Source organism: Lissotriton vulgaris, unplaced genomic scaffold, assembly GCF_964263255.1.
Source record: "Lissotriton vulgaris unplaced genomic scaffold, aLisVul1.2 SCAFFOLD_562, whole genome shotgun sequence".
NCBI lineage: Eukaryota > Metazoa > Chordata > Amphibia > Caudata > Salamandridae > Lissotriton > Lissotriton vulgaris.
This window is the reverse complement of record NW_028250739.1, coordinates 226,023-370,201: the sequence shown is the minus strand read 5'-3', so window position 1 is coordinate 370,201 and position 144,179 is coordinate 226,023. Positions and strand designations below refer to the sequence as shown.

Below are 144,179 nucleotides of genomic sequence, written 5' to 3'. Positions count from 1 at the left end.
TTGAATCAGCCCTTCAAAAGAATGAAATGCAATTGTAACACATGTTCCGTTTGAATGAGGCATGCCTTCATGGTCCCTACTATGTGAATCAAATACAAAGTATGATTGCATATGTTTGAAAATAGCTATAACATAAACATTCATACAAAGTATAACACCACAGTGCTTATTAATAGTAACATTTAATGCTGTGCTAATATCTGGGTAGGCTTTATCAAAACGTTTAAGGACATCACCGTAGTAAGCGTTCCGTAGCAAAAGTGAATATATCTCTTGATTGTGGTCTATATACCTTGGCAGGTCATCTGGATGCATAAGTGTTTCTTTGTTAATAGAATGCATTTGTAGATATAAAGCGTCCCCACGGTCCATTATATAATGCAGATCATTAGAGTTCCAAGTAGTTACTGGCTTGCATAAATTGTGCAAGACAGCAAAAGCACTATTTGGTAAGCATTGCTTACCTTGTGATTTGCTATTAAATTTGCTATTCCCTTGATGGTAACTTGCTTTCAAGCATCTCTGCATCTTATAAGTTATACTAAAATGTTTTTATCAACAAATTTAAATTAAGAAGGTTTGTGAAGTAACAAATTTTTTGGGGGACTGTAAGGTATGAACTTTTGACAATTTTTCAACTAACTGGCAAAGTAGTATTTACCTTAACTTCTGTTTCTTTTGTTGTTGTTTTAATAATCTGAAAGGAGAAAAAAAAAATAATGGTTAGAATATATCTTTTTGAATTTTTCCCGTAAAGGCCACATTAGCATGTAAATGGTCTTTTAAAGACCTGTTAAGAGCTCTGGTGCTGCTGTGAGTGTATGCGCCGCGGCTGGCACACAGGCAGGGTGAGAGGATAGAGGGAGAGAGAGGGAGTGGGAGGAAAAGGGGGACGGAGAGGGAGTGAGTGTGTGCGTGAAAAGTTAATACTGAGAGACGTAAAAAAAGGTGTGTGTGTGTTATCTTGTAACTTGGACTGGTTACTGTGTTGCATTGAATCTGAGAATGAATGCGGTGTGCGTGTAATATTGAAAGTGTACCCAGTTAGTGTGCAAGTAATTTACAAAGACAGAAAGGGAGTGAAGGGGAGGGAAATGGAGAGGGAGTAAAAGGGAGGGAGAGTGAGGGAGATGGAGAGTGAGGGAGAGGGAGGGAAAGTGAGGGAAAGGAAGGGAAATGGAGTGAGAGGAAGGGAAAGGGAGTGAGACGGAGAGTGATAGGAAGGGAGACGGAGATGGAGGGAGGGAGAGAGAGGGGGAGGGAGACAGAGGGAGTAACAAAGTTAGAGTGAGAAAGAGGAAGGCAGGAGAGAGGGAGAGGGAGCTAGAGAGAGGGAGAGAGAGGGTGAGTGTGGGTGAGGGGTTGAGGGTGAGTGAGGGTGAGTGAGGGTGAAGTGTTGAGGGTGTGAGGGTGAGGGTGAGGTGTTGAGGGTTAGTGAGGTGAGGTGTTGAGGGTGAGGGTGAGTGAGGGGAAGGGTTTGAGGGTGAGTGAGGGTGAGTGGTATTGAGGGTGAGTGAGGGTGAGGGATTGAGGGTGAGTGAGGGTGAGGGTGATTGAGGGTGAGGGGTTGAGTGAGGGTGGGTGAGGGGGGGGTGAGGGTGGGTGAGGGTGAGTGAGGGTGAGGGGTTGAGGGTGAGTGAGGGTGAGGCGTTGAGGGTGAGTGAAGAGTTGAGGGTGAGGGGTTGAGGGTGAGGGGTTGAGGGTGAGTGAGGATAAGTGAGGGTGAGTGAGGGTGAGTGAGGGTGAGTGAGGATGAGGTGTTGAGGGTGGGCGAGGGTGAGTGAGGGTGAGTGAGGTGAGAGAGGGTGAGTGAGGTGTTGAGGGTGAATGAGGGTGAGAGTTTGAGGGTGAGTGAGGGTGAGTGAGGGTGAGGGTGAGTGAGGGTGACGGTTTGAGGGTGAGTGATGGTGAGGGTGAGTGAGGATGAGGTGTTGAGGGTGAGTGAGCGTGAGGGTGAGTGAGGGTGAGTGTGAGTGAGGGTGAGTGAGGGTGAGGGGTTGAGGGTGAGTGAGGGTAGGTTAGGATGAGAGATTGAGGGTGAGTGAGGGTGAGAAGTTGAGGGTGAGTAATGATGAGGGTGAGTGTGGGTGAGTGAGAATGAGGGGTTGAGGGTGAGTGAGGTGTTGAGGGTGAGTGAGGGTGAGGGTGAGGCTGAGGTGTTGAAGTGTTGAGTGAGAGTGAGGGTGAGTGAGGAGTTGAGGGAGAAGGGTTGAGGGTGTGTGGGTGAGGTGTTTAGGGCTAGTGAGGGTGGGGGAGGGGTTGAGGGTGAGTGAAATTGAGGGTGAGTGAGGGGTTGAGGGTGAGAGAGTGAGGGGTTGAGTGAGGGGTTGAGTGAGGGTGAGTGAGGGTGAGGGGTTGAGTGAGGGTGAGTGAGGGTGACTGAGGGTGAGTGAGGGTGAGTGAGGATGAGGGTGAGGGTGGGTGAGGGTGAGTGAGGGTGAGTGAGGCTGAGGGTGATGGAGGGTGAGGGAGTGCGAGGGGTTGAGGGTGAGTGAGGGTGAGGTGTTGAGGGTGAGTGAGGGTGAGGCATTGAGGGTGAGTGAGGGTGAGTGTGGGTGAGGGTGAGGAGTTGAGGGTGAGTGAGGGTGAGGGTGAGGGAGGGTGAGGGGTTGAGGGTGAGTGAGGGTGAGGGTGAGTGAGGGTGAGGTGTTAAGGGTGACTGAGGGTGAGGCGGTGAGGGTAAGTGAGGGTGAGGGTGAGGTGTTGAGGGTGAGTGAGGGTGAGGGTGAGTGAGGGTGAGGTGTTGAGGGTGAGTGAGGGTGAGGCGTTGCGGGTAAGTGAGGGTGAGGCTGAGTGTGTGTGAGGGTGCAAAAATAACGACCCCCTTAAAGTAGTGTCGTTATTTGTATTAGGAAAATAGTTGAGAATTGCTGCGGATGCGGGACTTGAATGTGTCTGTGGGTAGTTTTAAATGCTGGAATTGTTGTTGGGGATGGAGAGGGAGTGAATGTGTGCGTGAAAAGGTAATAGTGAGAGACGTACGAAAAAATGTGTGTGTGTGTCATCTTGTAACTTAGATTACTTACTGTATTGCATTGAATATGAAAATGAATGCGGTGTGCGTGTAATATTGAAAGTGTACCCAGTTAGTGTGCAAGTAATGTAGAAAGACAGAGAGGGAGTAAAGGGGAGGCAAATGGAGAGTTATGTACAAAGACAGAGAGGAAGGGAAAGTGAGGGAAAGGAAGGGAAATGGAGGGAGAGGAAGAGAAAGGGAGTGAGATGCAGAGTGATAGGGAGGGAGACGGAGAGGGAGGGAGAGAGGGAGAGAGAGAGAGGAGGAAGAAGAGAGAGGGAGTGAGACAGAGGGAGGAACACAGTTAGAGTGAGACAGAGGAAGACAGGAGAGAGGGAGGGGGAGCTAGAGGGAGGGAGAGAGAGCTATAGAGAGGGAGGGAGACCGAGAGAGAAAGAGAGCGAGAAAATTATGTGTATGCCGGGAGGGCACAGTGGAGGAAGCCTTCGGCTGCAGGGTCCTGTGATTAACCTCATGGTCAGTTTTATGTTGTTGCTGTAGCCCCGACCCTTACCCACTGACCCTGCCCCCACCGATGCGGTCCTTGGACACAAACTAAACAGTAAATTTGGCCCCTGAGAGAAAGATTGTGAGTAGCCATGTAATAGAGGGTGTGTGCGAAAGTCCCCTTGATCGTGGATTGTGTGTATGAAAAGTTTGTTGTGGTGTGGGGAAGTGTTGCGAACGGATTATGGCTGTACTATTCCCCCTAATGTTACAATGTGCCTGTGAATAGTGTAGCAAGTGTAAGGTCAAGTGTTTATTTTTGTAGGCAGCTAATCCTGGCTAATGTGTTATTGGATGTGTGTTTGTGAAAATGTAATACTAGTAGTTGTACGAGCGGCTGTTTTCGTGTGTCAGCTTGTAACTTGGATTACTAACTGTGTGCCAGTAAAGCTGCGAATGAATGCATTCCGCGTGAATGTTGTAAAGTGTTGCCTGTTTGCGTGCAAATAAATGTGCAATTAGAAGTTCTGACTGAAAGTCTGGTGCTGTAGTGGCGAAGTGCTATGATCTTAGATTGCGTAGGAGTCGCACGTGCTGTATAAGGGTGGCAGTCAGTGTTTTGCCTAATGTGACAGGGTGTGTGTGATTAGTGTGCTATAGAGAGGGAGGGAGACCGAGAGAGAAAGAGAGCTAGAAAATTATGTGTATGCCGGGAGGGCTCAGTGGACGAAGCCTTCGGCTGCAGGGTCCTGTGATTAACCTCATGGTCAGTTTTATGTTGTTGCTGTAGCCCCGACCCTTACCCACTGACCCTGCCCCCACCGATGCGGTCCTTGGACACAAACTAAACAGTAAATTTGGCCCCTGAGAGAAAGATTGTGAGTAGCCATGTAATAGAGGGTGTGTGTGAAAGTCCCCTTGATCGTGGAATGTGTGTATGAAAAGTTTGTTGTGGTGTGGCGAAGTGTTGCGAACGGTTTATGGCTGTACTATTCCCCCTAATGTTACAATGTGCCTGTGAATAGTGTAGTAAGTGTAAAGTCAAGTGTTTATTTTTGTAGGCAGCTAATCCTGGCTAATGTGTTATTGGATGTGTGTTTGTGAAAAGGTAATACTAGTAGTTGTACGAGCGGCTGTTTTCGTGTGTCAGCTTGTAACTTGGATTACTTACTGTGTGCAAGTAAAGATGCGAATGAATGCATTCCGCGTGAATGTTGTAAAGTGTAGCCTGTTTGCGTGCAAATAAATGTGCAATTAGAAGTTGTGACTGAAAGTTTGGTGCTGTAGTGGCGAAGTGCTATGATCTTAGATTGCGTTGGAGTCGCACGTGCTGTATAAGGGTGGCAGTCAGTGTTTTGCCTAATGTGACAGGGTGTGTGTGATTAGTGTAAGATGCAGCTCTGTTCACTCTTGAGTCCGATCGTCCTGTTTACTGTCTTGCTGTGAAGCTGTCAATGAAAGCGTAATGAGTGTTCTGTTGTGGTCGCACTCAATTCGGCGTGCGTGTGATATAGTATGTGTTCTTAACAGTGTGTGCGTGAAAAGTTAATACTAAGAGATGTAAAAAAAGGGTGTGGATGTGTCATCTTGTAACTTGCACTGGTTACTGTGTTACATTTAATCTGAGAATGCAAGCGGTATGCGTGTAATATTGAAAGATAATATGACAAGGTGTGTGTGAGTAGTGTAAGCTGCAGCTCTGTTCACTGTTCAGTCCGATCATCCTGTTTACTGTATTGCTGTGAAGCTGTGACTAAAATCGTAAGGAGTGTTCTGTTGTGGTTGCACTCAATTCGCCGTGCGTGTTATATAGTATGTGTTCTTAACCGTGTGTGCGTGAAAAGGTAATAGAAACCGACGTAAAAAGAAGGTGTGAACAGTTGGCTGTACTTACATGATATATGTTGGTGCGCAGTTTCTTTCCCCCTATCAAGGAAATGTTGAAAGCGTACGAATAACCAACAAGATATAACGATAAAAAATAAAGAATATGTATCGGTTGGTTTAAACAAAGGTATGACCTGCTTGAGAAATTACGTAGTCCTTTGCTAAGTATTACCATAGAAAATGTAGATTTGCCAACGAACATGTCGCACAATAATTTAACACAGGTGCAATGTTGATATAGTAACCGTTCTAATAAACGCAAGTAAATTTATCAATACTGTCCCTTAGATGTATAGAAATAAAAGTTCCATGCTCTTACGTTCTAAGATAGAATGGCGTAATTTTTCAGTGGCTGTTGGTCGATAGCAGCAAGTACAGCGTCGTTCTGTAAGTCCAAGTTCTGTCCTCGCAGGTAAAAACAGAGTATGACTTAAAGTGACCCGTCCCTCTGCTTAAATAGGGGGTAACGATGCAAGAATCTTTTTTTTTTTTTGGTTTAAGAAAGGATCAAAGCTTTTAGTCCTTCCCTTGCCCCAAGGAAAAGTCACACTAGCTGATGTGCGCGACTTGGAAGTGTGAATGTTTGAATGTGTATGCAGATGGAGTTTCGACATTGGCGCGTCAGTAGACTTCCCTGGGCAACTCCCTTAAGCGCACATAAGAGTTCTCTCGGAACTGACAAAGCAAAGAGCCTTTTTTTTTTTTTTACGTTAGTGTAATTGGACTTCAACTGTCTGCTCGAAGTTAGCCTTAAAAATGGCATATATAAAGCTTCCAAAGTATACAAAGTTTCACTTTTAAACATACAACTCTTGTAGTATACAGGCTCAAAGTTGTGGCGTTTATGTTTAGTATGAAAATACTGAACATTGCTGCGGATGCGTCCATTAATGTGTGTGTGGCAACGTTAAAATACAGTGGGTGAATGAGAAAGATGGTCGATGATTTTGTTTGGCAATACAGAAATGTAAAGACAGGTGTGGCGAAATGTTATGAGCTGATACATGGTGCTGAATGGGTCAGAGGCCGGATGCAATATTTGCCATAAAAGTTGTGTTCTTGGTTTTATTATGAAAATCGTGAACATTGCTGCGTAAGTGGCCCTTAAATGTGTCTGTGGGTAGTTTTAAATGCTAGGATATTTTTTGCTGTGTGTGTACGTGTTGTAAATACAGAACTTAGCTGCGGATGCGTCCCTTAATGTAAGTCTTGTAATATACAGGCTCAAAGTTGTGGCGTTTATGTTTAGTATGAAAATACAGAACATTGCTGCAGATGCCTCCATTAATGTGTCAGTGTCACCGTTGAAATACAGTGGGAGAATGAGAAAGATGGTCGATGATTTTGTTTGCCAATACATAAATGTAGAGACAGGTGTGGCGAAATGTTATGAGCTGATGTATGTTACTGAATGGGTCAGAGGCTGGATACAATATTTGCCATCAAAGTTGTGTTGTTATTTTTAATATGAAAATCGTGAGCATTGCTGAGGATGCGGCCCTTGAATGTGTCTGTGGGTAATTTTAAATGCTGGGATTGATGTTGGTGTGTGTGTACGGCATGGTATGTAAACTATAGGAGTTTTGTTAAAAAAACATAACGTTTCCAGACGCCATTTTCTCCTTTACTGTAATTCGACTTGAACTGTCTACTCCAAGTTACCCTTAAAAATGGCATGAGGGGTTGAGGGTGAGGGTGAGTGAGGGTGAGGCTGAGGTGTTGAGTGTGAGTGAGGGTAAGAGTGAGGGTGAGTGAGGGGTTCAGTGTTAGTGAGGGTGAGGTATTGAGGGTGAGTGAGGGTAAGGGTGATTGAGGGATTGAGAGTTAGTGAGGGTGAGGGGTTGAGGGTTAGTGATGGTGAGGTGTTGAGGGTGAGTGAGGGTGAGGGTGAATGAGGGGGAGGGGGAGGGGTTGAGGATGAGTGAGGTGTTTAGGGTGAAGTGTTGAGGGTGTGGGTGAGGGGTTGAGGGTGAGGGAGGGTGAGTGAGGGTGAGATGTTGATGGTGAGTGAAGGTGAGGTGTTGGGTGAGGCGTTGAGGGTGAGTGACTATAGGATTTTTGTAAAAAAAACATCACGTTTCCAGACGCCATTTTCTCCCTTACTGTAATTCGACTTGAACTGTCTGCTCCAAGTTACCCTTAAAAATAGCATGAGGGGTTGAGGGTGAGGGTGAGTGAGGGCGAGGCTGAGGTTTTGAGTGAGGGTGAGGGGTTGAGGGTGAGTGAGGGTGAGGGTAGGTGAGGGTTGAGGGTGAGGGTGATTGAGGGTGAGCATGCCTCCATTAATGTGTGTGTGGCAACGTTAAAATACAGTGGGCGATTTAGAAAGATGGGAGATAATTTTGTTTGGCAATACATAAATGTAGAGACAGGTGTGGCGAAATGTTATGAGCTGATGTATTTGCCATCAAAGTTGTGTTGTTATTTTTAGTATAAAAATTGTGAGCATTGCTGAGGATGCGGCCCTTGAATGTGGCTGTGGGTAATTTTAAATGGTGGGATTGTTGTCGGTGTGTGTGTACGGCATGGTATGTAGACTATAGGAGTTTTGTTTAAAAACCTAACGTTTACAGACGCCATTTTCGACCTTACTGTAATTTGACTGTAACTGTCTGCTCCAAGTTACCCTTAAAAATGGCATGAGGAGTTGAGGGTGAGTGAGGGTGAGGCTGAGGTGTTGAGTGTGAGTGAGGGTAAGAGTGAGGGTGAGTGAGGGGTTCAGTGTTAGTGAGGGTGAGATATTGAGGGTGAGTGAGGGTAAGGGTGATTGAGGGATTGAGAGTTAGTGAGGGTGAGGGGTTGAGGGTTAGTGATGGTGAGGTGTTGAGGGTGAGTGAGGGTGAGGGTGAGTGAGGGTGAGGGGGAGGGGTTGAGGGTGAGTGAGGTGCTTAGGGTGAAGTGTTGAGGGTGTGGGTGAGGGGTTGAGGGTGAGGGAGGGTGAGTGAAGGTGAGTGGTTGAGGGTGAGTGGTTGGGGGTGAGGGGTTGAGGGTGAGGTGTTGAGGGTGAGTGAGGGTGAGATGTTGATGGTGAGTGAAGGTGAGGTGTTGGGTGAGGCGTTGAGGGTGAGTGACTATAGGAGTTTTGTTAAAAAAACATCACGTTTCCAGACGCCATTTTCTCCCTTACTGTAATTCGACTTGCACTGTCTGCTCCAAGTTACCCTTAAAAATGGCATGAGCGGTTGAGGGTGAGGGTGAGTGAGGGCGAGGCTGAGGTGTTGAGTGAATGAGGGTGAGGGGTTGAGGGTGAGTGAGGGTGAGGGTAGGTGAGAGGGTGAGGGTGATTGAGGGTGAGCATGCCTCCATTAATGTGTGTGTGGCAACGTTAAAATACAGTGGGCGATTTAGAAAGATGGTAGATAATTTTGTTTGGCAATACATAAATGTAGAGACAGGTGTGGCGAAATGTTATGAGCTGATGTATTTGCCATCAAAGTTGTGTTGTTATTTTTAGTATAAAAATAATGAGCATTGCTCAGGATGCGGGCCTTGAATGTGGCTGTGGGTAATTTTAAATGGTGGAATTGTTGTCGGTGTGTGTGTACGGCATGGTATGTAGACTATAGGAGTTTTGTTTAAAAAACATAACGTTTCCAGACGCCATTTTCGAGCTTACTGTAATTCGACTTGAACTGTCTGATCCAAGATACCCTTAAAAATGGCATGAGGGGTTGAGGGTGAGGGTGAGTGAGGGTGAGGCTGAGGTGTTGAGTTTGAGTGAGGGTAAGAGTGAGGGTGAGTGAGGGGTTCAGTGTTAGTGAGGGTGAGGTATTGAGGGTGAGTGAGGGTAAGGGTGATTGAGGGATTGAGAGTTAGTGAGGGTGAGGGGTTGAGGGTTAGTGATGGTGAGGTGTTGAGGGTGAGTGAGGGTGAGGGTGAGTGATGGTGAGGGGGAGGGGTTGAGGGTGAGTGAGGTGTTTAGGGTGAAGTGTTGAGGGTGTGGGTGAGGGGTTGAGGGTGAGGGAGGGTGAGTGAGGATGAGTGGTTGAGGGTGAATGGTTGAGGGTGAGTGGTTGAGGGTGAGGGGTTGAGGGTGAGGTGTTGAGGGTGAGGGAGGGTGAGATATTGATGGTGAGTGAAGGTGAGGTGTTGGGTGAGGCGTTGAGGGTGAGTGACTATAGGAGTTTTGTTAAAAAAACATCACGTTTCCAGACGCCATTTTCTCCATTACTGTAATTCGACTTGAACTGTCTGCTCCAAGTTACCCTTAAAAATGGCATGAGGGGTTGAGGGTGAGTGAGGGTGAGGGTGAGGCTGAGGTGTTGAGTGTGAGTGAGGGTGAGAGTGAGGGTGAGTGAGGGGTTGAGTGTTAGTGAGGGTGAAGTATTGAGGGTGAGTGGGGGTAAGGATGATTGAGGGTTTGAGAGTTAGTGAGGGTGAGGGGTTGAGGGTGAGTGAGGGTGAGGGTAGGTGAGAGGTTCAGGGTGAGGGTGATTGAGGGTGAGCATGCCTCCATTAATGTGTGTGTGGCAACGTTCAAATACAGTGGGCGAATTAGAAAGATGGTAGATAATTTTGTTTGCCAATACATAAATGTAGAGACAGGTGTGGCGAAATGTTCTGAGCTGATGTATTTGCCATCAAAGTTGTGTTGTTATTTTTACTATAAAAATCGTGAGCATTGCTGAGGATGCGGCCCTTGAATGTGTCTGTGGGTAATTTTAAATGCTGGGATTGTTGTCGGTGTGTGTACGGCATGGTATGTAAAGTATAGGAGTTTTGTTCTAAAAACATAACGTTTCCAGACGCCATTTTCTCCCTTACTGTAATTCGTCTTGAACTGTCTGCTCCAAGTTACCCTTAAAAATAGCATGAGGGGTTGAGGGTGAGTGAGGGTGAGGGTGAGTGAGGGTGAGGCTGCTGCGGATGCGTCCCTTAATGTGTGTGTATAAGAAATATGGTGGTTATACAAAAGAAGGCAACATCGGAAATGTTTCACTGAAGGCAACATCGAAAATCTTTAGTCTGTACAAGCGGCGACGTAGAATAGGCCGATTTTACATACCGCGCTGTAGAGGGAAGTTGTGAAATACTAGGCATGGTTATGTAAAGTAAATAAGTTTTGTTAAAAAAACATCACGTTTCTAATGTGAGTATTTTCGTTCAGTGGGATTGTTTAAGTTTAGCGATAAAGCATCACGTTTCTAGTGTTAGTATTTTTTTTCAGTGGGTTTTTTTGGGGGGGGGGTTTGTTGTTGTTCTCGAGCTAACACCCGGCTCGCAGTCCTTCCCTTGCCCCAAGGAAAAGTCACACTAGCTGATGTGCGCGAATTGGAAGTGTGAATGTTTGAATGTGTATGCAGATGGAGTTTCGACATTGGCGCGACAGTAGACTTCCCTGGGCAACTCCCTTAAGCGCACATAAGAGTTTGCTCGGAACTGACAAAGCAAAGGGCATTTTTTTTTTTTTTTTACGTTAGTGTAATTGAACTTCAACTGTCTGCTCGAAGTTACCCTTAAAAATTGAATATATAAAGCTTCTAAAGTATACAAAGTTTCACTTTTAAACATACAACTCTTGTAATATACAGGCTCAAAGTTGTGGCGTTTATGTTTAGTATGAAAATACTGAACATTGCTGTGGAGGCGTCCATGAATGGGTGTGTGGCAACGTTAAAATCCAGTGGGCGAATGAGAAAGATGGTCGATGATTTTGTTTGGCAATACATAAATGTAAAGACAGGTGTGGCGAAATGTTATGAGCTGATGCATGGTGCTGAATGGGTCAGAGGCCGGATGCAATATTTGACATAAAAGTTGTGTTATTGTTTTTATTATGAAAATCGTGAGCCTTGCTGCGTAAGCGGGCCTAAAATGTGTCTGTGGGTAGTTTGAAATGCTGGGATAGTTTTTGCTGTGTGTGTACGTGTTGTAAATACAGAACTTAGCTGCGGATGCGTTCCTTAATGTAAGTCTTGTAATATCCAGGCTCAAAGTTGTGGCGTTTATGTTTAGTATGAAAATACTGAACATTGCTGCAGATGCCTCCATTATTGTGTGTGTGGCAACGTTAAAATACAGTGGGCGAATGAGAAAGATGGTGTATGATTTTGTTTGCCAATATATAAATGTAGAGACAGGTGTGGCGAAATGTTATGAGCTGATGTATGTTGCTGAATGGGTCAGAGGCTGGATACAATATTTTCCATCAAAGTTGTGTTGTTATTTTTACTATGAAAATAGTGAGCATTGCTGAGGATGCGGCCCTTGAATGTGTCTGTAGGTAATTTTAAATGCCGGGATTGTTGTCAGTGTGTGTGTACGGCATGGTATGTAAACTATAGGATTTTTTTTAAAAAAACATAACGTTTCCAGACGCCATTTTCTACCTTACTGTAATTCGACTTGAACTGTCTGCTCAAAGTTACACTTAAAAATGGCATGAGGGGTTGAAGGTGAGTGAGGGTGAGGGTGAGTGAGGGTGAGGCTGAGGTATTGAGTGTGAGTGAGGGTGAGAGTGAGGGTGAGTGAGGGGTTGAGTGTTAGTGAGGGTGAGGTATTGAGGGTGAGTGAGGGTAAGGGGGATTGAGGAGTTGAGAATTAGTGAGGGTGAGGGGTTGAGGGTTAGTGATGGTGAGGTGTTGAGGGAGAATGAGGGTGAGGGTGAGTGAGGGTGAGGGGCAGGGGTTGAGGGTTAGTGAGAGTGAGGGGTTGAGGGTTACTGATGGTGAGGTGTTGATGGTGAATGAGGGTGAGGGTGAGTGAGGGTGAGGGGGAGGGGTTGAGGGTTAGTGAGAGTGAGGGGTTGAGGGTTAGTGATGGTGAGGTGTTGATGGGGAGTGAGGATGTGGGTGAGTGAGGGTGAGATGTTGATGGTGAGTGAGGGTGAGGTGTTGGGTGAGTGAGGGTAAGGGTGATAGAGGGGTTGAGACTTAGGGTGAGTGAGGGGTTGAGTGTTATTGAGGGTGAGGTATTGAGGGTGAGTGAGGGTAAGGGTGATAGAGGGGTTGAGAGTTAGTGAGGGTGAGGGGTTGAGGGTTAGTGATGGTGAGGTGTTGAGGGTGAATGAGGGTGAGGATGAGTGAGGGTGAGGGGGAGGGGTTGAGGGTGAGTGGTTGAGGGTGAGTGGTTGAGGGTGAGTGGTTGAGGGTGAGGGGTTGAGGGTGAGGTGTTGAGGTTGAGATGTTGATGGTGAGTGAGAGTGAGGTGTTGGGTGAGTGGTTGAGGGTGAGTGAGGGTGAGGGTAGGTGAGGTGTTGAGGGTGAGGGTCATTGAGGGTGAGCATGCCTCCATTAATGTGTGTGTGACAACCTTAAAATACAGTGGGCGATTTAGAAAGATGGTAGATAATTTTGTTTGGCAATACAAAAATGTAGAGACAGGTGTGGCGAAATGTTATGAGCTGATGTATTTGCCATCAAATTTTTTTTTTTTTTTGTACTATAAAAATCGTGAGCATTGCTCAGGATGCGGCCCTTGAATGTGTCTGTGGGTAATTTTAAATGCCGGGATTGTTGTCAGTGTGTGTGTACGGCATGGTATGTAAACTATAGGATTTTTTTTAAAAAAACATAACGTTTCCAGACGCCATTTTCTACCTTACTGTAATTCGACTTGAACTGTCTGCTCCAAGTTACACTTAAAAATGGCATGAGGGGTTGAAGGTGAGTGAGGGTGAGGGTGAGTGAGGGTGAGGCTGAGGTGTTGAGTGTGAGTGAGGGTGAGAGTGAGGGTGAGTGAGGGGTTGAGTGTTAGTGAGGGTGAGGTATTGAGGGTGAGTGAGGGTAAGGGTGATTGAGGAGTTGAGAATTAGTGAGGGTGAGGGGTTGAGTGTTAGTGATGGTGAGGTGTTGAGGGTGAATGAGGGTGAGGGTGAGTGAGGGTGAGGGGGAGGGGTTGAGGGTTAGTGAGAGTGAGGGGTTGAGGGTTACTGATGGTGAGGTGTTGATGGTGAATGAGGGTGAGGGTGAGTGAGGGTGAGGGGGAGGGGTTGAGGGTTAGTAGGATTTTTTTTTAAAAAACATAACGTTTCCAGACGCCATTTTCTACCTTACTGTAATTCGACTTGAACTGTCTGCTCCAAGTTACACTTAAAAATGGCATGAGGGGTTGAAGGTGAGTGAGGGTGAGGGTGAGTGAGGGTGAGGCTGAGGTGTTGAGTGTGAGTGAGGGTGAGAGTGAGGGTGAGTGAGGGGTTGAGTGTTAGTGAGGGTGAGGTATTGAGGGTAAGTGAGGGTAAGGGGGATTGAGGAGTTGAGAATTAGTGAGGGTGAGGGGTTGAGGGTTAGTGATGGTGAGGTGTTGAGGGTGAATGAGGGTGAGGGTGAGTGAGGGTGAGGGGCAGGGTTTGAGGGTTAGTGAGAGTGAGGGGTTGAGGGTTACTAATGGTGAGGTGTTGATGGTGAATGAGGGTGAGGGTGAGTGAGGGTGAGGAGGAGGGGTTGAGGGTTAGTGAGAGTGAGGGGTTGAGGGTTAGTGATGGTGAGGTGTTGATGGGGAGTGAGGATGAGGGTGAGATGTTGATGGTGAGTGAGGGTGAGGTGTTGGGTGAGTGAGGGTAAGGGTGATAGAGGGGTTGAGACTTAGGGTGAGTGAGGGGTTGAGTGTTAGTGAGGGTGAGGTATTGAGGGTGAGTGAGGGTAAGGGTGATAGAGGGGTTGAGAGTTAGTGAGGGTGAGGGGTTGAGGGTTAGTGATGGTGAGGTGTTGAGGGTGAGTGAGGGTGAGGATGAGTGAGGGTGAGGGGGAGGGGTTGAGGGTGAGTGGTTGAGGGTGAGTGGTTGAGGGTGAGTGGTTGAGGGTGAGGGGTTGAGGGTGAGGTGTTGAGGGTGAGATGTTGATGGTGAGTGAGAGTGAGGTGTCAGGTGAGTGGTTGAGGGTGAGTGAGGGTGAGGGTAGGTGAGGTGTTGAGGGTGAGGGTCATTGAGGGTGAGCATGCCTCCATTAATGTGTGTGTGGGAACGTTAAAATACAGTGGGCGATTTAGAAAGATGGTAGATAATTTTGTTTGGCAATACATAAATCTAGAGACAGGTGTGGCGAAATGTTATGAGCTGATGTATTTGCCATCAAAGTTTTTTTATTTTTTTGTACTATAAAAATCGTGAGCATTGCTCAGGATGCGGCCCTTGAATGTGTCTGTGGGTAATTTTAAATGCCGGGATTGTTGTCGGTGTGTGTGTACGGCATGGTATGTAAACTATAGCATTTTTTTTTAAAAAAACATAACGTTTCCAGACGCCATTTTCTACCTTACTGTAATTCGACTTGAACTGTCTGCTCCAAGTTACACTTAAAAATGGCATGAGGGGTTGAAGGTGAGTGAGGGTGAGGGTGAGTGAGGGTGAGGCTGAGGTGTTGAGTGTGAGTGAGGGTGAGAGTGAGGGTGAGTGAGGGGTTGAGTGTTAGTGAGGGTGAGGTATTGAGGGTGAGTGAGGGTAAGGGTGATTGAGGAGTTGAGAATTAGTGAGGGTGAGGGGTTGAGGGTTAGTGATGGTGAGGTGTTGAGGGCGAATGAGGGTGAGGGAGGGTGAGGGGGAGGGGTTGAGGGTTAGTGAGAGTGAGGGGTTGAGGGTTAGTGATGGTGAGGTGTTGAGGGTGAGTGAGGGTGAGGATGAGTGAGGGTGAGGGGGAGGGGTTGAGGGTGAGTGGTTGAGGGTGAGTGGTTGAGGGTGAGTGGTTGAGGGTGAGTGGTTGAGGGTGAGTGGTTGAGGGTGAGGGGTTGAGGGTGAGGTGTTGATGGTGAGATGTTGATGGTGAGTGAGAGTGAGGTGTTGGGTGAGTGGTTGAGGGTGAGTGAGGGTGAGGGTAGGTGAGGTGTTGAGGGTGAGGGTCATTGAGGTTGAGCATGCCTCCATTAATGTGTGTGTGGGAACGTTAAAATACAGTGGGCGATTTTGAAAGATGGTAGATAATTTTCTTTGGCAATACATAAATCTAGAGACAGGTGTGGCGAAATGTTTTGAGCTGATGTATTTGGCATCAAAGTTGTGCTGTTATTTTTACTATAAAAATCGTGAGCATTGCTGAGGATGCGGCCCTTTAATGTGGCTGTGGGTAATTTTAAATGATGGGATTGTTGTCGGTGTGTGTGTACGGCATGGTATGTAAAGTATAGGAGTTTTGTTCTAAAAAAACATAACGTTTCCAGACGCCATTTTCTCCCTTACTGTAATTCGTCTTGAAATGTGTGCTGCAAGTTACCCTTAAAAAATAGCAAGAGGGGTTGAGGGTGAGTGAGGGTGAGGGTGAGTGAGGGTGAGGCTGCTGTGGATGCCTCCCTTAATGTGTGTGTATAAGAAATATGGTGGTTATCCAAAAGAAGGCAACATCGGAAATGTTTCACTGAAGGCAACATAGAAAATCTTTAGTCTGTACAAGCGTCGACGTAGAATAGGACGATTTTACATACCACGCTGTAGAGGGAAGTTGTGAAATACTAGGTATGGTTATGTAAAGAAAATAAGTATTGTTAAAAAAACTTCACGTTTCTAGTGTTAGTATTTGCGTTCAGTGGGATTGTTTAAGTTTAGCGAAAAAGTATCACGTTTCTAGTGTAAGTATTTTCTTTCAGTGGGTTTTTTTTTGGGGGGCGTTTGTTGTTGTTCTCGAGCTAACACCCGGCTCGCATCCTGCTGTTCTAAATTAGCACATCCCCAAAGGAACTTCACAAGTGATTACAATCTTGACGACGGCGCTTAAAGTAGTCTAGCATCCTGTAGTTTTGTTGACGAAAGCCTTGGAGTCTGTGGCCTGGCTTTGTGTTCATGTAAATGGTATTAAAGAAGGGTCCCAGCAGGTCCGGCGTATTGTTGGGGGTTATGGCGGGTTGCGAGGACTGTTTAGTCACGAGGATGTGCTAGAGGCTCTGTGATGTCACGCTGTGTCGGAGGAGGGAAATAGTAGGCCCGTTGAATTGAACTGACTCTGTGTGTTTCATTTCGTTTATAAACATGTCAAAATATTACATTTTTTTTAGGTGCAATGCTATAGATACAAGCGCTATTTTTGGCGTAGCACGCTGTAGAGGGAGGGGTGGGAATAGTAGGCCTGCTGATTGGGGAATGTACAAGGCGATGTAGCTTGTAATGCGTCTGTCATTATTTCTTTTTGTCGACGATTTCAGTTTCAAGTCTTTTTGTGTTCGGAGAGCCTGGCTGGGTGCAGGGACAGAGAGGGGAGGTGCTGGCGTCTGGAGAGGGGGAGTTGAATTGCGAGCCTGGCTGTGTAGGGGAACAGAGGGGGGAGGTTCTGGCGTTTGTGGGTTGTAATCTTAACTGTTTTTTAGCTGCAATGCTACGATGTAGCTTGTAATGCGTCTGTCCTTATTTCTTTTTGTCGACGATTTCAGTTTCAAGTGTTTTTGTGTTCGGAGAGCCTGGCTGTGTGCAGAGACAGAGAGGGGAGGTGCTGGCGTCTGGAGAGGGGGAGTTGAATTGCGAGCCTGGCTGTGTACGGGAACAGAGGGGGGAGGTTCTGGCGTTTGTGGGTTGTAATCTTAACTGTTTTTTAGGTGCAATGCTACGATGTAGCTTGTAATGCGTGTGTCATTATTTCTTTTTGTCGACGATTTCAGTTTCAAGTGTTTTTGTGTTCGGAGAGCCTGGCTGTGTGCAGGGACAGAGAGGGGAGGTGCTGGCGTCTGGAGAGGGGGAGTTGAATTGCGAGCCTGGCTGTGTACGGGAACAGAGGGGGGAGGTTCTGGCGTTTGTGGGTTGTGGAAGAGATGTCGAAGGCTGTAGAAAAGTTTGTTAACAAATAAGTATGTTTCATTGTCCCAAAAAATAGATTTGGGGAAGTTAGAGTTGAAGACGAAAATCATTTCTGCAGGGAAATAGGTCTTGTTAATGGTAAGACTTTCGTGTGCCAAACAGTTTCACGGTGGTAGAGAAAATGGGGAGGGGGCGGATCCGGAGGTGCGTCGTGACACTCGTGAGGGGGAGTGGAGAAGGAGGGGGGAGTAGAGTAGGGGAGGGACGGCCTAACGGCCGTGCAATCAAAAAGTGAGGAGGCGGAGCTGGGGGAGGCTGTGACAGAGAGTGCAGGCAATGCAGGCGGCTGAGGGCTTGTGCACGCGCTTTGAAGCTCATTGCGCATGCGCATTGAGCTTAAATTTCTCGTGCACTGCAAGGAATCGCCACGATTCCTTGCAAGTTGGATAAAGAGTGGATAAGCCCCCATAGTCTCGCAAGCTCGATGTGCATGCGCATCGACAGGCGAGACCTAAAAATGTCATGCCACATCCACCACCACATCCACCACCACTACCACCACATCCACCGCATCCACCACAACCACATCCACCGCATCCACCACCGCATCCACCACCACATCCACCACCACATCCACCACCACATCCACCATCACCACCACATCCACCATCACCTCCACATCCACCATGACATCCACCGCCACATCCACCACCCCATCCACCACCACCACCACCGCATCCACCACCACCACCGCATCCACCACCACATCCACCGCATCCACCACCCCATCCACCATCACCACCACATCCACCACCACATCCACCATCACCTCCACATCCACCACCACATCCACCGCCACATCGACCACCACATCCACCACACCCACCACCACCGCATCCACCTCCACCACCACCTCCACCACCACATCCACCACCACATCCACCACCACCTCCACCACCACCACATCCACCCCCACCACATCCACCCCCACATCCACCACCATCACCACCACATCCACCACCACCACATCCACCACCACCATATCCCCCAGATCCACCACCACCACATCTATGTGTGTGTGTGTGTGTGTGTGTGAGTGTGTGTGTGGCTGTGTGTGTGTGTAGGTGCAAATGCAATGTTCTTGGATTTCCGTCATAATAAAATACACTGAACATAATCTTCACAAAAGTTATTTACAAACGTATAAGCTATTTCCATTATAAATTACAATAAATTTTATTTAAGTATTAATTATTTACAAAATTAAAAGCCATTGTTATTTGCAATATCAATACATCTAAGTCACGTAAATACAACACACATTGCATTACAAATGCTATAGGTGTCACATTTGCGGAAGTTAAAACTATTGACATTGTAACTGACAAAGCTATTACTTTTGCTATTTTCAAAACCAACACATTAAAAAAAAATGTGTCATTTACAATACCAATTGCTCAAACTTTCCTAATGCGAGACCTATTGCATTTCCAATGCTTGTTTTAGTGTCCTTCCATTGCTCCCACTAGGATTGAGGTACGTATTTTTTTTATCTTTTTCTGTCATCGTCTAATCTGGCTCCCCTCCATGTCAAAGATTAGGACTGCAGCTAATATTGACTTTTGCTTTATGGAATCTGGAAGTGGGTTTCTTCAGAGGAGAATTTCTTTTGAGGCTTTTGATGTAACAAATAGAAAGCACACAAAACATGGAAAAGGAATATACGCAGCACAGGGTCTGAGACGAGGTGGCTACTTCAGGCTAGTCATTTGTGCTGTGCTGTAGTGAAATACTGCGTTTTTGTTGACTGTGCATACTTCAAATTCTGAGTGCCCGTGACTGACTTTCAAAACATGTGGCTAATGGCTCCATCACACTCCTATCACTGCAATTTAAAGCCTTTATTTGGGTGCATGTTTATGAACAAATTCGAGCAATGTAGGGCCTTTGTTTAACCTCTTCACTGCAACGCGAATTCCGCTGCAGTGCTGGACATTCCGATCGTGGGCATGGTCATAACGGCACCCAGTCGTCATGAGCACACGCCCACCGTGACTCATTTTTTTTTGTAAACAAATTTTATTCAGTTACAGCAAATAGGTTCTATACAGAGGAATGGAAGAATGCCAGCATGATGTTGATAATAGTCATCGACAGTCATGTTAATGTGTATACATTGCTAAGTATGGCTTCTCATCAAGTGTCACTGTTTCTTAACCCCTTCCATGCTCATGACAAGGTCAGCTCGTCATGCAGTACACTGGAGCTGTGCTTATGACGAGCTGACCTTGTCATGAACAATGGGAATGCTGGAGTAACAGCACCCAGCGGGAATTCCCTTAGCACCCAAAGTGTAAGGTACATAGGCATCCATCCATCCATCCTATCAGTATTTGCAGGAGAATCACGTTCTATACCAGGAAATCAACTTCATAAGTGTCCGTACCAGTCCTTACCAGTCCTCATTCATATCGACCCCAACAACCAATGAAGTAACAAAGACGCCCACTGTGACTTTCGCAGTTGGAAATTTACAAGTTAAGGACACTTCTAAGAGGACTTCGAGCAAATCCTTTGGCGCATAAGAGGTTCTAATGCCAACCCAGCAGTAAGTACTGAGGTACCCGTGTTACCTATCCCAGAGGAGCCGGGTGCAAAGGTGTCAAGTGGTGTCAGAAACCTTTGCCGCTTTCAATGGAGAGCTGTAAAGAAGTACTGCTGCCAGGAAGGCGAAGAGTGTCCGGTGGAATCCAAGCCTGGATTCAAGGTGAGAGAAAAGCAGAGAGGACAGAGTATGGGTCACTTCTGGTGACCAGGGGCTCGGTAGTCGAATGCCCACTGATGTTTGGTGCTTCAGGTGCAAAGAAGGGTTGCTTGACTCTGCAGCCGCGGGGACCAGGAGACATCTAGGATGACCAAAATCCGGAGGTTAGGTGTTCCACGAAGGATGTCGAGAGCTGAGGAGTTGATGCCTGCGCGTTCGAGAACCCACGGCACCTTTTAAACTTCATGATATTCAGCACCAGTTGTTGTTTACATTTGATAGCAACGGCACATACACTCATTGACCGAGCACTGTGAAATCAACTCACAATTCTACCACGGACGTTCCCCGTCACCCGAGGGCTAAGGTTGTTCACACATTGACCGAACACTGTGAAATTAACTCCTAATTCTTTTAAGGACGCTCCCCGTCACTCGAGAGCTAAGGTTGTTCACATCTTGATTTTGTTATCAACCATCAGTGGCATTCTTCTACTTGATTAAACTTACATTAGTTCACATTTAATGAGATAATCCCCAGAGGAAGGCCAATCGGCCGAAATGCATTGGGATTAAAGAAGTTTGGGATTTATGAAACCTGTAGACCAGTAATACTGCATTCCGGGAACTGAAGTTTGAACTTCTTGAAAAATAAAGATATAATATTGTGATGTAATAATAATATTAAAAATTGAAGCCAATGGAAGTTGTGCGTCTTATTGAACAACACTATAAAAAGTTGAGACCTCCTTGAAGGACTCTTTCACCTGTGCATGGGGGAACATACCCCACGTATATGGGGATGCAACCAGCTTGATACTACTACACTCCGGTTCAGAGAGTGATACCCTGGAGCACGGTACATCTTCACAACCTACGTGAACTAGGGGTAGTGCACATACTATTTACTTTATTATCAACTCACTTGTTATATGGACATCATCTGACTTCTACTGAACCTCAGCAACTACGATAATCTAGGAACCAACAGAGACCTTGTGCTCCTTTTTGCTTCCAGTGCCGGCTTTTGGACAGTGCGAGTGCTGCCACCGCACCGGGTGCCAAGGTCAGGGTTGGGCACCATTTGTGCTCTGAAAACTGCGCCAGTCACACTGCCCAAAAGCCTGCACTGTTGAACACTTGTCCCTCTTTCTTTTCCACAATGTTAATCTTCGTTGAAATATAAGAGAGATTACTGTGTTAAACAGACCAGGAGGCACGTTTTTATGCCCACCCATGAGCTGCAGTAAATATTTGCTTTGCTTTTGGGCCAGAAATTAAAATAAACAATTTTGTGTGCATGTTCGGGTGTATCATTTAATTGATCTAGCCACATAGAGCTGAGCTCTGCTCTAGTAGCCATGCGCTATAGAAGAACCTTTACAATTACAATTACAATTACAATCATCAGTATGGCTCCTTACCTTGATTACTAGAGATATTCTACGCCAGCTCAATTTTGTGCAATTCACTTTTGGTTTGTGAATTGAAAATAAAGGAAGTTGTAGGCGGGGCTAGCTCTGTGGCAGTGCTACATATATTATGGTTTTAAAAGCACCTGCTGCTGCATTCGTTGCCTCTAGCAATTTTCAGGCACCAATAAACATGCCACGATCACTCCGGTGATTAATGTTCTTTCAGGAGAGACTGGCGTTTTGTCTAGTGGAAGTTTTGATTCATCGTAAGGTAGCACAGAGGGTTAATATGCCTGCGGCAAAAGAACATGTACCATACACATCACAAAGAGCATATCATGTAAATAAGTCAGTAGTTTACTGCTTTTATTAGAGATATTCTATTGTTACTTGCAATTTATAAGTTAAAATCCTAATGTAGAACAGTAAGTGATTAACTGTCATCAAAGAGCTGCATGAAAACTGCATGATATAGGTTAAAGAATTATGATTTTCTCCCCAGTCTTTCATTTTCCTAATGTTGCAAAATTGGTTAATTTGGGCAGAAATCAATTCTTATTAAAGAGAACCCCCAACCACTGTGTTAGGTTTTATATTCTAAGTTTGTGCTTCTCCAGACCAAGCACTCTTAAACTATACTGCCTACAAGTATGGATGACATGACTCCTACTGTACTCCTCTGTCTTATGTAATGTTTCCCATACACTGATTCACATATGTTTACTTGATTCAGTGGCATGGTAGAGGGGGGGGGGACGGCGGACTGCCCCAGGTGGCACGAGTTTTAGCGGAGACAGCCTACCCCGCTCTTACCTGCCGCCTCAGGGCGGAAATCTCCCACACTCTTCAATTGGCCTCTGTGGGGCGGCAACCCCAGTGACCGCCACGGACAGCCAAAGGGCTAACTACGCCCCTGGATTGATTGTCTCTGTGTAATATGTGTGATGTAAAAGGCTCTGACACCCTACACTGGTATCAGTGGTGCTATACAACTAATTTAATGCATCTGTGAGAGAGTAGTTAGGGAGATTGAAGGGGCACTGTTGAAGGGTGTTAGTGAAGGAATCCCTGACGGACATTGGGGGTCATTAGGGGCGCCAACAAACATTGTCGCACAGGGTGCCACCAGCGCTAAAGCTGGCCCTGTGCTCCTCCAGTACATCAACCTGAATAAGACCTGGTAACCTTGCTGTGTGATGTTTTTCTTTTCGGAAAAATAGAGAGGCATCAAAGGACACAACCCTGCCAGTCAACAATGTCAAAATCAATCACCAGGGGTGATGCAGAGCAAAAGGAGGGGACAGTTCCAACAGCTTCAATCATAGTTAATCTTTTAGACTACCAACTTTTGGAGGTGGGAACTAGAGTCCTGACTAAGGAATTTTGATTTATTCCTGCTCGGCGACATGACCCCTTCTGATTTCTTTCAATTAGAATTCCAAGCTAGCATGTAGAAAATGAAGCAGCACAGGTGTTTGGTGGCACTACAGGTTGACTGCGACACCAACCCTTGGAGAGAGTGTGACTACATGGACATGTCCTGCAGCCTGTATACTGTATTGGTATACACCTAAGAGGGCACTTAGCATATGCCTTTTCATCTGGGGAACAGGCAAGTAGGCCAGCCTCATTTGTTGATGTTTGTTGTGTGGCTGGTGTGGTGATAATTGCTAAGAGACAGACTCAACACCACGGAATTAATAGAGACATGGATTCTCAATAGGTAATGGTGTTTAAGAATAAGTCCTGATGAAAGCCCGAGACCCAGTAGGGGCAGTGAGGAATGGCTGAAAAAGATGTTGACATAGTATGAGGGTACAGGGGAAGTAAACCATTTCTTAATTCACCTGAGCAATTTATTTATATTTTAATCATACTAGTGGCACGCAAAATAAATAGAAACCAGGGTGGCCAGTAGGTATTTTTCATATTTATAACCCCCACTGAAGATTAGAACATTATTCAAAGTCATCCTAGCCCACCCTGGTTTTTAGGTACCAGGGTAGGACCTGATGGTGAAGGATGATACCAATAGTGTGTGTGAGGGCCCACAATAATAACACTGAATGTTTCATCAGGGTAGGAGGACAAAGCTACAACAAACCTTTATAAGTAGGGTGGTAGGATATCTGTTGTAAAGTGAAAATCAAGATAATCCAGTATTTTCTGAATAGACATATGGCACCACCATCAGTTCATTCTACAGATTCGATGCACGCATTTGACTATACATCACTACAGTCTACTTGGATCAGCAGAGTGGCTAGTGAAGAATTTGTTACGCAAAATTACTGAACTGGAATATTGAGGAAGAAGACCTCATAACATCACAAGGACAGAAGAACAGGCAATAAAAAAAAACATCAAAACACATCCACTATAGTTATCAAACCTACAGACAAGGGAGTGCCATTGTTATTAGAAACAGGGATAATTATCAGAAAGAATCCAGAATACTCCTAAATGATGGGAGCAATTACCAACCCTTCCTTCTTACCGCCCAACATCTTTTAGGTCAAACCTGGGCAACGCATTCACCGCTCTGCAAGGCATGCTGTAATGTACACTGTGGCTTGAAGCCCTTCCTCTTTCTTCCATTCATGCATTTATAAATGCATGCTTCTGTGTGGTTAGCATGTCTAATTACTCCTGCATTTTGTTGTTTTTGATCCTCCCAGTGGACTTCCCTGCTACATGTGGTTTTCCACTATCTTTAATTAACATATATTTGTGCACACTCTGTTTTCTTTGGGTGATGCCTTGGTTTGCAATTGTAGTGCAAACCCAATCTGAAGGTATTGGACCGCTTTACGTAAGCACCAGTTCTCCATTTCCAAAGTGGCAGCTTGACACACTAACATTTTCCAATGAGGACATTTGTATTATTATGAGCGTGACTGCTCTGTGCACTAATATGAAGCAGTGTTTAATCTCACTTTGCAACTAGGCGTGCAGTTGGAAAGCTTCGGTGTCTAGGCACACTGACAGAGGCTCCTATTTCCTTTTTTTTTTTTGCAGTTGTATCACAAACCTGCCCAGAAGCTATTGGATCACTGTACATAAGCACCAGTTCTCCAGTACCAAAGTGGAAGCTCGCCGCACTAACATTTTCAAACGAGAACAACTGACGACATTAGGTTTGCTCCTCTGCTCACTTGCTGAAAACCATGACTTCAAGAAACGGCTCTTGACATCTCTATCCACTCCTTTTCTTGATTTGGTCCCCTGCCAAATTGATCCAAAAAAGAAAAAAAACACATTGGTTGCAAAGGCTGTCTTTTTCCGAAAATTTTCAATGTAACCTCGAAACGGAGAGAAAAAAAAAGGTTCAAAACATAAAAAAGTGGCCAGATTGGTTTTATTCTCAATATATTCCTTTTCTCTTCTTTCTTTGAACAACAGTATTCACTTCTGCTCTGCTACTGCCCCTCCTCCTCTCTCTTTTTTCCTCCTCTTATTCCCTCTCTTCTGTCTCTGTCTCGCTCCTCCTCATGTGCTAAAAACCACGACTTCAACAAACAGCTCTTACCCTCTCTTTCCTCATCTTTCCTTTATTTGTTCCCCAGTGAAATGGATCCAAAAAAGAAAGAAACACTTTGGCTGCAAACGTCTTTTTTGAAATTTTTCTATTCCAAAAATTAGCCTCTAACAGAGTAAAAAAAACAGTTACAATTATGAAACAAAAAAAAGTAAATAAAGCTATACAGGGTGGTTGTAAAATGGCCAGATTGGTTTTATTCACAACCACACACATTAGCGCCACTTTACAGAATTTGCCAGTGAAGCATTACTTTTGTTTTCTCCTCTTTCTTTGAACAACATTATTTTCCCCAGGTGGAGAAGTGGACCATTCCTGGGGGTACTGCAATACCTGGTTGATGCATAAAGTGAAAAATGTTTAATGTGATCCTTATCAGCAATTTTCCTTATTTTAGTTTACAAAATGTGTACCGTGTTCAGGGATGTGGTCTTTTTAAACCATGCTGCTTACGTCTTTTAAGGATATAAGCAATGGACATTGAAATAGGTCCCCTCTGGCCCTGTAGTCATATTCCTAACTTTTCAGGCATAAACATACAATGATTTCTGAATAATTTGTGTAAAAGCGTTAATGTAACTGTTGTTGCTGCTTACATTTCACATGCTTTACTTAATCTTGCATTCCCTATGAGTGTTTGCTGTTTCTAGGATGTTGTTATTTTTTTTCCAGACAGCATAGTACTCTTGTCTTCCCTCCCTCATAACCTATTTCCCATTTTCTGGTTCTCCAGCACCACAAGGTCATTCAAATGACAATAGCGCTATTCAAATATCATCACTCCACTGCATACAAAAAATCTAAAGTAAAAAGCCTTGTCATTTTCAGCGCCAAGAGCTCTAACTTTCACAAGTGCAAAACCAATTGCTTTGCAAATGCTTGTTTAGCCGTCCACTCCATACCAAAACACATGGGTAAAAAGACATTGTCATTTACAATGCCAATAGCCCTAACTCTCGTAAATGTGAGACCTATTGCATGCAAATGCTTTTTGTTCCTGTGTGTGTTTTGCATGTTCTTCAGTAAAGATCACAGTCATATTCGATATCGGACTACGGTTTCTAATGCTTCTCTATTATATAGGACCACATATTACGTTTGCTTTAACCTTTTAGACCCTTAGATTTTGCTCTTAATATTTAATTTTGGATGACCACTTTACTAGTATCAGAACTACAGGGATAGATTGCAGCACCCATCTTTTACTTAGCTATTGTTATATTGTATTTTAGCCTGTCTATCCTTTTGATGAAATGACTTCCCATGTCACTTTCCCCGAGACATAACCTAGCATGCTAGGATGCATGTAGTAGAACACACCGTTTTTCTCCCAGAGTTTAGATTTAGCATTCTATGCAAGGGAGGATCCCTGTATGTGCTACATCATTACTGTGTGTAGGAAAACCCAGCATGATCAGGATCCTTTGGGTCCAGATATTACCAGTTTCACATATGAAATCATTTATTTGGATCTGGTCTGTATTAAGAAGGCACCTTTATTTTGTTCTTTCGGTCTGTGTTTAGGTGCAATTACATTATAGGAGACATCCTCTATTTGATTTCAGTTCTCGAGCCATGAAGTCCTTCCTATAAAAAATGTCTCACAATCAAACATGTGAACCTTTTCTTTACACTGCTCTAACAAGTTTATTTTTTATTTTTTGTATTTATAAAGTTTTATATAGAGCTAGCTAGACCCGAGGGTATCAGTGCGCTTTACATACACAAGAAAAGAAGTTGCATTACATCGTACAAAATGAGGAATCATAAAATATATAAGCAAATACATCACACCTAAATATACATAGGGGGAGTGAAGAATGCAGGTGGTTGAAACAGTCAGATGACCCCCCTACCTCCAAGAAAAAGTCAGAGTGAAAGGGGAGACCATTAGTCTATTGATGTCTAGGTTAGTTGACTTGGTCAGGGAAGTATTGGTTGAGGAGCAGTAGTTTCAGGTCCTTTTTGAAGCAAGAGAATGAGGGGTTGCATCTGAGGTCAGTAGGGAGTGTGTTCCATATCCTGGGAACATTACCAGAGAAGGATCGGCACTGGGTCGCTTTTCTTTTCAGTTTCGGGGGGATGAGAAGAAGTGAGTTGGAGCTTCTCAGAGTTCTTGATTTTCTGCTTTAACCAGTTTGTTGTTCAGTTAATTGGGGGATTGGGTGTAAATGGCCTTGTGAGTGATGCAGGCCAGTTTGTAAATACATCTGCCTTCCATGGGGAGCCAGTTGAGAGATTTGAGGGTAGGTGTGTGTGACGGGGTGGGCGCAGTGGACCCCGTGGAAGGGGGTCAGTCTATGATGTGGTGGGCCGCCGCCCCTGTTTCACCTGCCTCCATTACCCCCATGCAGCCCACGGACAGCCCGGACAGAGAGGAGTGGAAGGCTGGAGACCCGGACTATTGGTGGCCGACGATCCAGGAAAACGAGCCATACACCTGTAAGGGATGGGAGTCCTCCATGCTGGACACGCCCCCCTCGGCCGACGTGACGCCGTCAAAAGATCCCGGGAAACAGGAAGAGACGGACAACGCTTTTCCGGAGTCGAGTGGACGAGAGGAGAAAGCTAGACGTTGCGCCGGAGGAGAGACGAACTGGACGAGCACAGCAGGAGATCCCCTGAAGAGCCCAGCAGTCGAGAACTCGAAGAGCCCAGGAGACGAGACCCAAAGGCCAGGAGAGCCGAGGAGGAACGCGCCGCCCCGCCACACGCCCACGGGAGGAGTGTGGCTTAAACAGGTACGGGGCGTATGGCGGGTTGGATGGGACAACGCACCCTACCCCCGTTAGAGTAACTATACAGCCCCATGTACAGCCGTCCTGCTTCCCCCCACCCCACGAGCACAAAACCCTTCACGACACTCTACGTTTGTAAAATCACGAGTGCACTGGTTTCCCTCACCCCCGGTCCCTGCGAGCAGAGTGCATATATGATCCTAATCCTCCGTATCTTTTCTCCCCACGGTACGGACGGAGCGGCCTTCGGGAGAAAATCGGACCAGTGACCCTGACACCCTGGAGCCTCCCTGGACTACATCATATGACCCTGCCGCCTTTGCGCGAGAGCGCCTCACGAGCCGTCAGAGAAAAACTTATGCCAAAACAATAAAAATAAAGCACTCTTTGAAAAGTCTGTTACCGCATTCCGCCTCTCCTTCTCTGGAAATCACTTATCCGAGCTCACCGGTTCTAGAGGCAAGCAGCCATAGCACTGGACCCTACCCCAACCCCGTACAGTGTGATGTGTTCAAATCTTTTCCCACCAGTTATGAGTCGAGCTGCCATATTAAGGACTGACCTTGGTGGGGCAAGGTGAGCTTTTGGTGCACCTATTAGGATGGCGTTCCCGTAGTCTAGTTTAGAAAGGACTAGGGATTGTACAAGATCATCCTGGGGAATGAAAGATTTAATTTTCTTGAGGTGTTTTAGAGAGTAAAGTGTATGTACAAGGGATGAAAAGTAAATTCAATTCAAGCATCTCTTCGACAAGTTTTTAGCTGCTTGTTTTTAGAAATCCTACATGGAGGAGATACAACAATAAACATTAGTTAACACTCCTCCTTTCCCTTTTTCACAGATACAGTGGTAGGACATACCTTATTTTTGCCCCTATATTTAGGATCACAACTGGGTCAAGAGCAGAGTAAGATATCCTCTCGAACCAATAGGCCTGCGGATGCCTGTGCAGTGAACACTGATGTTGAGAAGCCTGGGATACAGTTAGCATTGTTATCAGCGGTCTGTAATGTCACTCCCTTGGGGTGTTTCCTCAGACTATTCAGTAGACACAGTGGTATTGGATCAAACATCTAACACCTGCTGTAGATAAAGTCCAACTTTCTATGGTATAGAGGAAATCATGAAATTGGTCAGAGCTTCACTCTCTTTATCTTTGACTTATTCATTTTCTACCAACTGATTTCTGACTGTAGTGTGTGTTGTATTGGTAGTTTTGATGGAGGATTCCCTAATCTGTGGCTTTCTGGGCTCCCGTGCATAGAAGCATTTCAAAACACCTCAAAGTATCAAGGCATGATATCCATGGTCCCAGTGTGTGTATGTTACGACTACTGCAGAGTGTAAGTCGGAAGATAAAAAAGAAGTGGCTGGGAATTTTTTTACATAGTCGACACATGCAATGCTATGACATAACAAAAGTAAATAAATTTTTTCTTTATACATAGGAAAGACCTGTAGGGAAACTCATCACGTCTCTCAAGTACACCCCTCCTCAGGCCAAAGCCTACGTGTCCCTTGCCAAACAGGTGATTAGCTTGGTTGTAAATCCTGATACAGGAATCACGGTTTCATGTTCTAGGAACCATACCATAACATACTATAAAATAACAGTCCATACCACAAAATGACAGTCCATACAATATCATGCTATCCAAAGTCACCCTCACATCCTTTTACCTCTGTCCACTCCTGAACCCACGTCACTTGAACCTCCCTTTACCCCTACCCACAAACATTAACGTCGCCCTCACTTCCCTTTACCTCTACCCATCCCTGAGCCCCAAGTCATCCTCACCTCCCTTTTCTTCTACAAACCCCGAGCCCTCACGTCGCCCTCACCTGCCGTTACCTCTACCCACCCCTGAGTCCTCAAGATATCCTCACTTCACTTTACTTTTACCCACCCTGCAACCCACCTTTACCTGCCTTTATCTCATCTCATACCTCAACCCTCAAGTCACCTTCACCTCCCAGTTCCTCTGCCCACCCCTCAAACCTAAAGTCACACTTACTCCCCTTTACCTCTAACCATCCCTAAACCCTAAATTCAGTTTTTGCTAAAAGGACATAAAAAACATATTAAAAAAAAATACTTCCCTGACTGGTAAAGTACTGCATGGGAAAGGTACAAATACTCACCTGTGTGGTAAATGTCCTGTTTGGTAAAGGCTGCCAGGTAAAGGAAGGCTTTTCCCATCAGACAGAACACGTCTTGAGGGTACTGTTAGTTGTTTTGTGCCCTTCTGTATGTTTCTTGGGCACCTTTGGTTCTTTGACAGATCGACCCCTCCCTCAACCCTCCTACCACAGCCTATACTTTAGATCCCACCTGAGACAGAGATTGACCTGTCGCTTGTGAGTCATTTTGTTTACTTGAGGGACTTAGAACCCACCCATTGCTTACCAGTGGTTGGCTTCATTGTCACTCTAATTTCCTTGCTTCTCTTTGGTCAGCCGGCTTTACTTCCTCTTTGTGTGTTAATCCCTACACTGGAGCATGGCCCAAGCACTGCTTCCCAGTGGTCTTACACTGCTGTCCACTTTCAGTGGTATTTTCTTTCCATTTTATTAGCACTCCTTTCAGCACTCCTTCCTCCTGCATTGCTGTTTTCGCTGAAACTAAGTTTTTGCTTGTCTATCTGACCCTCTCAAATTGTTGCTAACTCCATCACTGTCACCCCCTCCTGTCCCCCCAGAAAAAAAAGCACCCAAAAGTCACACCAATATGTGTCAAGATGCTCCAAAGATGCATACGGCACTGTGCTCCTTGCTCTGTAAACAGATTTGGTGCTGTCTTCATGATGGGCTCAAACTGCAAACTTCAGTTCATAAGTATGATGATTAAACTTTTTTTTGGTTGAAGGCAGAGAATAATCCTATCCTCATGGACCACCGCCCCCAGTCATTGTTGGCCACTTGATGTTGCTTTTTGAAAAATACCTTTATGCTGTACAACATGGCTAAATTAAATTGACAAAGCCAATAGCTCTCTCAGAGGTGAGACGTATTCGCTTTTCCAAGGCTTGTCCACCGTAAAGCTTTTCCAGTGTTTGAGAATAATCTACTTGATTGGATCTTGTTTCAAAACAGATTATATGCTGAAACTTGTAATTCTTCTGCTTTATGTTTTGGGAGCGTGCCTTTTTTAAGGGTGCCTCTTATTGTCGATGGTGCATTTTCATACTTTGATTTAACCAATGCTGGTGCATATTCACAAATAATGCCCATACAGTGAATTATCCTGCAAATAGTGAGGATGAAAACTTGAGTATCTCAGAAGGAAATTGAGATACATTGATTTGGCTTATACTCCTATGCTCAGTGTTCTTTCACTGCAAAAAAATAAACAAGCCCAAGAAAACCTACTGTGCTTCCTGGTGTTGGTGGGTAAACCTGAAAAAGCTGACCTGATGGCTCAGCCCCAGTAAACACTCATTTATTTTTGGACCTGTGCTAGATGATAAAATATCTATATCTATCTGGTCTGTGCTCAAACCTTGTAGTGGTAAGGATTATGGTTTGCTGGGATATGTTTTTTTTTCAATTTGGTCAAGATATAGGGTTATTACTGGCAGGGCACAAGTTGCTTCTAGTGCCATTTATCTTGACATGCAATGCCCCTCCAACCTCAAACAGTTCCCGGTAGGTTCAATTGATTTGAAAATGAACTGATACATCATGGAACCTGTGAGAAGTTCCACATTGACAACCGTGAGCATCAAGACGTATCTAAAATGGCAGCTGATACGTGCCAACCCGGAAGTCTAGATCACCAGTTACGTTGAGAGCGTGACCGCAATCAGGGAGAGACTAGAAGGAGCAGCACAGACGAACACGGGTTGTTGGAGGATGGAGAGGAGAAGGAGCAGCGTGAGAGAGCTACAGTAGAAGAGGACTTGAGGACCCGAACAGACTAGGAGAGAGAAGAGTCCCTGAAGGTCGTGGAGGGATTACGAGAGAAGGAGGAGACCACGGAAGACAAGAGACGCTCCCAGGGCATAGATATTGAGACCGGTACTCCAAAGAGGAACGAGGAGGCTGGTTTTCCCCTCACCATGGCCCAGGAGGTTCGTGGACTCAGACAAGTGCCAGCTGCACGTTTATTTTCTTTAACCCCTTGAGCGCTGATGACGGAACAACTCCGTCATCAGCTGCGGTGGCGCTGTGCTGATGACGGAGCGGTTCCGGCATGGCCCGCCCGCCGCTCATGCGCGGCGCGAATTCTGCGCCTGCGCTGAGCCTTCTATTGAGCGGGCGGGGCCATGACGGAACCGCTCCGTTATAAGCACAGTGCAACCGACGCTGGTGACGGAGCGGTTCCGTCACCAGCATGCGCCCGCCGCTCTTCCGCCCCGCCCCCTTAGCACTGCGGCGGAATAGCCGCAGCAGTGAAGGGGTTAAAGGGTTTATGGGCAGGGTAATGAGCCACGCTGACTTAGGCACACAAAACCTCTCTAGGCACTTCACAGATAGGGCACTGGTGGAGGTACACAAACCCCAAACCCCTATGACTGAGAAAAGGTCGTAGCCTGAACTTGTTTTGTTTTCTTTGTTTAATCCCCTTCGGTTTTCTTCATCCCTTCTGCTGAGGACTACACCCAAGACGGGAGAAAAACAGCAAGAGAGGATAGGCTACCCATGTTTATTAACAGACTGCCTTAAAACTCCTGAGAACTATCATACAGTGCAAGAAGAAATCATCTCCCTACGTTGGGGACAAATATCACCCAATAAAAGATCCAAATCCTTAAGTGGCCTACAGCTGTTTGTGTTTAAGGGAGGAGGGTTCGGGGATACCCCTCCGGGACCAAGCGAGGACAGCAACTTACTGCAGATTGCAATATTTCTTTTACTGCAGCCAGGGTTGCCTACTGGAGGGGTTCTGGAGCGGAGGCCTGAATGGAGACCAACCAGTTACTCAGATGTGGCTTAAATGATACATTGTTTAAGATGTTTACTGTTAGATTTGGGGTCTCTAGTTGGCACAGGCAGGTACTTGTGACAAATAGGGACCCTTGCCTCTAGTCATGGTAAGGGGGACACTCCTAAAATAACCCCTGCTCACCCCCTTGGTAGCTTGGCACGAGCAGACAGGCTTATCTCAGAGGCAGTGTGTAAAGCATTTGTGAACACATACAGTAATCAAGAGACAACACTACAGATGGACACCACAAAAGTTGTATAGTAAAAATAAGTGTTTTTTATATACATTTAACACAAGACCACAAGCAACAAAAATCCACAATACTGTACTTAAAATGGTAGAATTAGCTTAGTTCTTTTTAGATCTTAAAATCCAACACTTTGAGTTAATGTACCTTAAGATGCGTAACGCGTTGCAGATCCGGTGCAAAGAAACAAAGATGGCGTCTTCTTCTTGATGCGGCACGCTCCTCCGATGTTGCAAGATGTCTTGACTCAATACAACAGCTGCAGCGGCGGCACCCTTGTTCAGTGATGCGCCAACAACGGCTTTGGCGGCGGCACTCTTCTCCGACGATGCAAGACGCTTCCACTCGATGCAACAGCTGCAGCGGCAACACCCTTGTTCAGTGATGCAACGACAGCGGCTGCGACGGCGGAAGGCTTCTCCGTGGATGCTAGGTGCTTCTGCGGTGCAATGCGACAGCTACAGCTGCAACACCCTTGCTCAGTGATGCAACAGCAGCAGCTGCGACACGCTTCTTCAATGTTGCGAAACGTTTCTTGTGATGCGGTACAATGCGACAGTTACAGCGGCGCCATCTTCGTGATGCTTGCAGCTCCTTGCAACACGCAGTCCCTCAGAAGGCCCAAAACAACTGCAGGCACTTCCAAAGACCTCTTGGGGAGCTGGTGGTTGAAGTCTGTTGTCCCCGAGACTTCAGCAGGAGGCAAGCTCTTCTCTCAAGCCCATGGAGATCCTTCACAAGTTGAATAAAGCACACAAAGTTCCTTTCTCCTTTCTTTGGCAGTCAGGCAACCACTGCAGGCCAATCCCCCAAGCAGCACTTCAGCTTAGGGATAGTCTCTCCTCGATCTCTCTGGTTCCACTCCTCAGCAAAGGTTTCTTCTTGTCGTCCAAAAGTGATCTAATTCTCTGGGGTTTGGCTCCCTTCTTTTATACACAGTTTCTCTTTGTTCTCTGAAGGCAGAGAGGCATTTGCCTAGTCCAAACCAGTTCTGGTCAGTCCTGGACCACTCTGTTGACATGACTCCTTCTTTCCTTTCACAGTGCAGGGCAGAGACATCAGACGCACCCCATGAGGTGGAGCCAGCATTGTGGAGGGAAGGCACAGTCCTATTCAGGTCCCAGGTGCAACTCCTCCCTCCCATCTAGATGCAGATCTCTCTATTCACCACTGGGCTGACTCACCCTGTCTCCAGGAATCCCCCAGCCCCTGTCACTCAAACCCCAAACAAGGAATACACACCTAGCAGAGGCAGGCTTGGATAGTTAGACAAGAAAATATCTACTTTCTAAAAGAGGTATTTCAAACACAGAATGTTAAAACCAACTTCACTAAAAGATGTATTTTATCATTCTGAGTTCAGGCATACTAAGCTCGAATTTCTACCTTGTTCCCTGAGTCAGTTAGGATTATAAAATGTAATAATCTAACTGCCCATTCTGGCCTATGGGAAATAGGTAGCCTTGCAATAGTGAAAAACGTAAATGGCTGTAATTCACTATTAGGACATGCCACACACATCAGGGCTTGCCCTACCTTATACTTACAACGCACCCTGCCCGTGGGCCTACGATAGGGGTGTCTGACATGAAAAAAGGGGAAGGTTTAGGGACTGGCAAGTGGGTGCACATGTCTAGTCAACATGGCAGTACCAGACTGCAATGGCAGACCTGAGACACATTTTTACAGGCTGCTTCTGTGGGTGGCACAACCAGTGCTGCAACCCCACTAGCCGCATTTGGTTTACAAGTCCTGGGCACACTCAGTGCACTGTACTAGGGTCTGACAAGTAAACCCAACCAGACAATCATGGAGTCACCAATCCATTACAATAGGGAGAGCATATGCACGTTAGCACTGAGCAGCAGGGGTAAAGTGCCCAGAGTCATAAAGCCAACAAAAACAGGTCTGACAAAATACAAAAGGAAGGCAAAAAGTTCAGGGATGACTCGGCAAAAAGGGCTAAGTCCATCATTTACCATTACTTGTGTGTCATAATTTATGTAGACATATTTAACACAATTTCCCTCAAAAGAAGAATTTGAAAACTGTGGTGAAGGTTCAATGATGGACCCTACCCCTGACACTAAAGGTGTTCCACTGAAAAGGAAACTATCATAACTATACTAATGGCTTTCCCAGTTGAAGCACATCACAGTTTGAAAGGAGAAGGCCTCATTGTTTTCCTCTTAATACTTGGGCACTGTGGTGCTCCTGCTATGCTCTCAAATGTTCTCTATAATGCAATCAACTCTCACCAACTCCTATCCATCTGGATGAAATTCATATTGCTTCTTTTTTCTCGAATATTTCCATCATTCCCTGCCATATGATTCAAGCAGAGACCTGCACAGATGCCTGGTACTAGGCACAAAGATGTGGTGCACTGATGTTCATACTGCTGCTCTCATTAACCAGTACAAAGTAAATGTCTCAAAACGAAGGGAAGATGAGTAAGACTGATCTATGCAAATCCTGGTCACAGAAACTTAAGGCCATATTTATGAAAACGGTGGCGCAGGGTAGAGCACCAAGTAACCTTGCTATACTGCCCTGGGTCACAGGGAAAGGGCAAGAACCGAGCATACGGCATAGTCCTGTCCTTTCCCCCTGTGCTGATGCACAAGGCTGCCTCGCGCCAACCCAGACACCCTTTCACCATGGTGCAAGGGTGCCTGAGTTGTGTGCAGGAAAGGGCATATTACTGCAAAATACCAGTCCAGAGAGGCTTTTTCCTCTGCAGCACACATAGAAAGAGGTAAAATGAGGAGAAATAAAGACATTTCCCCTCCTTACGCCTCTCCTGGGGAGACATATAATTTTGACACATTTTCAGGTTTACCAGGTATGGTAAATCTGGAAATGCATTAAAAAACCATGGGAGTTATATGGAAACACCCACTGCAAACGTCCATGGAACGCCTCCCATTGCGCAGAGTAATGTAACATACCGATGTGCACCGCGTTGCATTACTCCATATTTTCAAAACCATTCTAAGCCACGCAAAGTGACTTTGCGCAGCTTCAAACAATATGACTTAGAGGTTTGCGTCACACATGTACCATGTTGCGTGGTGCATGCATGACGCAAAGCTCTCAGAAATATGCCTCGAGTTACAATTCACAATTTCTTCAGTAATGTGGCCACACCCTTCTTAAATTCTCCAGCAGGATTCTTAATCTACTACCTAGCATAAGGCAAAAGGCTTTGCACTAAAGGGCCCACAGACTAAGGCTGACTTCTCTTACAAGTGCCTCTAATCCATCCATATCACTTTACAAAAGCTGGCCATTCAAGGCTGTGAAATGAGGGCAAGTTATATATTACTCCAGCTTGAGCATGCCAGGACCCCGTCACAGCTTCTCTTTAACTGCTAGAACATGTAAGAGTTGGTAAGGAGAGATCTCGCATATTTTGCCTTTCGCAAGTAGGGATAGGCGAGAAAAGTTACGTTAATGCAGTTCTTGATATCATAAATTCACTTTTGTGAATATAATTGTCTGATATTCTTTCTACACATTAATATTAAAACAATTATTAAAATAAGTTATGTGGCATACTCACTCCATTGTTTGAAACTGCAACAAGGTGGAGAAGCCTACCTTTTATCCACCCCAGAGGCCACTATGGCTCAGATTTTGAGAAGTAACTTCTCTAGCATTGGATTGTTCATAGAGCTACATACTTGAATGAAGACTACTAAGCAGTTCAACACAAAATCTAAAAAGCAGAATCATGGCACACTTTAAAGAAGCATCGCTGTTCCACTCTCGTCATTGGATAGCTGTGCGCCAACCATGCTGCTTGAAGGTGTGGAACATCTTTCCCATTGTGGCTTTCTACATTACCCATAGATATACTCCTGCCAAGGGTGCTGTAGTGATCACCAGATCTCTAGGAGGAGCATGCCTAGACTTTTTGAAAGCGAGGCATACTTTGCCTTATTGTGACAAAGGTTAGTGGTACAGCTTGCAATGTATTACACAATTCCTTACTTGGAAATTGTGCTTTACTGTGATCTGACTTTCTAAAAACTTGAATCTACCTAGGTGTTTTTTTCCACTTCCAGTGAGGGAATTCTTTTCCTAGCTGAACAAGTAACATATGAAACAAGCATTGGCATAGCCAATAGGTCTCGCTTTGGGACCTTATACGTGTTTAGCCATGCAACAGTTAATGTTGCAGTAAGGGTATTGTGCTTCATAACTAAATACTTATAAGGTCCCAAAGGCGAGACCTATTGGCTTTGCCAAGAATACACTGGGAATACACTCCTGATGGACTGTAGAACTGGCTGTTAGCGCCTTATAGACATTAAGATGTAATTATATGTGCAGCAAACAATACAGGCTGCAGAGAATCCAAATGAAAAGACGAGTGCATGGTCATTGTTCAAGAGAGACATTCTGGGTAATTCCCCACCCAAAGTATACAACACATGGACATAAAAACACACAGCCCCATTGACAAAGAGCACGTTCATGGCAACGTGACCCGTCTCTTCCTACATTAACTAAATGTGTTCTCCAGGTCCATACGACTGACCAATAACATTTTCCTCGGTGCTGTAAATGGAAAAATAGAAGTGCTAGTTTCTGCAAAGTGCCGCTACTCTCCAATTAAAAGTATTACGTTTCTCTCGAGAAGTACAGGTACTCTCCCTCTCAACATAAAACAAAGTGCAGGTTCACAGTACCGTTCAGTACCGGCCCATTTAAAGCACTTTCTTTCTATACCAGTGCTGATTTTGTGGTAGTGGGGAGTGCGAGTGTCCCTTATTATGGATTTTATTCCCTTTTCCCTGTTAGTTTATTATGCCAGGGCCTCTGTAGTATGCTGCTCAGCCAGGATGTGTGAAGTTTAGAATGTTGAATGTTAGAATGTTGGTATGATTGAATCAGTTGCTGAATGGGCTGAGCAGAGCACAGACTGCTCCTGGTGGGGCTCTCGTCCTGAATGCTACTGGAATAAATATATCTTCGAATTTACAAAGAATGGACTACCCTCATTTATTCCATTACAGCCTCTTTGTAAGGGATCGTTTTACTTTGTTGTTTTTCTTTGAAATATACAATGTTCCGATTCACGTAGGTTGAATGCTTAGGCTGCCGAGTTTGGGTACCACATTTCTCACACCCAGATGGGCTTAGCCAGTGTGTGGCGAGCTCCTTGGAACGACTAGCAGTTCTGGGAAAAGGAGAGAAAATAGTTGATAATGGGGCATTATCCTGTTGCTCGGGCTCACACCATAGGGATGCTGTGAAAATGTCTGGGTGAGCTGATGTCACTCCTCCTTCAGAGGAGCGTCAATGGCTCGAATTAAGCAATTCGAGCCAATTAAGCGAGAAAAGGGGAGGGGCGAGCCTTCTGTAAACATTGGTAATTACCAGTGGAAAGCCTGGTGGGTTGAGGTATTTTTTATGTGACTTGCACCCTACCAAAAACCATCAGGAATAAAAAAAACATTCATGTGCACTGAAACGTCATGATAACCTATTTAGTTCTTATAATTGTTTTTTTTGCGAGCAGGTAGATTTAGTTGCAGCATAAACGTTGGTGATGTCGAGAAGCTTGTCTGGGGCGGGAAACAGAGGGGGAGAAAGGGTGGAGAGATTGGGGAAGCAGGGAAAGAGTGAGGTTAGGCACAGACAAATGGGGCTAGAGAGAGGACAAGCAGATGAGACAGAGAGGAGAGACTGGCAGAGTCTCTGGAAGTTTAGATTACTAGATTCAGTTTTTTTATTAAAAGGAAGAAAGCGGAGGGGGCAGAGAGACGAGAATAAAGAGAGAAAGAGATTGGGTGGAGTATACTGCAATCAGCTGATAAACTATTTTTTATTACTATATGCCAATTAATGTTTGTGGCTCTGAGTTTGCGCGTGCACTCGCATGTTTGCGATCCTCATTGGTGGGAACACGATGTACAACAATAAATTGTGCCTTTTTTTCAATTTCAGTACCCACCCCCTCTTGCCTAATTTTTCCGACCGGTTACTATCACCTGGCATACATTATGTCCATATTGGTCCAAACACAAATAGTAGAGGTTAAGGGGACGACCCCACTTTTATCATAATGAGATAATTTAATAAAGGATGCGCACTTGAATGGCTCCATTTAATACATTGGTGAACTCCCAGCCCACAACCCCCCAAGCTCAGAGGCCACGTGAAGGAAGAAGGGCGTGTGGGGTGGCCGGTGTCACCCAAACACATAAAACAGTAGCAAAGCCGTAATTTATTTATTTATTTTAAAAGTTTATTTATAGCGGTAGCTTGACCTGTAGGTCTCAGAGCGCTTTACATACACACTGTGAAAAACAAAAGGACAATTACATTACCTAGAAGGCTGTCAGTGAGTAAGCAAACCAAGGATAAAGAATACAGCATGAAAAATAAATAACAGTGCAACGGAGGGGGCGAAAACAATCAAAAGAAAAAGGTGATGAGCATAGTCCTTTCACCAACTATCCTTGAATGGGAGTCAACTCGGGTATTGAAGTCTAGGTTAGTTGACGTTGGTCAGGAAAGTATTTCTTAAGGAGATGAAGTTTCAGGTCCCCTTTGAAACAGGAGGAGGGGTTGCATTTGAGGACTCCAGGGAGAGCGTTCCATATCCTGGGAGCATTGCCAGAAAAGGATCGGTATTGGGTGGTTTTCTTTTTCATTTTCGGAGGAATGAGAAGGAGTGAGTTGGAGCTTCTCAGTGTTCTGGATTGACCTGCTCTTAGCAGTTAGTTGTTCAGGTAGTTGGGAGCCGGAGAGTGGAGGGTTTTTAGTGTGATGCAGGCCAGCTTGTAAATACTTCTTCCTTCCATAGGAAGCCATTTGAGGGAGTTGAGAGCTGGAGTGATGTGTTCAAATCTTCTTACTCCAGATACAAGTCGAGCGGCCATGTTCAGCACTGCCCTTAGAGGGGCTAGGTGAGCTTTTGGAGTCCCTGTAAGGATGGCATTCCCGTAGTCGATTTTAGAGAGAAGTAGGGATTGGACTACTGTCTTGAGGTCACAATGGGAAAGAAAAGGTTTCAATTTCTTGAGGTGTTTTAGAGAGAAAAGAGCACTTTTTGCAGAGTTTTTGATGTGGGCCTCCATTGATAAGTTCTTGTTAAGGGTGATGCCTAGAGACTTAACTGAGTCGGATAGGACGAGGGGGCACTTTAGGGCAACCAGATTTATGAGCCACTCTTGGATAGAACGATGTTTGCTTTTTAGAGAGAATAAGTTTAGTTCCGTTTTATCTGGGTTGAGCTTTAAGTGGTTAATGTTGAACCAAGTTTGGATCTCAGTTAGAGTGGTATTGAGGTGTTGGATGTCACTGGGGGTAATTGAACGCGTCTGCGTTTTGCTGCGTTAGAATAAAAATAAAGTTCATTTCAATTCTTTGCTACGCAAGCTAAAAACCAGAGTTGGTACAATGAACTTACCTCTTTGTTGGTTTTCCTCTATTGAATAACATGTTCCTCCCTCCTCCTCCGCGCTCTGATACTCAGTGCAGACTTTGCTGTGGGACAGAGCGGAAGAGCACTCTCTACTGCACAGCTTTCCAAACTTTTCATGTTGGGGACACACTTTTTGGAGATTGTTGGACCTGGGGTTACCAGTCCACATAGGGTAGCCTGGCACAGAGTGGAAGAACCCTCTCCAAGGCAATAGTGTAACACTTGCACCACAACCTTCACAGTAAGCCAATGCCCATCCACCAAAAAGGAAACACCACACCGTGATTAGAAAAGTAGAAAAACCTTTATATCTTCTTAGTTAGTTTTGGTTTTCTCTTAGTTGCAATCAGGGTCACATTTACACATTTTTCATAGTAAAGGTTCATTTGCAGATGTAAACATTTTCCATTCTTATAGAATCCTAATTCGTTGACATTTCTCAGATGTCTGTACTCTAGCAGTAAAGTTGTACTCAAATAATCAATCTCCCTCCCTCCTCTGAAAGGGAAGCAGGCAATATACAACCTGGTATATTCTAACACCAATAAGGCCTCTAATAACACTTTTCATGGGTTTGTCACTCAGTCATAAATCAATTTCCCAGGTACATTTAGACTTTTCAAGAATTGACCTCCCCTCCTTCCTTCCAAGGCGCTATGGCAGAGAGACACTTGGATCAGTCAGTTAATGCAGCCTCGATGTTCTCAACAAGTCACTTTCACTGGGCACTTCCTAATCACTTAGCTCTTCTCTTCCTAAGCACTGTGTGACAAGTATTGTTTGTTCAAATGGCTCCCCCGCCCCACCTTTCAGTGTCAGAAAGCCAGGTTTAATATTCTCCAGTGGCGGCAATGAGCGCCCCCAAAGCACCTCCACGATCTTACCCGGAGGTTGCTGCGTTGATTCTCAGTCCGCTCGTTCTGCCTGCCCTTCCGACTCTTCAGTCGGACTTCAGCTCACATACAGCAGGATCCCAGCCGTGATTCAGGCCGGGGATGTGCCGCGCTTCACACACGCTGCTTCCGTTCTCATTCTCTGTCCCTCTCTTGCCTGTCAGTGGAGGTGGGAGTTGCCCGCAGTCCGGCCTCCTCAGCTTCCCGCCCCCTTCTTCCGGCGCTCTTCTGACGGGGTGTTCCCTCACACGCAGCGTCGCCTCAGAGAACCCACACTTGGCTGACTTAAACCGGGCCCCCTTTCCTCTTTACCCCTAGATCAAACAACAAGGGGGGGGGGGCAAGGACACCGCCGATCCGCCGACACCGCTACCCCAGCGGCCCAGTCACCTCACAGTAGGGTTACTTTCTCTTCCCACAATTTCGAAGTTCTGAAGTAGTAGCAGGGTCGTCACTAACGTTCCCCTCTCGTTCTTCTCCTACGTGCCCCACTGAGTAATTTAAGTGTGGCCAAAACAGGGGAACTTTACAGGGAATAAAACTCTTAACTCCAGGCGGCAGCAAGTGGCAGGGCTCAAGCTCTACTGAATGCTGCACTCATTGGCTGCCCGGGAGAAGTGCGGCTTCTATACATTTCTTTCGCAGTGGCAGTGCGCTGGCAGGGAAGTCACTGGGCAGCGGACAAGCACGGGCTCGGTTTTTGAAGCACTGGAGTACGATGAAGGGCTCCGGTCAGCGCCTCCCGAGCATGTGGCTGATTCAGCCGCAGGTGATGTCACTCATGGCAGCCAGAGTATTATCCCTTCTCGCTGGTCGCACCATTACGTGTTCTCCAGGTCTTTGTCTGGCTCCGGTAAATAGACCCAAACAGCAGTTGGTCACGGATGTAAAGGGGGTGTGGGTGGGGGGGGGGGGGGGGGGAGTCTGAAGAACAAGCGTTCCTGACCCATTTTGTGCGTGGAGTGTTAGCGTGGTCTCCGGCGGGTTCTACGCACCTCCTATCCCGGCTGATGCTGGGGAGACTCTGGGGCTCCCTCCGACCGCTCTCCGATCCTTGAGACAACAGACCGTGGGAGGGGGGGCAGGAACGGAACAAGGGGGCGGGGGGATGTATAACACTGCCAACGGGAGGGGGCGGCAGGAGGGGGGTGGGAACAGGAAACTAACACGACGAACCTTCTGATAAGAAGCTTGGTTGCCCTGGACAATGGGAAGCTATCCGCACAAGATGGCCTCGGACTCGGAGTAATTTAAGTGTGGCCAAAACAGGGGAACTTTACAGGGAATAAACCTCTTAACTCCAGGCGGCAGCAAGTGGCAGGGCTCAAGCCGGGGTTTCAGCCTTCTTACATCGACCCTGCTACCAACAACCCTTCACTCCTCCCGGGTCAGGAATCGCTCACCACAGTTTTAACTCACAAGCGATCGTTGAGGATGAAAGAAGGGAACTGTGACAGTCTCTTCCTAACCAGAGGTTTCTCAGAGGAATTTCCCAGAGCCACTATTAACTGCTCCTCGCAGTGGGGTCACAGACGCTGTTTCCAGGGCACCGCCTAGGTTAAAGGTTTTTGGACCAAACAGCAGGTGATGGGGCTCAGTCAATAGCTAGGGGGGTGACTTCCACAGTGTAGACAGCCGGCTCGGGGGACGGTCTAGCCTCTAACAGTGTGCCTACCTCCCTGTTCTATTGCCTCCCTCCACACACGGTGCTCTCTGTACTACCCCTGGTCACTCTAAAATGGCCGCCCATGTACTGGCCTTTTATAGGCTAGGCTCTGGCTACCAGAACCAGCCAGAAGGCAGAAGGTTATAGAACCTCTCCATAGTTTCCTATGGCCTCAAGGCCTGAGGTAAAAAGAGTATGGCAGTTACAAGCCACCATTTTGTGTCCCTGTTGTCCCCATACTCTAAGGACAGCTAGGCCTCAGTAATATAGAGGGGCAAGGTAGCACCTAGCCCCTAGCCCAACGCCAAAAATTCCAATGGACATCAAAAGAAAAGAAAAATGTAGGAGGCCAAAAGGGGACAAAATAAATAATAATTGGTAGGGAACCCCCACAGTCAGAAAGGTCTAACAGAGATACATCATTTTGGGACACAGTAAGGCAGTGTAGCGAGCAAGTGTAGCATAGCGAGCCCAACCACCTACGGGGGGTTCTCACATACTCTGTCTCCCTCTCTCTCTCTCTCTATCCCCCTCTCTGTCTCCCTCTCTGTCTCCCTCTGTCTCCCTCCCTGTCTGTTTCCCTGTCTGTCCCCCTCTGTCTGTTTACCTCCCTCTGTCTCTCTCTGTCGTCCTCCTCCATCTGACTCCCTCTGTCTCTTGCCCTCTGTCTCCTGCTCGGTCTCCCTCTCTCTGTCTCCCTATGTTTCTGTCCCTCTATCTCCCTCCCTCTGTCTTCTTTCCTCTGTCTCCCTCCCTCTATCTCTCTCTCTCTCTGTTTGTCTCCCTCTCCTTCCCTCTGCCTCCCCCGACTGTCTCCCTCTGCCTCCCTCTCTCTCTGCCTCCCTCTCCCTCTCTGTCTGCCCCTGCCCCAATTTGTCTCTGTCTGTCCCTGTCTCCCTTCCTCTCTTGCTGTCTCCCTCCCTCTGTCTGTCTCCCTCCCTCTGTCTGTCTCCCTCCCTCCCTCTCTCTCTCTCTCTCCCTCTCTCTCTGTCTCCCTCCTCTCTCTCCCTCTTGTCCATTTCCCTCTTGTCTGTCTCCCTCCATCTGTCTCCCTCCCTCTGTCGCCATCCTCCCTCTGCCTCCCTCCTCCCTCTGTCTGTCTATTACAATTGTAATGGGGACGCTTCAGAACTTCTAGGCATGGCGGCAATGTTTTTAAACTGAGTGTGAGAACTTCTCCGCAGAGATGCTATAATTTTAAATACCAGATTTTCTCAGCTTCACTGCTAGTTGAATAAAAAAGGTTCCCATCAAAACGTCTGAAATGTATGTTTCCATTAGTGCAGTACTCAGAGATGTTTGCTGTCTCATAACACAGATCCATATTTGAATGGAGAGTGGATGCCGCTTGTAAACTCCAGAGCAGGTTGGAAGGCTAATGGTGCAGGTGGTAACTCAGTGATGTTTCCGTCCCTCTATCTCCCTCCCTCTGTCTTCGTTCCTCTGTCTCCCTCCCTCTATCTCTCTCTCTCTGTTTGTCTCCCTCTCCTTCTCTCTGTCTCCCCCAACTGTCTCCCTCTGCCTCCCTCTCTCTCTGCCTCCCTCCCTCTCCCTCTCTGTCTGCCCCTGCCCCAATTTGTCTCTGTATGTCCCTGTCTCCCTTCCTCTCTTGCTGTCTCCCTCCCTCTGTCTGTCTCCCTCCCTCTGTCTGTCTCTCTCTGTCTCCCTCCCTCCCTCCCTCTCTCTCCCTCCTCTCTCTCCCTCTTGTCCATCTCCCTCTTGTCTGTCTCCCTCCATCTGTCTCCCTCCCTCTGTCCCCATCCTCCCTCTGCCTCCCTCCTCCCTCTGTCTGTCTATTACAATTGTAATGGGACCGCTTCAGAACTTCTCAGCATGGTGGCAATGTTTTTAAACTGAGTGTGAGAACTCCGCAGAGATGCTATAATTTTAAATACCAGATTTTCTCAGCTTCACTGCTAGTTAAATAAAAAAGGTTCCCATCAAAACGTCTGAAATGTATGTTTCCATTAGTGCAGTACTCAGAGATGTTTGCTGTCTCATAACACAGATCCATATTTGAATGGAGAGTGGATGCCGCTTGTAAACTCCAGAGCAGGTTGGAAGGCTAATGGTGCAGGTGGTAACTAAGTGAGTTTAATACTCACCTCTGGTGATTGATAGGTCACAAGTTTGAATATTGACAATACTGATTCGGTGTTCCGTCCTCCAGAAAGTCTGTATATCGAGTACCATAAACTGGGCAATAGTACTATTTTGTTATTTACAGCGTTTAGAAACAGCAGAACGTTGGTAAGAAGTGCTATATTGAAAAATAAATCTATGTACAGCTGGCAGCATCAGAGCAAGCTTCTCTTTCACACACAACAGGTACAGAAGAGATACAGTACAAGCGACAGACTACAAATTTATGCTTTATGTAATAAATCCTACAAATGTGATTCACCTGCCCTTATCTTGTGACTATCCGAGAATAATGCATGGGCGATTAAGGGCAATCCTCGCAGGCCACAGTGAAGTCACAGGGACACAAAAGCAGTTCTGTCTGCCTGACAGCCGGTGTCTGAGAAGGCTCTCGTGTCTGCAGCTCTGAGCGCTGCTCTCTGCCTGGTACCCTGCTTGCCCACATACATGCCAGCCCCCCTTCCACTCTTTTACTTGTCAATGGGGCTTTGTTGTAAATCGACCGGCCCCACAGAGCAGAGTGTCTCGGAGTCCGCGCTGCTACGGCAGACTCCAAGACACTCTTTTAAAGGAATGCCTCTTAATTAGCAGCAGTTATGTGCTAAGTGCCCTTAACACTGGTGTCATCACGCGACACACCCATCATTTGCAGGCGACACAGTACTGTGTCGGGACACACAGTTTGGAAAGCTACGCTCTACTGAATGCTGCACTCATTGGCTGCCCGGGAGAAGTGCGGCTTCTATACATTTCTTTCGCAGTGGCAGTGCGCTGGCAGGGAAGTCACTGGGCAGCGGACAAGCACGGGCTCGGTTTTTGAAGCACTGGAGTACGATGAAGGGCTCCGGTCAGCGCCTCCCGAGCATGTGGCTGATTCAGCCGCAGGTGATGTCACTCATGGCAGCCAGAGTATTATCCCTTCTCGCTGGTCGCACCATTACGTGTTCTCCAGGTCTTTGTCTGGCTCCGGTAAATAGACCCAAACAGCAGTTGGTCACGGATGTAAAGGGGGTGTGGGTGGGGGGGGGGGAAGTCTGAAGAACAAGCGTTCCTGACCCATTTTGTGCGTGGAGTGTTAGCGTGGTCTCCGGCGGGTTCTACGCACCTCCTATCCCGGCTGATGCTGGGGAGACTCTGGGGCTCCCTCCGACCGCTCTCCGATCCCTGAGACAACAGACCGTGGGAGGGGGGGCAGGAACGGAACAAGGGGGCGGGGGGATGTATAACACTGCCAACGGGAGGGGGCGGCAGGAGGGGGGTGGGAACAGGAAACTAACACGACGAACCTTCTGATAAGAAGCTTGGTTGCCCTGGACAATGGGAAGCTATCGGCACAAGATGGCCTCGGACTGTCCACAGTCCCACGGACACGAACATGCTGTTTGTAATGGACAAATGGCAAGAGCAGCCATCTTTGTCCTTTGCAGACACGTGCATTAGAGCCCTCGCAGAATTGATTCCAAAAGGTCCTCTCTGGCGAGAGCATCGCATGCGCTGCTTTCGCCAAGTGAGACCTAAAAAATGTAGGGAGAGCTGCGGGATGGTTCAGATGGAAAACTGTCAGCAACTTTGGGTCATCTTTAGAACTTTGCCCTGAGACAAGAATCACCAGCAGAATAAGACTGCATCTCAAAATAATCCCAGAAAAAAACGCCATTTTCAAAATTACATACTGTACCAGCTTCATGGAAGAGCTTACACAATTGATTCATGGGATGGGATATAACCACGTTCACTTCCTAGGCTAGCAAAGGTCCTTCTGCAGTCAAAGTTCTTGAATGGCTATTGCATACGTTTCTTCATTAGGTGCTTAGAGTAAAGAAAATCTTGCATCTCTTGTGAACAGTGTTATGGCTAAGACATAAACCCTGATTGAGCAGTGCTTTGAGACCACATCCCATGAGTAATAAGTGCACCAGTATCTGATGGGGTTGATTTAATAGATAACACCCCTTATTGCAGTACAAATTTGTTCTACATTCAAGCATACGGACTCCCAATAGATAGCCCTCTGAATGTCAGCATTCTAGTTGCCAAGAAGTCTAGCCTCTGAATGTAAATATGTTGGCATTGATGTATGTAGCACTTGGTCCCTCTCTTTCATGCATTCTGAGTGAACTCTGAACCTGGAAAGCATACAATTGTCTATATCCTGAAGATCTGTTAACCAACCATTGGTGGGTCAAAAAATAAATACCAGCTGCAAGCGTGTCATTTTCACAGCTACACGGGGAACAGGTGTAAGCAAAGATGCTTATCTCATCAAAAATGCAACTGACCAACTTTCAGACCCCACTCTCACAGAGGAGTTTAGAGAAACCACTACTGGCAAACTACTGTTTAGGTCTCGGGCTGCCAATGCGCTTGCGCATTGCTGGCGAGACATAAAGACGGCCACCAGCAAATCCCACCAAGAGGGTTTTGGAGTGCGGATTACGCCCAGTGCATGTGACACATTCAAGCGCGAAGCTTTGCCAGCGCGCGGCCTCACTTCCTGCTCCTCCTCTTACTTTCGTTATCACTCACACCCCATAGGCTCGTTCCCTCCCAGACTTCAAAGGAACGCCGCACCCCTGCTCCCCCGCCATGCAATGCCGAGAGCTTGTTCCTCTTTTTGGCCATTTCTGTCTCACTCTAATTATCTATGGCTTTCCCTGTCGGCTTCTGCCTCTCCTTGCCTATGCCAGTGTGTGTCTGTCTTTGCATGTACGTCAGTTCTGTTTTTGTTTACCTCCTTCTAAACTCTGCCTCCATGCCCCTGCCTGTCTCTTTCTGTCTCTGCCAACTTTGTGTCTGCAAATCTGTTACTTCCTGTCTCTGTCTTTGCATCTGTCTGTTGCTGTTGGGATCTTTCTATGGCTGTTCGTTAGTTTCTGTCTCTGTTGTACTTGTCTGACTCTGCTTATCTCATTCGGCATTTGCCTCGTCTTTCTTTGACTCTGTCTGTCGCCATCTCTCTGCCAAACATTCCCTGTCTCTCTCTCTGTCTTTGTCTCCGTTTCTGCATGTTTGTCACTCTCTCTTCCTCTGTTACAGCCTTCCTGTCTCCGCCTGCCTCAGTCTCTTAGTTCTTTTAGTGTGCGGCCCTGCCTGGGTATCTTTGCTTCTGTCGGCCTCTGTCTCTCCATGGCCGTCACCCCCCTCTCTCCGCCCCGTCACGGGTCTCTAAGCTCCGTCTCGTCCCCGCTAGCACCAGGCTCGACTAGAAGGACACCTGGGCCTTTGATGATGCCTGATGGTGGCGGAGATACCGGGCCCGTATCTGCGGCTCTGACATTCACAGCTGTCTATGCTCCCTCCATCACTGGAGCGCATCTCCCCTAATCCTTCGGCGGCGCTGCTCCCCGGCTACCTTGTCGCACTTTCATCCCTCTCTTTCCTCTGCAGTCACTTTCATCTCTCTTCCTTCCTCTGCCCCTGATGGTTCTTTCTCCTCCGTCGGCTGTTCCTTACCCCAGCTTCCCTTCCTCCTCTCCTCTCCTATTTCTTTATCTAAGCCCCTCGTATTCGATTCTCCACCTCTCCATCACTCATTTCTTTTCTTCCACCATAAATTACCCTTCCCCCGGCGCTCTCCTTCCAGCTTCTAACCCTCCCTTCCCCCGGCCTCACCCCTTCTTCATATTGGTCTCTTTTCCGTCTCTCTATCTCCACACCATGTCTCCTCTTCCTTATTCCGCTCCAATCCAGTCTCATTCCATTTTCCCCTCACCACCTCTTGTTTCTTGTGCTGATGTAACTCCCTCACAATCCTTCTTGGCTAATTTCTCCTTTTCCTTATTTTCCTCCTTTCTCTCCCTTACTTTCCCTTCTCCCCATCCTTTCTGCCCTTGTTTCTTCTCATCTTGTTCCTCCTTTCTTTGAAATGTATAATTTCTTCCTTTCTTTGAATTAAATTCTCAGTTCGAAAAGCGTGGTTACTTCAGCCTTAAACCAAGCTCCTCATATATTGCTGATCATTTTAAGGTTGCATCCTCCAATCTTCCAGCAATATGAGGATATTTTAATTATTACGCAATTTTTTTTCTTTTTTCAGTGTACAAATGGTAAAATATATAGCCTTACAAACCATCTTTTAAGCATCCTCCCTGGACTCCTCTCCGTGCTTTTCATAGCAAGACTGTATGCTCGCATTAAAAAAAATAGTAATCATATAGCACGTTTCTCATGTTGTATTCTCTGTCATCCTGAGATTTTCTTCAGTCTCATGTAGTCATTGGTTTATCCAGCATTTTGATACTTGCCATTTCTTACCACATTCAACACCCTACTCCTTGTTACCGCCTCCGTCAAATTCTTTTGTACATATTATTTTATAGTTTACTATCGAATGTTTTTGCCTTTTCTTTTCCCACTATCTCTTGTCTGCCCCCATATTCCCCGTCTTCGTTTCTTTCCCCTTCTTATTTCGACATTTGCTGCAAACAAATGTTGCTCCAGGGCACCAAATTTCTTACGTGTTTCTTCAGAGCGGCAGGTCAAACCCAGAACTTTTTCAGAATCATATTTCCAAATTTGTGCTGTAAAAACTAATTTTGGATCATTTACCAAAAAAGGACATTCTCGTGGTAATCTTCAGGCCCTAACTGGAGGTGCTCAAGGTCATTGCCCGCATGCACTAACATGGTAAAATCTGGGGTTCCAATTCTTCACCGGGCTATCTTTAGCCGTCGAGTCTTGCGGAATAAATTAAAACAGCATGGATGCTGACTTTTTTTTTGCTGGTGCACTCTTATAACACGTAATCGCGATTATACTTCAGTTAAGTGCTTATCTGGATAAATGGAGTATAAGACATGTCATATATTATTTTATAGTTTACTATTGAATGTTTTTGCCTTTTCTTTTCCCACTATCTCTGGTCTGCCCCGTACCCCCATCTTCATTTCTTTCCCCTTCTTATTCTTTCCCTTATTTTAGCATTTAGCACTTGCCCATGCTTCGTGTTCCTTGTTTTGTGAAGAGCTCTGTTCCGTCACAGAGCTCGCTCCCTGCAGCTTGCAGACATACTGCCTGTTGCGCCCTCCCTGCCTGTCCTACTCCCATTCCCTTTGCCTCGGCATCAGATTTCAAAGCAATCAGCACCCAAGCCACTCCCCCTCTCCACCCCCCCCATCAGACTTCAAAGGAATGCGCTCCCCCGCCACAGCAAACACAGTCTCAACCTTACTTTCCCATTTGGTGTACTCTAACATTGTTCTCATGATGATGTACCATGATGTTTCCAGTGTTGTGATGTGGTGGTGTGTGCACCGAACTGTCTTGGTTGCTGCAATGCCCGTTAGTATATTGCTCCCACTCGCTTTTCTGTGAACCATCCCTTTTAGGATCTGTCATAGTGCATCCCTACTCTATTGCGTCCAAAGCCGCTCCCCCGACCCCCTCAGAGAGCTTCAAATGCACAACAATTGTTGTGCTTTCACTCGCTCCCTTTCTCCTCCCAAGCCACATATTTACACTGCACTCAATGCAACATACACTCCAAATACCACTCAGTGCCACATAATTACAAACCACACATTTACACTCTACCGAATACAACATACACTACACACAATACCACTCAGTGCCACATAATTATATGCTACATAATTACACTGCACTCAATGCAACATACACTCCAAATACCACTCAGTGCCACATAATTACCCGCCACATAATTACACAGCATTCAATGCAACATACACTCCAAACAATACCACTCAGTGCCACATAATTACAAGCCACACAATTACACTGCACTCAATACAACATACACTCCAAATACCATTCAGTGCCACATAATGACACTGCACTCAATGTAACATACACTCCAAATACCACTCAGTGCCACATAATTACACGCCACATAATTACACTGCACTCAATGCAACATACACTCCAAATACCACTCAGTGCCACTTAATTATATGCCACATATTTACACTGTGCTCAACGCAGCATACATTCCAAATACCACTCAGTGCCACATAATTACACTATCTATCTATCGCCCTCAATCTATCTATCACCCACACTCTATCGCCCTCACTCTATCTATCTCCCTCACTCCATCTATCTATCACCCTCACTATCTATCTATCGCCCTCCCTCTAGCTATCTATCGCACTCCCTTCATCTATCGCCCTCCCTCTAGCTATCTATCGCCCTTCATCTATCTATCGCACTCACTCTATTTATCGCATCACCACAGCATCACTCAGCACCACCACAGCATCACTCAGGGGCACCACAACATCACTATGCGCTACAACAGCATCACTGAACACCACAGCATCACTCGTCGCCACAACATCACTCAGCACCACCACAGCATCAATCTGTGCAACCATTCAACAACAACTGGTTCAAATATGTTCTCTCACGGTTTCAAGCTTTATTACAAATGTCACAAAAAGATGTTAATATTTCACTTCATGTTCTTGAATTTTCGTCACAATAAAATACACTGAACATAATCTTTACAAAAGTTATTTACAAAAGTTATAACTATTGGCATTGTAAATGACAAAGCTATTAAATTCGCTGTAGGGGTTAGGGTTGTCCCCTCATAACTGAAGATTTGTCGCTTGCCAAACTCCCACCCAGGGCATGCATTTTTCCCCTGGTCCGGGAATCCACCAGTTTTCTACTGCTTGCTGGCCAACCCTATGTTTGATTTGAAATGCTGCATGGTGCCCAGTGCTTTTACCATGTAGAAAACACCAGAGATCTTATGACTTTTTTTCCAGCCATAGAACTTTGATAGCAGGTTGTCTGTTCTGATTCGCAATGATGAAAAGGTAAAAATGGACATACATTCAAACAGTTTGCTTATAGCTCCTACATCTTCATTTGCAGGTTTTAAACACAACATCCTTCCAATGATGCATTACTAGGAAGGCTGAACTGGTAATCTTTTTTTCCAAAAGAAGAGACCAACCCTGCTATTAAGAAATTGCAGCCACAGAGACATTTACAATTATAGGGGCTTTCCATTGCTTTGTCAATGTGACCTTACAGTCTGTCATCACTACACATCAAATGACTCCCGTGTGCAACTAAGAATGTTGAACCTTTAGGATACATAAGCACATTGTGTCTGTATTTGATTACTCTGCAGGATAGTTTACTTAATGATCACAGGTGGAGGCCTGTCAGTATTCTGACCTGGTCAAATTCGTTTTGATCCCTAAAAATCTGCTTTGGCAAGCATCAAGCAGGGTGAGGAACGGCGGAAGACAATAGAATCAGCCAATTCAATGTGCTTTTAACAAAAAGGTCATATTTGAAGGTGGAATACAATTAGCACCTATTGGACCTGCTACTTGTCAGATAGCATTTCCCTGAAATTTTTTGCTTTTTCCACCTGGGTTTTGCTGATTCTCTTATGTGGCCTCCGGGCACTTTCTTACTATAAATACGGTGGGAAAATGTGTGCGCCCTTCCGATCTGTGTTGGGAAATTGAGCCGATTCAACATTCTGAAACACAGGCCAATCTTTCATTGCAGGCTGGTGGGTGCACACAGGCATCTATTGTGAGTACACCAAATCAAAGTAGAGAGCGAGGACTAGAAAAGCTAGTCCATATCCCCAGGATTATATGTAACAATCAAATAGGACTAGCTATGTTTACAGGGGGGAGGGGGACTCAAAGAAGTACGCTAGCTGGCAAACCTGTTGGTTTGTTCATGAAGCCCTCGCCCACCAACCTGGTTGGTGGCATGCTTCATCATCGGGCCCACCACAGTGACACCGAATGTGTCCCGGGTGTGCTTCGACGCCAGATTACTGCGGAGCTGGTATATTCGCTGAGTGTGCAGTGTAGTGAGTGAGAAAGTGAAGTTAAAAGCTATACAGTAGGTCCCAGTACCCGAGGGTAAATAAATAAGTTTTAATAACTGGGCCTCTGTTAGCAATAAAAAGGCAGTTAGACGCGGTGGAGTACGAATTAGGACCTCCTGCGTCTTGTGTGGTCTACATGTTTCAGCCAGACCTTATTAAATTTAAAACTGGCTTTCCTCAGGACCAAGTGAGTATGTGTATAAGGTGCAAAAAACTAAATTATAGTGTTTGTGTTGTTGGTTTATGTGTCGCACTCTCTAATGTGCGATTATATCTAAGAGGGGGATTCCCTCTAGTTTTGCTACTTATAACAAGGACAGAGACAAACGTACAAGGGAGAGTCATTTTAGTATTGTAAGGAAATAATCACATTTTGTAGCCGACTTATAAGGTGAGTGAACGACCTATATGCGGCTAGGGTGTGGTCATGTTTGACCTACATGGGTTTTAATTAGAACCGGTTGCTGTGGTGAGCTAAAACAGCGGATATTAGCATTTGTGAGGTACAGGTAAGTAAAGGTTGGTATCCTCACGCAGGCTGTTTGCTGTCAAAAGCTTCCTTGGGTCACCTGGCAGAGAAAGAGATGCTAAAACAAGGATAGTGAAACTAATGGTTTACATCCAACCTGTAGGGAGAGAAAGGTTGCTTACCCCAGTTGTAGCGGTAGTGTTGAGTTACTCACGGAATTCCCGGTCTAGATCCTCCTTGGACCTATCGTCCTTCTGCGGTGCCCGGAACGAGTGAGTGAGGACCTTGAGATCGGGTTTAAGTAGCCCCGGTCATTGGTTCCCCCTGGGATAAGTGGAAATAGAGGGAGGGATGCGCTCGCGCTGACTGCACTGTCTGTTATGCGCATGCGCTCGGGAGCGGTCTGCACGCATGTGCGCAGTTGTTTCCAAAGGGGCGCATGTGCGCGGAATTAGCGCGTGTACTGTTGCACGTTGTGGGCACGTGGGGTGGTTCTGAAGATATGGCGCTGTGTAAGCGCTTAAGTCCGAGAGCACTGTTTTCCTTTTATGGCTGGGAGTATCAGAGGGGAACTCTGTTTTTTGACTGAGAGACAGAGGGTATAGGAGTATAGACCAATTGTTTATCACAGGTTAATGGAGTTCCACGGGATGGAATCGTTCAGACCCCTTGTATGGGTGGACAGACGATATATCCATCGCTGTTCTTTCTGGATGAGGAATTTTTCGTTATTTTCTGTAGGGTCAAATTGTTCAATGACTGTCCATGTGAAGTCGTTTGGGGTATGGTTGTGGGTTAAGAAATAATCCGTCAGTTTACTGATATTTTTGCCGCATCGGATGGTACTTCTGTGTTCCGTCATTCTTATCCTGACTTTCCTAGAGGTCATCCCGATGTAGCGGAGTCCACATCTACAGGTTATCAGGTATATTAGGTTTGAGGAGTTACAGTTGGTGAACTGTCGTTGCGTCCAGGTTTTCCTTGTTTCTAGATTGAGGGTTTTTGATGCTGATGTCAAATGGAATACGCTGCAGTTATTGCATGGCTGGTGGCCTGTGAGCTTCGGAAGGCCCCAGGCGTTGAGGATTGTGCTGCTGGGCGGAGAGGAAGTGGGTCTTGGTCTTGTATGGATCAGTTGGTCTTTGAGGTTCTCCGCTCTCTTGTAGGCGAAGCAAGGTTTTTCTCAGTTTCTAGTGCCTGAGTTGATAATCTTCCAGTTTTTGTTGATGATGTTGGAAACCTGGTTCGATGCTGTGTTGTATGTTGTCACACAGGTAAGCCTGGGTTCCTCAGGGGCCCTGACGGTTGTTTCCAGTAGTGCCTCCCTATTTTGGTTCTGAGCCCTCTTGCAGGTAGTTTTTATGATTCTGGCGGGGTATCCTCTGTCCTCCAGTTTGTGGACTAGGGCTGTAGCTTGTTGTTTGTAGCCCTGAATGCGACTGCAGTTACGTCTGAGACGTAGGAATTGCCCGTAGGAAAGGTTTTCCCTTAGGGATCTGGGGTGGAAACTCTCAAATCTGAGGAGAGAGTTCCTTGCAGTTGGTTTGTAGAAAGTTGTGGTGGCTAGTCCGTTTTGGTTTGCTTTTATGTTGAGGTCTAGAAAGGCCAGTTTGGTTGGGCTGCTGGTGCTAGTGAAGCGTAGGTAGTTGTCCCGACTATTGATGCAGAGGAGGAACTTGTTTAGAACTTCCTGGTTGCCCTCCCATATGACGAAAATATCATCAATGTAGCGTCGCCATGTTTTTATGTTTGTTGAGAACGGGTTGGTCGGGGACTCTATGTGGTTTTTTTCGAAATGGGCGACATAAAGGCCCGCCACACTCGGGGCGAAAACACTGCCCATGGAAGTTCATTGGTTTGCAGGTAGAATTTGCCATCATACTCGAAATAGTTGTCTTTTAGCACGAGGGTGGCGCAGTCCATAATGAAGCTTCTTGGGGTATGGTAGTCCCAGGTGTTTTCCAAGAGGACATCATGCAGTACTTGTAATGTAGCGTCTTGAGGTAGGCTGGTGTATAGACTCTCAATATCGAGTCCTACGAGAGATAGTTGGGTAGTTGGGTTAAAGCTGGTGTCTTTGATGGCATTGAGGAGGTGTTTGGTATCCTTTATATAGGATGGTGTTTTTTGGACCAAGGGGTTGAGAAAGAAGTTACAAAATCGTGACAGTGGTTCCAGGAGGGATTGGATCACAGACACAATGGGTCTTCCTGGTGGGGGGGTGACTCCTTTGTGAACTATTGGGACTGTGTAGAAGTACGGGACTTTTGCATTTTTTGTGCAAAGATAGTTGGCCTCTTGCTTTGAGATGTGCTCCGCATCACTCGCATTTTTAGGTCTCGCTGGAGTTAGCATCCGAAGGATGCATCCAGCTAGAGACGTATAGCTGCCCGTCTCGGGTGAATTAGGGACAGGAGGGTGTTACGAGCTTTTCTTGTGGATTTGGGTGCGCGAACGCGCACGACCAGCACGGCGCCGTGCACACTGTCTTAAACACGGGCACCCGCAGGGAGGGAAAGCACACAGGGGGGGGGGGGGGGGGGCGCGGCCACCGGCATTGTGCCCCGACGCCCCCCTCTGCTACCACAACACCGGCCCCACTTACCGGTAGGCTGCCGGTCTGCTCTGGAGCTCCCGTTCTTAGGGGCTCCTGCGGCGGCATCTCCTCATGTAGCGCGGGGCTCACTCCATCATACAGGAGCCCCGCGCAGCTCCACCGGCTTCCCCTTCACCCGATCCCCCTCCTGGGACCCGGGGCTTTCTGCAGCAACTACGGTCTCCCTCCACCGCATGGGAGACCGGCAACGACAGCTAAAGTTTCCCCCAGGCAGGGGGAAGCGGAAACCTCGATCAGGCCCCGCCCACGTCTCCTCCGTGTTTGCCTGTCTTCCTGCCTCGGCGGCCGCCAATGCCGGCGCAGCCCCGAGCAGGGAGGCGGGCACAGCGTCTCCCGTCCACAGTACAGCGAGGTAGGCTCTCGCTTAGAGAAATCAATTGTTTGGAAGGCCAGGGCTTAATTTTTGCAGGTGCTTAGCACCGGCACCTAATTATCGGGGCCAGGTCTACAGTGAGTCACGCATTAAGAAGTGCACGTCAGTTATAGTAATTGATTTCGTGTGTGCATGTTTGCTGCTGGCTGCTGTACTGTAAGTGCTGCTGTCATTTAGTTGCCCGTGCTGTGCTGGTTGTGTTAGATCATGATGAGTGATCATGTAAAACTTGTCTGAAGACGACACTCCGATTCCCAATTTCTCCTTACTCTAGGTTTTTTCACTGGCAAGACTTCTGGGATCAGTGTTGCCGGGCCAGTGGGCGGGACACTGAGTTGGGCAGGGCTTTGGTTTGCCTGGGCCGGTCTTTTTCTGCAGGGGTTGGGACTGTGTGAGGCAGAAGCAGTGACGCGTGCGCAGATTTTGGCAATTAAATGCACGCACATTTACTGCTTTATTTTTGCCACGGCACGCCCCAGCATACCCGCACAGCCACGGCCGGCCGCATCTCGTCGTCCTGCTCACCACCTGAGTAACTGGTGGTTGAACTTAAACGCCGCCCTTGAAAGTAGCTGGAGTCCGACCTGGACGACGTTGGTGGAGTAGGCCGCGTAGACTAGTACTACTGCTGCAGTACTGTACATTGCTCACCAGGTGAGGGCCTGCGAGGCATGGCCTGGGGTAGGCGGCATTCATAACTATCATTCCTCTTTCACGCGCAATCCAGACATTTCAGTCATTCCCTGGTCTCATCTCTCGTTGTTCGATGCAGCAAAATGTTCACGTTTATTCCCCCAATGCATATATATGAGACGTTAGTGCCGCTTTCTGGCAGAGGTTGCACATAGCTCAGCTGGGCCTGTACATTTCCGTCGCACTTTACATGTTCGCCTTTCCTGCAAAGACGTGCACTGTGCTTCCTGCAGGAAACAAAGAACAGTTTTGAATCGTTAACAATTAGACTTACAGAAACCGCATATACAGACGCACTTAGAACGGCATTTCACAGGGTTCGAGGTCGAACTACCGGCATCCTGAGGCGAGACTCGAAGACTGGCCCCTTCTGTGCAGTATAATATTCACTGTTTGAGCTCAATTAAGTTTCTCGTTTGTATTGATAATGGCATTTCTTAAAAGGGGTGACGAGGTTTACCTGAGTGACAATACTAGAGGGGAGAAACTGGACAGACATGCGGTGTGTCCAGTAAAACTTATTTAACGTGAATAATGTAGGGCACTGTGCAAGAAAACTGTGAGAATAAGACGTATGATGAAAATGTACTTTCTTTTTAATGAAGACTAAAGAAACACACATTTTTTATACACTTGAAAGGCCCGTGCCTTCTCAGCGTAGGCCAGCGGCCTAATCCACTGGCCCCCAGACAAGAACAATTAGATCTAAACTTTAAATCTGTTATTATTTCATATTAAATACTTGCTAGCTTGAGCAAGGCATGTTAGGCTACTTTTTATTTCCAAAGCATTTAGCTATAGCAACCATTGTTTAATACCTATCTCAAAACATGAAAAAAATATCTTATTCAAACTTGCTCTTACAATAGTGCAGAGGAGATCCCAGCTCTTTTATTTCATAGCCTTTGAGAGGTACAACTTGTCTCTTGTGTATGGATCTGACCTTGCAGCAAACAGGGCAGGCTATGGAACGGCTCAGGCATGTACATTGTCTTATTGTTGTCCTGATTGTAAACAGTGATTTGCTGCCACTGACATTTCTACCTTTTAGACAAATGCCTTGCTTAGTTTTGTTGTGAATCTCGCTTGGATAACAGCAGTACCAGCAAGAAATACAGTCGGCACCTACTTTGACACGGAGTTCTTTAACCCGATATCTTTTCTGTTTTCACATACACTTTTGCTGTCATTAGGGTTATTGATGATCCCCTTTCTCATTAAATGAACGTGATGCACCCTGACCCATCAAAAAAGCAGACATAGACTAATAAGCAGGTACTATTTCCGTGACAAACAAGGCAGCAGTGTTTATTAATGCGGCGAGGCGTTCTCTGCATGCTGTTATTTATGCAATGCAGGGTTCAAGGTTCCTTGTTGGCATTTTGAACAAGGAGATTTACTGACTATTCATTTCTCCACCTTAGTCACTAATATTATGAAGTGACTTTCACGGGATAATCACTAAGCAATTATAGTCTATATATAAATATAAGACTACAGATGCCATCAGACTTAGTAACAAAGATTGGAGTATGACTTTCTTGCTGTACCTGTCTCTGACTAAATAATTTGATTTTTAATTGAAATTGTAGATTGAATAAAATCTCCAGGGGAAAGATATGGCACAAACATCATCAGAGTTCCGCTTACTGGGTCTTGAATACAAGTGCAAACTGCGCACTTGCTTTATTTTTTTGTTTTATATAGCGCAAACTTGACCAGAAGCTATTGGAGTGTTTTACATGAGCACCAGTTACATTACTTTAGGGCATATTCATTTTTGGTAGCCACAGTAACATTGAACGATTTGCCCGGAATTCCAGGATGTTGAGCCAACGCCGAGACTCGAACCTGATTCCTCAGCTACAAACAGAGCCATATTGGCCGTAGCAGGTGTTTCCTTGGTGGGCTGCCTGGGTGGGGCGCTGGTTTTGCATGCCTGGGTCTGCAATAACGCATCCCTGTAACAAAAGCAGCTGCAGTGTGTTCCACAATCACACACCTCCTCCCACCTTCCCCTGTGGTTTGCGCTCCCAGTCCGGCCCTGGCTACAAAGTCAATAGCTGATATCACAGAAAAGTATTTTTATGTGGGTAGCTCAGTGGGTTACTGATTTTGTCACATAGATTGTTTTGTTACTTGCAATTCATACATTTTAATCCTAATCTACAGTAACCTTAAAACTGTTATCAAAGACTTCAGCTGCTTGTAAAGTGCTAGCTAGAGATTGCCACCACAATGCCAAGTACAACACAATAGGCCAATAATGGGTACCATTGCGTGAATGCCACCTTTGTGTCAGGTCTAGACACCATTAATACTATGGATGCCCAAAATATATTAAAAACAGTAATCAGGGTGGCACCATATATTCAAGGATGCACTCAGTTTGTCAATGGTGGCCACCATTATACAACATGTGGCTACCTCAATTAGACAATGATGCTAATATCTGAACACTGGCCACCACTGTCATGCCACCATTATGCCAGGGCTAGGCATTATAATGCATGTGAGTATTGTCCGTTCCCTAAATTGGCACATAGAGCACTGGAATGTTTCACTTGTCCCTTTTCCATGCACTTGTCATTTTAGCTAATTTATTCCAAAATGTGTGCTTTAAATGCACTTTTAATTTAATCTTTTTCAAAATGTTCACAGAGCAGGGGAACCTTCTATCAAAACCTTACTTGGAGCAAGGCTCCCTTTCTGAAATTCAGATCGGGTATTACATATGCCTTTCATCAGTGCCAGTTGAGGCTGTGGGCCGAGCCAATAGAGAGTGGGTGGAGCCAGTGGAGGAAGTGGGTGGAGCTAAGTGACAGTGGGTGTGGCCTCCCCAAAACTTTTGAGCACCTGCACTTCATATTTTACAAATTAAGCACTGTGGAAGGCATTGCACCGGGGGATCTTGTTCCATAACAAAGCGCTGCATTTCAGCTGCTCTCCTGGCAGGGGTCACAGGAGACAGCCAAGCTTCTTACCGCCTTGGCACCAACACAGCTGGGAAAGATGATCACATTAGCATATCTATAGAATCTGGGGAGCAACCCCGCCCCCCATCGAGTCTCCCCTCCCATTCTCCCCCAAGAGACAAACTTTAAGAAGCTGAGAGGGCTTGGGGGTCACAATCCTACAATCCTGAGCGAAAGCAGAGCAAGATGGCGAGCCTTCTGACTCTGGCAGGTGGAACCAGCGAGGAGAGGGGGGTCCGCAGGGACCTCGGCGCCAGCGCAGAGCCCGAGGTATGGCAGATCTTCATTCCGGTGCTCTCCCTCTCGCCCACCGTGCTGGGCCTCCAGAGACACCAGGGTGCACCGGGGCCAAGGAGCGCACCCGAGAGCCGGCCTTTAGGAGCCATAGGATGGCACAGAGGTGAGAACCGATGACTGTACACTAGAGGGCAGCCCCGTTCACCACTGAGCAAGTGGGCAGGCCAAGAGGTGCACACTCAGTGCCACATAATTATATGCCACACAATTACACTCTACTGAATACAACATACACTCACACAATACCACTCAGTGCCACGTAATTATATGCTACATAATTACACTGCGCTCAACGCAACATACACTCCAAATACCACTCAATGCCACATCATTACACACCACATAATTACACTCTACTGAATGCAGCACACACTCCACACAATACCACTCAATGCCACATAATTATATGCTACATAATTACAATGCAACATACCCTCCAAACAATACCACTCAGTGCCACATAATTACACGCCACACAATTACTTTACTGAATACAACATACACTCCTCATAATACCACTCAGTGCCACATAATTATATGCTACATAATTACTGCGCTCACGCAACATACACTCCAAATACCACTCAGTGCCATATAATTACACGCCACATAATTACACTGCACTCAATGCAACATACACTCCAAATACCACTTAGTGCCACATAATTACATGCTACATAATTACACTGCACTCAATGCAACATACACTCCAAATACCACTCAGTGCCACATAATTACACGCCACATAATTACACTGCTCTCAATGCAACATACACTCCAAATACCACTCAATGCCACATAATTACACTGCACTCATTGCAACATACACTCCAAATACCACTCAGTGCCATATAATTACAAGCCACATAATTACACTGTACTCAATGCAACACACTCCACACAATACCACTCAGTGCCACATAATTATATGTTACATAATTACACTGCACTCAATGCAACATACACTCCAAATACCACTCAGTGCCACATAGTTACACGCCACATAATTACACTGCTCTCAATGCAACATACACTCCAAATACCACTCAATGCCACATAATTACACTGCACTCAATGCAACATACACTCCAAATACCACTCAGTGCCACACAATTACACGCCACATAATTACACTCTACTAAATACAACATACACTCCAGACAATACCACTCAGTGCCACATAATTATATGCTACATAATTACACTGCGCTCACTGCAACATACACTCCAAATACTACTCAGTGCACATAATTACACAACAGATAATTACACTGCACTCAATGCAACATACACTCCAAATACCACTCAGTGCCACATAACTACACGCCACATAATTACACTGCACGCAATGCAACATACACTCCAAATACCAATCAGTGCCACATAATTACACACCACATAATTACACTGCACGCAGTGCAACATACACTCCAAATATCACTCAGAGCCAAATAATTACACTGCACTCAATGCAACAATGCACTCCAAATACCACTCAGTGCCACACAGTTACACGCCACATAACTACACTGCACTCAATGCAACATACACTCCAAATGCCACTCAGTGCCACATAATTACACGCCACATAATTACACTGCACTCAATGCAACATACACTCCAAATACCACTCAGTGCCACATAATTACACGCCACATAATTACACTGCACTCAATGCAACATACACTCCAAATACAACTCAGTGCCACATAATTACACGCCGCATAATTACTCTGCACTCAATTCAACAATACACTCCAAATACCACTCAGTGCCACACAGTTACACGCCACATAATTACACTGCACTCAATGCAACATACACTCCAAATACAACTCAGTGCCACATAATTACACTGCACTCAATGCTACATACACTCCAAATACCACTCAGTGCCACATATTTACACGGCACATAATTACACTGCACGCAATGCAACATACACTCCAAATATCACTCAGTGCCACATAATTACACTGCAAAAAAGGGGGGGTCTCCTTTCTGTGTTTTTTAGTTTGTTTAAGACTAAACCATTTGACTAATAACAGATGAACTACTTTAGTTTACACAACACATGGTATTAATATAAGGTACTGAAAAAATTATTTGGTTTCCTCATTTCTCACATATTTATTTTTTGAAAAACAGAATAAATTTGCACAAAATACACAGGTTAAAAACAATATAAAACAATAGTCAATCAATTTCTTAGATCAAGAGGTATTTCTATACAGTTTCTAAATTGATCTATGAGTCTGTTGTTTAGCTAAGTTTATACAAATAAAACAAGCAACATATAAATTGATACACTTTTTATATACATAAAAATATTCGGTGTCCTTATGTCAAATATTTGTCATATTTTTATGTATTTGAAAGTGTATCAATTTATAGTTCATCTGTTATTAGTCAAATGGTTTAGTCTTAAACAAACTAAAAAACACAGACCGGAGACCCCCCTTTTTTGCAGATTATTCACACCCAGTCCTTTCTGGTTTATCTGGGTAACTCTTCTTTTGGAAGCCACATAATTACACGCCACATAATTACACTGCACTCGATGCAACAATACACTCCAAATACCACTCAGTGCCACATAGTTACACGCCACATAAATGCACTGCACTCAATGCAACATACACTCCAAATACAACTCAGTGCTACATAATTACACGCCACATAATTACACTGCACTCAATGCAACATACACTCCAAATACCACTCAGTGCTACATAATTACACACCCCATAATTACACTCTACTGAATGCAACACACACACTCCACACAATACCACTCAGTGCCACATAATTATATCTATCTATCGCCCTCACTCTATCAATCTATCAATCTATCTATCTATCTATCACCCTCACTCTATTTATCTATCGCACCCACTCTATCCATCGCCCCCACTCTATCCATCGCCCCCACTCTATCGCCCTTTCTCTATCGATCTATCGCCCTCACTCTATATATCACATCACCACAACATCACTCAGCACCACCACAGCATCACTCAGGGGCACCACAACATCACTCAGCACCACCACAGCATCAATCTGTGCAACCATTCAACAACAACTAGTTCAAATATGTTCTCTCAATGTTTCAAGCTTTATTATAAATGTCACAAAAAAGATGTTAATATTTCACATCTATTCTTGGATTTTCATCACAATAAAATACACTGAACATAATCTTCACAAAAGTTATTTACAAAACTTTAAGCTATTGCCATTATAAATTACAATAACTTTTATTTAAGTATTAATTATTAAAAAATAAATAAATGCCATTTATTTGTAATATCAATACATGTAAGTCACGTAAATAAAACACATATTGCATTACAAATGCTATAGGTGTCACATTTGCGAAAGCTATATCGATTAGCATTGTAAATGCTTGTTTACCAGGGTGTTGATGGTGTTGCGTAGATCTTCTGTAGGGCCTTTTTTAAGACACTTGTAATTCCTGGTGTCGCTCAACAGTCTACGGCATTCCTTATCGTAGTCCGTTTTGTCCATGAGGACAATGCCTCCTCCCTTGTCTGCTGGCTTGATGACGAGAGATTGGTCATTCTGTAGGCGTTTAATCGTCTCACGTGCTTGGTGAGACAGGTTATTGAATGTGTTCTTATGTTGCAGTTTGTCCACCTCTGTGTAAACTGCCTGTTCGAAGGTTGCGATTTCCACAGGGATGCTGACAGGTGGTGGGATAAAGTTGGATTTTTGCCTGAGGCCTGTCTCATTAGGGACCTCATCTTTAGGGTTGGTTGTGTTTTCTTTTTTCTCAAAAAAGTCTTTGAGCTTCAATTTTCTAAAGAACTCGGCAAGTTCTACGTGTAGTTTGAAGGTGTCTAGCCTGGGTGTAGGGACGAAGGAAAGGCCTTTATTCAGGACTTCTGTTTCTTCATCGGTCAGCTGTGTGCTTGAGATATTAAATACCAAGGGCGTAGAGGTTCTGGAAGGTGTCACTTGCTCGTTCCTGCTTGTTCTCGGGACTTGTTCCTGGTGTTGGAGCTCACTGGTTCCTCTTCCGGTTCCCAGTGGACTTGTGCGGTGTTCCGTCTCTTGCCGCGTGGTCTTCGGCCCTGTGATAAAAAAGGATATCTCTGGTTTTGGTTGCCTTGGTAGAAGGGCATGTGTCCTGGGGCATAGATGGGAGGGTAACCAAAGTATTGGGGTTGCATAAGTCCAAAGGGGGGCGGCCCAAAGTTGTGGTTTTGTGGGGGTCCCTGCCAGGGCTGTTGCCAATGTTGTCCCCATCTTCCCCTGCCTCTGGATTTGTTAGATCCCGTACTGGAATTGCAAGAGATAGAGCTGGGCCAAGGGCCAAGGACCTGCTGAAGTGAGGCACCCTGAACTGTGCTCTTCAAGGGCTCGACCGCAGATCTCCTATCCTCCCAGAGCCCTCAGGGATATCAAAGATCTCCGGCAAGGGTCCTACACCATCTTCCTATGACATCTAGTGAGAGGTACCCTATCAAGTACCACATTGGCTACTGAATCCAAACTGTGGTGTGGGGTGTGTGGAACTAAGACTTGTTTATGGACTGCATTGCCTAGTGCGAAGGCCCAGAAATTGTGCCTGCATTTGAGGTGTGTGGTTCCTGTCCTGGGGAGACCTCGATACTCAAGCATCTAGCTGGTGATGAGCGTGTTCACCAGTTGCAGGACCCCGTGTGGCCAGTTTCATCAATCATGTCGCATCTCTTGCATGCTTACTGCATGCAGTTTCCAATTCACAGGATGAGACCCTCGGAGGTGGGGGTATACTTGTAGTAGTGCCCGATTCTAGCTCATGTGGCTCTACTGGACTTCCGCTTGTGAGTGTGCGTCCAGAGTGCTCTGGTGCAACCTGTATCATTGTGCCCTGGATGTTGTGCCTTATTTTCAGGAAGTTACGGAACTGCATCTCTTCGCCATTCGTGACCGGAATTGTCTGCTGCAACCCATCGCAACATGCACCAGTCCTTGTGCCTCATTTCCAAGGAGGTGTGGATTTGCAACTTATGGTGTTTGAAATCTTAAATCAACTCCTAACAATACGCATCATACACTGTGCCCAGTCTGTAAGGGCATGACCCAGATTACAGTGTACCAATCAATGCGCCTCATCCCATTGAGAGGCTCACCTGTGTTACTCCCTATTTATTGGTTGTTCCCTTTTTGACCCTCATCGCGGCAGACCAACTGCCCACTCCACACCTGGCCCCCTCCCAAAGACATCTTGGCGCTAGGTGGCAGCAAGAGATTGACTGGGTTGATGGAACGCTTCCAAGAAGCGGGTAAAGAGACTGCATGACTTCTTTGTATTTTGAGACCCGTCAGTGAACCTCCCAAGTGTTTGCTAACCTCTCCCTTGTTTATGTCTACCTCCTAATTAAAACATGCTACTTATTACCACCTGCTTCCCGAGGACCCAGACTTATTGGGATGTCAGCGGCATGCGGGCCACTGTATAACTTCCCCCGGGGGTATAGGACAATCAGGGTTAACCACAGGGTGGATGGAGGCTTGGCCCACAGAGGGTAAACCATTGACCTGCTGCTTTGGCTCTAAAGCAGCTCTGCTGACGTGGCTCTCTTCCTCTACAGCAGCGCTGCTGACGTGATTCTCTTCCTCTAGAGCAGCTCTGCTGACCTGGTTCTTAGGCTCTAGAGCAGCTCTGCTGGACCTGGTTCTTAGGCTCTAAAGCAGCTCTGCTGACCTGGTGCTCGCTCTCTCTCGCTCCCTAAAGCAGCTATGCTGACCTGGTTTTTTGGCTCTACAGCTGCTCTGCTGCCCTGGTTCTCTCCCTCTAGAGCAGCTCTGCTAACCTAGTTTCTCTGGCTCTAAAGCAGCTCTGCTGACCTGGTCTCTCTGGCTCTGAAGCAGCTCTGCTGCCCTGGTCTCTCTGGCTCTAGAGCAGCTCTGCTGACCTAGTTCTTAGGCTCTAGAGCAGCTCTGCTGACCTGGTTTCTCTGGCTCTAAAGCAGTTCTGCTGCCCTGGTCTCTCTGGCTCTAGAGCAGCTCTGCTGAGCTGGTTCTCTGGCTCTAGAGCAGCTCTGCTGACCTGGTTTCTCTGGCTCTAAAGAGGCTCTGCTGATCTGGTTCTCAAGCAGCTCTGCTAACCTGGTTCTCTGGCTCTAGAGCAGCTCTTCTGACCTGGCTTCTCTGGCTCTAAAGAGGCTCTGCTGATCTGGTTCTCTAACAGCTCTGCTGACCTTGTTCTATGGCTCTAAAGCAGCTCTGCTGACCTGGTTCTGTACCTCCAAAGCAGCTCTGCTGACCTGATGCTCTACCTCCAAAGCAGCTCTGCTGACCTGGTTCTCTGGCTCTAAAGCAGCTCTACTGACTTGGTTTCTCCTCTGGCTCTACAGCAGCTCTGCTGACCTGGTTTCTCTGGCTCTACAGCAGCTCTGCTGACCTGGTTTCTCTGTCTCTACAGCAGCTCTGCTGACCTGGTTTCTCTGGCTCTAAAGCAGCTCTGCTGACCTGGTTCTCTGGCTCTAGAGCAGGTCTGCTGACCAGGTTCTCTGGCTCTAGAGCAGGTCTGCTGACCTGGTTCTCTGGCTCTACAACTGCTCTGCTGACCTGGTTCTCTGGCTCTGAAGCGGCCCTGCTGACCTAGTGCTTTGAAATAAGGGTAGGTTTTGTAACCAAATAAGACTACATTGCTAAAGCCCCCTTTTTTTCTAAATGCTGGACAATGCCCCAGGTAATTCTGGTGGGTATAAACAAACTGTTTTTGAAAGTGTCAAGGAAATCTTTGTGAGGAAGTAGAGTTAGGCAGAGCACATGCATATGTTTGATCAGAGCGCGTGCATGTTTTCTCCTGCGTGCGGAGAGAGGAAGCAGCCGAGCAGAGCCATACGCGTGCACATCTTGTTTAAGCCGTACGCGCACATCTGTTGTCTTCAGTTAAGCGGTTAGAGACATACATGTGCACATGTCCTGTCTTGAAAGCGCGCACATATGTCCCTCTTCGCCCACCAAACCAACAACAATAGGTCCCATTCGTGACCGGAATCGTCTGCTGCAACCCATCGCAACATGCACCAGTCCTTGTGCCTCATTTCCAAGGAGGTGTGGATTTTGCAACTTATGGTGTTTGAAATCTTAAATCAACTCCTACCAATACGCATCACACACTGTGCCCAGTCTGCAAGGGCATCACCCAGATCACAGTGTACCAATCAATGCGCCTCATCCCATTGAGAGGCTCACCTGTGTTACTCCCTATTTATTGGTTGTTCCCTTTTTGACCCTCATCGCGGCAGACCAACTGCCCACTCCACACCTGGCCCCCTCCCAAAGACATCTAGGCGCTAGGTGGCAGCAAGAGATTGACTGGGTTGATGGAACGCTTCCAAGAAGCGGGTAAAGAGACTGCATGACCTCTTTGTATTTTGAGACCCTTCAGTGAACCTCCCAAGTGTCTGCTAACCTCTCCCTTGTTTATGTCTACCTCCTAATTAAAACATGCTACTTATTACCACCTGCTTCCCGAGGACCCAGACTTAGTGGGATGTCAGCCGCATGCGAGCCACTGTATAACTTCCCCCGGGGGTATAGGACAATCAGGGTGAACCACAGGGTGGATGGAGGCTTGGCCCACAGAGGGTAAACCATTGACCTGCTGCTTTGGCTCTAAAGCAGCTCTGCTGACGTGGCTCTCTTCCTCTACAGCAGCGCTGCTGACGTGATTCTCTTTCTCTAGAGCAGCTCTGCTGGCCTAGTTCTTAGGCTCTAGAGCAGCTCTGCTGGACCTGGTTCTTAGGCTCTAAAGCAGCTCTGCTGACCTGGTGCTCGCTCTCTCTCTCCAAAGCAGCTATGCTGACCTGGTTTTTTGGCTCTACAGCAGCTCTGCTGCCTTGGTTCTCTTCCTCTAGAGAAGCTCTGCTGACCTGGTTTCTCTGGCTCAAAAACAAGAAAGCTCTGCTGACCTAGTTTCTCTGGCTCTAAAGCAGCTCTGCTGTCCTGGTCTCTCTGGCTCTAGAGCAGCTCTGCTGACCTGGTTCTTAGGCTCTAGAGCAGCTCTGCTGACCTGGTTTCTCTGGCTCTAAAGAGGCTCTGCTGACCTGGTTCTCTAGCAGCTCTGCTGACCTGGTTCTATGGCTCTAAAGCAGCTATGCTGACCTGGATGTCTGGCTCTACAGCAGCTTGGCTGACCTGGATGTCTGGCTCTACAGCAGGTCTGCTGACATGGTTCTCTTCCTCTAGAGCAGCTCTGCTGACGTGGTTCTCTTCCTCTAGAGCAGCTCTGCTGACCTAGTTTCTCTGGCGCTAAAGCAGTTCTGCTGCCCTGGCCTCTCTGGCTCTAGAGCAGCTCTGCTGAGCTGGTTCTCTGGCTCTAGAGCAGCTCTGCTGACCTGGTTTCTCTGGCCCTAAAGAGGCTCTGCTGGTCTGGTTCTCAAGCAGCTCTGCTAACCTGGTTCTCTGGCTCTAGAGCAGCTCTGCTGACCTGGCTTCTCTGGCTCTAAAGAGGCTCTGCTGATCTGGTTCTATGGCTCTAAAGCAGCTCTGCTGACCTGGTTCTGTACCTCCAAAGCAGCTCTGCTGACCTGATGCTCTACCTCCAAAGCAGCTCTGATGACCTGGATCTCTGGCTCTAAAGCAGCTCTGCCGACCTGGTTCTCTGGCTCTAAAGCAGCTCTGCTGACCTGGTTTCTCTGGCTCTACAGCAGCTCTGCTGCCCTGGTTGCTCTGGCTCTACAGCAGCTCTGCTGACCTCGTTTCTCTGGCTCTACAGCAGCTCTGCTGACCTCGTTTCTCTGGCTCTACAGCAGCTCTGCTGACCTGGTTTCTCTGGCTCTACAGCAGCTCTACTGACCTGGTTTCTCTGGCTCTACAGCAGCTCTGCTGACCTGGTTTCTCTGGCTCTAAAGCAGCTCTGCTGACCTGGTTCTCTGGCTCTAGAGCAGGTCTGCTGACCAGGTTCTCTGGCTCTACAACTGCTCTGCTGACCTGGTTCTCTGGCTCTAAAGCGGCCCTGCTGACCTAGTGCTCTGAAATAAGGGTAGGTTTTGTAATCAAATAAGACTACATTGCTAGAGCCCCCTTTTTTTCTAAATGCTGGACGATGCCCCAGGTAATTCTGGTGGGTATAAATAAACTGTTTTTGAAAGTGCCAAGGAAATCTTTGTGAGGAAGTAGAGTTAGGCAGAGCACATGCATATGTTTGATCAGAGCGCGTGCATGTTTTGTCCTGCGTGCGGAGAGAGGAAGCAACCGAGCAGAGCCATACGCATGCACATCTTGTTTAAGCCGTACACGCACATCTGTTGTCTTCAGTTAAGCGGTTAGAGACATACATGTGCACATGTCCGGTCTTGAAAGCGCGCACATATGTCCCACTTCGCCCACCAAACCAACAACAATAGGTCCCACCAAGGCGACAGCGCATGCGCTGCAACTTTAGGCGAACCCTAAAAAGCTATACACCAGTATAAAGCACTAAACTCCCATCAATAAGACTAAGACTTACCTGGACCAACTTGAAGCAGACATATCCCACAAATAAATTAAAAGGGAAGCAAAACATCTGCATGTTTCACTAGATTTGTACACGTTTACTGACTCTAAAACATAGGGTATAGATTAACAGCACCCAGTATAGCTGCTCATACCTCTAAATTATATGTGCAATTAGCTAATACTGGATTGGCATAACTTGCCTACAAGTCCCAGGTATAGGGTACCCTCGATGCCTAGGGTCTTTAAATTAAAGAGTAACTAGTTGACTGCAGAAGCTATTGATCCACCACTAAATCACTTGGTTGCTTTTAACACTTTAAAAGGTATATCTTCAATATGGGAATAGCTAAACCCATGCCTCACCACTCAAATGAATTAGAATTTAAAATGTAAACTGACGGCACAGTCTGCTCTAAAAAATTACTATTTTGAAAATGTCAATTAAAATGTTGGCATTGTTCTGCCTTACGTATCCAATAGGCCTTTCAGATATAATCCCCAACTGACACCAGGTAGCCTGCTGGCCGGTGTGAATGGCTCTCAAGAAAGGGAACAAAGGGGTTTTGGCTGGGAGGTGTGACCTTCACCTAATGAGATTGGGGGGGGGGGGTGTTGTGTGTGTGACCACCATGAAGTGTACAAACTTGCAAGGGGCAGCCCCATAAAACTCACACATATGCCTACCCCTACCATTGTCCAAGTAGCCAGAGTGGCACCAAAACTAGTGGGGGGAGCCCTGTCTCAGAACAGTTTTTGCAGGGGGATCATCGTATTTCCCTATACACCATAGGGGTGGGCCCGTAGTTCTGACCCAGTGAAGAAGATTAGGACATCTTTCATTTGGAAACAGAGGTGAACTGTGGGATTGTTTAGTGACAACCCCCCCAGTATGTGGTATTCCTAGTTTTTGCCTTGTAGTGCACCCTAAGGTTAGCACTTTCTCCCAATTCAATTTTTTTAACCCTTCCTAAAAATAGTTGGGGAATTTATAATTGTCCCCAAATATTCCAAGGACTGGAGTTTGAATAGCAAATAAGCCTTCTGGAATATTTGGGATGAAGTATGCTAAATATTCTCAGACTGGAGTTCAAATAGTAAATATGAACTTCAAGTGTCTGCCACGCCCACTGCTGCCCTGAGGGCATAGTTTAAAGCAAGATGTGATTGCATAGATCACCTTTTTCTGAGAAACCATTTCACCCCGTTTAATGGGAATTGGTCCGAAATTGGCTATTGTATGCTTAATTTTTTAATGTTTAAATACAATGGTTGCCAAACGTACTTTTTTTAAAAACATATTTTATTGGCATTTAAGTATCAGCAGTACATACTCAATTTGTTCCCCAATCACAACCCTTTCTGGTCCACAGTTCAGAGTAGTGGCTCTAGCTACGTAGCTGTTCACTTGGCCATATCTCCACTTGTTGCGTGACTCTTCGCCGTGCAATAGAACTCTAGGAGTAAGGGACTGCCGTCCAATATGATCATCAAGCAGTCCCCCCCCCCCCAACTGTTCCCTCCACCCCCTACCCATCGCTGCCGTCGACTAAACTGCCATTATGTCTCTCACTGCACGTGTGATCTGGGTCTCACTCTTTAAAAGCTACACCGGAGGTCAGACTCACGGAAACCTTCAAGCCTGTAAATGTTAGGGTGCTATGGTCTACTTATATTGCCCCCTCTCTTCCCTCCTGTTCCTGGCCATGAGCACTGGCCGGTCGCGACCTGGCCTGAGGTGTGCTGGGAGCAGACACTATCTACGTTCTTCAGATCATCTACTAATACTTCCCAAGCCTGCGCTCTCTCTAGTCTGCCTATGCCCTATTGCGCATTCCGAAGCAGTATTCTATGCTCGCAGCCCGCCCACTTCCCTAATTCCCGCTTTCATCTAACCACCCCAGGACCCGCTGAAGCCTTCCATGTGCTAGTGAGTTCGCGTTTGCCAGTATATATGCCAGATCCTGGAACCTTGCTGTGACCTTAGTCTTAGCGGAGTGGGAGAACTGGTTGAGCAGCACATGACTGGGGGTGCATGGGCTCTCCTTCACTATGACGTGCGCTGTCTCTCTAACCACTTTGTGCCAGTACCCTTCCAGCTGCAGGCAGCTCTTGCCAAACTTACTTTTGAGGTACTTATTTTAATACTTTCCTTTGGGGACATTTCAGATTTATATATTTTATATTGTAAAAAAATTAATTTGGATGCTTTTAATTTGCTGACCTCTCACCAAACACCATCCATCCCAAACCCCTCATAACCCTTGAACAGCATTCTTTCCTGCTCCCTAAAGATCTCTCACCACACCTAAACCCCACACATCCCTGAACTCTAAAAGTCCTTTCTCCCCCTAAACTCCACCCATGCCTAAAACCCTTCACTAAACCTGAATTACACCCATCCCTTAGCCCTAAACCATACTCATACCTGAACTCTACAAGCCCTCTCTGCTCCTACACTCCATCCATTCCTGAACTGTAAAGCCAGTAACTATAAAGCCCCTTACCACCCACACTCCACCCATTTCTGTACCCTAAACCCCATTCCTGTGCCCAAACCCGACCACCCCATACTCAGCTCACCCAAACTTCACTCAACCCTAAACAAAATCCCTCACCACTCATAAATACCACCCATTTATGACCCCTAAAAACCTTTCACCACTCCTAAACTCTATCCATCCCTGAAAAAACCCTTCTACTGCTAAACTATCCATTCCTGAATCCTTAAAACCCCTCACCACAAATAACTCCACCTAATACTGAACGCTAAAAACTCTTGACCATCCCTAACACCTCTACCCATCACTGAACCTTAAAAAACCTCACTAGCCCTACTCTGCCCATCCAAGAACCCTAATACCCCTACACTCAACCCATCCCTGAACCTTCAAAACACTTCTTGCCCTTAAACTACACTCATCCATGAACCCTAAAAAGTGTCTTACCCACCCCTAAACTCCACTCACTCCCGATACCTAAAAAAATAAAAAAAAATTAGCTCCCTATTTGAAAGACATGTATGTTGTGTCACGGGACAGGGGTGTCTTGCCTGAAGACCAAAGAGTGGCGTCCGTGGTGGTAATCCACAAAGAGGGTAAAATCAAGACTAATTGTGCCTCATACAGGCCCATTTCCTTACTGAATGCTGAGCCTAAGATATTGGCCAAGCTTTTGTCCAACAGACTGGTAACAGTGGTGGGCGGCTTGGTTCACCCTGATCAGTCGGGCTTCATGCCTCACAGAAACACGGCCCTGAACTTATGCGGACTACATGGGGTGGTGGCTAGAGCCCACACACTCAATGAGCCAGCCGTGATTGCTTCGCTTGATGCAACCCTGGCCTTCGATACGGCTGAGTAGCCCTATCTTTGGGCGGTCTTGGCCAAGTTTGGTTTCAGCCCGAATATATTAGATGGGTGCGTCTGCTGTATTCTAAACCAATGGCCCAAATAGTTGTAAACAATAGAGTTTCGTGCCATTTTTGCTCTGTCGGGGCACCCGGCAGGGATGCAGTCTGCCCCACCTCCTTTTTGCGCTGGCCCTTGAGCCACTGGCAGCCTGGCTGCGTTGGGAACCATCTAGTCGGGGTATGCGGTGGTCCTCCGAGTGGGAAGACCGAATATCTTTGTACGCAGATGATATTTTGCTTCATCTGACCTCGCCCCGGAAGTCTCTTATCGTTGTTCTTGATGTCTTGGCTTCTTTCGGCAGAAACTCAGGACTCTCCATTAACTTGGGGAAATCCCTTTTGTTTGCGTTGAGGGGTGATCCTCCGGTCCCTCCTTGCAACTGTCCGATACAAACTAATACAGATGGGTTCAAATATTTGGGAATTTTCATTTCTCTGGACCCCGCGACCAGATATGCTTGAAACCTTCTTCCCCCGTTGCAGAGACTTAGGAGCGATATTGCACACTGGAGGAGACTCCCTCTTCCTCTATTGGGTCGGGCAGCCCTCTTTAAAATGATGGCACTGTCCCGTTTTCTCTATGCCCTTCAGAACACCTTGGATGTCGTGCTAGCTAGCTATTTCCGCGAGGTTGGGGGGCTTTAGCGTAGTCTACTATGGGAGGGCAGACCTCGTATTGCACTAACTAGACTCACTCTTCCCTGATACGATGGAGGCATTGCCCTCCCAGATATCAAACTATACTATTGGGCCTCTCAGCTTGCTGCCATTAACCACTGCACGTATGGTCCGTTGGCCGATCTGGTCTATGCTATGGACAAGTGGCTCCTCCCTGGGAGGGGGAGAGTTACAGTAGGGAGCTCTATTCGAAACTGAGGCGGATGGATTGAACGGGGCCCACCGGACATACAGTACAGATCTGGCATGATGCCACCCGTTCCTTGGGTTGGAGTGATAAACTGGCCTTGGCCACTCCACTCTTTGACTCGGAGAAGCTGGGCAAACTTTGGAAGACGAAGGGGTTTGATAAATGGGACTTAATAGGGATTTCCACCATCAGGGATGTCTGGGGTAAGGGGGGATCAAATCACTTGTAGAACTGCAGGCTGAGTGCAAGTTGTCAAGCTCTGAATATTTCCGGTATGCACAAATCGGCATTCGCTCTGGGCAGCTTTGCCCAGGGACGTGGAACCCCCAGAGGCCTCTCCGCTTGATGATAGAATTCTTGATGGCCACCTCCCCGAAAAAACAATTTCTTTAATATATAAGAAGTTAATTAATCATAGTGCTGATCCCCTTGAGGTACTTGGGGCCAAGTGGGTCCAGGATGGGATAGAATTAGACGACGAGGATTGCAGATGGCAGTGTCCTCCCCTAGAGAGGTTGCTATTCCAGCTTGGCAGAGGCTGGTTCAGCTAAAGGTGCTTCATAGCGTCTATGTCACTGGACCCCGGCTGGTACATATGGGTCTGTCAGATTCTAGTCTTTGTAGAAGTCAGTGAGGTCTGACGGGCTCCTTTCTCCATATCCTTTGGGAATGCACACATCACTGAGTATTGGCGCAAAATTCATGACACTATACGTAGGGTGCTGGGGTTCTCTCTGGTGCCCGAGACAAGGAGGTGCCTCCTTTATATATGGGAGCCAACTGATTTAAACTCTGCGCAGACACAGTGGGCTACACTGGGTTTCATGATTGCGAAAAGAAACATTGCCCAGCTCTGGGGAGCCGCACAGCCTCCACCCTGGATGTATGGGAAAGTAATTAGGACTGGTGTATGTTCAGGGAAAATAAATGTATCTAGCAAAGGGACGCCCTCAAAAATGGTCACTGGTATGGGCACCCTGGAACAGGTACAGAGGAGATATTTGTGTGCCTCTGAGAGTTACTGAATTTGATGTGCCCTCTTCCCCATAATGTCCCCTATCATGTGTTTCGATATTTTCCCCTTACCCCCCTGAAGTGCTACTGATTTTATGATGCTTCCTCTGTATTGTGATTCTGCTGACTCTTTGTATAGCCCCTTCAGTGCTCATGACGAGCTCAGCTCGTCATGAGGCATGGTGCTCGTGTGCTCATGACGGGCTGAGCTCGTCATGACCACACCCAACATCATTACGGCCCAGCACAGGAGAGGAATATCCTGCGCAGCCAAGGTATTAATAACAAAATATATTTTAAAAAAAACAATGTGCCTACTTCAGATTATAAGGTCCATCTGATCTTGCATACTACTACCACAACCCTGGGAAACCTTTTGAGTGTAAATCCTTTGCATAAGTGAGACATTGTCAATATTCCGCAGCATAGCTGCTAGAATATGAAACTAGCAGTTAGTACTTGCACTTGTCATATTCATTGCCTTATCTTTTGAGGACAGCACCAGAATCCTTAGCATGGCAGCCATCTCTTGCAGACTTATTAAGCAATATGAGGACTAATATAATAGCTTATAATTTAATGTGTCTTTTTTTCAACCTCAACAAAGGCCAATAATGTAATAGCCACGAAAATTGGTTCTCCTTTTACACTGCAAATTGAACCAGTGCAGAATATAATCTCACACAAAAGGTTTGTAGTAGACAAGGGCAAGCAGGTTTAGCTCACAAAAAAAATCAAGCGTCACATACAAAGCAGTGCCTCAAATTTGCGATTACATACTTTATTAATTGTACCTATTGGAAACCACATGCAAGCACATTAAGACCAATAAACATACCTGAAAATGTTTGAGTTCGAGGACATGAAGCAGTGATACTGTTTATGACCGAGGGTAATCACAAGAAGCAATAAAAGGGGGTGAGGGGGATGGGGGGGGGGGAAACTGGGGAGGAGCCAGAGTGAAAAGAATAGCTGTGAAAAAAGTACAGTTTACACAAGTAATGTATTTATGCACTCTGCACATAACTGCCAAGGGATGCCATCTAGATACTTGAAATCAATTATTTGCCTCTGACTCTCTAACCCTCTCACCTCCCTAATACCTCACTTAAGCTGCATACAATGAAGCCGCTGTGCCGGACAACTTGAAAACCATATGCTCAGTTCCAAGCTGTTTAGTAAGCTGGTATGGCGGTTAACAAGTTTTTTTTGCTGTAAGCAGAGCTGCCATCTGGCCAGTAGTCAAAGCCTGGCCTGTATTTTTAGGTCTATGCCAGTTTGAATAAAAAAGGAAAAGCAGTGAAGAACAAGTTACTTACCTTCTGTAACGCTTTTTCTGTTAGATACAGTATCTGCCTGTGGATTCCTCACCTCGTGAATATCCCCCTGCGTCAGCAACGTTCGGAAAATTCTTTTGTAGCACGCCGGCATGGACGACGTCACAGGAGCATGGCATCGCGCGCGACTCCGGCTGACGTCATCGACTCCTTATTAGGCCTACGTCGGCGTGAGGACATCAGTTCCGCCCTTTTTCCCGTGCCTTTAAGGCACCCGGGACGGACCAATGACCGTATATATACACATAAATACAGTGTACATAGTACATACAATTCAAACCTGCACACATAGTGCATAGCAAAGGTATGAAAAACCCAATATATATACAAATATAAATATACATAAAAATACATAAACACAGGTATAGCAGAGTGGACAACGGGGAGGCGGGTGGGTCAGTGAGGAATCCACAGGCAGAGACTGCATCTACCAGAACAAGCGTTACCAAAGGTAAGTAACTTGTTCTTCTAATAGATACATCTGCCAGTGGATTCCTCACCTTGTGAATAGAGTCCCACAACAGTCCCCACTCTCGGAGGAGGGTGTCCACTCTCCTATACCAGAAAATCCTGAAAGACAGAGCACGCAAAGTGGCCGTCCCTCCTCACCTCGGCATCCAAGCAGTAATGCTTTGTGAAAGTGTGGAGGGAGGCCAAAGTCGCGGCTCTGCAAATATCCTCAACAGGAACACCTCTAGATAAAGCAGAAGTAGCAGACTTTGCTCTAATAGAGTGAGCTCTTATACCCTCAGGAGGGTCCTTACCCGCCAGGGAGTAGCAGATCTTGATGCATAATATTATCCATCTTGAAAGGGTGCGCTTGTGCACAGCTCTTCCTTTCCTACAGCCAGCAAATCCAACGAACAGATGGTCATCCAACCTGAACTCCCTTGTTCTGTCCAGGTAGAAGCTCACTGCCCTCTTAGGGTCCAAGCGGTGAAGTCTCTCCTCCTCCTTGGAATGGTGAGGGGGGAGGATAAAAGGTAGGGAGTGCAACTGACTGCCCCAGAAGGAAAGGAGTTACCACCTTAGGCAGAAAAGCAGCCCTGGTCCAGAGTACCATTCTTTCAGCATGAATGGTCAAGAATGGGGGCTTTGAACTAAGAGCTTGAAGCTCACTTACCCCTCCTTGCCGAGGTAATTGCGACCAGGAAGACCGTTTTAAAAGACAAAAGTCTCAAGGGACACCTGTGCAAGGGTTCAAAGGGAGAACCCATCAAGTAGGTTAAGACAAGATTTATGTCCCATTGAGGCACAATAAAGGGAGTAGGAGGAAATTTATTAGCAAGACCCTTCAGAAACCTTAAAACCACAGGAGATTCGAACAGTGACGGCTGATCCCGCAAACAGAGAAAAGCCGTCAAGGCCGACAAATAACCTTTGACAGTAACCACCGCAAAACCCTGCTGGGCTAAGGAAAGGTCAAATTGAAGAATATTGGATATACGAGCCCTTAAAGGATCAATGGACTTCTCCCCACACCAAGCAACAAATTTAGACCACCTATAAGAATAAACTGACTTGGTGGAATCACGCCTGGCTGATAAGTAGAGCATCCACCACATAATGAGGGAGAGAAAAAGAACTCAGGTTGCCCCGTTCAATCTCCAGGCATGAAGGTGTAAGGTCTGGAGGTGGGGGTGTAGAACCTGCCCTCCATCTGGGAGAGGAGATCTGCCCTGTGAGGGAGATGGAGCGGCGGACACGAGGAGAGGTGGAGAAGATCTGTGTACCACACCCTTCTTGGCCAATCCGGGGCGATCAATATAACTTGGGCTCGGTCTTGGCGAATCTTCCTTAGAACCCGAGGAATCAAGCGTATGGGAGGAAACGCATCAAAGAGTTGCGAGTCCCAACTCAACTGAAACGCGTCCCCCAGTGCCCCTTGCATCGGAAACTGGAGACTGCAGAATGACTGGCAGTGAGCATTCTCTTGAGTGGCAAACAGGTCCACCTGAGGAGTTCCCCGCGTACGGAAGACGGGACGAACCACCTCCGGGTGAAGCCTCCACTCGTGGTCGGCCGAGAAATGCCGACTGAGACTCTGCACGTACATTCAGAACCCCGGCCAGATGATTTGCCATCAAACAAATCTGATGGTCCTGAACCCAGGACCAGAGACGCAGAGCCTCTCTGCAGAGACACCGCGACCCTACTCCTCCCTGCTTGTTGACATACCACATTGCGGTCGTGTTGTCAGTCAGGACTTGAACTGACTGTCCGCGAAGGGAAGGGAGGAAGGCCTTGAGCGCTAAACGTATGGCCCGCAAATCTAGAAGGTTGATGTGAAGCAACCTTTCCTCTGGAGACCAAAGACCTTTGACCTCCAGATCCCCAAGATGAGCACCCCACCCTAGAGTGGATGCATCCGTTATCACTGTGGCCACCGATGGAGGCAGTTGAAAAGGCTTTCCCTTAGACAGATTGCATTCCACGACCCACCAAGACAGATCCGCAGCAGTTTCTCTGGAGATCCTCACTGACTCCCTGAGATCTCCGTTGTGCTGATACCACTGCCTGCGGAGGCACCACTGGAGTGCCCTCATGTGCCAGCGTGCATGGTTGACCAACAGAATGCAAGAGGCCATAAGACCGAGCAGACAAAGGACCTTCAGGACTGGAACGACCGCTCCATTGTGAAATAAAGGTATCATTTCCTGTATGTCGTGAATCCTTTGAGGAGGAGGGAATGCACGAAACACCGTTGTGTCCAGTACCACACCTATGAACAGGTTGCGCTGGGAGGGCACCAGGTGAGATTTGGGTACATTTATCGAAAAACCCAACCTGTGCAACAACTAATCGTCCAGATAAGGGAATACAGGAATCCCTGACCTTCTGAGATGTGCAGCCACCACAGCCATCACCTTGGTAAAGACTCGAGGCGCAGTAGTAAGTCCAAACGGAAGGACCGCAAACTGGTAATGTTGCGAACCCACCGTAAAACGGAGATACTTCCTGTGTGACTTCAGGATGGGGAATGTGGAAATACGCATCCTGCAAATCGATCAACACCATCCAGCCTTCTTCCATCAGCGCTTGAAGAACCTGCGCAAGAGTGAGCATCTTGAACTTCTCCTGTTTGAGATAGAGGTTCAAAATCCTGAGGTCCAGGATTGGACGAAGTCTGCCATCCTTCTCGGGGATCAGAAAATACCGGGAGTAGCACCCCTGACCCCTCTCCTGCTCTGTAATCACCTCTATCGCACCTTTATGAACTGTGCCTCTTCCTGCAAGAGCAACAGGTGGTCCTCGGAGCAAAAACCTTGGCAAGGAGGGTAATTGGGAGGGAACTCCTGAAATGGAAGAGCATACCCATTCTCTACAAGATTGAGAACCCAAAGATCTGATGTAACCGATTCCCAATCCCGAAGAAAATAAGTAAGCCGACCCCCTACAGGACCCGCATGATACGGAATGGCGGATCTAGGGCGGCTTTGCTGTTGTAGGTGGGGGGTGGGTATTAGAGAAGGAAGTAGAGGAGGAGGCTTAACGTCCACGACCCCTTTGTCTACCTCTATAGGTCTTGTACAAAGGATTTTGCTGCTGCTGGTTCCGCTTATTGGAACGAAAAGTAGATATTCCAAAACCTCTGTACTTCTTAGCGAAAGAGCTTCTTGTCTGTAAGCCCAAAGACCTTGCAGTCGCTCTGCTATCTTTAAACCTTTCTAAGGCAGCGTCAGCCTTTTTCCCCAAAAAGTCCAGTTCCATCAAAAGGCAAATCCAACAGAGCAGCCTGAACATCAGTCGAAAATTCGGACGACTTTAACCAAGCAGCCCTTCTAGTGGCGACTGAAGATCCCATTATTCTAGCAACAGAGTCCGCTGTGTCCATGCCACTCTGAATCACCTGGCGAGCTGCAGCCTGCGTGTCAGACACTACCTCATTGAAGTTCTTCCTATCCTCCTCCGGAAGCTTAGATGATAACTGCTTAACCGTGTCCATCAAAGCATGTACATATCTGCCCAGCAGACAAGTAGCATTTGTCGATTTCAGGGCCATGCTACTTGACTAGAATACCTTCTTAGCATTCTGATCCAACTTTTTTGAGTCCTTATCCCCTGGAACCTGGGGAAAAGCACCTGCCAACCTCTTTGAACAAGCAGCCTGAACTACCAGACTTTCTGGCGAAGGATGTGAAGTCAAGAACTCAGGGTCACAAGGTGCCACCCTATAGCGTCTCGCCACTGTTCTAGACACCGCAGGAGCAGTCAGAGGCCTTTTCCAGACTTCTAATATCGGTTCAGTAAGAGCCTCAGTGAACGGGAGAGTCGGCTCAACAACAGAAGAAGGTGAATGTAGAACCTCAGTAAGGATGTTAGGTTTAAACTCTACAGAAGGCAAAGTCAAGTTCAGCAGTTCCGAACCCTTCTTAACAACATGGTAGGGAGCCACATCCTTAGAGGGTGCATCATAAACTGCAGGCAGCTCCATTTCCGGCGAAAGTTCCAAACCACTTGCACTATGCAGCTCCTCAAAATAATCCTCCTGTTCCTGAAGTTCGCCGTCCTCCACTTCAGGGTCCTCATATTCCTTCTCTTCCATGAGACGCTGAGCTCTACGCCTCGACCACTCCAACCAAACCGAAGTCGTCGGATCCGGTAACGACTCAGACTGAGTCGGGCCGGTGTGGAGTGAGGAGCTTGAGGATGGGAAGCTGAAACCGGCGTCGAACCTAGATTCCGATCCAGAGGTCGCTCCGGAGCCGGCGAAGCTGTGTGCGGAGTCAATTACCTCTGCGGCGCCGAACCAAGCCAAAGTGGATATGGCGTCAGCATAAATGGCAGAAACAGTGCCGGAGCGTAAGCTTGAGGGACACCCAATATGTTCGACAATGGCCCCATGGGACCAGCCAGTGCACCAGTGGGGTACATTGCCCTCGCATACACGCCATACATAGCATTAAGGAAATGCGAGGGGTCCTGACCAGGACCAGGAAACGGAGGGTACAAACCCACTGGCTGCTCCAAAGGAGGCTGCACCGGAATAGTTTCTTATTGACCCTCCTGTTCCTCAGGATGATGCACCGGAGTCGCCGAAGCCTGAGGATCCACAACGTCTTCTTCCTCATGTGCTGAAGACTGACACGGATCCAGAGATGGATCCGGTCCCGGATCCGGAGAAGGCTCTCGGGACTGTAAAGGCAAGGCTTCACCTACAGGCTCACGAGATGGTGTGGGAGACAAAGTCCTTACGATGCTTTCGAGAAGAAGACCTCTTCCTCGAGTCAGACTCCCTGCCGGAATGGTGCCTCAAGCTATGCTTCTTCCTCTTATGTTTTTTCTTCGAGGAACCCGAAGCATGTCCCAAAGCAGACTTCGACGCCGACTCCCATCGGGACCTCGACCTCGAGCGTCTTGATCTTGACCTCGAAGACCTCTTGGCATCCTTTCCTTTTACCTTGGCCAGAAGGAGTTTAGCTTCTCGTTCACGCAGAGCCTTCTGGTTCATTTTAGAACAGGATCGACAGCCTTCGACATTGTGGTCCGAGCCCAGACACCACAAGCAATCACCATGAGGATCGGTTATGGACATCATCCTGGCACACGATCCGCACTGCTTAAAACCTGTCTTCTTCAACGACTTCTTCGGCGGAACACAGTAACTGGAAAAAGATACAGAAACACACAAATAGCAACAAAGTCACTATCCGTAACACAAGAGATCTCAAAAAACAGTTAGCGTCAACGACGCAGAAAAAAGGGAACTGATGTCATAAGGAGTCGGTGACGTCAGCAGGAGTCGGTGACGTCAGCAGGAGTCGGTGACGTCAGCAGGAGTCACGCGCGAGGCCATGCTCCTGTGACGCATCCACGCCGGCGTGCTACAAAAGAATTTTCCGAACGTTGCTGACGCAGGGGGATATTCACAAGGTCAGAATCCACTGGCAGATGTATCTACCAGAAATACTGTATTCTCTTTTGACTACCATAAATAGGCATAGTTTGACAGTTTTCTAAATATTTATAAAGGATTAAAACAAAAATATATAACTGCCATACTACAAAAGATATTTACACAAAAGTGCGCTCCAATTACCATCCCTTATAGACCATCAAAACCCAAGAAAATGACTGATATTGGTTTTGAAGAGATGGTAACCCTAGCTATGTTTGTTTAAGTAGCCTCAGGTGGGTGGAGACGCAGTAACTGTATGACTCGAGGATAGGGTTGCCACTTGACCAGTATTTCACTGACCCCACCAGTAATTTAAATTATAAGGCACTGTCGTCATGTGTAAAGTATGCCAAGGCACTAATGGAGATTACACCACAGACATGTTGCGCAAAGATACAAGGAAAAGGTAGTCCATATTCACCATAGTGGGGAGTTGGAATTAAACTAAGCACATGACGGTCAATTTGCCATCACTTTTAATTTGATCATACAGACTACGACCGTGCAATGCAGTGAACCCTGTGAGCTGCATGATTCACAGCTGGAAGGTTTCGCTAGAACCAAAAACGAGTATGTTGCAGAATAATTCCTTCAGATTTGCTAGGAAGTAGTGTGGCAAACTAGGCTAGGAGATGGAAGAGTAAAAAATTATGCTGCTAAATAAATAGGCTCACGCAGAGGAAAATATTTTTTCTACAGTGGCAACAGTCCATGGGGCCGGGCCTCTACATTAATATTCTCGAATCTCATTCACCTTCAAGTGCACAACGCTTATTCTATGTTGCACAATTAAAGTGTTTATCTTAAATATGTTAATTTCTACCCAACGCAATGGGAAGAAACTAAAACATCTCAAGAGAACCAGCCTTTATCACCTAGCATAATCCCAGTTTGGCTGATTGATAGCTTCTTTATTACAGATTATAACGGTCATTGAGTTCAGCAAAAAAAATAAAAATTAGGTACGATTTTCAAAACATTACATTTTCGAAGACAGTGCCAGATTTCACTTCAACAATCAAACATGCTACTTGTCAAACACTTCTTTCTTTTATTGTTAGGTAGTAGAGTATCATCTTAGCAATTAGACAAAAGGCTACAGGAAACATAACTAGCAACACCGAAGTCCCAATACCAGTTGAGAGGAGACTTGTGATTGCACTGTAAATAGAAAAATTCTATATTAAGAAGTTTTAAGAAAGGTTTTGAGACCTTTAGGAGACAACAGTTACCTACCCTATTCAACTCTAAACATAATTAAAGGAGATCAAGTGAAGATGAATAGTCAAGGGATGGTTAATAACCAGTCAACAGTCACTTCTATTTCATGTAAACGTCTAATTAACATTCACACCTCCTATCTATTCATTTCAATTAACTTTAACTCTTAACATTAATTATGGTCTATACTGCATCTAGGTTTAACAAGGAAGAGAAAAAAAGCATTGCAAGAACCAACAGGTCTGGCATGCAAGGAGTACTGACTAAAAAAAATATATATATAAAATAAAAATACATTTTTGAATCATCAGCAGAGAAAACACAAATGCTGTCTGTATGAATTGCATCTTGCAAGGGCTCAATAGGATGCAAATTATAACTGAACGCGTAACAGAATATATCAGGAGAAATACACCTCTGGAAAGAACCAGAGCCCATTCTATGTATGCGTTTAAAAATAAATATATGCATATATATTTATTGTAAAAGAAAACAGTGACAGGGCTATTGAGCTGGGAGGGTAGGGTGGGGTGGGCAAGACCTCAGTATAAGTAAACAGGCGAAGATAAGCAAAACAAACAAAAAAAAAAGGGAAAGCATGGAAGGGGCTTAGGGTAGCTTCCCATTAAAAACCCACATTTCTGACTACTATTATTGTAGAGGCACAAACAATGTAAAGAACCAAAAAATACTTCCTTCTTTGCAAGTATATAAAATCTGGGCGAACCCAGCAATCTGTGGATATTTTCAGAACAGCGTTTATCAAAACAATCCGAATAAGTCCATAACAAGCATTTCAAATTCTGAATCATGTTACAGATCCTGTTTAATTTGGGCAAAATTATGCGAAGACTCTGAAGCATTAGAGCATGGCACCACAATTAAGTGGAATTTGTCTGAAATCTCGGACATTCCCCGACAGGGAGTTTCCCTTCACCTGCAAAAGGCTGTGAAAATGTAGTTTTATTTTTAATTCCTGCAGAAGAACAGCACAGATTTTCCAATAATCAATGGCTTGTGGCTAATTTTTTTATAGATTATTTTGCCGGATTATCTGTGCTTCACACTGTATAAAAAAAAAAATGTTAACTGAAATTCTCACTGCACCTTCCTTCTTCCTTAAATCTGAAAACACCAAGTAGTTTAATGCCCCGATTCAGAGTACCTTGCAGTCACATCGGCACAGTCTCTGAGAAACTAAAATGTTTGCTGTTACATGTATCCCACAATAAATCTTCCAAGTTATTCTTGGAGGCTTTGCACAACGAAAAACAGCACCCGATGCCACTGGTTCCCCTTTTATTGCACTCCTCTTGCACCAACTTCATAGCTATTTTGATTTGGATAGAGCACCCACACGTTCTTCAAAGATTGATCTCTGGGCGTTCCTAGGGATTGAACATACACACTTTTGATGCCCCTCTAGCTACCAGGCCATTAGCCTACACATTGGAGAAGCTTCTACAGACTGGGCAGCTAATCTGTATCCATCTGTACTCTGCTGTTTATTTTTAAGCAACCAGGGACTTATCAGTACGTGAGATATTCATTCCTTGAGGGGAGAAGGTCCCCCACAATGTCTGTTTCCATCCTTTAGTGAAAGTACAAGGTGCTTAGTATACTGCCGATTTGCATCTCTTGACTAAGCATGCTGTGTTAACTGCTCACCTGTGCAAAACTGCACCACAACGGATCACGGCTATGCGCCACATTAGCACAACTTCTGGCCAACAGGTCAATTCTGCCTCAAGCACACAAGGAACAATAATACCACTGATCAGCAAACACCAGCTGCAGTCAATGACAAGCTTCTGTCAATTCTCAAGGTACATAAAATAAATACAATTCATCTGCCTCCTCTTTTGGTCAAAATAACACATTTTGTTTATTTGTAATCCCTCGACTCTCGCCATGCACTGCATTGGACAAAGCTCAGCACTTGTCTCCTTACAAGTTTATAAGATACCAGTAAATCATGAGGAATGGAAAACAGAGCTCTGAAACTTAGATACTACCTTTCGAGTACAGTAAAGTGAAGTTGTTCATATCAGAAAAGCAATAAAACATTAATTGCGTATGGGTAGTTGCAGAACGTTGATGATCCCGAAGTCTTCCAGTTCAACAAAAAGCATAAGACTGGCAAAAAAGCCAAGTACAACACAAAACCAGAACTCATTTAAACCTCAATCTACTTTTTCTATCTGAGGAATATATGCAAGATTTGGGGTGGGGTGGGGGGGAGGATACAGAAATGTTTTCACATTGAAGCATATCTTAAAGCATTATTAGCGAACTCCTGGTCTCTATGGTCTTTCAGCAAGTCACAGAGGAAGTGGACTCCACAAAAGTCATGGCCTGCAGCTGCAAAGCTCCACTGCAAAGGAGCACCCAAACTAAATGGTATCAGTACACAAAACAGAAAATCAAAAACAAAGATCCATCGTTAGTTATACTTGCTTGCAAGCAGAGGACCATCAGTTGTCTTCAGCTTGGATACTTGGTAAAATGGAATACAACGTACTGAAAGCTTTTGAAGGCCAAAAGAGACCATTAAACAGAATTTACTAACGCAGATGTGCTGAGTACCAGGACCATACGCTTCCATGAAACAAAAGCACACTATGACCATATGCTGAACAGGCTGCTGTGCTGGGAATGATCTACACATTTGGTTCCACTAAGATCCTTCGTAGGTATTTGCATTAAGTTTGAAGACTGTTTTGACAAATCTCAATTATTTTGGGACGTGAAAATGAACAGTAAATTAAGCAAACCTTTAGTACTCAAAAGGTGGAAGCACCAACTTCTTAGACCAGTCTTTTACTACTAAAGCTCCAAGGTGAACAAGTCGATCTTTGACGAATCGATCAGTGCAGAAGTGTTAAAGAATAAAGATCTGAAGTCCGCTGCTCCCAGCTTCTAGAGTCAGAATGTACAGTCCTACTGGCTCCATCCGCTTTGAGCTCCTGGTGCACAGCAGTGAGTTTTAAATAAGTATATACAAAGTCCAGTCATCCCAGGGAAAGTTATTTAACAAGAGGTCTGGTTTTGTCGTCATCGCTGCACTGGTGAGCTTTGTACTTTTTTACTTCAGCCATATACTGTGCCCATGCACCACCTTTACTTGAGGAGATCTGGAGGGAGAAGAGAACATCACATCAGTAAAGGGTGTACAAACAAGACCAAGAGTTGTTTCGAAAGCAAACCAGCAGGCAGCTTCAACAGGTTATTCAAACACTTGAACATCACAGAACGAAGCTTTAGGAAGGAGATGCACTAAACAGTAAACTCGACAATCCAAGATCATACTAACTCTCGTCCACATCAGGACACAGTAACAGCAGAACCTGAAACCCAAAGGACTGATCTGTCTAGAACCTTGATGCACCCCATAAGCACCCTCTTTCAAAGGACCATTTCATCCTTTAAATCCAGGTTTTAAACCCCTAACATTTGATAGACTGACCTTCGAAAAATGAATGTCCTCGAACTGTGCTATCCAAAATCCCAATAATGCTGCACTACCCTCTTAGGATTCTCTTATGAGATGGAAATCATCACAACTATTAACATCAGGACATTTATATATTTATATAGAATCTCACAGGCTGAACTCTCCCCAAGTAAAAGTAGGTTTCAGTGCTTGAAAGAGTTAGATATTAAAGACCTCCAGACAATTTGCAAGCATCAGTTCTTGTAGAACCTGGTTACTTAAAATCCTTCTAAAAGATGTAGCAATTCAAAACTGGCTGTAATTAATGTTACCATTTGTGCAGAATGTTTGCAACACCTTTTGCTTCAGCCACTTAGATGTCTTCAGGTATTCAACAAGTTTAAATCATAAAACATTCAGACTTCTAGGTTGCAGTTACTCCTTTCCAAGGAAAACCAACTGGGTTGGGGGCACAGCTGGCCATGCACTATGACAGCTGTACTAATAGCTTGGGTACAACCCTTACCTTGGGACATGATTAGATATCAAATCGTAAGACTGAAGACCAAGGAAAGAGCACTGATCTCCCGGAGGAATAATATACCTGGACCGGTTATGTGCTGGCTGTTTCCGGTCCAGGGAAGACATGGCTTGGCAGTTCGGGCTGGACTGTTCCCATGAAGCACAGGGTCAGACTGATTTGCATATGGCCATGTCTGAACTGGGGTGGCTGAGTGAGCTAAAGAATGGTGATGGATTAAACTCAGATCAGTTGACTGGGGGTGAGTGTTTGATTTGCTCAAGCGCTCCATCCATCATCCCCTTTTGAGTCAGGTCAAGCCAGACAAGTAAACAGCACACAGTGAAAGACCGAGAGGCTCCTCGTAGAATCTTACTGCGATGGAGGTGATTAACAAGTCCCTTACCTTCAGTAACTTTCTGGGAGACTATCTAGCGGAAGATTACTTCTCTTGAATATTCTGCAGGCATTAGACTGGATCCAGAAACATTTCAGCAGTACTTCTCACTAGTAGGTGGCACCAAGTAGCTCCACACTGAAGCTGTTCTGCTTCAGAAATGACATGTGGAGTCTATATAGGGGTCACTCCCGCACGCTGAGTTCAGTTGCTTTCTAGACTGTCTGCATCACCAGACGCACAGCCCCCAAAGCATATTGTTGTGAACAGTGTACAGATTCCCAATCTTGGGATTTTATTAATGGATAGAGTTCAACCACAGAATGAGGAGGGAGACCTGTGCCGCTGAGGAACACAGTCTTAATAGTAAGGAGCCGTAAAGGGCAGCTGTGAAGCAGCTCAAATGTAGAGCACAACAAATAAGTTGGGATCAGGTTAAGTGACTATTGGGGCACTGCAAAATTAGAAAGGGAGAACACTTGTTGCGCCCTTTCAAAAATCTTATCACAATCGGTGTCTTAAACAAGGGCTAAACTGGCAACCGTAAGAAGAGGATAAGATAACTCATGTGTGCCCAAAGCAAAGCCTTGCTGTGTAAGAGATAAAACAAACTAATATCTGATAACCTGGCCTGGAATGGGTCAATCTGGCATGTGCCTAACCAAACCATAAATGTGTTCCAACGGCCAGCATATAGAGTTTTTGTCCAACAATACCTGGCTGCCAAGATTACATCTACCACCTCCAGAGAAGGTAGACCGTGTTCAGATGTCACTGCTGAATCTCCAAGCAGGAAGGTGGAGACTGCACAGGCATACTGATGAGACAGTAGATCCTCTGGAGGGGTAGCCTTATCAGAGGATATGTGCTCAAGCTCAGGAGTTCTAAACACCATACTCTCAATTCCCAATACAGAGCCACTACGATGACTTGGGTTTGGTGGGTCCCAATTGTCGAGAACTCAGAGCAGGAGTAGTATCGGCAGAAAGGAATACAGGAGTCTAGAATTCCACTGGAGGCAGAAGGCGTCTTCGAGCGAGACTCCTTGGAAATGCTAAAGCGAGCAAGTGCAGGCACTGCACGTTCTTGGCAATGGCAAATAGATCAAGCAAAGGTTCTCCCCATCCATGGAAGAGACCATGCACCACATCCAGGTGTAACTGCCATTTGTGGTCAGCTAGGGGCTAACAGCCGAGTTTGTGTGCCCTGCAATTCTATACCCCTGCCAGGTGGCTCAACATCAGGAAAATCCCTTGGAGGTTTAGCACTTTCCAGAGATGCAAGGCCTCCTAGCATAAAGTCTGTGACCCCCCAACCCACCCAATTTGTTGCAGTTATCACATGGCGGAGCACCTGTAACTGGCTCCCATTGATTCACAGAGGGAAGGCTTTCAGCTATAGGTGGATGGCCCTCTGCTCCAGCAGGCTGCTGTGGAACCGGAATTCCACCAGAGTCCAGAGGCCCCTGATCGCCACAATTCCCAGACCGCTGCCTCAACCCAGAAGCAATGCATTGGTTAACACACTCTTTGGTTGGCATGGGGGGGGGGGGGGGGGGGGGGGGGGGAGGGGAAGAGGTGTCTGTGCTGACCCAATCGTGGTCCAGCACCCACCACTGCAGATCTCTTGAGTCTCCTCCGAAATCTCAACATGGTCAGAGGTCCCCTTGATGTTAGGCCCACTGAGACTTCATTAAAAAATTAATAAAAACGTTACAGGATCTGCAGGTATAGGGAGTTGGAAAAATCTACTTGACCCAACTAAACAGTGGGACCAATAAACTGGTCACAAATGGAGCGATCTTAGGCAAATATTTTATTTTACAGAGGTGTCTTTCTTCATCACAAGAGCACCTTTATATAGTGGAGTTCAGCATTTGTGTTATACAAAAAATATTGTTTAATTTAATAGACTAAAAACCTAGCCACATACAGGAAAGACATGACCCCTGACTTGCCTCTTAGTTCACTAACAGCACTGTCATCAGGATGTGACAGGAATGCTTTTCAGTTCGTGTTTAAAAGCTCACTTTTAATAAATATATTACTCAAGTATGATGCGATAGTGCATTGTCATTTACAGGCTACTCATTTCCCACTGAAATGGCCACAAACCTTGCCACGAACATGCAGCTTTGAGATATTTTGAAGTATTTGTGCACTTTATAAGCTATTTAAATGTGTGGTCTACAACCTCTCAATTCACACATAGTATACAGCATAATTGTCAGGCAGTTCAATTTACAAAATCCTCTAACTTTGCAGTCAGAGAAAGAAAAGTAAACACAAACCTTAAGAATAAAATAAGCCGCAAATTGCAAGAAGATATAAGCTGCCATGTGACCTCGGTCTCTGAATGCAGAGCAAATGTGACAAGATAAAAACAAGATTGAAAGGCATCTTTGTAGTTCCTTCTCTTTCCGAATGAACAGATCACTAGGCCAGTAAGCCTGAAAAGTAGCTCGCCCTGATAATATCGGACTCGCCATAGCGAATGGGCAAGTAGATTTCCCAAGGCCCGTTCAGATCACTGTAGAGCCTGACATGGCATCTCAAGCACTCGACCAGCAGGACGCAAGAGGTCATGAGTGCTACAGCCTCAGTCTTTACCGCACTAAAATCCGGGACAGTGACTGAAAGACTGGGATGGACACTTCTTTCCTGTGAAAAGGCACAAAACTGAACAATGTCCAGAATGGCTCCAATGAAATTGAGTGAGAAGTCAGGTGGGACTTCAGCATGTTGACTGAACTACAAAGACAACAGGAGGCTCGCCATAGTCTGGAAGTAACTGACAACTGCCCGTGGTGCGCTCACCTTCAACAACCAGTCGTCTAGGTAGGGGGAAGACCATCACCCATGATCTCCGAATGTGTGGTGCCACCACTTTCGCGAGTACCTGAGGGGTGCTTGTTAGATGAAATGTGAGCACTGAAAATGCTCCTGTCACACCACAAACAGTAGGTAGCATAGATAGGCTGGCAGAACTGATATACAAATATGGTCCTCCTGAAGGTCCAACTCCATCATTCAGTCTTGAGGGAAGACTAGACCTGGGTAAGGATGAGGATTTTTTAAATTCTACTACTGGAGGAAGGCGCTGAAAGGGTCCAAGCTGCAAATAGGCCTAAGACCTCAGTCCTTTTTGGGCACCAGAAAGTAACAGAAATAACCAAGTCCTACTTCTGGCAACATACCCTTTGGGCAAAAGGCATTGCACTTTCTGCCGCAAAACAGAGGGATGGTACTCCATCAATCACTGAAGGGATGAAGAATGAAGGGTAAGGCACATTCCCTGCGAACAACATGTCAGGCCCAGCAGAGCGATGGCTACTAGCAATCTGGCGATTCACAGGTGGGCTGGAGCACGGCTTGGCCCAAGTCCTCAATAAAAAGGTCTTGTTGAAAGGAAGAAGGGACTCAAGACTTACAGCCAGTTGAAGGACCTTAGGCCAGGCATTCGTCTTAACCTCCAATTTGTGGAGCTGGAGGTCAAGAACTTCAGCCGCCCTGCTAATCGCCATGGCATAGAAAGCCACACCTGCTCTGGCTAATAAGTGGCACGAAGGCATGGAATCGCGTCCTTATTTGTTTTATTTCTTAAACTTACTAGCACAAAGACCAGCCTCAGGAGCGGCTCAGTCTACTCCAGAAAAGGGACAGAGATCGAATCTTGGATGCAGAGTGTGCCGAACAGCCCCAGCGAGAGGTCTTCTGCTTGGCGACGTAAAGTTACACATTGCATTCATGGATGCCCTTTGTGTTAATGAACGTGCTTTCTCTGCAGGTCTTGGGAGTCGCAGCCAGACACCACCAGCACACCTGATGGGGATCCATCACAGACATTGGTATGCTACAGTCCCAATAGGGCTTATAACCAGTCAAATTCTTTTTTTGGGAGGGGAAGGGGGGCCTGTTGGAGCAGTGATTTTCATCCCTGCACACTAATGACGTTTTTTAGGTTAGGTCTCAGAGAGAGAGTTCTGGAGCTGCATCTCAAGGCACGGAAAGAAAGGAACTAATGTCAGCATGAGGAATAGCACCTATGTCATCTCTACACACTTACGGAGCAGAACGGTTGGCAGTGCGGAGCCACGTGGCTCCACCCACTGGCACGCAGAGGTTCTGAGGGAGGTTTCCTGTCCAGTCTGACACCTGGGGAATATTCAAAGATGAGGAAAATGCAGCTAGAACTCAATTAGCATGTCTGAATTGCACACCTTAAGTCCAAGGTGGACCATATGGAAAATGAAGCCCAATCGAAGTTTATTTTGGGGGTTACCAGGGTTAAGACTGACAGCTTAAAAATGATAGTACAGTTCCTTCTATGCCAGTCTGTTTTAAATTGAAAAATATGTCTCTCAATGTTATACTGCAGACCATTTAATTGTCCACCAAGTGTTACGCAGGTTAGGAGAAGAGTTTGGACACCGTGGGAGCTGAATTGGACGATTCAGTTCCAGGCAACTTGTGACCAAAGCTGGTAGCCAAAAAAATCTGAAATTGGAGTAGTGCACATCTTTCTGGCTTTCAAGCAACGTGCTGAAGTAAACGGAAGATGCAAGTTGTGAAGACAGTCGATTTCCCAGGGTAGCCGAAGAAGAGGGGAGGTGTGTGTGTGTGTGTGTGTGTGTGGGTGGAGGGGGGGGGAGGGGGTGAAGGGTGTGAAGTGAAAGGGGGGTTGTCCTTACTTAGGTAGAGCATGGGCAGCGCATGCGCTGCTCTGCGAGGCATGCTGTATTAGAGTATGCACTTGAAGCTCGGCCCACTCTCCGCCCATATTTTTCATTGGCTTGTATCTTTGTCCTTTGTAAATGCTGGCTTCTGATTTGGTTATCGGATTGTTAGTCCATCCTTAGTACCGCCTGGTCTTCATTTGTAACCTCCCATAAGGACTGGTCGCTTTACTTCAGTTGTTACACCGTCTGTGTTATTTTGTCTGTAAGCACTATTTTCTTTAGTGCGGTTTGTCTTACTGCAGTTAAGACGTGCTTTGCAGCAACATTTAGGGCACCATGTGCGCTTTCACTTTCAATGCAGCCGGGACAATGGCGGCCGCTTCTTTGCTCGGCCACAAGTCTCACATTTAGGGGAGTTTGAGCTTTACAAAAAATGTTTTGGGGTGGTTTCGAAGTGCTCCATGCCGCGCTTGCACTTAGGAGCCCACACCCCTTTCTGTAGACGTAGCTCGTCTAAAGAAAGTGACGTGGCCTCTATTGAGTGTACACGCGGCATGGGGCGCTTGGAATCAAACAATATTTGCAATTCAATAGGTCTTGCATTTGCGAGAATTTAAGCTACTGACATTTACAGTGCCCAAAAGGTCTGGTTTTGTCATCATCGCTACACCAAATAGCTGAAAGTCTCGTAAATGCGAGACCCATTGCATTACAAATGCTTGTGATTAACAGCAATAACGTTCATAATGCAAAAGCAGTAATTATTCCACAAACAAATAACTGTATATGTATGTCTGATACCTAGCATTTCAAACAGGTCTGCACAGTGTTACTATGAAGATCTACCAAGAAATTTATCAAATGTATGTAATATGAATCTAAAAGCAGCCAACCCCCTGCAACAGCAGTTCGTTTATGCATCACCTATAACTTAATTCACACCCAGCAAGTTTGAACCTCCAAGCACACTATGGTAAGGGTGGTTTACTATTGTAGTTTATACCAAACCACTTGCGATCTTGCTCATCTGTTCCCTACTGGGCCTACACCTTATACTGTAGCTAAAGTACAGTCATACTACATTTATGTTAAAAACGCTGGTGCAGAAGAGCACATGACTGAAGACATTCTATAACGGACATCATTTCAAACAAACTCTGCACTGTTTTAGTGACTAACTTCCGGAAAGAGGCCATCCGGCATTTCACTCCAAGGTTTACAGTGGTCACTAGCAGTCACGAAAAGCAATATGGGAACCTAAGCCAGCAGGAGACTTACAACAGTTTTGAGAGATGGGATAATTCATGATCTTGGGGTAAGGAATCCCATTGGTTGAGAAGAGAACAGACCACATCATCTAAAAGGAGCCGTGCACACACACATAGTTGCATCTATTTTGTCAGCTGTGAGGCACCCTGTTCTAAGACTATTTTTGTACCAAGTGATTGTGACCATGCACACCTTCTAGAATTACGATGTTTTCCATATCGTAATGGAATACAAAATCAAATAAACATGTTCTGAATTGATGCAGAGGACTCTGCACCATGGATAAAAAATCTCAAGGCTGTAAGCGAATGCTTAAGAGACACTGCTAATCTACTTTTGTCTTTGTCAAAGTAGCAGCACATTAGGCCATCCTATACGTGGTGGGGGGGAACTAATAACCTTTTGTGGAAGACTCACCACAAACTAACTTGGCAGAACACCTGTTAAGCTGTTTTACCCTCACATCATCTTAGGGCTGTGGAACGAATATGCTACTTACCAATATGCATCTGTTCTTGGCATGTAGGGCTGCTGACATTCATATCTGTGCATAGATCGCCGCCTAGTGTTGGGTCCGGATGATTGCACATTGTTGTCCTGGAAGAGTCTTCGAAGTATCACGAGATAGGTGGCTCCTCCCCTGGACTACAGTGCGCATGGGCATCCTCTCCATCCTCAGATTGTTTTTCGCCATTGTGGCAGAGATGGAGTGTAATACCGTGAGTGATGTCCATGCTACATAGTAATTGTGAATGCTACAGCTGCTACAGGCGCCGGGAAGGAGGGTGGACGATATGAATGTCAGCAGCCCTACATGCCTAGAACAGATGCATACTGGCAAGTAGCATATTCGGTTCGAGGCATGTGGGCTGCTGAATTAATATCTGTGCATAGAATACATAGAAGTCCCTCCTGTTAGCGGCGGCTGCCCGTGCCAGCTGCAGCAGTCTGAAAAAGAGTTCTGGGAACAGCCTGTCCTACAGCTGCTTGCTGTCTTGAATGCACATCTACGCAGTAGTGTTTCGTAAATGTATGTGTAGTGGACCATGTGGCTGCCTTACATATCTCTTCTTCTAAAGGAATATTTCCCATGAAAGCCATGGATGCTCCTAACTTACATGTGGAGTGTGCTCTAGGAGGAATGGTTAGTGTGCGTTGAGCCTTTGCGTAGCAAATCTGTATACACTTAACGATCCATCAGGCTATTCCTGCTTTGGAAATGGGGTTGCCTTTGTGCTGTGGAGAAAAGGCAACAAACAGTTGTTTTGTCTTCCTGAAATCCTTTGTTCTGTCTATATAGTACATAAGAGCTCTTTTGACGTCTAATGTGTGTAGAGATCTCTGCGACATTTTCTGGATTAGGAAAGAAAACTGGCAGTTCTATGGTTTGGTTCATGTGGAACTGCGAAATCACCTTAGGCATGAATGTAGGGTTGGTGCGTAGTACAACTCTATTTGCGTGTACCTGAATGATTGGCTCTTGACTGGTTAGTGCGTGGAGTTCACTAACTCTTCTTAGTGAGGTAATGGCTACTAGGAAAGCAACTTTCCAGGTAAGAAATTGAATCTCACAAGAGTGCAGAGGTTCAAAAGGTGGCCCCACCAATCTGGTGAGGACCACATTTAGGTTCCATACAGGTGAAGGTGGGTGTCTGGGAGGGATCACTCTTGAGTCCCTCCAGAAAAGCTTTAATGGCAGGCACTCTGAATAGTGAGAGGTGCTGCCGTTTTAAAGATAAGCTGCGATTGCGGATAAATGTATACAAATGAAACTGTACGCCAGATTACATCTGTATAAGTGCAACAAATAACAGATAATGTTTTGAATAGATGCATCCAATGGGTCAATGTCATTGTTGTTACAATATACGACAAACCTTTTCCATTTAGCCGCATAGCATGCTCTGGTTGTGGGCCGTCTTGCCTCTTTGATGATATTCATACATTCTGGCGGCAAGTTGAGGTAGCCAAATTCTAAGACTTCAGGAGCCAGATCGCCAGGTTGAGCTGTTGCGGATCTGGATGCTGAATGTCGCCATGGCTCTGCGTCAAAAGCTTGGGTGTGAGGTGCAGCCTTTGATGCGGTACCACAGAGAGTTCTAGAAACGTGGTGTACCATGGTTGGCGTGCCCACATTGGAGCAACCAGGAGGAGTGTCATCGAGTGTTGCCTCAGCTTGCGCGCCACCAGCGGTATCAGAGGTGCTGGGGGAAAAACGTACGCAAATCGGCCTGACCATATCTCATTGCCCTGTGACTGCGGATGTGGGAACCTGGCGGCGAAGCTTTGGCATTTTGGGTTTTCCCTTGTGGCGAATAGGTCGATCTCTGGATGACCCCGCTGCTGGAAGTACGGTTGGAGTACTGATGGATGTATCTCCCACTCGTGCATTTGGCGGCTGTGTCTGCTGAGCAGATCCGCCATCTGGTTGTCCTTGCCTGGGAGGTGTTCCGCCATGAGGAAGATGTTCCGCCATGAGGAAGATGTTCCTCTGAATGGCCCACTTCCACATGCTCTGAGCCAGATGAGACAACTGTGGAGAGTGTGTTCCTTCCTGCTTCTGTATGTAGTACATGGCAGTCATGTTGTCCGTCCGGATCAACACGACCTTGTTGCACAAGTGTACCTTGAAAGCTTTCATTGCCATGAAGATTGCCATCAGTTCCAGAAGGTTGATGTGCATCTCCTTCTGCTGTGCTGTCCATAGTCCCTGCATCGTATAGTGGAGTACATGAGCTCCCCATCCCTGGAGAGATGCCTCCGCTGTCAGTATAATCTGTGGCACAGGCTCCTGGAACGGTCGGCCCTTGCAAAGGTTTTGTGGGTTCCACCAATGCAGAGAGTTGAATGCCCGACCGCTCACCAACACTAGGTCTTTTAATTGTCCTTGAGCCTGATTCCACTGACGTGCTAAGCAGTCCTGAAGCGGGCGCATCTGTAGTCTCGCGTGCAGGACTATGAAGATGCAGGAGGCCATCATGCCTATCAACTGCATGAACACTCTTGCTGGAAGTGAGTGTTGGGGTCTGAACTTCTGTATCAGCAATTGCATGCTGTTTATCCTCGCTGAATTTGGCTGAGCTTTGGCTGCCAGAGTGTCCATTGTCGCGCCCAGGTACTGTCGCACGTGGGCGGGCTGAAGATGTGGCTTTGGATAATTCAGCGAGAATCCCAGACTGTGAAGAAGATGAATTGTGTGGGACATGTGGCTGTCACACTGCTGGGCCGTCTTTGCTTAAATAAGCCAGTCGTCCAGATAGGGGTAGACATGTATGTGCTGTCTCCTTAGGTGTACTGCTACTGTCGCCAGGCACTTTGTGAACACCCTGGGTGCCGTCGTTACTCCGAAAGGGAGGACTTTGAACTGATAGTGTTGGTTTTGAATAGTGAACCTGAGATACTTTGTGTGATGGGTGTATGGGTATATGGAAATACGCATCTTTCAGATCTAGTGTTACGAGGAAGTCTCCCTGACTGAGTAACGGCAGAACCTGCTGTAAGGTGAGCATATGAAAATGCTCTGACAGAATGTAACTGTTCAGAGGCCTGAGGTCTAGTATAGGTCTGAGAGACCCATCCTTTTTGGGTATTAAGAAATACAGAGAGTACACCCCTGAGCCTTGGTCTTCTACAGGCACGAGCTCTATGGCTCCTTTTTGCAGCATGCGGACGACCTCCTGCTGCAATAAGTGTAAGTGCTCTGCGGACATAGGACTGTGTCTTGGTGGTATGTTGGGTGGAGTGGATGTTAATTCCAGACAATACCCGTACTGGACAATGTCTCTCACCCACCTGTCTGTGGTGATGGATTTCCAGACCGGCAGGAACTGTTGTAGTCTCCCCCGACAGGTGTTATATGGTCAGGGGGCAGTGACAGGGTGTCACTGTTTGTTATTGGCAGAGGATCTGGAATTGTTGTTTCCTCTTCCTCTGCCCTTGATGTTGTTTCCACGATATCCACCCCTGTTTTTATTGTAGGTGGATTGTGTACCTCCTTTATTGTACTGTGTCTGCTGTGTGGACTGGCCTCTTGAAGGTCCTCTAGTATTGGAGCGACGAAAGGAGCCACCCCGAAACTGCTGGGACTGCAAAGCCCCCATAGACTTTGCAGTCTCTGCGTCCCTCTTAATTTTTTTCAAGGGTGGCGTCAACCTCAGGTCCAAATAAGTAGTCCGGGTTAACTGGCTGATTGAGGATAGAAGTTTGAATTTCTGGTTTGAATCCCGAGATTCTTAACCAGGCCTGTCTCCTTAACATGACGCTAGTGTTAATGGCCCTGACTGCGGTGTCAGCTGCGTCTAGCGCGGACTTGATGGAAGCATTGGTTATAAGTTCCTCTGCCCTTGATGTTGTTTCCACGATATCCACCCCTGTTTTTATTGTAGGTGGATTGTGTACCTCCTTTATTGTACTGTGTCTGCTGTGTGGACTGGCCTCTTGAAGGTCCTCTAGTATTGGAGCGACGAAAGGAGCCACCCCGAAACTGCTGGGACTGCAAAGCCCCCATAGACTTTGCAGTGTCTGCGTCCCTCTTAATTTTTTCAAGGGTGGCGTCAACCTCAGGTCCAAATAAGTAGTCCGGGTTAACTGGCTGATTGAGGATAGAAGTTTGAATTTCTGGTTTGAATCCCGAGATTCTTAACCAGGCCTGTCTCCTTAACATGACACTAGTGTTAATGGCCCTGACTGCGGTGTCAGCTGCGTCTAGCGCGGACTTGATGGAAGCATTGGTTATAAGTTTTCCTTCTTGGATTAGTAGTTCTGCACCCTCCTTGTACTGATCTGGTAGGTGTGCAACAGTGTCTCAAGGGTATCATAATGGGACCGGTCATATCTGGCTAAGAGTGCCCGAGTGTTTGCAATGCGCCAGATGTTAGCTGCCTGCGCTGCCACCCTTTTTCCTGAAGTCTCCAGTACTTTCGACTCTTTGTCAGGAGGAGGAGCATCACCTGTAGTCTGGGAGTTTGCTCTCTTACGTGCATTAGAAACAACTAATGAGTCCAACAGCAACTGTCCTCTTATAAAAGTAGGGTCCACAGGTGCCGGTCTATATTTCTTCTCAATTCTTGGGTTCAATGCCCTGGTGGTTTCCTTAAAAATGTCACCAGCATGCTTAAGCACCCCTTTTAGCATGGGCAGGGTCTTGACTGTTTTTTCTGAAGTGGAAAAGGTGTCGACCAGAAAGTCTTCCTCCACAGGTTCAGCATGTAGTTGCACGTCATGGTTACTTGCCGCTCTTTCAATAAGGGTGTTAAAAGCAGTAGTGTCCTCAGTGGGAGATGTTTGTACACTGTATACTGTGTCAGGGGCAGTCTGCCGATCTTTTGGCTCAGCTGGGTCTGCCCATGGTTGATTTTGATCATCGGGATCAGTGTCCACATGATAAGTGTCATCCTCATTCTCATCATCCCCTGCATCCACATCTGAGTATGCGGGTGAAAAAGTCTGAGGCTCTTGTCCATAAGGATTGGAGAGGTTCCACAAGAACTGGCGATGTTGTTGGATCCCTCATTGGCATGGAGAGCACGGGACCCACGTCTGGGCATACCTGTCCCACTCGGGGTGACAAATGCAAAAAGAACAAACTGCGGTAGTGTAGTGGGCAAAAGAACAATGGATTTAACCCAGATCTTTTGACTGGGGGAGAATGTCTGCAACAAATGTTGGAAGGAATGCTGAATAATTCAGTTATACTTTTTGCCCTAAGTGAGATGGGTATGCCCAGACGTAGGTCCCTTGCTCACTGTGCCACTGGATTCAAGCTAGTCTTCTCTGATGAAGGGTGACATACCCTGAAACTGATCCCAGGATGCTGGTTTCCGGTCCAGGGAGGACCTGGCTTGGCAGTTCGGTCTGGACTGTTCCTGTGAGGCACAGGGTCAAGACTGATTTGAATATGGCTGGGTCCAAACTGGGGTGGCGTAGTGGGCAAAAGAACAATGGATTTAACTCCGATCTTTTGACTGGGGGAGAATGTCTGAATCATTCAGCATTCCGTCCATCATTTATTGCAGTTACACAAGCAGTTCCAAATCTGATGTGAAAGCAAGAAAAAAGAACGACAAAGGAACCAGGCTCAGAAATGAGACAACCGCACAGAATAGGACAACCTTGAATCACATGTAATGAACATATTTGTTCACCTCCATCAGATCAAATTCAGCTGAAGTCATTGGACAGACTGTCTACTAGGAGTAGAGAGTAGGGCACATAGCCACATCTCCTCTATAAGACCAGGACAACAGTACATTTCTCAAGCAATTACAAGTTACCATCCCAGAATAATTTTTGTTTTTTTAGGATAAGACCCAGGTAACAAGCAGCATTTGAACAAATTTAAGATCACAAGCTTGTATAACCATGGCTAATCCTCTAAAGAACCTATTGTGCCTTTATAAAGGTTATGGTGGGCATAGAATCAAAAGCATGCGATCCCTACCCACAACCACTCTGGAAAATGTGTGGTATGGAAGGTGATAAGACTTGCCATGGTCATCTACGCCCACCATAAAGAGGGAAAGGTTAAGGTAATCGTACCATGCACTGAAATGATGCATGATGCGTCAGTTATGTGGAGCATGTAGGGGCAATTTCCAGCGATTTTTTTTATGTACACCAGAAGGCTAAAGGTTACAGAGGATAGTAGATTAATTGGTCTTATTGAGATCCCTCCCAGCAACAAACAAATGGCATCTATTGTCAGCTAGGAGATCTCATGCGCTGACAGAAATGAAGGCTGGCTGCACGTTAAGTACACCAATTGTTATTGGAGGCTGAAGTCGGGGGGGGGGGGCCGTATACAGTGTTTGATTGGCCAGACTGGAGGTGTATGGTCAGCTGAGGGTGGGCCCCACAGAACTTGTGCAAAATCCTTGCTGAACAAGCTGACAGGTTAACATGGGAGCGTATTCTTGGATGACCATTTGCATGATTATTTTTCTTTTGAGCCTGGAACAGTGTCTTTGCCTTGGGGTGGGTTTACTGTAGTGGGTTAAAGGTTTGATTAAAATGCATGGTTGCTGTGGGGTGACTAGAAATATGTGGATGTATGGTCTTAATACAATATTAAGTCAGCAGTACTAATTCTCTGGGCGATGTCGGTTCCGGATATACTGTAAACTGATTTTTTTATATGAAGGAGGACATGAAAAATTTCTTTGGGGTCTCATGTTTTCTCTTGCTGGCCTTAATTATCACTGGGCCAACGGTATTAATGTTCATTTTCAATTTCTGTAGTAGGTAGAGACGCTAGCAGCATTAAGTTTGTTGCATTTTTGTAACTTTGGTGTAATTGTTGCATTCTTTTCTGAGAATTTCTTGCCAATCGTTTGAATATCTTATAAAGGAACAAGGTCAGTTTCAGTAGTTTAAATTATTTAGGCTTGCATAAACATCAGTAATGAGGAAGCCTGTCTTTTCTTGGTTGCCATTTTAAAACTAAGAAAATTTATTGGAAGTTAATTTGGGGTATGTAATACAGCTCAGAGGACCAGTATTACTGACTTTTTCCAGGCAAAATATGCAAGACACAGTAGTGATACATCTGTAGCGTTCAAAGGGGTTAATGAATCTTGCTGTACCCATCTTAGACGGTCTAGAGCCAGACAAACTTAAAGAGCATGGCACCAGGGGCCCTCGCTGAAGAAAAGTTGACCAAGAAGCTAGACAATGAATGGATGAAGACTGACATAAGAAGCAATGAAGAGGAAGTGGATCTGTATTAGGAGGCTACTGTACATTAGGGTAGTTTCCCAGCATGTTATTAGCATGGCATGTTAGGTCTCGCTAATAGAGGTCTGTCACTAGTGTTTTAGTCAAGTGTGCAAATCAGAATGCACTGGTAAGGTATGATAAACAACCAGGTGGGTTTGAGGGGACTGCCACAGATTGCTTGCAGATGTGAGCATTGCTCATATAAAGATTGGTGTTGAGGATTGCAATACTGATCACTGTGCCTTGTTTGGGCATAAATTGGCACAGATGACTATGCCCAGAAGGCACTATCTTAGAGTAATAACCTGCACCAAGTGACTATTCCCTCAAAGGGATGGTTAAGAATATTGTTTTTTTTTTTAAATGGTAAATATCTTGTTTTGAGTAATATAAACGAGGTTGGGATGAGAAATATTTTTTACATTCTATAAGTACTTGGAAGGTGACAGGTTCCTCAAAGGTTTCAGAACGATGTCGTTTTCCTAATCCTGTTGGATTGTTGTCTCAAACTGGCATAATCGACACCAAAGATGTCCAAATATAAATTTGAGTTGAGGCTTCAAGGATAGATGAAAAAGCAAGCTATGTTTCATGTGTTAAGTTTTGCTATGAAACGCCCTATAATTGTGGTAAATTGTGCTACCAACCTACAAGCAAGATGACCAATTGGGTGGCCCTGTGAAATTTGTCACACTCATAGGAGCTGTGCTGAGCGTACAAGGCTATGGGACGGTAGTACCCTACAAATACCATAGCCTCCGCTAGCACCAGTCAGCACATCTGATCCTTGATCAGCTAACTGCAAGCTCAGCAAATAGGTCAGCACCACAGAGAAAATAGAATGTGGACACCAGGGAAACGGTCACACATGCACTGTGAATTTCGGCTGCCTTATCTGTAAGCACTGTGTTTGCTTCCTGAAAGTGAAAGCCTAGCAGAAAATATCCTAAGTCCACCACGTTTTTATCTGCAGTGTGATCATCTGCTGGCCAATGCAAAAATGTTGAATACTCCCTTATTTTACCCTCCTCAGCTACTTGCAGGTGAAAATTCTACTGCAGGGTGGCAACATTCAACGTTTGCAGAAAATCACAGAAATAACCTCTGGATGAAAAGTTGATCATTCGAGGATAGACTACTTTGATGCATTACGCTCAACTGATTTTTAGAGAATAAATAGAAAGTATACACCCCTTTTAATGGAAGAGTCCATGCAGTTAGCCAAACATTAACAAGCATTTGCAATGCAATAGGTCTCGCATTAGGAAAGTTTGATCTATTGGTATTGTAAATTACAAATATTTTATTTATGTGTTGGTTTTGAAAACCGCGAAATTAATAGCTTGGTCATTTACAATGCCAATAGTTTTAACTTTCGAAAGCGTGACACCTATAGCATTTGTAATGCAATATGTGTTGATGTATTAATATTAAAAATAACAATGGCTTTTGTTTTTTGATAACTAATATTAAAATAAAAGTTATTGTAATTTATAATGGCAATAGCTTAAACTTTTGTAAATAACTTTTGTGAAGATTATGTTCAGTGTATTTTATTGTGATGAAAATCAAAGAACAGAAGTGAAATATTAACATCTTTTTGTGACATTTGTAATAAAGCTTGACACATTGAGAGAACATATTAGAACCAGTTGTTGTTGAATGTTGCACAGAGTGCTGCTGTGGCCTTCAGTGGTGCCGAGTGCTGCTGTGGCCTTCAGTGGTGCCGAGTGATGCTGTGGCCTTCAGTGGTGCCGAGTGATGCTGTGGCCTTCAGTGGTGCCGAGTGATGCTGTGGCCTCGAGGGGTGCCGAGTGATGCTGTGGCCTCGAGGGGTGCAGAGTGATGCTGTGGCCTCGAGGGATGCTGTGGCGGCGCCGAGTGATGCTGTGGCCTCGAGGGATGCTGTGGCGGCGCCGAGTGATGCTGTGGCCTCGAGGGGCGCTGTGGCGGCGCCGAGTGATGCTGTGCCGAGTGATGCTGTGGCGGCGCCGAGTGATGCAGTGGCGGCGCCGAGTGATGCAGTGGCGGCGCCGAGTGATGCAGTGGCGGCGCCGAGTGATGCAGTGGCGGCGCCGAGTGATGCAGTGGCGGCGCCGAGTGATGCAGTGGCGGCGCCGAGTGATGCAGTGGCGGCGCCGAGTGATGCAGTGGCGGCGCCGAGTGATGCAGTGGCGGCGCCGAGTGATGCAGTGGCGGCGCCGAGTGATGCAGTGGCGGCGCCGAGTGATGCAGTGGCGGCGCCGAGTGATGCAGTGGCGGCGCCGAGTGATGCAGTGGCGGCGCCGAGTGATGCAGTGGCGGCGCCGAGTGATGCAGTGGCGGCGCCGAGTGATGCTGTGGCGGCGCCGAGTGATGCTGTGGCGGCGCCGAGTGATGCTGTGGCGGCGCCGAGTGATGCTGTGGCGGCGCCGAGTGATGCTGTGGCGGCGCCGAGTGATGCTGTGGCGGCGCCGAGTGATGCTGTGGCGGCGCCGAGTGATGCTGTGGCGGCGCCGAGTGATGCTGTGGCGGCGCCGAGTGATGCTGTGGTGGCGCCGAGTGATGCTGTGGTGGCGCCGAGTGATGCTGTGCTGGTGCGGAGTGATGCTGTGCTGGTGCGGAGTGATGCCGTGGTGGTGCCGAGTGGGAGATGGGGAGAGGGAGAAAAAGGAGAGCAGGGAGAGATGAGAGGGTAAGAGAGGGGGGAGAGATGAGAGAGAGAGGGCGAGAGAGGAGAGACAGGTGGGAAGAGAGGAGAGGGAAGAGAGGGAAAGGGAGAGGGAAGTGAGGGAGAGGGAAGTGAGGGAAAGGGAGAGAGAAAGGGAGAGAGGGAGGGTAAGAAGAGAGAGGGAGGGTAAGAAGAGAGGGGGAGGACGAGAGCGAAGGACGGAGGGGAGAGAGGGGAGGGAGAGAGGAGAGCAGGCAGAGGGGGAGAAGGGGAGAGGGAGAAAAAGGAGAGCAGGGGGAAGGTAAAGAGGGAGAGAGGAGAGAGGGGGAGAGGAGAGAGGGGGAGAGGAGAGAGGGGGAGAGGGAAGTGAGGGAAAGGGAGAGAGAGAGAGAGAGGGGGGGGGACGAGAGGGAAGGAGGGCGAGGAGGGGAGATAGAAGGCAGAAACTGCCTGAGAAACAGACACAAAGAAGGAGTAATGGAGAAAGGATGGCAGAAACTGCCTGAGAAACAGACACAAAGAAGGAGTAAGAGAGAAAGGATGGCAGGCTTTGAGGAAGAAGAGTGCCGCAGACAGATCATGCGGTGAGAAACAGGAGGGGCAAAGGCAGATATGGAAGACGACGATCCACCGAGCAGGTCAAGCCGCGGAAAGGCACAGGCATAGAGCAGGCAGAGCACGGGGAGAGGAGGAACACAGAGACTGAAGAGCAGTGGCAGCTAGATTGTAGGTGCTATGAAAGAAGGAGATAGTGAGTCTGAAAAAGGTACGAGTGGGCCAGAGAGATTGCGAGAGAGAAAGACGAGAGCAGACAATATGAATGAAAGGGAGAAAGAGTAAGACAAACTGGAGGGAGACCATGAGAAGTTGGGGAAAAATGAATGCATGGGGCTAGCAAATGAGGGACTGTGAAGTACGTAATACAGACGAGATAGTGGTAGTAGATGGACGAGTTGAAAATAAGAGATGGGCAAAAGGCAGTACAGTGAGACACAGGGAGAACGAAAGAGAAAAAGAGGGCATCATTGGGTAAAAGTGACAGAGAGAGAGGCAAGAGGAAGTGTAAAGTTTGAGTCCAAGAGAGGAGAGCTATACAGACAATAAAAGCAAGGGTGCACCAACAGACACAGGCAAGAGATAGAATACTCAGGGAGAAATATAGCAACGAGAGATAGAGTGACAGCAATAAAGAGACTAGGAGAGTGAATGGGAAACTCGGAATTCCAATATTTTAAGGGCAGAGTAGGAAAGAGACATGCATTAGACAGGCAATGAGGATGAGCAAAACGAAGATCAACGCACAAGAGGAAGAGAGCAATAAAGACACTTAGTGGAGACAATGAGAAATTATAGAGAAATGTAAGTGCACCCACTGGGTGAGGCAGGACAGAAAGTGCGATACAGAAAAGAGACATGCATCATACAGAAGGGAAGGGGCAAAAAAGAGATAGAGACAGTAGAAAGAGGAGATGGGCAAAAGGCAGTACAGTGAGAAAACAAAGATTAAAAAAAACATAGAAAAGGGTAGCGAAGAGAAAAGGAGGCTGGCAGAAGACAAACAACGGGTAAAATTAAAAAAATAAAAAAGTTCAAATAAAAGGAGACACAGCCTGGAGGCCGTGAAACTGAAAGTACGGCCGGCGGGCCGTGAATAATTAGGGGAGCCTTTGATGCAGCAGGGGGCGGAGCGGGAAGAGCTGCTGGCGGCACCAAGCTGCGAGTGAGATGCAGAGCGTCAAGGGGTAAAACAGACAGAAGAGTGCCTGGAAGGGGGGCTGGGCAGAAATGCGAGGCAGAAATGCGAGTCACGGCCTGGCGGCCATGAAGTGTGAAGCAGTGGGCGGGGAGGCAGGAGCAAATGGTAAGGGGAGCCTTTGAAGAGCAAGGCAGGTGGATAGAAGCGCGTTCACGAGCACGTGCACTTCTACAAATCCGCATCGTGAACTCAGCTTTCTGGTTTGATTGCAATAGGTCTCTCTGCGAGACCTAAAAAGGGGGTCCAGCGTTTCTATGTTGAGGAGCTGATTTCAACGCTCTCTCCTAAGAAACTTACACTAGGGGTCTTGATATAGACACAAAGGACTGGAACAGAAACTTAGCCCAAAACTAGAGGGGGCTGTAACAACAGGGGGGGAGGGGTAGGTGGTCATCTCTCCCTCTCTCATCATGCTTCCTAAACAAACTGAAGCTTGCTGCGATACCTGGATCATCCAAAATTCTATTCAAACTAGGGCACCTAATCCTCAAATAGTACCATCATTTAGAGACATTTAATCAAGGTCGCCTATTACGTAAAAAAATAAACAAACAGGTGTGGTTTCGGCCAGTGTTGAGTGCGAGGAGGGGGGTAGAGTCGTAGCAGAGTCTGGTGGCGTGGCGTTCGTGGGATCCAGGGGTTCTGGCGTTGGGCGTGGTCCGGGCGCAGGCAGGCTTGCCTCTGGCGCGCCAGGGGGCTCCATTTAGGGCGGGGAGCAGCGAGTGGGATAGCGAGGGGGCGGGGCCGCAGGGGAGCAGCGGCAGGAGCGGAAGGGCTGGGATGCAGAAGAAAAAAGGGGGGAGAAAAACAGTGTCAAGGAAGGCAGAAACGGGACACAAAAGAGGGAGAAAACAGTGTCACAGAAGGCAGCAAGCATTTACAATGCAATGGTCTTGGCATTCTTAAAGTTAAAGCTATTAGCATTGCTCATGACATTTTTATTTATATTTTTGTTTTTAAAACCTAAATAAATGGCATTGTCATTTACAATGCTAATAGCTTAATCGCTCGCAAATGCGAGACCTATTGCATTTGCACACCCACAGAGCCACCCAAACAGAGCCACTCACAGATCCAGACACACACACAGAGCCACACACAGCCACAGGGGGCAGGGGAGGAAGCACAACCAACGAGGGGGCAGGAGAGCAAGCACAACCAACGAGGGGGCAGGAGAGCAAGCACAACCAACGAGGGGGCAGGAGAGCAAGCACAACCAACGAGGGGGCAGGAGAGCAAGCACAACCAACGAGGGGGCAGGAGAGCAAGCACAACCAACGAGGGGGCAGGAGAGAAAGCCCAACCAACGAGGGGGCAGGAGAGAAAGCCCAACCAACGAGGGGGCAGGAGAGAAAGCACAACCAACGAGGGGGCAGGAGAGAAAGCACAACCAACGAGGGGGCAGGAGAGCAAGTCCAACCAACGAGGGGGCAGGGGAGCAAGCATAACCCTCCCAAGCGGACTCCCCATGCTGGCGGCTCCACAGGCGTTGCGGTAAGTAGCTCCTAAAAACCAGTGAAACAAGCCCTAGGCAGCAGCACGCTTTGGAAGATGATAGAAAGTAGGAGGAGCATAGAAAAGTAACAACTATGGAAATAAAGAGGATGAAGTAACGAGTCCGAAAGTACTGAGATAAATAAATATTGTGGCCATCTTTGAGATCTGCAGATGTTAAACACTGTTCAACCGAATGTGAGGGAGGGAGGATTTGCGCTGTCAAAGTGAACCTCCGTCACTTTGTACACTCGCTTTGGAAAAAGTTCTCAATTTTAGCAATTTTCCGAACATGAGGAAGGCAATAATTATTCAAAACGTATAATATTTTAAAATTACTATTTTCATCCGAAATATCCATATTTTCTAAATATAATATACTTCCAGAACTTAATAGTTTTTGTACCCTCTTGCGGTCTTCTTACCTCAGCTCTGATTTTGCCTCTGCTCTGTAAACTACTGTAATACATATTATTGGGGTGTGTGACCAGCACGGTAGTTTAATTTGTGGACACGTAATATGAATGGAAATAAACACACCAGGATCCCATAAACAATCATTTGGGGTGGCAACAATAGGGAGTTGAGTCTTCAAGTGAGAGGACTGAAATTAATAAAAATGAAAGTATTAGGGTGCCCGTCGCCTGCTCTTTACCTCGTCCTGGTTGAGATGGCGGGACAGAGGAGGGCTGCGGGCAGAGGGAAGGGGTGGGGGTGAGGGGGGGGGGTGATTGGGGAGGCGAACGGAGCCGAGCAGATGCAGAAAGAGCCACCATGTTTCTCTGAGGCGAGGCAGGAGTGCCTCGGAGAAACGTGCCGCCATTTTGCGACTGTGGGGGGGGGGGCGTGTTTTTCTTTCTCTCCTCTTCCCATTGGCTGGAATGTAAAATTCCAGCTAATGGGAAGAGGAGAGAAAGAACCTAAAAAACACCCCCCCCCCCCCGAATGCGGGCTTGAACGGAGTGACGCCCCTCTCCTCCAATGGCTGGCCTACCTTTAGGAAGCCAGCCAATGTACAAGAGGGGCGGATTCAAGCCCCCACACTGAAAAACAAAATTTCTCGGCCAGCGAGACTGCGCAAGCACAGCCTACGCAGGCCAAGACCTAAAAATGGGGCACAGGAGAGGTGGACGAGCAGACTTACGAGCGAGTCCTCAGCAGCAGCACGCAGGTGGAGCTGTGCGGAGGGGGAGCGACCTACCAGGAGGGTCAGGGGTCGCTCTCCTCACCGCGCAGCGTCTGGCATATATGGGGAGGTGGGAGGGAGGAGGAGCTGGGAGGCGGAGCAGCGAATGGGCAGTGGGCAGTCAGGGGGGGGGGGGGGGCAGGGCCGCACGGGGGCACAGCGGTGGGGGAACAAGTGGCACAGGAGGCAAAATGGGGCACAAAAGAGGGGGAACAATGTCACAGAAAGCAAAGGCGGGGCACAGAAGAGGGGGAAAACTGTCACAGAAGGCAAAAATGGGGCACAGAAGAGAGGGAAAAAGTGTCACAGAAGGCAACAAGCATTGGAAATGCAATAGGTCTCGCATTAGAAAAGTTGGAGCTATTGGTCTTGTAAATGACAAATATTTTATTTATTTGTTGGTTTTTAAAATAGCTAAATTGATATCTTTGTCATTTACAATGCCAATAGTTATAACTATAACTTTCGTGAATGTGACACCCATAGCATTTGGAATGCAACATGTTTTGTATTTACATGACTTAGATGGCAGCTCTGGTCGTTAGGCCATATCTCTAGAGAGCAGGAGAGTGCAGCAGGGGAGAGAAGCACAGCAAGGGGTGTTGGAGGATAATGGGGGGCAGCTGGGGTTCTTGGTGCTGGCTTCACTGGGCCGGGACCGTGGGGGTCGGTCCTGGGCTAGCTTGGGGGTTGGTGATGGGCGGAGTAGGGGCAAGGGGTCTTGTGCTGCACGCAGGCAAGGACATCGCGGGGTGGCAAGTAATTGTGAAAGTTATTGTTTAAAGGGAAGGACGAGGCGGATATTACATGTGTAGCAACATCATATTGTGGAGGTCACTCGTTGGTGAAGAGACACGCAAGGTATACTGGAGGGATAAGGCCTATATTTGTGAGTACGGAGCTGGTGGGGGCTCCCAGCAGAGGCGACCAGTAAATGGAGAGATTAAGGCATAGAATATCATTAAGAGCGGTCCCAGTGAAATGTACGGGTGTTGGGGCTCGGGGTGATAGCAGGGTGCAAAAGAGAAACTGTGGTAGAAGGAAAGGGCGCCAAAGGGATTGGGGGGATGGGGCACCAACGCAGGCAGCCACAGAAGACCCGGCGTAAGGGGTAAGTGGCAGGAAAAAGGGGATCGGCAGAGGAAAGGAATTGGTAAGACGAGGAGAAAAGGGAGGGCGCATCAGCTGCGGGGTGCGACGAAGGGGTGGGGGCAGGACAAATGCGACATTGCCGCAGCAGGGGGCGGAGCGGGGAGAGCGGCGATGAGGGAGAGACACGGCCTGGCGGCCGTGAATAGTGTGAAGCAGCAGGGGCCTTTGAAGTGAAGCTAAGCTTCACTTCAAAGGTGTGCGTGGAGTGCGGCTGAGGCAGAGAGCACGCTGGGGGAAGCTTGTGGGGCGGAGCGGGAAGAGCTGCTGGGGAACAGATGGCTGGCGATTTGATCCTGTGCACGCGCATTTTAACACATTGCGCTTTGAGCTAAAAGCGCACATGCACTTCATCAAATCGCCAGTGTGGTTGAACTCTGTTTAAGCCCCTATAGTCTCGCTCCGCTCAATGCGCATGCGCATGCGCATTGACAGGCGAGACCTAAAAACAGGGCACAAAAGAGGGGGTTAGCAGACTTGAGAGAGTCCTCAGCAGTGGCAGAGCCATACAGGTGGAGCTGTGTGGAGGGAGAGCGACCTACCAGTGGAGGTATCCAGGCGCTTTGGAGGAGGGTAGGTGGGGGCGTCTTCCCCTTTAGCACTGAAAACATCCCTCCTTCAACATGTGCTCTTACAACGCCCATGCTGGGACAGCAACAACGTACATAACTTCAAAGCCAGGACAAAGCTGAACACAGCCTAACACCTACAGCAAAAGTCTGTCATTAGTACCGCGTATTTCATTTCACACAGCCCTCTGAACTGAAAGCGTAGCTGCTAATTCGTGCAAACAAGCTTTACGGGTCAAAGATTTGGACACCATTTGCGAAAGAGGGCAAGAAGGTCAGGGGAAGAGTTTTAGGTTGAAAAAGCGTAGCCGCGCTATGTTTGTTTACTCGCACAGAGGCTTCGGCTGAAAGCAGGAACGTTTAAAATGTTTTTAATGGTGGTAAAGTACACACAGGTTGCACCACTTAGAAGAGTCTCTAGTTTGTGCCAAAGGGCTGCTCGGTTTCCATGCTCTTTTACATTTCAATAAAGCTCTTTAAAAATCACTCGTTATTTTAGGGATACCTCTGCAGAGAAAATAGTTGATTTCCGGCTTTGTTCTACATTCTTTGCACAAACTGCATGTTTTTAATGGTGACCATCTGGATAAAGAGTATTATAAAAATAAGATTTGCAATGCAATAGGTCTCGCATTAGTAAAGTTAGAGGTATTAGTATTGTAAATGACAAATTTTTTATTAATGTTTTTGTTTTGAAAATAGCGAAATTAGTAACTGTCATTTACAAAGCCAACAGTTTTAACTTTTGGAAACGTGACACCTATAGCATTTTTAATGCAATATGTGTTGTATTTACATGACTTAGATGTATTAACCACATCCGTGCTGCCCCAATTTACCGCCGGTGCTGGGGCCCAATGTTAATGGGTGTGGTCATGACGGAACGATTCAGTCATGAGCACAGTTCGACTTATGCTCATGACGGAACCGGTCCGTCATGAGCATCGAAGGGGTTAATATTAAAAACAACAATGGGTTGTATTTTTTTCAATAATTAATACGTAAATAAAAGTTTTTGTAATTTATAATGGCAATAGCTTAAACTTTTGCAAATAACTTTTTGGAAGATTATATTCAGTGTATTTTATTGTGATGAAAATACAAGAACAGAAGTGAAATATTAACTTTTTGTGACATTTGTAATAAAGTTTGAAACATTGAGAGAACATATTTGAATCAGTTGTTGAATGGTTGCACAGATTGATGCTGTGGTGGCTCTGAATGATGTTGTGGCGTCAACGAGTGATGCTGTGGCGTTCAGTGATGCTGTGGTAGCGCATGGTGATGTTGTGGTGCCCCTGAGTGATGCTGTGGTGATGCGATGGATAGTGAGGGCGATAGATAGAGGGAGGGCGAGAGATAAAGGGAGGGCGAGAGGGCGAGGGATGGAGGGTGGGGTGGGGTAGGGATGGAGTGTGAGGCGGGGGAGGGATGGAGTGTGGGGCGGGGGATGGATGGATGGAGTGGGCGGTGGATGGAGTGGGGGGGTGGATGGATGGAGGGAGTGGGGGATGGATGGAGGGAGTGGGGGATGGATGGAGGGAGTGGAGGGGATGAACTACTAGAAGCAAATTTATTTGCGGAAACGCAATGATTATGGGGGTTAAGTTTTAAATTAAGGGTAAGTGTGCTGTTAACATACACTTTACGTGAACCCAGGATAACCATTTAAATACAACCGTTCAAACAAGAGTTTAAGCTATTGGCATTGTAAATGATAATGTTTTTTATTTATCAGAATTAAAAAACATATAAATAAAAGGCATTGTCATTTACAAATACCAATAGCTCAAACTCTCAAATGCAAGACCTATTGCTTTGTAAATGCTGCATCTGCGCCCTATGCAGTCTGCAATGTGCGATGTTGTCACGCCCAGTGAAAGTTAGAAGGTAAGACTATAGCTATGCACTGCTACAATGAAGACGTTAGTAGTGAACGTCTTTATAAAAAGAAGGGCATATTTATATATTTGTTTCCCTAACTTTTGCATTGCCTTCAAATTCAAGCGGATGGGGGCGGGGGGGAGGGGGTTAAGGACAGCAGCCCCCGCTGGTATGCTGATCCAAACAGCAGCAGACTGCTGGCCACATTTATGAAAGGAAGGGGTGGGGAGATAATGAACTCAGCATTGCAGCATGTCCGAGCTGAGCGGTCTGCTGTTAAAAACTAAATTAAGTAAAGCAGGTCAAAATTAAGAAAAGCATGTGAAATGTAATGGGCAGGACGGAGATGAGGGACTTTGAACATCTGAGACCAAAGTTTGTGAAAGTGACTCACTGCCTTTCATTTCCTGCCATCTACACCCAGGCAGTAAACCCAAAGCTAAAAGAGACGTTTGAAAACGGTCGGTGATGACGTCGCCACACCACGAGTGCTGGGAGGGAAGTTTACTAATCCAGTGGCTTTCAGGTGTATCAGAATGCTGCAAATGAAGAGAGCTGATGAAAGACCAGCTTTCAAAAATGCTTTATTTCCGATGTTGTGTACTATTCCGATTGCAACATCGGAAATAAAGCATTTTTGAAAGCTGGTCTTTTTCAACAGCTCTCTCCATTTGCAGCATTCTGAAAGCCACTGTATTAGTAAACTTCTCTTCCACCACTTTGTACTGTACCGTTTGATAGATTAAAGCAGGAGCCTGTGTTACTTCCCCGACAACGTGACGTGGATACGACAGGGCTCGACAAATCTGAAAAATTGTACTAGTCCTGCAGGTCTAGTAACTTGGAAAATCCCCTCGACCCAAGTGCAACCTACTTGACCTCTGTCTCTGAAATCGGAGCAAAAGTGACAAGTTAACAAGATTTAAAGGCATCTTTATTGCTCAGCCCCTTTGTGAGCAATAAAAATGCTTTTAAATCTTGTTATATTGTCACTTTTGCTCCGTTTTCCAAGACAGAGGACAAAGGTTAGTTTGTCCTCCTACTCGCCAGAAAGGGCGAGTAGGACCTAAAAATAGCTCGTCCTCATCCATTCTCCCTCGCAAATGCGAGCGGGCGAGTGGATTTGTCGAGCCCTGTACGATGATATATTAATGAAAGAAAGAGGCTTCAGAAGGCGAGGAGACCCATAAGGAAACACAGGCATTTGGAGAGGGCATATAAATGGAGAGAGAGCGTGGAGGCAATGACGGAGACGGACAAGGGAATGAAGCGAAGAATAAGGAGGAAAACAAGCTCTTGGCATTGCTGTGGGGGGGGCAGCGGGGGAGCAGCAGCCTTTAAAATCGCTTGTGATTGCAGTACAATGCACCAGTAACACCTCTTTAATGTGAGCCGATCTCGTTGCTGAAGGGAGAATATTAACACGCAGTGTACCCCAATAGATTACATTCAAGCCCACAGCCTCCTATATGCCATCCTTTGATCCGGCTATAAAATGACTCTGCAGACATTAGTACGGGGAGAGGTGGCATGGAATCGGAGCGCAGTGAATCTGCTCGCTGTAGCGAAGTGGTGACTGGACAAACACTGTGGCTCATCGGGAATCTAAAACAAGCGAAGTCAGCATATTTAACAAATCAGCACTTTATGAGAGGCAGGGAAAATCTTTAGTAAAAAAGAAGATACCCGAAGCAATACTTGATTATTTAGGTTTTAATTAAGTGATGTCTCAATACAGTTTTATAATAATTCAGGTTTAATTTGACAAGCGCGCTGCTGCAATCACCCGAATCGACGGTGTTTGAAAGAAGTAGGTGTGTGAGAGAAGTACATGTGTCTAATAAAAATAAAAAGAACAAGTTTAAAAAATAAAAGTACACTGGGAGGGGGGGGGGGGGGGGGGAGGAGAAATGCGAGACACAGCCTGGCGGCCGTGAAAGTGAAAGTACGGCTGGCCGTGGGCAGCAACAGCAGGGGTGAATAATTAGGGGGAGGAGAAATGCCTGAGGCCGAGAGCACGCTGGGGGAAGCTTCAGATGCCTGTGGGAGGGAGGCTGATGGCTTTGATGTGGACGCGCTTTCCGCTCCAGTGCTCCACACGAACAGTAGGAAATCCACGTGGTTTCAAACCTTGGTTGAGCCTCTATAACTCTCGTCTATTAACCCGTGCAGGATTAATAGGAGAGACCTAAAAAATCACCCCTCCTCATGTTCTTTTGGATATGGGTGGTTTGAGAAAACTTGTTCTTTCAAAAGTGGGTTGTGGTTCCAAAATGCTTAGGAACCACTTCCTTAGACACTTCTGCTCTCCCCCACAACACAAATGTCTAAGCCATTCTCTTCTTGGGTCTCTTGCTCTTCCTGCTTTCGGCCCTTCTTTGCCTCTGCGTCTTTGCCTCAGAATGTGCTGTGCTGGGTCTTTATTTGTGAACTCTCAGGGTCGGACCCCAGTCTCAGAGTGGGTTGTCCCGTCTTCTTATATGCAGTGCTTAATTTGTTGTTAAAAAAAAGTGTGGGGGCCCTTATTAGGAGGCCACCGTAGTTTGCACCACCATTGCCACTGTACTTGCACAACTACTAAACTTCACAAGTGTGCCAATTCAGACTGTTCAAGGCCACCAAAGCTTTACAAATGGCTTGGGTGGCAGGTATTGGTTGTTTTCCATGTATATTGAATTACCAGACAACTGGTTTTTCTGTTAATCTTAAAATTGCGCAAACATCGGCACCATGTGGCAGCTGTCATAAGTGCAGGTTCCGGCAATTAAATGTGGGTGCCGAGCACCGGAAACCATGGCTCAAATGAAGCCCTCCATGTTCAAGTTCAAGTTCAGGGATTTATATAGCGCACTACTCACCCAGAGGGCCTCAAGGCGCTTGGGGGGGGGGGGGGGGGGGGTGTCATTTTTTGTCGAATAGCCAGCTTTTAAGTTATTTTCTGAAGGAGATGTGGTCCTGAGTAAGGCGGAGGTGAGTGGGGAGTGAGTTCCAGGTCTTGGCCGCCAGGAAGGAGAAGGATCTGCCACCCATGGATTTTCGGATGCGCGGGACTGCGGCGAGGGCTTGATTGGAGGATCTTAGTTGGCGGGTGGGTGAGTAGAAGGACAGTCGAGTGTTGAGGCATTCGGGTCCTAGTTTGTAGAGGGCTTTGTGTGCGTGGGTGAGGAGACGGAACATAATTCTCTTGTTGACGGGAAGCCAGTGGAGGTCTTTAAGGTGTCCGGTAGTGTGATCTTGGCGAGGGATGTCCAGTAGGAGTCTCGCTGATGCGTTTTGGATGCGTTGGAGTTTTTTCTGTAATTTTGCTGTGATTCCGTCGTATAGTGTGTTACCATAATCCAGTCGACTCGTGACCAGTGCGTGGGTGACAGTCTTTCTTGTCTCGGGGGGGGGGGGATCCAGCGGAAGATCTTTTTGAGAATACGAAGTACGTTGAAGCAGGAGGATGAGACTGCGTTGACTTGTCTGGACATCGAGAGAGAGGAGTCTAGGATGAAGCCAAGGTTACGTGCGTGGTCTGTGGGTATGGGTGCTGTGCCCAAAGCGGAAGGCCACCTAGAGTCGTCCCAGGCAGAGGGGGAAGATCCTAGGATGAGCACCTCCGTTTTGTCTGAGTTGAGTTTTAGGTGGCTGTGTTTCATCCATTCGGCTACTTCTTTCATGCCTTCGTGAAGATTGGTTTTGGCGGTGTTAGGGTCTTTGGTGAGGGAAAGGATTAACTGGGTGTCGTCGGCGTAGGAGATGTTAAGGTTGTGTTGGCGCACGATGGATGCGAGTGGGCTCATGTAAACGTTAAGGAGGGTGAGGCTGAGTGATGATCCTTGTGGTACGCCACAGATGACTTCAGTGGCCTCCGAGTTGAAAGGGGGGAGTCGGACTCTTTGAGTTCTCCCGGCGAGGAAGGAGATGATCCAGTCCAAGGCTTTTCCTTGTATGCCGATGTTGCTGAGGCGTTGTATAAGGGTGCTGTGACAGACTGTGTCGAAAGCGGCGGAGAGGTCGAGTAGAATGAGGGCCACTGTTTCTCCGTTATCCAGTAGTGTTCGGATGTCGTCTGTCGCTGCGATGAGGGCGGTTTCGGTGCTGTGTTTGGCTCGAAAACCGGACTGAGAGGGATCGAGGGAGTTGTTGGATTCAAGAAAGGCGGCGAGCTGGCTGTTGACGGCTTTCTCAATGACTTTGGCGGGGAATGGGAGGAGGGATATGGGTCGGTAGTTTTTGAGTTCAGAGGGGTCAGCTGTGGGTTTCTTCAGGAGGGCGCTGAGTTCGGCGTGTTTCCAGCATTCTGGGAAGGTGGCAGAGATGAAAGAGCAGTTGATGACATCACGGAGATGGGGTGCGATGACGGAGTCAGTTTTGTTGAAGATGTGGTGGGGGCAGGGGTCTGTTGGGGAGCCAGAGTGGATAGAGTTCATTAGGTGGATGGTGTCTTCAGTGGTGATTGGGTTCCAGGCGCTGAGGTTGTTAGTTGGCGGTGTAGGTTCTGAGGGGGGGGGGGGGGGGGGGGAGTTCGCAGGGAGTGTTCTCGAAGCTGTTGTGAATGTCGGCAATTTTGTTGTAGAAGGAGGATAACGCATCGCAGAGGTCTTGGGAGGGAGTGATGTCGTTAGATGCTGCGGTGGGGTTGGTGAATTCTTTGATGATGTTGAAAAGTTCCTTGATGTTATGGGCATTGTTGTCGAGCCGATCCTTGAATGCTGATTTCTTGGTGGAACGAATCAGTTGGTGGTGTTTGCGGGTGGCTGCCTTGAGGGTGGTCATGTTGTCGGTGGTTGGGTTTTTTCTCCATGTTTTCTCTAGGGTGCGGCATAGCTTCTTGGATTTTTTAAGGTCATCATTGAACCAGGGAGCCTTTTTGCTGCCTGATTTGATCTGGTAGTTTTTCAGGGGTGCTAATTCGTCAGCGCTGTGGGTGATCCATTGCTTGAGTTTGGTGGCTGCTTGGTTTGGGTCCAATGAGAGGGTGGGAGGGTTTTGGTTGAGTGAAGTGAGGAGTTGGTCGGAGGTGATTTTGTTCCAGTTTCTCCGAGGAATAGGTTGTGGGTAAAGGTGGTTTTGCAGCATGAACTCTCAGGGCTTGCACACCCGCATCCAGGATTTGCTGTGCCTCTGAACGAAGGAGGTCCAGGGGTTTAAATCCCAGGAGGAAGAGGAGGAGGAAGAGGAAGAGGAAGAGGAAGAGGCAAAGTAAATAAACACAGTTGCCTCGGGTAGCAGTAGCGCCTTTTTATCCAGATGCAAATACACAATTTCGCTTGTGGTCTTTCATCCATAGATATAGTTTTGCTTTGGCCACTGATTCCTTCATCATGCCTCGATTTCGGGGCACCCGTCTTACATTCAGCCTGGCATCCATCCTGGCAGCACCCAGGGGCAGTGTCACACAAAGCAGATACCACAAGAGCGTGTACTGGTCGTTGATTTAGTGTTGTTATCAGAATGCCTTCTATGTAAAGGGGTTTTCCCTCTCTTGAATTGGCATTGCTTTTCTCTACCTCTGAAGGATGGAAGGAAGAACCTCTTTGTTGAGAGTGAAAAGTGTGACCTGCAGGTCTCGACAGGAGAGACCGAGTAAGTTTATCATGGCTGGATCCCGTGATTTGCAAGTTACAGACAAAAGCCTGTAGCGGGTGTTCAGCTCACTGTGCTATCACAGAAGTATACATCCAGGTCCTGTCCCATGCGGGCTTTAGCATACTGAGGAATCTGTCTTGGACCTAAGTGTAGAGATATTGTTTTAATTGTGTCCTACGTGTAGCACATCTAGTAATCTGTTTTATAATTTCAACCTGATACCTGCACGTTCGAGCGAACCGTCGCCAACAGACACAGTAGCCCGCAGATCTAACTTACCAAGATTCACCCCCAGATTTCTGCAGCAGTCACCCCTGCCACAGTGCTGGATTTCCCGGGATCCATTGTGTGACCTTCATTCAACTTGGAGCCCATCCTCTGCAGCAGGCACATTGTCCCTGGACCTATCTGACCAGGATCCCCAGCCTAAGTGTACCCACAGCAGGCTAGTTGACGCGCTATCTCGCTTAAACCGAGGCTTCCAGGTCGGTGGCAGTTCTCTGCAGTATGTGCGAAACCCACTAAGATACAGAACCGGGGTGATGGCATATCTCTGCAGCAGGCATGCAACTCACTGAGCTATCTCATGGTGCCATGCCGGAGTGGCCTAAACGCATATATAACGTGACATATGGCTGGAATGCATCAATGCCAAACCGGCTCTCTTGCCGATTGAAGGGTTGTCGCGAGGAAACCTCTTATGACATTTACCAATTTACTTCCACCTCATTTAGAGATTTTCTGCTCTACTTAAGCGGAAGCTTTGCGCGCCCCCCCCCCCCCCCCGTTCAATTTCCGGCCCTAAGCCTGGGTTCATGAGGAAGCGTTATGAGCACTGAGGACAAGGCAGTAAAAACACCCGACATGTACAAAGCAAGCAGTGCACACACCAATGCCAAGCAGACTCTCGCAGCGCGGATTCGAATCTTGTGACGTCCACAAAGAGAGATCCCGGCAGTAGATGCATTAACCACCAGAGGACGAAAATCAGCAGCTAGACAACAGAACACCCTGAAAATCACGACGATGAACCAAACCAACAAGCCAATGTGATAAGCTGCTACTGCAAAACAACTTACACCTTTACGATAAAAACCACCATGACAGCAGACAACACAATAGCTGCAAACCAAGGCAAACAAGCTCTTGGCATTGCTATAGGGAAGGGGGGGAGAGAGAAATGCGAGACACGGCCTGGCGGCCGTGAAGTGTGAAGCAGTGGGCGGGGGAACCCTTTGAAGTGAAGCTCTCTGAGGCAGGCGGCTCGGGAGCAAGGGAAAAGCGTGCGCTTGTGTTCACGTGAACTGTCGGAAATCCGCCTGATGGTTTGAGAACTTATTTTGCCCACTAAAATTCTCCCCTATCCATTCCTTGCGGATTGGGATAGGCGAGCCCTAAAAATGACCTGTCTCACTGCGGTGCAGAAGTGACTGCATCGCCGGATGCGCAGTGTATGGCAGTGAGAGTGACAGGATGAATGAAAATGTCACCTGTTAATTATCACACAATTCACAGACAGTAGGCCGTTCTTACTCAAGAACAAACAGCGTGCATTTCTGTATTTTCCAACATTTTTATTAGTTTTTAATCAACGTCACCGTTTTTTTTTCTGTTGGTGTCATCCAGCAGCAAAACATATTAAATGTAAAAATAACGAAAAATCAAGAAGCACCCAACCGATAAGAATTATATGTAATCAGACCTCCAGACTGCCGAAGGCATAACCTGCATTTCCATGCTTCGCTAAATTTGAGATATTGTGGTTATATTGGTCAGTCTCCGTGCACGTCACTTCCCTTATGTACCAAAATGGGGATATTTAGAAACAGGCCGACTACAGTATTATACGCGCCAGGATACTCCGGCAGTAATTGAGCTAAAAACAGCATAATAATAATACTCTGTATAAAATATTGAAAAAGCAGAATCTCTCTCTAGTATCAAGTTGGGTTCAAAGTGAGAACACAACATCTTTTAAGTTTTACCTGGATGAGCAGAGTGTAGTTCGCTGTACTACGAAAAGGCATTATTGGAATGATTCTCAGTTTTGTAATTGTTGAAATTAGCCCGCACCAAAATAATGTCAAGTTGTAGGGATTATGTGAGCAAATTGGTCACATGAAACGTCCATGTATGCACAATGAGAGGAGGCAATGTAAGTGGGTGGAAGTCCCACCCTAGCAGCAGCAGCTATAGACTTTATTTGTTGGTTGAGGCAAGAGTACTTCTGCTCCAGCCGGTCATAATTCAGAAATGTCAGATGTGCAAACAGATTTTTTTGGGTAGTATTTTCAATAAGCCGACCAATTGGCTCATAAAAAGGGGCACTTTTGTTAACTATAAAATATTTTTTGCCCATGTTGCCTACTGTTATGTACAAGTTGGATATTCAGGGCTTGTGCCCCGAATTACATACATCTGCCTGGCTGTCTAATGACGTGCAGTTTTGGCACAAAACACATAAAACAGTCAATCAGCAGGAAAGCAAACTAGACAGATATGCACAGACACAAGCGTAGCATGAGAATGAAGCACCTGTTTCTTCACAGCCTTTATGAATCTGCACCAATGCAATTGCGGAAAATAAACTGCTAATCATATCAGAAACAAGTATACTTTCAAATGAGAGAGAACTAGAATGTGAATATTAAAAACAGAACGGAAAAAGAGGGAAAGAAAAAAATGAAAGCGAAAATCAAGGGGCAGGCAAATGAAAACAGCTCTTTTCAAGCACTCGTGCTTGTGCTGGCATCCTCGAGAGTGGCACACAAGCAAGTGGTTTTCAAATAGTACGCACGCCGCTGCTCGCTCCCGCAAGGTGGATGCCAACACAAGTGCTTGCAAAGTCAAGACTGATCGTTTAAGGCCCTCTCCTAGAGTAGCATATGCGGGCTGCATAGGAGATACCTAAAAATGGGTCTAAACAAGGCACTTTAGACCACATTTTGTTAATAAAAATAGCTATAAAGTAAATGATATGCAGGCAGTTCCTCAGTACTTAATGAAATATTTCAGTGCCTTGTGTAAAGCATCATAGTTAGGCCAGCAGTGACCTAGAATACATAGCTCCATAGCCAGTTGCTAGGAAGCACTCATATTTAAGCAATATTGCTGCATGATTAGCCTCCACTTCTAAAGGACACCAGTATCCTCAAAGATCCATTATGTAAAGCACTATTCCTAGGCCAGTGTCTAAATTGTCCCTTTAAGTAAATCATCATGCTCGAGCCATTGACCATAATGCCCCATCAGGTAAAGTGACAATGCACGACTAGCATCAGCAACCTCCAGGATCTAAAGCACCATCCTCAGGTCAGTATCTACAGTGCCAGCTGACATAACAGCTCTTATTCAAGGCACACCGCTTTTGAAATAGTCTTAATTCTGGTCATGCCAACTCGTGTCTCTCAAGTGATGTTACGATATAGACACTCTGGTCAGGGACCACGTCAATGCCACCACGCAACGCAGATGTAAATTTTCGCTTTATTTCCAACTGGTCCAAAAATTACTGGTTGGGTTGTAGTGAAAAAACGTTATACTTCCTTAGTTTATTAAACTGTCATCAGTTTTTCAAAACTAACTGTCATCTTTTCCGTTCAACATTCATCTGTTTAAATTGTTATTTTTTAAAAATAAACTTTATCATATTATATATATATATATATATATATATATATATATATATATATATATATATTAAATTCAAAAAGGTTGCCCCTGTGAAAGAATCCTCATGCAAATTTTCTTATTTCCTTTCTATAGGACTACATCAGCTGGTAAACTGCAGCGCGATTCCCACTTCTTTAAAAGTTCTTCTGCACAAACTCCAGACGCGTTTCAAGAACTCCTGTTATCTTTTCCAATGGTTGTGTGCTGACTGCTAGAGCAGATTTTACTTAACATCTAGGAAAAGGTGGATTATGCCCATTTTAAAATATATGAACTTGAGACAGTGCCGCCCAGCTTTTTTAGCCATACAAAAACTCTAGATGATATATTCTCAGTGGCCTCTGTCTCGGCATTTCTTAAGAGTATTTTTTATCTACGTAAGAGAATGATCATGTAAATTTTTTAGACATGAGCCTATGATTATTAGCGGGTTTCCTGTTTTTATGATATTAATTATGAAGATGTACTAATTTGATGTGATTTGATGTACTTTTATGGTTATTTATGAAAATATAACCGAATAAAGTCTTTGATTTGACTGGACTGCTAGAGTTCGTTCTTGCTCCTTTGCACTATATTGGTTCTAAGGTTCTGCCCTGTGGTCCAATAAAAAGGAAATATTGCGTGAGGATTCTTTCACAGGGGCAACCTTTTTGGGTGCAGTTCGTTTACAGGTATTTAAGTATTTTGCTGTGCATTACAAAAAAAAGTAAAGCAAGCCATGCTCCCTAAACAGTTAAAAGTGAACATAATACTTTGGGAGAAAAAAATATTCCCAGAAGTTGTTCCAGTGACGATAAGGAAGACTATTTTCAGGGTAAGAGACAAATTAGACAAAACAAGTGTTAAAAACAGACAAAACTTAAAACATACAGACAAAGAGCAGGTGGTGGCAAGCAATCATATGCAACATTAATGTCACTAATTACAAGAACAAATCTCCTGCACCAGGGCCGGACTGGCTGTAGCGGACACCGGGCGTTTCCCAGGGGGCCGTTTTTGTTACAAGGCCGTTTTTGCAGCATAGCTGCAACAGCAGCCCCTGTAACAAAAATCGGCCGAAACCAGCCTTGGCGAACAGCTCGGCCGCACCTCCAAATCCCTGGGTTTTTTGCCTGGAACCGTGAATTATTAGTACTGTGTTAACTATTAACACAGTACCACAGTATACCAATAAGCCGGAGGGTGGAAGTGCTAGTGGGGCCAATGTTCATATCAACCATCTAGTCCAGTAGGAATTAGCAGCACTTGAAACATCAAGTAAGGGTTCAGCCATAGTCCAAGGTGTAGTCACAATTCAAAGCTGTATGTAACCAAGAGTACTCCTAGACGACGTCTCATTCCAGTCCGAAGAGACAACCGCACCGGTGTGTTACAAAAAAAATACATCTTTCAGTCTATTTCCCTATAACCCAACAAGATTGTCATATCATTCCACTTTCCAGCTAGAAAGTCAAGTGAACGAGTTTGTGAACACCAATCCCCAAGTAAAAAAAAAAGCAGCTATTATCAGAAGACTTAGCCTGACATTTGACCTGTCTGTGAAGAGCAGCTAACGGGCGCGATAAATATAGATTTTAAAAGACATCTTTATTCTGCAGTTTGGACTTTCGTGACACCAAAAATCGGCTTGTGACCCAGTCTGTGTAACACTGGTATTGGTGCAGCAGACTGAGGTTCACACAGCTTCTGACTTTCAGCCTATAAAAGGTATCTGTACAAAGTTCACTCGTCCAGCTGTTCAAGAGAGGTCCAGTAGCCAGCATTCGATCAGCGGTGTATCCACATATACTTTTACCTATCTTTTCCGCTCAGTGCTCCGGAGGGGGGGGGGGGGGGGGGGCGTCTTTATGGAAGATATTAAGGGGCACTGGGGTGTATGAACTGCAGCAGGCGCAGCAAAGTCAGAAGAACTGCTCCAGCAAGATTTTTTCGGATAGGATAGCTTGGCAGTCAGGGCCGGACTGTTCCAGTTGGCGCAGGGTCAATACTGATTTACATATCGCTGGGTTCAAACTGAGGTGACATGGTGTGCAATTTAAAAATGGATTAGGATGTGGCCCTGAGTAGTTACCAATGTCTGAGAATAATTCAAGCATTCCATCCATCACTTTTTGTATACTTTAGTGTGTCGACCAATGAGGAACAGGAATGCCAGATGTGGGTCCCGTGCACACTCAATCACTGGAACCCATGTTGTACCCAGCTGAAGAGCCCATACTAGGGCAAAACCAGTACTGGGTTGCTTGTGTTTTGCTTCAAGGAGGGCCTGGTTCAGCAGTTCGGCCTGGGCTATATAAATTGGAGCAGGGTCAAGAAAGAGTAGCAAATAGCTAGGTCCTAACTGAGGTGATATGGGGTGTAAATTAAGGATGGATTGGGATGCATCCCTGGGTAATTACCAGTGGCTTAGATTAATCCAAGCATACCACCCATCACTTTTTTGTATACTTTAAGAAAGGACAGGCAGCTGTGGTATTACAAGGATGCTACCCTGGAATCCCCAAGGCCCAGTCAATGGTTGACTGTCAACTTATTCCACAATCAAGAAAACACTAATTCTACAACCGGAAATTGGAACATGCATGCAATAAACTGCCATCAACATCTTCGGCTAAGTATCTTTAATGTAAATTGCATTCTAATCTGTGTAACTAGAGAACTTTCAGTTATTTAAGAAAGGGAAACAAAAGGCTGCTTACCTCATCCTCGGTCTTTTGCTTCTTCGCAACTATTCCCGTCTTGAGGGCTAGCTTGGTGCCACCTCTCCGTTTGCCCACCTGGGTTAGGGGAATAGAAGACTGCAACCGTTATACGAGCCCTGGCAGCTGCAATGGCACTGTGGCCCACTATATAATGGAACAGGGATTACTTGCGTTAGAGTATACTGCACGTAGTTAGGCATTTACTATCACATTCATGGATACAATGCAGTACTAAGCATCGACTCTGTAGGGAATACACTCAGATCAAGGAGGGCAGACAGCAACAATTCAACCAGTTTAGCACCGCCAAACAATACTTAGTGGGGTTCGAGACACTGAATTTAAAGGAACTCTACCAACCCAAAACTGGTACCGGTTACCCCATTCCCAGCACCTTTAGAAGACACGTGGGTTCATATTTTAGTGCATCATTAACATGAATTCCACATGTATACATTGATATGATACTATTACTTTTGAAACAAATTCTCTATAATGTGTAGAAAAGAGTCTCCTACTATGTGTTAACTGGGTCACAAATTAAGGACATGTGCCACCTTTTCTAAAATGGAAGTCACCTCGGATAGTCACATTCTTTCCACCTACGCCCACTTCTATCGAACTCTGTGGTACCCATTAAAGCTGAGATGTACAAGGAAGTTCATAGCTCAAAGAGGTGATAGAACATTTGAAAAAGGTGCCAGAGAGAGATTCATTGGGCAAAGATTTACACAAGAACTGAATGAGTCAGTGCATGCCCATTACGAGGGACTAGTGCAGATTTTCTTTCATGAAAAACAGAAGAGTTGAGGCTCTAGAGAAAGATGGTGCTATTGGTTTAATTTCTATTTTTGTTATAGGTTTGCACCCTGACCTCTGTTCCCATATACAGCAAAGTGGGATGTGCTGGCAGACAGAGTATCAGTGAAATCTTGAAATTTACAGTACAGTAGTGATTAGTTTGATGCAAAGCAGAAAAGGTTCAACGAAAAGTTGATGGTTGCCCAGACGAAGTAGTTTGAAAGCAATGGTGACAGTCAGCTGATGGTCTCCGATTTGGCTTATGTGCCATCTAACGAGGCAGGAATGATTGACCTCAATGCAGGTTTAGAAAATGGGAAATAGAAAGAAGTAGATGTAGGTTTGTGGAAGAGGGTTTGTGAAAAATTATGTAATTAATGCAAATATTGACATATTTAGGAATAGCACTGCTAATCATTTCTGCTGCAAAATTGGGCATTGAAAGTGGGAATATCAAAAAAATACAAATCAAACCCAGAATGATTTTTTTTCTCTTACGCAGAAAAATGTGAATCAGACAGATATAATCAACGTCCCCAGCCCAACCAGCTCCTATGTTGAACATTCATGATCAGAAACAGATTTGAAAGAATGTGCCCATAACCCCAGTGCTGCAACAAAATATGAAAGACAAAAATACCATACAATCCAGGGTACCAATAGAATCCATTGGCTCTGAATGATAATTTTCCTCAGTTTTCACTAGAGAATGATTCCCAATAACTGTGCTCCGAGAGGGGAGGAGGACTGCTTACTTTGAGCAGTCCTGTAGGAGGGCCAGAGTGAATCACAAATTGAAGAAAGATGAAATCACTTGCCAGTCCGTTTCTTTCTTGATAGATACAGGGGTACTCATTCTACAGATTGTTTTGTGGAGGCTGCTAACTTATCCTCTCAGAAAGACTAGTCTTCGTTGTAGGCTTCATTAATATACAGATTGTTAATAGGGTCACAGCAGATGTCCCTGTTAAAATAGAGACAATTGGAAAATAGTCGAAATTTCATTTTGGGTGATTCAAGTCCTGTAAACTTGTTGTGCAGAGATTTGCTGTGAAAGTTTAACTGTATGATTTATTTTACACTGGATGATGTTGCAATTGAAACCCAAGATGAAGCTTCTGTGTTTGAAATTAAATCACAAGACTCAAGAGTCCAGTTCCCAGTCCTGACCAATGAGGATTTATCTCTGGATCGAAGAAATGCTGCCAAAGACGAAAAAAACTGTCACCAGTACGGCTGCTGTTCAGCATGGCTAAAAGTGAGTTGAGTAGTGTGGGGTAAACTGAGGTGTGGTAAAATGGGGTGGGCAGATTGAGGTGGGATAGGTTGGGGCAGAGTGTGCTAGACTGGGACAGGTTGGGGTAGATTGGGGTGGGGTACACTGTGGTGTGATAGATTGGGTAAGGCGTATTGAGGTGAAGAAGATTGAAACAAATTGGAATGGCATAGTCTGGGGCAAATTGGAGTGGGTAGACTGTCGTGGAGTAGATTGGAGTGTGTTAGAGTGTGGTAGATTGGAGAAGGTAGGTATGAATTGCAGTGGGCTAGGTATGAGTAGATTGAAGTGAGGTAGGCTGGAAAATTGGATGGGTAGATTTTGAGTGGGGTAGATAAGGCATAGATAGAGGTTGGGCAGATTGGGGTAGGAGATTTAAACTGGGTACATTGGGTAGGGTGGATTAGTTTGGGGTAAATTGGAGTGACAGACATTGTGTTAGATCACGGGTACTCATAGTACGGCCCGCGGACCATGAGACATCGTACCCGTGTTTTTAAAAAAAAATGTTTAAAGCGCGTCTGCAAACACTGCCGGTCGCAGAGACATTCTGCTGCTCTGTGGGGGCCGGGCGATTCATTCCAGGAGGCCAGAGTAGAGCTGCAGGGGCGCAAAGAAGAGGGGAAAGACAGCAAAGCCGCATTCACATGCAAATGGTCTTTTTAAAGACCTGTGAAGTGCTCGGGTGGGGCTGTGTGTCTGTGCGCGCTGGGGAGGCTGGCTGGGGAAGCTGTCTCAGCCCGGTGACAGACAGGTGTGCGAGGCGCCCCTTGAGCAGGGCGTCCAGTCTACATGTATAGCATTGTTGTAGGTATATTGGGGAGGAGGGGGGTCTTTTCTTTTAATAATGGGGCTCAACTCTTTCTTTGCCCAGGGGGTATACGGCTTTGAGGTTACAAAAGGATGCTAGCGCTTTAAAGCACCCCATCTTTTAGTCCAGCGCACTTTTTGACAAACTTGTTATTTTCAGGTGTGACACGCCAGTTGGTTGCATTGAAGTTCACGAAGACTGCAGTTCCCAGAATGCAACTGTTTGATGATTGAGAGCCCGTGCTCATCCTTGTGTTCATGATGTCACAGAGAGGTTATTCGTACACATGACTCAGCCCGGCTTAATAGTGAATGTCACACCGTTTATGCTCGCGCCAGGACCGTTGTTAGCTGGATGGATACTACCTTTGTTAGTGGAATATTGTATGGGTGTTCTTCTATGTGATGTTTTGTGCTCAGAACTCATTTTGATTATACTTTTCGCGTTTTACTATAGCTCTTGGATACCCCTCACAGGTTCTCGGATCACTTTATTGGTGCTCAAATAGTTTGCGTGTTTTACAGCCTATTGTATGTGAGAATTATTTTGAGTATTTATGAAGTATTTTGGTGTTGTGTGGGGTTCGGAGATGTACGCAATCAGGGGAGTGGGAGACGTTTTATTTCCCAGAGGTGGTGGGGGGCACAGACTGCCTTGGAGATAACCGTGCCAGGGTTCTGGTTTGATTCTAAGAACCAAAGCCGAGTTGTCAAACGATGTAAAGTAAGTCTTGTATCAAATCTCATGAAAAAATATGATACAAACTTAAAAATGGAGCGAGAAGTAAGGAGAGGGGGGGAGAGTGAAGGTCAGGGAAGGAGAGAGGGAGTGAGACAGAGGAATACAGGGAGGAAGAGAGGACGATAGAGGGATGGAGGGAGGCAGAGATTATATATATATATAATATATATATATATATATATTATACATATATATATATATATGGTCTGGTAGCTCAGTGGACGAAGGCGTCTGCTGCAGGGACCTGTGTTCAATATCATGGTCACAGTTTTATTTTCTTCTAGCCCCGCCCCCTTCCCCACTGACCCCGCCTCCACCGGTGCGGCCCTCTGACACAAACCACACAGTAAATTTGGCCCCTAAGAGAAAGTTTGTGAGTACCCATGTGTTAGACTGAAGTGGGGTAAATTGTTGTAGACCAAATTGGAATGAGGTACAGTGTTGTGGATTGGAGTGGGTTAGACTGAAGTAGTTGGAGTGAGCTAGGTTGGAGTAGATTTTAGTTGGGTAGACTGCAGAAGAAAGGAGGGGTAGACTGATGTATGTTGCAGTGGGTACTTTGTACTGGAGTAAAGTGGAGTTTGTAGATTAGAGTAGGATAGATAGGGTAGATTGGAGTGGGGTAGATTGGAGTGGGGCAGTTTGGAGTGGACTTAGTGGGGGAGATTGGAGTGGGGAAGTAGGAGGGTAGGCTGCAGTAGGGTAGATGGGGGAGATAGCAGAAGACTAGATTGGGGCAGACTAAAGTGTGATGGAGCAGTGTTGAATAGGATGTGCTGACGGGAAGTAGTAGCATGTAGAGGAAAGGAGAGAAGCAGTGCTGTTAAGATGGAGGAGCTATAGTGCGATGAAGACTGAGGGGCAGCAGGGCCATGAGTTTTTTTTTGTTTTAAATCAAAGCCGATTTTTTTTAAACTACTTTTTCGGCCCAGGACATATTTATCCAATGAGTCTGCAAATCTTATAATTCACATGCAAAATAATGTTTGGAGGTTAGCCTGAAAACATTGCTGTTCTACTAGGGATGTTGTCCGTTTTTCTCCTAATTTTGCTGGTCATTTGAGACTTTGGAATAAAATCTGAACTTGAATTTATCTGAATAACTCTTAAGACAGCCTTCATGGCATTACATGCATAACGCTTATTTTTAATTTGCAATAAAACCCTTCAGCTTTTATTTTAATCTGGAACACAGTTATTGAGTGGACCCATTAACTCAATATTATATTGCGGGTTTTCACGCTTTGAGGGGTGCCTAAACATGGAGACACAAAAGGTGACAGAATAAAATACACCTGAAGGTGCAAAGTCAGTCTGAATGACCAGCAGCATAAAATGGTGTACAGCACCCCCTCCCCTTTCATGCAAATTGACAAGGAGGAACTAGGTGTTTCTATTGGACGCTGCAAGTATTTCTTGTTGTCAATTTGGGTGGTTAGAGCTACTTCCTTGACTGACAGGGCAGTGTCTACAATCCAACAAAAAGGTGATTAATGTAGGCTTTTAAACTTACGGTTGACAGCACTTCAAACATTTTTTGCAACACACAAAATGGCCACAATATTCTAGTCCAAACATTGTTGCCCTTCACCTTAACTTTACCACTCCCCTGCTTATCTCACTCTTTCTCTAACTTCTCTTAACAATACATTTCTTGTCTTTTTTCTTCTACTTTACCTAAACCTCTAAACACGTTTTTCTTCTACACCACTGCCAAAGTAAGTTGTAGCAACATGTGATCGTGTCAGTTTAAATTGTATTTACAATGAAATTGTTAGCGCTTTGATCACATACTACTAAATACACAACCTAGAGTAGTCTCAGAAAACTGATTACTTTGTGCCTGGCTGCCTCACGCTGTTTACCCCGAAGAAGGGCTCGGATTGAGAAGAGCAATTAGATTTTTTCCCTTTTACACATGTGGCAATTTTGTACCACTTAATTTTTTTTTAGGTTTGGGTAGATTGTCACTTCTCAACAAGCGTATAGTTACAACACCTTCTTTTGCCGCTGCGTCTGCTCTCAACACTGGCTCCCACCCCATTTTTTAAAAAAAACTTTTATTTCAATTAATTTTTTTTTTTAAAGGTAGCCTTTTTCAGCCATTGGCTTTAAACGTTGCCAATCGTGTTGTGGCTTAGCACGGACAAGTATTTCACTCTCACTTGATGCTACTGGCTGTGGGTATCTGTACACCCCCAATGAAATGACTATATTGAACTGCACGATGGACTGCTTTACAACTATAGCACCTCCCTGTGCGTCTTCTCTTCCCTTCCTCCTCCTGAGTACTCCTGCCCAACCACTTGGTTCCTCCTACCCACTAACTAACCCCTTCCCTTGTAAGTGTTCCCCTTAAAAAGCACATCCTCTCTCAGTGGCTTCTAAGTAGTGCCACAAGTACCTGGTCTTTTTAGGTTTCGACCTGGCGAGGGCCCTTCCAGATCGAAAACTTTTGTTTTCAGTAGGGATGTTTGAACCGCCTCTGTTTCCAATTGGCTAGCTCCATAAATGGAGGCTAGCCATTGGGAGACAGAGGCTGTCAATCACGCTTTCTCGGGGAAAACGCGATTCGGGGGCGTTTCTCTGGCTTTTTTAAGCCCCGCCCCTTTGTCCCGGGCTGCGCTGTGATTGGCTGCCGGCCCGGGACACCCCCGTGACGTCATTCCCGGGCTGCGCTGTGATTGGCTGCCGGCCCGGGACACCCCCGTGACGTCAGCCAATTACAGCACGGCCCGGGACCTGGCTTGTTGTTTCTGTATTTCGTTTTGTTGATTACACGTTAGCGTTCTCTCTCCCTGAGGGCACACAATTGACCGTATCTAGGGAAACGGACTCCTTGTAACTCTGACATCACACTGCATTCCTTCATAATGGTTGCTACCGAGAGTTATCACGTAAAAGAGTATTACATATACAACCTACACCCTTGTTCTTAATAAAATTCACAGTCCATGAAAATTTTAACTTTAAATAAGATTTGTACAGATATTACAACACTATACTACTAACATTTAAAAAATACTTTTTACGTGACCTTTCTTAGATATTTAGTCCTATTAAGGAACGAAAGCGCAAGGCGTTGCATTTCCACGAGAAACCATCTTCAGCATAATTTCGAAAGGTTTCCACAAATTAGAACACACTTCTGTAGGCGGAAATGTTAAAATAAAAGCAAATTGATTCTCCCTCTCTTCTACTTAAAATATTAAAATTTTAGACTTTTTTTGCCCCATTCAAGTCGCAACTTTCTCAAAACATAACGGGTACATCTACATTTCTTACGTAAGATGCTCCCGTATCCAAAACATTTTATTCCTGAAGACTGCGCGTGGGCGGGGTCGTCTGCTGAGTGACGTTCAAACCACAGTCAGGCAATCCGTCCCTGGGGTAAACTACCCTATATGGTTCCAATTCAGAGACACTTATTTTGCCTGACCCTAACATGGACGTCACGCCGACATTTGACCACGCCTCTTCTCACGACCGCCTCCTCAGCCAGTGACAGGGGCCTGTATCGCGAGAAGAAGCGAGAGGCAGCTGGTAGCAGAGGAGCAACAGCAGAAAGTGAGGGGTCGGACAGGACCCTAAGAGCCGCCGCTGCCATGGCGGCTCTGCTCCCCGTGGACAAGAGAGCCACTGCCGCCCAGCTCAAAGCAGAGCTCACACGGGGCGATTCGGGCTCCGCTGCGCGGCGGCTTCGGGAGCTGCTGGACTCTCTGCTGGGCGGCCGCGGGACAGGAGGACGTGCTGGAGTGGTGCCGCTGCCTTGTAGCTGGCGGAGATAGTTTTGAGGTGTTCTGCCAGAGCGTGAGAGCCTACGACAGCGCTGCGCTCTGCGACCTGGTCTGGACCGCCAACTTTGTGGCGTACCGGTGCCGGACTTGCGGCATCTCTCCCTGCATGTCCCTGTGCGCGGAGTGCTTCCACCAGGGCGAGCATGCCGGACACGACTTCAACATGTTCCGCAGCCAGGCAGGAGGCGCCTGTGACTGCGGAGACAGCAACGTCATGCGGGAGAGTGGGTGAGTGTCTACAGTCTAGCATTGTGCAGAATAGCCTAGAGCCTGCTCACTTGCGGCCAACACGTCCTGCACACACACCTGCGCTACCACCTTCTGCCTTTATTTGGCAATCCTATAACCTTTAGTGACAGCCTCTACTGTTTGTCAGTCTCTCCTGGTTGTCAGTGACTGCTTACAATGCTACTACTGTTAGGGGTTGGAATCCATCAAGGTTCTAATTTTACCACCTTTCTTCAAATCTGTTTAGACCCCGGTCATGAGCTGAGCAGAATGTAATTCCCATATGGAATTCTGTTCTGTTCAACATGAGTGAGCCTTCGTTCACATACCTGCTTTGTCAATCACATCACACTATCTGTGCATTTGTGCACACACTGGAATCAAGGCAACCTGCTGACAGCTGGAATTAAGGACGCCACGGAAAGTAAGGAGTTAATTAAAATTATTTTACCCTGAGTGAGCCTTTTGCGTGAGTGTTTGACTGCTCGACTGCTCGTGAGTGTTTAACTGCTTTTGTGTGCGTTTATGTGTGTATAAGAAAGAGAAAGAATCTGGACACTTGTAGAGGGTATTTTGAGGGAAGTGTGTGGGTTTCTTTGTAGGTGCATGTGTGCTAGTGCTTCTGTGGGTGTGCGACATGCGAGAATTTGAGTATTGAGCCCAATGCAAATAAATAACAGGGTGGAATCAAGAAGCTGCACTAATTAAACAAGTATTGGCAAATCCATTAGGTGTGGCCTTCGCTAAGATGGTGCAGCCGTTCATTTAAAAGTATTGTAATCATATGGCCAAAAAGGATACATGCCTCCAGTATGTGGTAACCATAAGCTAGCAAGAATACATTTAAATACAAAAACGGGTTTACCTTTTGCACATCACTTAACAGTCACTGTGCTCTCTATCAGTCAGGTGACTTAGAATTGGTTTAGGTTCAATTTTCATATTTAATACACTGCACACAAAAGTATGATTTTTATTAGTGCAAAGAAAAGCTACTATTGACTCTTCAGTACTATAACCTAAAGCCCTATTTTAAGCAGCGCAACAACTGTATTTTTTTTTTATAAAAAGTGGAAAGAAAAAAAACATTGCCAGATTAAAGTATTGGCCCACCGCCTGACATTGAAGTGCACTTTTTAAGGCCAATTTGCCCATGTGATCAGAAAAAATGCTGTCTCTCAAAGTGCTAATAGACCACGGACTTTCATGAGCTGACCCTTTACCAATGCTCTATGTTGTGGTGAGTGGAAGCAGAATGTGAATGATTGTTGAACAGACCTGTGGATGGAGAGGGTTGAGTAATAGCCCCTCTACATAAGTATGTATTTTCATTTATACATGCAATTTGATTCCTTAAGGCTCATGAGATAGCTAAAGCTGTCTGACCAGGCCTAAATATGAAAAGGGGTTAGCTGGGGTTCATTTTCAGGAAGGAGCTAAAGAAGGACATATATGTGACATTTCTTGCTGCTGTTATTGTTTTCTTGAGTTAAGGTGATAGAGGATTGTGTGTGTGTGTGTGTGTGTGTGTGTGTGTGTGTGTGTGTGTGTGTGTGTGTGTGTGTGTGTGTGTGTGTGTGTGTGTGTGTGTGTGTGTGTGTGTGTGTGTGTGTGTGTGTGTGTGTGTGTGTGTGTGTGTGTGTGTGTGTGTGTGCGCGCGCGCGCTGGGGGAAAATAGGGCGCAAAGGTGGCAATGAATAGAATCTTGCATGGCTGCGTTAAAGGGGATCACAAGGCTATAAGGTAAGGATCTTGTGCTCTGTATAGTACACATCTCTAAGATGAGCAATGGATGTATTTGGTATTTTTTCCAAGACCTATCCAGCTAGCAGGGAGACTTACAGATTCTGTCAGTTGTATCCAATTCGTTCTTTTCTTAGGCTGTCGGTTCTGTGGACAACACACCCCTGTTGAATCATTAACCTGAAAAACAAGCATTTACAATGCAACAGTTTCGCCTTTGGAAAAGTTTGAGCTATTGGCATTGTAAATGACAAAATTTGTATTTATGTGTTGGTTTTGAAAACAGATAAATAAATGGCATTGTCCTTTACATTGCCAATAGCTCTAACTTTTCCAAAGGCGAAACAGTTGCATTGTAAATGCTTGTTTTTATTGTTGCTAGCAATGAAATGTCCATATTCATCTGTCCTCTTTTTGATTGCATGTCGAATGAAGGTCAGGAGGCTGGGGTCTATATTAAAATCCTTCTTTCTAGATTGGTACTAAAGGATCATAATGAAGACTCCCATGCCATCCAGCTTTCCTGCGCCAACAACGAAAACAGGACTGGATTGAGAGCTTAAGAACTTTCAATATAAACAACCTTTAGTTTCTTTGTCCAGATTTAATTAGCTTTTCCTTCATGTTTTAGCACAATAAACCCAAATCTAATGGCTTTTCCCAGGTTTATCAGTAGTTGAAAATCTCAATTTTTAGGGCTTCGATATAAAAGTTGTAAGCAATAGGGCATACATTTGTTGCACACTGTGCTTAGTTTGAGACACTGGGTCCAAGCAGGACTTATTAGGGACGGAGACACTTTTCCTCATCACACAGGAAGAGCAAGAGAGAGAACAGTACATAAGGAGGAGGAAAAGAAAGACAGAAAACCTGTTTTTAAGTATAGTGACTCTTTGATTTTACCAGATGAATATGATTGCAATTAAAAGAATGGCAAATAAGAATGAAATATATTTGAGATAAATACTCCAGCACATGAGATTAGTTTGATAAAAGCACACCATTCACTTAATTGTGGATTAATGGCCAAGTGAGGGTTCCAATTATTCTCGTGTTTTGACACGGATCTCTCCCCACACAATAGGCCTTACTGGATCAAACCCCTTTCAGTTTGTTAACATATCTATACTGGGCATTGTACCCCCTCACCATTGGCTTTTTGCCCAGACTCTTTAGGGCATTGGCATGAGATTGTCCATCGCATCCCGGCTTCTGCCAAAGGAATATTTCTCACCCTCTATGGTACTGGGAAGTACGGCTCCATGTCCAAATAATGCTTGCATTGAACTGCATGAGGAACTATTTCACAACTCGTCTACTCTTGTTGCAACCTGCTGCTCCTTAATTTCCAGTTTCTCATTCTATTTCTTCCACCTGGATGCCATCCGTAATACTAATAGCCATTAGGACTTCTACACCCATCTCCATTAAGAGGATTTACATTGAACTATATGAAGGATTCTTTAAAAATATGCATGTCTGCCCGCTCTTACAGGCTCCCTTTTTAACCTTCCTCTGCCCGTCTCGTGATATCTTTCTCATACATGCCACCTCCTTTGGTCCTTCATCCTGCGCCTTTATCTTCCCTGCGTGCTCCTTGATTTACACACCCACCATGTCTGCTCTTTCCACCCTTTTCCCTGTGTGCTCATTGCTTACTCCTGCCCATTCCTTCCAGTAGGTTCTCATTAGTTTCAATGGGGCAGTTTCTTTTTCCGTTTTCTAGAAATGAAAGGCTGATTGTATTAAAAGGTTCCCTTGCCTTCAAAATCTTCTGCAATTTTCCTAGATCAAATAAGTTTGGTAGCAAGTGAGCCATTATTACACGCTTTCCTTTCCTTCTATTTTATACAATGAAAGGGCAGAGGCAGCTGCCATGACAGGAAGGAAACGTGATGGGGCAACGCAAGGGACAATAATAAATTGAAATTAAAACGTACCTGCCGCCTCGGTGCTCTTCTGATCACAAGCTCGCAGACTCCCCTGCGCCAATTATGGCGCTGCTCATGCTGGTAATACTATTACCCAGCATGAGAGCAGCACCAGGATTGGGCGTAGCAGTTTGGTTTTATGCTCCCAGAGGGACTGGGAGCCTGTGCCTGCTGTTCTCCATTAAATAGCCTGGAGACATTTAAGTGTGTAATACAGTTTGGCTGCCCTAAGACGGCCGGCCAAACAGACATGCGCACTTGCAGGGCCCACCACTGTGAATGCCCTCCATGCTTGCCCGTCAGAGGGTTGCCCTGCCCCCAAGACTTGGCCCTGCAAAAATAAATGTATAATAAAACTGCTTTATCATTTCATTTTACACGTTTTTAACTGTTGGCTGAGGCAGTGGGGCGACGTCATAACAGGAGCAGCTGCAGCGGAAAGAGGATTACAACTAACAATCCCTTGCCTATCCAACGCAATTTTTAAAAAATGTGTCCTCAGAACACACAATTTGCGATGGCTTCATTTGTCTGTTTCCACAAGTATATGCCACAGAAGACATCTTTTTGGATGCTCTCCTAGATATTGTTTAAATATTCCTTGTAGTCCTGCAACTCACAGGACATTGAGCTTATGGGACTGCACCTCATTTGGTACCCAATGAAATAGTCACAAATGGGAAAGCAAGTAACCAGAATCAATGATAAGGCTTCGAGTTATCAAGATGAAGCACAGTTTAACATTAATGGTTCAGCTACTTTCAATGTCTGGAGGGAAGACGTTTTGTATATTAGTCACAATCTAAATACAGGGTGATGGACCAAATGAATGTCACCATATGTTTGTGGTACACAAGGGTTATACAAAGTAACTGGCTCAAAATACAGAAGGACCAATTGTGGTTGTCACATGTCCCTCTCAGAGCTATGGTTTACCTTGACCAATCAAGTCGATAAAACAAAAAGGTGTTGTCTAGAAGCGGATGCAAATGAAAAATTCCCCAGCTCTCGTACCAAAGTTACGGGAGCTTTACACCAGGTGGGGTAAGACTGCAGCAAGGAAGCTGCATTTATTCTGCAGGCACGCCCAGGCTTGATTTTGACCAACTTTAGTAATAAGGGTGATTGTCTGCCTTAGCTGCTTTTCAGTAGGCCTGGAGTTACCTCGTGATAAGAGACCTCCCTTCCTTGCCTGCAGCCAAGCCTTCTTCACCCCTTGCTTGGGGTGCCAATATTTGCTGGGCTTCGCCCAGTGCCGTTCGCTCCCCCTCTTACCTGGTGGGTGTCCACCCCTATCTTACCTTACTTAGTTCTACCTAACCTGCCATGGAGGAGGATGATTACTAAGAGGAGGACGATGTCCAGTATTTTCCCGCCACAGATGACTTCTGTGACACAGTGGACGCCTCTATTGTGAGGGCAGTTTCGGAGGCAGTGGCCCCCTAGAGAATCGGCTCATTGAGCTGGTGCAAAGGTGCCTCCACCCCTCCCTCGGAGGGAAGCTCTCCCAGGGCCTTCAGCCCCCAAACATCAGGAGCAGGCCACTGATACTCCCCCAGAGAAACCATGCAAGCGAGCCCACTCGGAAGGGTTTGATCTGGATGCATTCAATAGACAAACAAGCATACCTAGACACTAGACCTCCCCCCCTCCCCCGCCCCAAGGCGGACATACAGGCAGAACATCCTGTATCAGATAGTTTGGACCAGGGAGCCTCCCCCCAACCTTCAGACGAGTCCCCTCCGGGATGAGACGGAGAGTCTGAATCAGCGGTCATGGTGCCCTTCTCCCAACCCCCCCCATGAGGGCCAGTCTGATCTTCTGGATCCGGAAGAGCTTCTTCATCCCCACTCTTCGGAATGGGTTCCTCCTAATAAGGTAGCGAAGTACGTGGCCAATAGACTGCGCAAGCTGTCAGACCAAGAAGTGCGCTCTAGAGTGAGGGCAGTGTGCCCCAGTCCCTCGTAGGAGGGCAAGATGGCAGTTACACCGGAAATCGATGCACAAATGGCAACTTTCTTGACTAACTACATCAGGAATGGCTCCCAGGATTTGGAACTCACTCCCCCCTGAAACCAGGCTCATCCCCTCTACCATACTTTTCAAGAAAGAAGTAAAAGCGATCCTCATGGCTAAATACACTTGAACCACTACTGGGGATCAACTTCAAAGACTCGGTGCTCATCTGTACTACTTGTTCGAACCCTTTGCATTTTTGTTTGACTTTGAAATTGACTTACTTGATTGTTTATGATATCACTTCACTGTACTTTTAACACTATAGATGTATCTGTGTATATTTGCTCCTCTCCTCTGTAAAGCGCTCTGATATCTGCGAAGATCTTGTTCGCGCTATATAAGACTTTCAAAATAAAATAAATAAATAAGGATCTCAAGAAGGGCATTGAGCGGTATTGGCGAGCTTGCCAAGACAAGCTCCTTGATATTACAGGCCCTTTAGTCAAAATATTTGACATGGCAGAAGATGCCAAGGCCTCTGCCTCTGGGGCCCTGATACAACCTGAAATCCTCTCCAGCTTGGCCCAGAGAGCAGTTATATTTCTGGGAAATGACAACTACGCAATTTCCACTGAAAGGCGCATGTTATTGCTCACCAAATTGAACCCAAAATTGGGCGAATTAGCCACCCACTTCGGAGGCAGGCCAGGTAGCTCAGTGGGGGCTTTTTGGAGATCCTTTTGTTAAGGAACTCAGGATATTTGTTTCCACCTTTAGTTCTTTAGAAAAGGCCCAATCTAGGGTCAAGCACATATTTAACACAGATTTTTCCTCTGGGGGTGGCTGCGGTACAGGGTGCTTGGCTGGCTGTTCCTTTCATGGTGCTTCCGGCAAAGGACAGCAATCACAGAGAGGGCAACAGCAGGACTCCTCGCGATTCGGAGGTTTCTATCCGACCAGGGGACGAGGTCAACAAAGGGGACACGGAACGGCCCCTGTGTGGGCAGCAACAACTCTTCCCACAGCGAGTCCTTTAATTCACTCATGTGGTTGACTAGGTCATGTGTTTGTGTATAAGTCACTATCTAAACACAAGGTGATGGACTAGATTAATATCACCAGACGTTTGTGGTACACAAAGGTTGTACAAACTAGCTGGCAAACTAGCTACAGAAAGACCGATTGTGGTTGTTGCACATGTCCTTCTCTGAGCTATGGTTTACATCGACCAATCAGGTTGATAAAACCAAAAGGGGTGGTACTATTCTCTTACCAATCGACCTCTATGGCACGTAATTCTCACATCATCACCTATTAATCACTCAGAATCACCCTTTCAACAAACAACCAGAGGCTCTATCCGTCCCTCAATCCATCTCCAACTTTACTAAATCCATTCAACTGTATCAATTTCGACTTCCGTGTACCCCTAAGCTCCCTCCCCTGTAGTACTGCGCCTCAACTACTTTGAGCATGGCAACTTTAGTGCAGTGCTCACAGTTACTACTGGCTTGCCAATGCTAGGGCGAGATGTTGGGACAAATAATAGAGGGGTGTTTATCTGCCAAGACTATAAATATGTGGCCTCAGAAAATTGCTAGGTTCAGTGCATGACAAGTAAAAGTTCTTAGGACCTTTACAGCACCACCCGGTTACCGATTCGGCCTTAAGTGGCAATATTGAATATGCAATTTAATCAATTGCCACCTATATCAGCTAGGGTTTCCACATGATACTCAAAAGCTAAATAAAAGCTTTGGCAGTGGAAGACCCAATGAAGCTCAGCCAGCAGCATTTTTTTCAAACTCCAATGCATAAAAAAACCACACCTATGAAGCAGTCCTTTTTCTGCGATACCAGTAGGCCTGGGCGAAATATAAATTACGTCAGAGTAATTCACATAATTTCAGACATTTGGTGTTGTTATGCACAATTCCTTAAATCATGCCCCTTGTGCAACTACGCTCCAATTGAAGTAAAAATGTACCACAAACGCACAGAACATGAGCGGCTGTTCAATCCTTTCTGCGGTTTTGATGTGTGAAATGTGACCTTGAATCAAAAATCGATGTGATCACATTTCCAGCTGGAATATATCCCAAAATTAAGGACCTTGCATTTCGTGAAATTACCCAATTTTGCTGAAATCTAGCATAATTATGAAAAAGCATATTACGTACTTTTTGCCCACCCCTAGATACCTATTGCTAATATCTGCCATATCAATGCTTGGAGTTGCTATCACTTGATTTCTCCAACTTGAAACAAAATATTCCCACATATTGTAAACTGGTAGAGGTCTGGCAAGTCACTTCGGTCTATAAGTATCTGTAGTAACTTGGGTCCAGACTGAAGGTAGCTTTTAAGTAGATTTATTAGCAAGTTACAAGTAGGAGGTACAATGTCAATTAGCCCCACCAGGAGCGCCTGGCTAGGTGCTCATTAATAGAGTTCCACTGGTGGAGTAGAAGACATGTGAACATAATGATGAAGATATTACAGTATCTATGGCTTTAAAGCGATGCCGGAGCGACACTGTGGTTTCTCCCTCACAAACGTATCCCCTACAGAAGCCATGGGTCACGTTTTGGGCTAATATGACAAACTAAATGCTCAAATGCAGATTAATGCCATCATATTTCGTCCTGGAACACTTCCCTTACTCCTAAAGTGGGACTTGTGTTTTTTTCTTTTTAGCATCTTTCCAAGAATGGAAATTAAAGACAGTTTTTCTGACTGTCAAAGACACTCTTGAGCGTGCCAAATGATTGCATCCGTGTCTCTCAAATTCAGCCTCCGATTTGCATTGCTTCTTTAGCTCACAGTATTTAGCTTAGTGATTCATCTTGGCACTTCCTTGGTAGGTGCATCCTTTCCCTAGATGAGATTTATTCAAGGTAGAGATCACCACCCAAATTTATAAGTAGACAAAACTGCATCAATTTGAGCTACTTGGCATATTAACTTCAAGGGACTCCCCTAGCTTCGTATGCAAGTAGACTTTTACAGCATGAACTTAGCCATGCAAGATTTCTTAAAATTCATGGATATTAAACATGTTCAAGTAGCTTTGTACAGTCCTGCTAATGGACTTGTTGAGAGAGCGAATAGTTTTCTCAAAGAAGGGGTTCAGACTGCTCTATCCTCTGGGTTAGATGTGAATCTTTCTTAAAAACAAGGTCAATGCATATCACAACTCACCTCATTCAACAACTAATTTTACTCCATTTGAGTTGTAAGAGGTAGAAAATGTCGCTCTCTACTTGCTTCTTGGTTAGAGCGACATTCTTTCAATTCCTCTTCAAGACATGCCACCAATGTTGATAAAGATGCTCTTTTACGCAAATCTGTTGCTCTAGCACAAAACAAACAAAAATATCATTTTGATATTCGTAAACATGTTAAAGCAACAGAATTTAATTCTGGTTCATATGTTCTTATCAAGAAACCTTTTCTTGTCAAGAAAGGAGAATCTCCTTTCTCTTCTCCTTACAAAATATCTAAGGTTGGACTTAGTTCTTGTTTGCTTCACGATGGGAAGTGGTGGAACTGCCACATGGGGAGACAGACGTTTTCTGGTGGCTACTCCAAAACTGTGGAATCTCTTGCCACTGGCTATTAAAACTGCCCCGAACCTGATGAGCTTTCGCAGGCTCCTAAAAACATGGCTGTTCAACCAGTAAGCTAATGGTTGTTTTTCTAGTAGCTCCACAAGCGCCGAGACACCCTAGGGTATTTGTTGCACTATAAAAATCTCGAAAATAAATAAATAAATAAACAAGAACAGACTTGTTCCTATCTCCGATGAGCAAGCTGCAATTTTTAACTAAACTGCCAATACTCATAATGTGGATGATTATATCTTGTTCGAAGGTTCTGGTTCTTCAAATGTTGTATCATCTAATTTGCATAATAATGTTGTCACATCTACTTCTCCTATCTCACATAGAAGAGTGGTCTACCTTTCAGATTCTAAAAATGTTGTTGATGATCCTGTTTCAGTTTCTGTTTTACCTCCCATGTTATCTTCAAAAAGAATTTGTAAGTTACCTATTCGTTTTAAAGATTTTGCTTTATCTTAATTTTATACCTTCTTTAGGATTGTATTATATCATGTTTTAGAATATGATTTGTTTTTTAAAAAAAAGTTTCATTTGAAGTTTCTCCAAAAAGGGGAAGATGTGGAATGTTCTGTTCTCTTCTCCAGTTCTCTCCTCTTTTGCATTTCTTCTGTTTCTATCCCTGTTCTATCTGTCTCTTCCATTCTGGAATTTCAACTGGTCTTCACTGTGTCAACCTGCTCTGTTGTGGGTCCGTTACTTAGACTCAATAAAGTCTATTTTATACTAAAGGATTCCTGACTTCATGCTTTCCTTCGTTGGTACACAAACTTAAATCCCTCGATGACAGGGGTCATCACATACATATTCCGCGCCGTCTGTAAATGCATTACTGTAATGCAGATGGACATTGTTAACACTTTTATTAAACACGGAATAGACGGGAGGACCACTGCTGTCAGCATCTGCGTTTTGCAATAACGCCACACACGAAGACGATATAAAGCAGGATCGTCACCAAGCACATGAATACTCGTGCATAGTTTAAAACATTATCCATCCGTGTCATAGCTGTTCTACACTCGTCTCCACTCAAACCATCGCGTCCCTTGAATTGGTCTGTGGTGTCCATAATCCACAGCCCATTACCAATCCCTATTTACAAATAGTCACTTTTCATGCGCCTTTGACTAACTCACGCGCGTACCTTACAACTACACCTCAGTCCTCACCACCATTCTTCTCAGGTCCCACCCCACGCCACCACTATCCCTTCAGCCCCCGTTTCAATTGGCCCCTGCTCAGGGATTCCTTACAAAGCTGAAAGCGGTGGGCCTCTTCTTCTCCTGCTCCTCGGTGGGAGCAACGGTTGCAGCCGGGGCCTCAGGGTTCTGCGCCGCCTCCATCTTTCGCTTGAAGAGCTCCAGGAAGCTTCCGTCATTGGCAAAGATGTTCACCCCAGGACCACCGGCGGACCCTTCTTCTGATGCCTTGGGAGCCCCGCGCCCCTCCTCGCTGGCTTTAGAGACACCACGTTTTTCCTCGTCTGGGCGGACTCCTCCGTCTTGGCTCTCATCGTCGTCGGAGCTCTGCTCTCCGCCATCGCTATGTTCGGTACTGCTTCCAGGCTCGGGGCTGCTATCCCTCTCGGGGCTGCTCTCTCCACCAGAGCTGCTACTGTCCTCAGGGCTAGGCTCGCCACTGGGGTTATTTTCTTTATTCGATGTCTGGCGAGATTTAGACTCCTCGAGTGAACTCTCGGTTTCCTCCGGGCCACAGAACCTTCTGGAATCTTCCCACCGACTCCGCTTTGCCGCCATCTTGGCACCGGACTCGTAGAAGGCCGAGAAGGGAGGGGCGGATTCGGAAGAGAAGAGCGTGGGGGCTGCCGGGAGTTGTGGATTCGGAAGCTTTGTGGCTGCCATGTTGAAACTGGCAGTTATGCGGGAGAGTATACACGTAGGTACTAAGCAGCGTCGGACATCTTAAAATTGTGCCTATTTTCTTACGACGTTATGAGGAACAAGGAGCGTTCGGGTACCAGATTGAACCAAATAGATGTTTAGTAGAGGCACGCTACAGGGAGCTGCTATTAGACAACTTGGTCACTCCACATCAGTCAAGTCATGGATAGATTGATGTGTCCAAATTAAGGAGTACTTCACTCTGATATTTTAGCCAGGAAAATGTGTAAAAACCAGAGCGATTTGTTTGTGTCCAGAAGTTGTTACATGTTCTATTCTAACCCACCTGTTCACTTTCTTACTCTTAACTGACAAGTTTTCTGATTGCTAATGTGTGACATTCCTATAGTTACGATGTGACATTCTTATATCAAATGTGTGATATTGCAAGTCGAAGTGCAGTAAAAAACAAGCATTTGCAATGCAATAGGTCTCGCAGCATTAAAGTTTGATTTATTGGCATTGCATATGATAATGTGTTGCATTAAATTTTTAGCAAAGTCTGTATTGGTGTATAAAGATGATTTGCAAGATGATAGCGATGGAGTGGGGGATGGATGGAGTGGAGGGGATGGATGGAGTGGGGGGTTGGAACCTCCTGCAGTCACTTTCACTTTCCCTCCCCCCTTCTTCCACTGTCGACTCCATGCCCGTCAACGCGCCCGAAGTGCTCCCTTAGTCTATCACAGCACACCAGCACAATTGAGAAGGGCTCACCTACCCCACCGCTCCCCAGCGCCCAGATCTGTCCCATCCGCAGGTCGCAGCTCTCCTTACCTGTGTAGGTCTCACAAGTAAAGTCCAGAGGGATCGCAGCTAGTGCCCGCGCCATGGCTGCTGGCGGCAGCGGAAGGCGCCCCTGCCTGTCGATCCACCCGCGCGTCTTCCTGAGGCTCCGGCTCCCTCATTTGGCTGCCCGCGTGCCCCCCGCACAACTCCTTGCTCCACCAGCAACTCTTTGCCCGTGCGCCCGTCTCGCACTCCAGCAGCCTCCAAGCCCAGACGGCCGCGCCGCTGACATCAGCCGCACGCTTACACAACTCCCGCTTGTTTACAAAAGCGATCGGTGCCGCTGGTTTCATTTATGCAGTCTGCCCTATGATGTAAGGTACAGGTGTAATTTTTTATTCCTAGGTGGTACATTTGCAGGATACCAAAAGTATTTTGGACAAAGGTGACATAACAAAATTTGTGTATTTTTTTTTCAAAACATCCAATGATATGGTTTGCATCAATATTGGAGACAATAAAATAATGGTGTACACCGTTCAACATTTCAGAAAGTCCAATCCATTCCTGCGGGCAGGTGCAGTACGAGACATTTAAATAATGGGGACAGGGTCAGCCTTTTCCAGGGTCCGATAACCACCAATTCAACTAGAAACAAGCTAACAGGCCATGGTTTAAATACATAAAAATACAGCTTGTTCCGGTTCCATCCACAGAAGCGAGGCAAATGCTGCGGTCGTGTTTCAAAAAATGCATTGTTA

General features: G+C 46.1%; 2 protein-coding genes across 2 annotated transcripts in view; both read right to left on the bottom strand.

Moving 5' to 3' along the window:
• The window catches only part of LOC147663141 (uncharacterized), a 15,770-nt gene extending 10,354 nt beyond the window's left edge, over positions 1–5,416 (bottom strand). The window contains exons 1-2 of the mRNA XM_086950641.1: positions 5,358–5,416; positions 662–697 (exon numbers count right to left, since the gene is read on the bottom strand). The gene's annotated coding sequence lies outside the window, so the exon portion shown is untranslated. The remainder of the gene's footprint in view (positions 1–661; positions 698–5,357) is intronic.
• Positions 5,417–83,036: 77,620 nt separating this feature from the next.
• TRIR (telomerase RNA component interacting RNase) lies at positions 83,037–142,584 on the bottom strand. Its single transcript, XM_086950637.1, has 3 exons — positions 142,042–142,584; positions 123,876–123,953; positions 83,037–86,363 (listed from the first exon to the last, which is right to left on the bottom strand). The coding sequence occupies exons 1-3, from the start codon at positions 142,543–142,545 to the stop codon at positions 86,256–86,258; spliced, it is 690 nt and encodes a 229-aa protein (XP_086806763.1). The 5' UTR covers positions 142,546–142,584; the 3' UTR covers positions 83,037–86,255.
• Between the last annotated feature and the right edge of the window lie 1,595 nt (positions 142,585–144,179).

What these genes read in the sequence shown, in the direction of transcription:
- TRIR (XM_086950637.1), bottom strand. Translation starts at nt 142,545, where the DNA reads ATGGCGGCAAAGCGGAGTCGGTGGGAAGATTCCAGAAGGTTCTGTGGC. An exon ending in GGCCCACCGCTTTCAGCTTT is followed by an intron (nt 123,954 to 142,041) that starts GTAAGGAATCCC and finishes CCCCTAACCCAG; the next exon opens with GTGGGCAAACGGAGAGGTGG. An exon ending in AGCAAAAGACCGAGGATGAG is followed by an intron (nt 86,364 to 123,875) that starts GTAAGCAGCCTT and finishes TTCTCCCTCCAG; the next exon opens with ATCTCCTCAAGTAAAGGTGG.